This window comes from Oncorhynchus mykiss, chromosome 12 (genome assembly GCF_013265735.2).
Source record: "Oncorhynchus mykiss isolate Arlee chromosome 12, USDA_OmykA_1.1, whole genome shotgun sequence".
NCBI lineage: Eukaryota > Metazoa > Chordata > Actinopteri > Salmoniformes > Salmonidae > Oncorhynchus > Oncorhynchus mykiss.
This window is the reverse complement of record NC_048576.1, coordinates 82,370,926-82,515,104: the sequence shown is the minus strand read 5'-3', so window position 1 is coordinate 82,515,104 and position 144,179 is coordinate 82,370,926. Positions and strand designations below refer to the sequence as shown.

At 47.6% G+C, this 144,179-nt stretch overlaps 1 protein-coding gene across 2 annotated transcripts; it reads right to left on the bottom strand.

Annotated features, from left to right (window-relative positions):
• Positions 1-52,440: 52,440 nt before the first annotated feature.
• On the bottom strand, positions 52,441-138,806 carry LOC110538651 (speckle-type POZ protein). Of its 2 annotated transcripts, XM_021625605.2 has the most exons (11): positions 138,724-138,806; positions 118,312-118,469; positions 90,941-91,210; positions 90,373-90,494; positions 89,999-90,150; positions 84,243-84,370; positions 67,101-67,278; positions 62,340-62,395; positions 60,107-60,229; positions 57,617-57,759; positions 52,441-53,360 (listed from the first exon to the last, which is right to left on the bottom strand). In XM_021625605.2, exons 3-11 carry the CDS (start codon positions 91,016-91,018, stop codon positions 53,216-53,218), a joined length of 1,125 nt encoding a protein of 374 aa, XP_021481280.1. In that variant the 5' UTR covers positions 91,019-91,210; positions 118,312-118,469; positions 138,724-138,806; the 3' UTR covers positions 52,441-53,215. The 2 variants fall into 2 exon arrangements, with proteins under 2 accessions (XP_021481280.1, XP_036794692.1); XM_036938797.1 differs by lacking the exons at positions 118,312-118,469; positions 138,724-138,806 and adding an exon at positions 116,722-116,739 and having other exon boundaries at positions 53,070-53,360.
• Between the last annotated feature and the right edge of the window lie 5,373 nt (positions 138,807-144,179).

Here is a 144,179-nt window from a genome sequence, read left to right as displayed (position 1 = left end):
TGGTTGTGGTGGTAGTGTATAGCCTGGTGTGGTTGTGGTTATAGTGTATAGTCTGGTGTGGTTGTGGTGGTAGTGTATAGTCTGGTGTGGTTGTGGTAGTAGTGTATAGTCTGGTGTGGTTGTAGTAGTGTATAGTCTGGTGTGGTTGTGGTGGTAGTGTATAGCCTGGTGTGGTTGTGGTGGTAGTAGTGTATAGTCTGGTGTGGTTGTGGTGGTAGTGTATAGCCTGGTGTGTTGGTAGTAGTATATAGCCTGGTGTGGTTGTGGTAGTAGTATATAGCCTGGTGTGGTTGTGGTGGTAGTAGTGTATAGTCTGGTGTGGTTGTGGTAGTAGTGTATAGTCTGGTGTGGTTGTGGTGGTAGTAGTGTATAGTCTGGTGTGGTTGTGGTGGTAGTGTATAGCCTGGTGTGTTGGTAGTAGTATATAGCCTGGTGTGGTTGTGGTAGTAGTATATATCCTGGTGTGGTTGTGGTGGTAGTAGTGTATAGTCTGGTGTGGTTGTGTAGTAGTGTTTTGCTCACAGTCTCTTTACACTACTACCACAATCACATCAGACCACCAAGGAGACGTATAGCCTGGTGTGGTTGTGGTGGTAGTAGTAGTGTTTTGCTCACAGTCTCTTTACACTACTACCACAATCACATCAGATCAACAAGGAGACTGAGCTATTGTTAGGGAATGATCAGAATTAGTTGGGTAACATAGATAAGATGTTTTATTTCCATGATATGCTTAAGAGTTATTTCTCATAAGAATGTATTTTGTTGTACTATAGTGGTGGCCATTGGCAGTTATCTGTTCTATGTCAGGACTAAGTTGCATGGGCCGCATAGAGGGGAGAGGTCAAGGGGTCATCATGTGTAAACATATATTTTCTGTGTGCCAGTGACTCCCTAATTTTCTCATCGGGGAAAGGAGGGTGACAGTATCTGGAATCATTCTATGCTCCCTCTTTGTTGACCTATGGGGTCACTCTCCTCTCTGTGAGTTTGTCCTCTGATTGGTCGTATTTAGAATTGGTTCTATCTAAATGACAATTTGATATATATCATAGGGTGGGGGTAATGTCTTGGTGCCATTTTGTACCAAGGAGGAGATAAGAGCTTTGTTTAGGAGACCAAACTGAACGATAATTTATAGCCCACTCTGTCTGACTAGGGGATATTCTCTCTGAAGTAAGGTTTTTTCTTTGTGTAAGTTCCTAAGACCTGTGTTTTGGCATGTCGTCTTGAGAGGGGGTGGATCTTTGCTATAAAGGAACCCATTTGCCATTATGTTGGGACTCTCAACTTTTCATTTAGAGATAATGAACTGTTGAAAGTCAAAATGCTATTGCAAAAGCTTAATTATTATTAAAGGTGAAAATGAAGCATAACTCTGACTCGTGTGTGATTTGCTCTCTCATCATTTGGTAATTAAGGACATTTCCACGACACTATACACTACCACAACCATGAAAACAAGTTTGCATATCAAAAGGCTTATTGAACCGTTGAGACCCAGCGGGTATCATGTTGATGACATAATTATGTAATTTCCTGGTTGAAATCCAGATCTCTGTTCAGAGAGACAGATGATGAAATGTCATTTTCATAACAATATCAAGAAGTCTGGGACAGACATATTTTAGTTGTCATTTTGCTAAGGAATTTTCCCACAATGAATGCAAATCAAATCAAACTTTAATTGTCACATGCGCGGAATACAAGTGTAGACTTTACCATGAAATGCTAACTTACAAGTCCTTAACCAACAGTACAATTCAAGAAGAAATAAATATTTACCATGTAGACTAAAATAAAAAGTAATAATAAAAGTAACACAACAAGAATTACAACGAGGCTATATACAGGTGGCACCGGTACTGAGTCAGTGTGCGGGGGTACAGGCTAGTTGAGGTAATATGTATATGTAGGTGGGGGCGAAGTGACTATGCATATGTAACAAACAACCAGCGAGTAGCAGCAGTGTACAAAAGGGAAGGGGGGGGGGGGTAAATGTAAATTGTACGTTGGCGATTTTAAGAATTGTTCAGCAGTCTTATGGTTTGGGGGTAGAAGCTGTTGAGGAGCCTTTTGGTCCTAGACTTGGCGTTCCGGTACCGCATGCCGTGCGGGAGCAGAGAAAAGTCTACTGCCTAGAATATAGGTCCTGGATGGCAGAAAGCTTGGTCCCAGTGATGTACTGGAGCCGTTTGCACTACCCTCTGTAGCGCCTTACGGTCAGATGCCGAGCAGTTGACATACTAGGCGGTGATGCAACCGGTCAGGATGCTCTCGATGGTGCAGCTGTAGAACCTTTTGAGGATCTGGGGACCCATGCCAAATCTTTTCAGTCTCCTGAGGGGAACAGGTTTTGTCGTGCCCTCTTCACGACTGTCTTGGTATGTTTGGAACACGATAGTTTGTTGGTGATGTGGACACCAAGGAACTTGAAACTCTTGACTCGCTCCACTACAGCCCCTTCGACGTTAAAGGGGCCTGTTCGGCCCTCCTTTTCCTGTAGTCCACCATCAGCTCCTTTCTCTTACTCACAATGAGGGAGAGGTTGTTGTCCTGGCACCACACTGCCAGGTCTCTGACCTCCCTCCCTGCAGTTTGCTATAAGGACAATTCCATGATACTTTTAGTCATCAAGCAGACTAAAAGTTTCTCTCAAAATGACCCTTACAAGTGGTTGGTCAACGCCTCTTTCATTTTAACAACTTACCACACAAAAGAGAGAGATTAGACCACTGGAATCTTCTCATATCCTTCCTACATTTGGTATGCTAATATATGCAAATCCATGCACAACCAGACACTGACCTCAACTTGCCAGACGAAAGCAGTAAATATCAAATTTTCCCAGCTTTTAACCATCTTCTGCCTTGCCACCTGCCAAAAAACACTCCAACATTTTTCTCATTAATATGCAAATGCAGGCAATCAGATTTGCGTGTTGAATTAATCTCTGCCACCCCTTCTGCTTGTACTGTAATCACAAATTACAGACAGGCATCTGACGGACGGCAAATGCCCTAAATCTGGTCAGAGGGCCCTTTACCTCAGGGGGGAAATCCCAATCATCGCAAATGGTCAGACAGACATAGCAGCAGGTAATTTGGTATGCACGCTTCCAATTCCAAAGGGATATTTTCATTTTCTCACTTCCATATCTCTTTCAAATCCCTTAGTCCTCATAGCATCTTTCAATACTATCCTACAGTGCATTCAGAAAGTATTCAGACCCCTCGACTTTTCCCAAATTTTGTTACGTTACAGCCTTATTCTAAAAATAATTAAAATATTTTTTTCCCCTCAATCGACACAGAATACCCCATAATCACAAAGCAGAAACAGGTTTTTAGAAATGTTAGTAAATGTATTAAAAATAAAAAGCAGAAATATCACATTTAAATAAGTGTTCAGACTCTTTACTCAATACTTTGTTGAAGCACCTTTGGCAGCGATTACAGCCTTGAGTCGTCTTAGGTATGACGCTACAAGCTTGGTATACATTTATTTGGCGAGTTTCTCCCATTCTTCTCTGCAGATCCTCTCAAGCCCTGTCAGGTTGGATAGGGAGTGTTGCTGCACAGCTATTTCCAGGTCTCTCCAGATATGTTCAATCGGGTTCAAGTCCGGGCTCTTGCTGGACCACTCGACTTGTCCTGACTTGTCTGTCTGCTTAGGGTCGTTATCCTGTTGGAAGGTGAACCTTCACCCCAGCCTGAGGTCCTGAGTGCTCTGGAGCAGGTTTTCATCAAGGATCTCTCTGTACTTTGCTCCATTCATCTTTCCCTCCAAGCGGGCTGTCACATGCCTTTTACTGAGGAGTGGCATCAGTCTGGCCACTCTACCATAAAGGCCTGATTGGTGGAGTGCTGCAGAGATGGTTGTCCTTCTGAGAGGTTCTCCCATCTCCACAGAGGAACTCTGGAGCTCTGTCAATTTGACCATTGGGTTCTTGGTTACCTCTGACCAAGACCTTTCTCTCCCAATTGCTGTTTGGCTAGGCGGCCAACTCTAGGAACAGTCTTGGTGGTTCCAAACTTCTTCCATTTAAGAATAATGGAGGCCACTGTGTTCTTGGGGCTCTTCAATGCTGCAGACATTTTTCGGTACCCTTCCCCAGATCTGTGCCTCCACATAATCTTCTCTCTGAGCTCTATGGATAATTCCTTCGACCTCATGGCTTGATTTTTGCTCTGACATCCACTGTCAACTGAGGGACCTTATATAGACAGCTGTGTGCCTTTCCAAATCGTGTCCAATCAATTGGATTTACCACAGGCAGACTCCAATCAAGTTGTAGAAACTTATCGAAGATGATCAGTAGAAACAGGATGCACCTGACCTCAATTTCGAGTCTCAAAACAACGGGTCTGAATACTTATGTAAATAAGGTATTTGTTTTTAATACATTTACAAAAATGTCTCACTTTGTCATTATGGGGTATTGCGTGTAGATTGATGAAGATTTAAAAAAACTCAATTTTAGAATAAGGCTGTAACCAAATGTGGGAAAAGTCAAGTCAATCAGTGTAATGCAAATGTAGCAACTACAAACACAAACACCGTAACCATAGCAAGCATTTATATTTGCATTACATTTCCATTTTAGACATTTAGCAGAGCGACTTACAGTAAGTACATTCCTCTTAAGATAACTAGGTGGGACTTATGGTTATAATAAGTCTTAGCGAAGGGTGTGGTGAAATTAACCATTTTTCAGACATTTCTTTTTTATTCCTATATTCAGAACTCCCAATTCCACACAGCAGCACCAGTAGTCCCTTTCGTTGTCATGTTTATTGTAGTCATGCACCATAACACCTCTACACATGGAGAGATGACGAGAAAATAATCTAGCAGAGGCCTCGTTGCGGTGACAAATAGGGCCAGACAATGGTGTAACAGCATTACTTCAATTCCCCTCTGACAGTGTTTTAATTTAATGAGGCACGCGCTGCGTGCTCGGTTGAGTCGCCGTCTCACTTTGTCTGGAGCAAGGTTAATCTGTGAAAACAAGGGCATGCAGGGAAAACATCAACAAGACAGAGCCAGGGCGACCTGGTAGAGTCAAGTAGCCAGATTACAACCCAGCACAAACAGGGATGGCATCACTGAACTGAGCTGAAGCACACATTTCATATTGAGATCATGGTCTTGCATTATAACAAATTCAGCAAGACACACAATGGCCAGAGAAAATTGCTCAAATTGAAGTAGAGATAACAATAATGTTATAGTTTATGGTGGGCTATTTTCAAAAGAAAAACCCCTGAGCGAGTAAGAGACTGAACAAGGGAAGTGTTGTCCTTCCTGCTCCCTGTTAGAGCGTGACATTGTGAACAGACCTATCATAGTCACGGTGGTGACAGCCGAGCAGCAAAAATCTCCCTTAAACACTGTGTACAAAGCCTCTGTTCTGCCACCAGCCTTGTCCCTCAGTCTGCCATCAGGGACCCCAGAGCCCAGGCAACAGTCGCCTGGCAACATCGTTAAGGCTCTAAACATATTTCCTAGCTCTACTTGTGGTAGGATATATTCTTTCAGCATGGAAACGTTATTTTATTAGCTGGTAGCGTGGCGGTTTCTGTCTCTGTGTGTCTATGTGCTGCTGCGGCCGCCCCCCGGTGTGTTTGCTACGGCCGCCCCCGGTGTGTTTGCTCTGGGAATATGAAAGACGTTGGACTGCCGTAGAACAGGATATTATATCATAATTAGCAGGGGTTCTGGGCTGGCACGCCGCGAGAAAACAGATGGTGCACAAATTCTATTAGCAGGGAAGAAATGGTCGAGCAGCTTTTAGAGTTGGCCGAGCCTGGCGACCTTCAAGCCAGAGGAGCCCGCTGCTCACACCCCCAAACCATCAGACCCATACCTTTACTGACCTCCCACTTTTCCACTTCCACTTCTGATTTGACGAGGCCTGCAGCACAAGCTTCAATTCAGGGCTTTCTCAGGTCAAAAACCTTCACGTCACTGGACACAGTGCATTCACACCGTCTTCTCACATGGAGCTCAATGTGAAAGTCTATGAAACTGTCGTAAATCAGATTCACCCACTCGGAAATTGAGATGTAGTAGAAGAGAAACACCATCTTCAGAAGTTGAATGACATTTTAGGCCACTGGGAGGCTGGAGACTCACATTCCCTCCATCAACACATCTCATCCTAACTGTCCATGATATTGCCCCTCAGTCATTGCATTAGCATAACTGTTATGATCACAGCTTTAATACAACTATTATGGTGTTATTACATAGTTATTACCACAATCCATTTTGTTCATGTTTACACATTTGTCTTTGCCTCCCACACAAACTTACAGTACCTTGGGGATATTGATTATACAAATGAAGTTAAAGCTGCTTGGTACCCAGCAGAGCAGTTCAGCTTTAGTGCCAGACTCAAAGGGACAAAAGCAATGTAGCCACCTCAGGTTTGAAATAGCAACGCCCCAGTGACCAGCCACGCATCAACGCCCCAGTGACCAGCCACGCAGCAACGCCCCAGTGACCAGCCACGCAGCAACGCCCCAGTGACCAGCCACGCAGCAACGCCCCAGTGACCAGCCACGCAGCAACGCCCCAGTGACCAGCCACGCAGCAACGCCCCAGTGACCAGCCACGCAGCAACGCCCCAGTGACCAGCCACGCAGCAACGCCCCAGTGACCAGCCACGCAGCAACGCCCCAGTGACCAGCCACGCATCAACGCCCCAGTGACCAGCCACGCATCAACGCCCCAGTGACCAGCCACGCATCAACGCCCCAGTGACCAGCCAAGCAGCAACGCCCCAGTGACCAGCCAAGCAGCAACGCCCCAGTGACCAGCCACGCAGCAACGCCCCAGTGACCAGCCAAGCAGCAACGCCCCAGTGACCAGCCAAGCAGCAACGCCCCAGTGACCAGCCACGCAGCAACGCCCCAGTGACCAGCCAAGCAGCAACGCCCCAGTGACCAGCCACGCAGCAACGCCCCAGTGACCAGCCACACAACAAACATTCTCTCCCTCCCTCAATCTTTTGCCATCTTTTGTCCTCTGTCTGTCCTTCACTCTCTCTCATTCTGTCTGTCCATCTTTCAATCGTTTACAAAATGGTTCAGTTTTAATATCGTCCTCTTGCTTTTCATCACAACATGAGCTCTCCATAGCAGAACAAAAAGGGCTCACATAATCACGTTGTCCTTCTGTAAATATCATGGGCCCCGTCTCATCTTTATTTTATCACCATCCATATCACTAAAGAACCCAGAGTGGGCCAATATCGCTTTGGCTTCAGGGTCACTGGGCCCCAGTCATATATTACATATCACCACGTGATGCACTATCATAAAGAGAGAGGGTAGGGAGAAAGGGTAGGGAGAGAGGGTAGGAGACCAAGAAAGAACACCTATGGCACAGCATGAAGAATACAGAGACAAGTAACATAGCAGCAGGAAACACAAGCAAACAAGCAACGTACAAACGAGCAACATAACATCAGGATGTTAAATATGTAAATCATGTCTAAGTGGAAACATATGCATACAAATGTTTATGAGAAGAAACACCCTTCAACAAAATGCAACACACAGCAATGAAGCTCCCATTCTGGTTATTGACAGAAGCCTATCATAGCAGACCAATCAGAACTCATCTCTAGGCCTGGACAGGCCCACTATTATCTCAACCAATCATGGCTAATGGGAAGGTTCCTGTCTGTCTTTTTCCATGCCGTACCAACTTCTAATATATATTTTTTTATACAGGGGGTGGACTATTGTCTCGTTTTCAATTGGGCACAGTTGAGGGTAGTGTGTTTTTCCCCGGTTTACATTCACTCTGTTGCAGGTTTTACTATATTATTTCTTCCATCCTAACAAATATCCTCATCTGCTTTCATGCGACTCCCTTATGTCAAGGCGTTTTGGTACATCCCTTACGCACTACGCTTTTCTGCACGCTAACCTTTTCAATACCACAGGTCAATATAGTCTACCAGTCTGTCTATCCTGCCCTCTATCCACCATTGTTAGTGACAACAGTGGTAGGTGGATCGTTTGTCCAGATCTGCAGTAGGCTAACTAGCAATCATACCACACATAAAAGCATTCAAAGCTGCTCCAATAGGAATCCACAAGAACAAATAGGAATAGCTGAGGCCTGGTGCATGAAATTCTTCAATTCCACATTGGTTCAACGTATCATTGAAATTACATGGAAACAACGTTGATTCAACCAGTGTGTGGCCAGTGGAAATAGTGAAGACACGAGACGCACAGCTCAAAATGTTCCCCTATTTATCTTGTTAAGGGACAATACAATCATCTAGGCTAGCCTACAGCGCCATAATACAATGAATAATTGCATAATTGTTTTCACGTGAGTCCAAAATTATACTCTAGGCTGCAGTGAAAATGACATTTGAATAATGGCACAAAAGCCCTGTGATTTGAATGTTTCATTCCATTTGGATCACTTGTGGGTCTACTCTAGACAGTTGATAAAATCTCAAAAGGCACAGTAGCAGGACAGTCTGGCTTTATTTTTACTTTTGATACTGAGATGCACTGTCTGTTGCGGATCATCATTCTCCCAAGTCGTCCTATAATAATGTGGCCACATATGCTCCTGGCAGGCCCAGTTATTCAGGAAACTTAACACGTGCTCTGCCTCATCTCCAATCCATGCGCTATTCATTGCTGACCTAGAACCTAACGCTTTATAGCCTAAATATTTGTGATTTAACTTATTCAAATGTATTACCTTTTATATGTGGCATAAACACAACCAGTCCAATGTTTGAATCTGGTTATGCTACTTCAAAATTCTTCTTTAAGCATGCACACGTTCGTCCAAAATATAATTCCAGCATCCTCAAAAGGGCTTTTTATGTGAGTAAAGTACATATCGGATTAAACATTTAATGACAGGCCTGACGGAAGCAGAAAATGTATCGGTAAACTTTTCAAATGTTGACAAAACAAAATACGCTCGACAAGGTGTGATCTTTTAGTGTCTAAAATGTATAATGCGAGAAATGGTGGAAAATACTTTTACAAATATTGATTTAATAACTATCATATCTTAGTTAACTTGGAGTCACGCAGTGATATATTGTGTGGTCCTCCCACTAAGTGTGTGTCCTTTATCTATTTGCAAATTTTCTTACTTGAACTGCTCTGTTGGGAAAGGGCTCATAAGTAAGTATTTTACGGTAAAGTCTACACTTGATGTATTCTCATGTGACAAATAAAATGTAATTTGATAGTGTGCAGTTTATTAGTGTCATAACATTGGCCTGTGGGTGAGGTTTATGACCCCCCCCCCCCCCATAAATACCTTTTCCCTTTACTCTCTCTTGATTCTACAGAAGAACTCTTGAAATACCTTTGTTAAAACATAGAGTCTGGGAAGATCAAAAGGTGGGGGGAAAGGAACCATATTTTGGTAATACAACCAGCTGAAAATATGCGTTGGTACTAAATGAATATGATGCCAGATAAGTTGGCGTCCGAGACATTATGATTGATGACAGGACGACATAAACTGTATCTGGGAAAGTCTACACATTCTAGTTATCAGATTCATATGGAATTGTTGTGCAATTTAAATGTTTAAATATGAATCTATTTGTGAAAAGATTAAATGTAATTTGGACTCTTAATGAGAGAACGTTTGTCAAAGAGTAAACTATGCTTGACTCAGTGGCCCCGCCCATGTGAACAGACATTGGTTATAAACTATGAAACACGCCCTTCTCTCCCCTCCTATATAAAGCCCTTGATGAAAATGTAACTTTCTGTTCTGAGGATGTTAGGGCGACAGTCCTACGTTAAAAGGGCTCAGATAATAAGCTGTTCCAAGGACGTGTGGACTCTAGGTCCTCCACGTTGAAGGGACAAAGACCACCGACAGAGCTAAGCCAACTTCAGCAAGAATCTAACGAAATTAGCATTGAATTTCAATGTGAAGGTGACGAGCTACACGCCAGAAGGATGAATTTCAACTATACCAGCATGAGCTTAAAGCATGGCAACTTGGTATGAACTTTTAACTCTTATTCACTAAAGAAGTGATACGTCCTAGCCGTCGCATTAGCTCAGCAACTTTAGACGTGGGCGAGGAGAGGACGGACAGAGTATATGTTCTACCACACGACGACGGTACTACCAAGTATCCATTCTACCACCAGAGATCCATGCTGGACAAACCGGTCTTCCATCGATGACCAATCTACCGAAGCGCAGGTCAGAGTAAATATTTATTGCATTCTCCTTTTTCAAATGGGCAGTAATTTAGAATGCATAAGATACTGTATTTACGATAGCATAGCTTCTCCCTTTGTTCCTCAATCTTCCCGCTCTTTCACTCAACCCCAGCCCTTTTCTTTGTGTAACTAGCCACTATATCGGCTCCGTTCACCAGGTCCATCAGTGTATGATTCATTCTGTGTATATGTAATTCTATGTGATTAGTTAGGTATTTAGTAAATAAATAATTAAACCAAATGTTGTATTGCTGATTCAACTTGTTAGCCAGGGTTCATGAAGAAAACCAAGAACTTACAACTTCAGATGAGACTAAACAAGGTGACGATTAAATATTGACTGCTATTGATGTAAAAGATTACTAGGTCTTTAAGAGTTTATTCGGAAGATAACAGCTTTATAAACATTATTTTGTGGTGCCCAGACTTCGTAGTTAATTATTTACCTGATTAGCTTAATCAGGTAATATTAATCAGGAATTAAAAAAATAATATATTAATAGAGAAATTATTTTATAGAATAGCATGTCATATCACTTAATCCGGCATAGCCAAAGACACGACATGAGGTTACAGATTAAATAAGTTAAGATGAACTTCCCAGGGTGGTGAAAGTGTACAGTAATGAGCTTGATGCTATTTTCAATAAATATCGAGGGTCTTATTCTGGTGACATGATGATCTATGCTTGGCTGCCGTTTGACAAATAAAAACAATCGTGCTCTTTTGTCCATAATAATGTCACCGTGAAGACTATACCCACACTGTATCTGTGAGCTGTTGGCTAGAGCACAGGTGTGAATACCAGGGGCCACATTCGCTATACCTACTCAACAGTTGTAGTGACAAAAGCATCAGTAGGCCTAGAGTTGAAATGCAGTTAGAGAAAGGCAGGTTGAGTTGTCCAGTATCAGAGTAGTATAGAAGGTGTCATATGCTGAGGCAGTGAAGAGTAGTAGAGGAGCAGGCGTCCAGGGCGAGGGATTCTAAGAGGCTCCTTGTGAATAAGCCAAGGACAATAAGAGTTATTCGTTTAGAAATTACAGCACTTTTTGTACATAGTCCGCCCATTTTAGGGGGCCAAAATAATTGCAAAAAATGCACTTATATGTGTATTAAAGCAGTCAAAAGTGTAGTATTTGGTCCCATATTGCTAGCACATCAAGCTTTGTTGGACACAATTTGAGTTTGTTTTGGTTGTGTTTCAGATTATTTTGTTCGCAACAGAAATTTACATTTAAATTGACATGACATGAAAGTTCACATATTCAAGAAGTCATTTCTGACAACCAAAAAATGACTTTAAAATGCCTCTCCTGTAAAGTAGTAACATCAGACATCTGCCCCTGTTCAAGTGCTGTGTCATATCTTAAAAACAATACAAACACAAGTCAATACTTTCTTTTGAAGGAGTTATGTAACTTACTCCCAGACTGCTGCAATGAGGTTGTTTTCACAAAGGCAAAGTTGCAGAGAGACAAAAGTCCCATCATATGTCAACAGTTTATCTGTATTGGTCTCATTTCCCCTCTGGCCTTCCCTCCGTCATCTGGAGAACTGTTCTCCCTATCTTTCCACAGCCAATTCCCCTGCTTCAGCCGCTTGGCTATATGCCTTCACCATAATCAGTCATAATCTGATAAACATGTCAGCCTAATACTGTGCAGTAGGGGACTGTTGCACAAACCAGATGTGTTCGTTAAGACTTCCTGTGCACATACTACAGTACAAAACGTGATGGGTCACACAGCACATACAGACACATACAGACACATACAGACACATACAGACACATACAGAGAGAGACAGAGAGAAGTGCTATTACTTGTCACACCATCCAACTTTTTTCAAGGCTGGTAACAGATGTTTGTCGATCAGATATCCAAGCTAGATGGAGAGGAGTCATTGAACAAAGGACAGGAAACTTCAAGAGCATTCATATGTGCTGTCTAAGAGAAGAATGATATCAGCCCAGAGCACCAGGCACACACCTGTCTGCCTGAAAACCCGCCCAGACTCAACACAGCTCTACTGTACCCTTAACTTGAGAGAACGTGATTCTATGAGCAGTAAAAGTGATAGCCCTCACTTGCTTTACTTTGAAAAAAATACTGTTTTAGAGAGCTGGCATCAAATTAATATCTATTTTGTGTAAGTGTAATTCTTCCATGTATCAAACCTAATATACTTAGAGATCTGGGTAGAGTTACAGGAGAGGATAAGTAATGTTTAGGTTGGGTACCAGATAAACCTGATGACTAAGTTAATAAAACAGAGTGGGTAGTGTACTGTGCAGCTATCACAGTAGTACTCATTAGCCAGAGCCACAGCGTAATGAGGATTATTTTTCACCTCATTGCACTCGCACCTTTGTTAGGCGAATTCCTTCATTTATTTATTCATTTTAAATCTAGTGATGATGCAGATTGTTGAAGCACCAACACATGCCCTCTGTGTTTTGCAGGCTGCGCAGGTACACACATACCCAAACACTTACTGTGCATGCTGTACCGCACACACAGAAACACACATCCCTACCAGCACACCTTGATGGAATAGTTTCAGGGGACATTGGATTCCAGATCAATTTGGCACAGTAACCAAGCCCAACCAAACAAGAGAGGAGAATACAGTAAATCATGTTAGCACAAATGGAAAAGAGCCGAAGAGTCCTACCAGAAGAGAAGTGATCTGAGAGAGAAGAGAACAACATGATGAAGAGGAAAAATAAAGTGGGAGAAAGAGTGAAAGGGAATGCAAACCATCTGCAATGTAAAAGCATTGTTTGTACGTTCACAAGACGTTCTATCCTGCTACACTTACAATTAAGACATTATTTCTCCACTAAATCGAATGAATAACTTGTAAGTCATCAGAAAATGGTTATATTGTTTGAGTTGAATAGGTTAATTGGTGCATTTACATTTATCTAAGAAAACACAATTATCATATGTAAACCAGTGTTGATGGCAGGATTCTGTCCTTCAGGCTGGTTATTAGTGCTTTAGAGTGGGTTACTATGCAACTCCACGCTCTAATCCTCGGCATTGAACTCTAAAGTTCACAGAAATAGTCAAAGTGGGAGTAATCCCCCCAGTACAGCAAAGAGAGACCCCCTGTCTCTACCCCTCTACACAGAACCCCCCAAACACTAGGGAGTCCTCAGACAGAGAGAGAGCGAAAGCAGAGGAGAAAAGAACAAAGCCTTACAAATCAAGATAATTCTCAAGTGCTGAGGGATTCGGGAGATTTTTTTTTTTAAGTGAGGGGGGGAGAAAATCCTTTGCATTTTAATGAAAATTTTGAATGGAATGTAAATAAAGGAAAGAATACAGAAAAGCAACAACGAACTCAGCGTTGAGTTTTGATGGAATTTTTAACAAGGCTGACTGAGCGATTGTCACACTGATGGTGTGAAGCAGTCACACACTCACCTTAGCCAGAGTGATGAGAAGGCATTATGACTTGGGCTTAAGTCCAGGAGGAAGGCAATGGGTCCCTTGAAGAATAGATTATGTTCTCATAAACCAATCTAGGACTATATGATTGGTTGAACACTTAGATGTGTCTGGAGCAATTCTAATTGGCTGTTCAAGGACCCTCTGATGGTGCTATTGACCATTTTACTGAGTGATAGCTTAGGCTGGTAAACATGTCTTATTCATATTTCTAAAAAGCTGCTTAGATGAAAGCATCTATCCACACAGACAAGTAGACAGAGAAACAGAGGGAGATGGGGAGGTAGAGAGATAGAAGGTGACAGAGACAGATATCTAGTAAGGGTAATAATGGGGCAATAGCTCAAGCGGACACAACAAACACTCTCCAGTGTGACCTTTCAGGTGGAGAAGGCTGAGCTCTGGAGAAGGCTGAGCCTCTGAATGGTTGAGTGACCTCATACATCACCCTGGGAATCTGCTGGTCTCACAGTGAAATGAGGGATTTTGTGCGGAAATACACACACATACATGTGCATACACACACACGATACGCACCCACACACACATGATATGAACACACACACCTCAGCTTGAGAAGAACACGCTACCGTGGGTTACTGTCTGTTACCATGACACTGCCTATCTGGAGTCCATCCAGCCTCTCTTACACAACCACACTATCAATCAGGGAGCCTTCCCGACACACTTCCACTAGAGCCAGTAATATACACACACACACACGTATATGGGCAATATTTTACATTTCTCCCCTTTTATTCTGTACCAGACAGCATGTACTGTACTGTAAGAGCACCAGCTATCTGACAAGAATCTGGAGATGTGACAGAACATCCTTAAACTTTTAGTATCTCAAGGAAACTTGCTGATTAGCAGAATAATTATCCTATTAGCAAAGTGACTTAACAAGTGATAAAATACATGAGTCATTTAGAAGAGTTCCATCTGATACCTTATCCAAAAAGCAACGAAGCAATCATAATAATTAGACTAATCAGTGTAACAGTATAATTTTTAGACCGTCCCCTCGTCCATACCCGGGCGCGAACCAGGGACCTTCTGCACACATCAACAACTGACACCCACGAAGCATCGTTACCCATCGCTCCACAAAAGCTGCGGCCCTTGCAGAGAAAGGGGAACTACTACTTCAAGGTCTCAGAGCAAGTGACGTCACCGATTGAAACGCTACTTAGCGCGCACCGCTAACTAAGCCAGCCGTTTCACATCCGTTACATCAGCACTAATCCGAAATGACAACGGCAGAACCTGACACCTAACAAACAGTGAAGAGAGGGAAAGAAGACAATGAGAAATAGAGGATGAAAAAGGAAGCAAGGAATGAAGAAAAGTGAGAGAGGAGAGGATGACAGAAAACTGAAAAGATGAGAAGGATGGAATGATGGGTAAAATGGAGGACATTTAAAAGGAGAAGTGAATGAGCATAGGAAAGATAATACAGAATGTTCTGTGTCCTGTCCTGTTGAAAGGAAGACAGGAAGTCTCCAGTGATGGTACATAGTGTGAGCGGGATGAATAGAGCTAGTCTGCCCACCAGAGCAAACACACACGCTCAGAAAAACATGAACAACAGGTGATAATGTTGGCTCTACTGGACTGTGATTAATCAATGACAGCAATCTACTAATTACAGCCTCCAATCAATTACCTCCACACTCATTAACCAGTCAACACAACACGTCTCTATATCCTCCACAGCATTAACCAGTCAACACAACACGTCTCTATATCCTCCACAGCATTAACCAGTCAACACGTCTCTATACCCTCCACAGCATTAACCAGTCAACACTTCTCTATATCCTCCACAGCATTAACCAGTCAACACGTCTCTATATCCTCCACAGCATTAACCAGTCAACACAACACATCTCTATACCCTCCACAGCATTAACCAGTCAACACAACACGTCTCTATACCCTCCACAGCATTAACCAGTCAACACAACACGTCTCTATATCCTCCACAGCATTAACCAGTCAACACAACACATCTCTCTCTATACCCTCCACAGCATTAACCAGTCAACACGTCTCTATACCCTCCACAGCATTAACCAGTCAACACAACACATCTCTATACCCTCCACACTCATTAACCAGGCAACACAACACGTCTCTATATCCTCCACAGCATTAACCAGTCAACACAACACATCTCTATATCCTCCACAGCATTAACCAGTCAACACAACACGTCTCTATACCCTCAACAGCATTAACCAGTCAACACAACACGTCTCTATACCCTCAACAGCATTAACCAGTCAACACAACACGTCTCTATACCCTCCACAGAATTAACCAGTCAACACGTTTCTATATCCTCCACAGCATTAACCAGTCAACACAACACGTCTCTATATCCTCCACAGCATTAACCAGTCAAAACAACACGTCTCTATACCCTCCACAGAATTAACCAGTCAACACGTTTCTATATCCTCCACAGCATTAACCAGTCAACACGTCTCTATATCCTCCACAGCATTAACCAGTCAACACAACACGTCTCTATATCCTCCACAGCATTAACCAGTCAACACAACACGTCTCTATACCCTCCACAGAATTAATCAGTGAACACAACACGTCTCTATACCCTCCACAGCATTAACCTGTCAACACTTCTCTATACCATCCACAGCATTAACCAGTCAACACAACACGTCTCTATATCCTCCACACCATTAACCAGTCAACACAAAACGTCTCTATATCCTCCGCATCATTAACCAGTCAACACAACACGTCTCTATACCCTCCACAGCATTAATCAGTGAACACAACACGTCTCTATACCCTCCACAGAATTAACCAGTCAACACGTCTCTATACCCTCCACAGCATTAACCAGTGAACACAACACGTCTCTATACCCTCCACAGCATTAACCTGTCAACACGTCTCTATACCCTCCACAGCATTAACCAGTGAACACAACACGTCTCTATACCCTCCACAGCATTAACCAGTCAACACGTTTCTATATCCTCCACAGCATTAACCAGTCAACACAACACATCTCTATACCCTCCACAGAATTAACCAGTCAACACAACACGTCTCTATACCCTCCACAGCATTAACCAGTCAACACAACACGTCTCTACATCCTCCACAGCATTAACCAGTCAACACAACACGTCTCTACATCCTCCACAGCATTAACCAGTCAACACAACACATCTCTATACCCTCCACAGAATTAACCAGTCAACACAACACGTCTCTATATCCTCCACAGCATTAACCAGTCAACACAACACGTCTCTATACCCTCCACAGCATTAACCAGTCAACACAACACATCTCTATACCCTCCACAGAATTAACCAGTCAACACAACACGTCTCTATACCCTCCACAGCATTAACAAGTCAACACAACACGTCTCTATACCCTCCACAGCATTAACCAGTCAACACGTCTCTATACCCTCCACAGCATTAACCAGTCAACACAACACATCTCTATATCCTCCACAGCATTAACCAGTCAACACAACACGTCTCTATACCCTCCACCGCATTAACCAGTCAACACAACACAAATCTATACCCTCCACAGCATTATCCAGTCAACACGTCTCTATACCCTCCACAGCATTAACCAGTCAACACAACACGTCTTTATATCCTCCACAGCATTAACCAGTCAACACGTCTCTATACCCTCCACAGCATTAACCAGTCAACACAACACAGCTCTATATCCTCCACAGCATTAACCAGTCAACACAACACGTCTCTATACCCTCCACAGCATTAAGCAGTGAACACAACACGTCTCTATACCCTCCACCGCATTAACCAGTCAACACAACACAAATCTATACCCTCCACAGCATTATCCAGTCAACACGTCTCTATACCCTCCACAGCATTAACCAGTCAACACAACACGTCTCTATATCCTCCACAGCATTAACCAGTCAACACAACACGTCTCTATACCCTCCACAGCATTAACCAGTCAACACAACACGTCTCTATACCCTCCACAGCATTAACCAGTCAACACGTCTCTATACCCTCCACAGCATTAACCAGTCAACACGTCACTATATCCTCCACAGCATTAACCAGTCAACACAACACGTCTCTATACCCTCCACAGCATTAACCAGTCAACACAACACGTCTCTATATCCTCCACAGCATTAACCAGTCAACACAACACGTCTCTATATCCTCCACAGCATTAACCAGTCAACACGTCTCTATACCCTCCACAGCATTAACCAGTCAACACAACACGTCTCTATACCCTCCACAGCATTAACCAGTCAACACGTCTCTATACCCTCCACAGCATTAACCAGTCAACATGTCACTATATCCTCCACAGCATTAACCAGTCAACACGTCTCTATATCCTCCACAGCATTAACCAGTCAACACAACACGTCTCTATACCCTCCACAGCATTAACCAGTCAACACAACACGTCTCTATATCCTCCACAGCATTAACCAGTCAACACGTCTCTATACCCTCCACAGAATTAACCAGTCAACACATGTCTCTTTACCCTCCACAGCATTAACCAGTCAACACAACACGTCTCTATATCCTCCACAGCATTAATCAGTCAACACAACACATCTCTATATCCTCCACAGCATTAACCAGTCAACACGTCTCTATACCCTCCACAGAATTAACCAGTCAACACATGTCTCTTTACCCTCCACAGCATTAACCAGTCAACACAACACGTCTCTATATCCTCCACAGCATTAATCAGTCAACACAACACGTCTCTATACCCTCCACAGAATTAACCAGTCAACACGTCACTATATCCTCCACAGCATTAACCAGTCAACACAACACGTCTCTATACCCTCCACAGCATTAACCAGTCAACACGTCTCTATATCCTCCACAGAATTAACCAGTCAACACGTCACTATATCCTCCACAGAATTAACCAGTCAACACGTCACTATACCCTCCACAGAATTAACCAGTCAACACGTCACTATATCCTCCACAGCATTAACCAGTCAACACGTCTCTATACCCTCCACAGAATTAACCAGTCAACACGTCACTATATCCTCCACAGCATTAACCAGTCAACACAACACGTCTCTATACCCTCCACAGCATTAACCAGTCAACACAACACGTCTCTATACCCTCCACAGCATTAACCAGTCAACACAACACATCTCTATACCCTCCACAGCATTAACCAGTCAACACAACACGTCTCTATTTCCTCCACAGCATTAACCAGTCAACACGTTTCTATATCCTCCACAGCATTAACCAGTCAACACAACACGTCTCTATATCCTCCACAGCATTAACCAGTCAACACAACACGTCTCTATATCCTCCACAGCATTAACCAGTCAACACAACACGTCTCTATACCCTCAACAGCATTTACCTGTCAACACGTCACTATATCCTCCACAGAATTAACCAGTCAACACAACACGTCTCTATACCCTCCACAGCATTAACCAGTCAACACAACACATCTCTGTTAACTGACCTCCAGACGAGCTTCAATGCCATACAACTCTCCTTCCGCGGCCTCCAACTGCTCTTAAAGGCAGGGAAAACTAAATGCATGCTATTCAACCGATCACTGCCCGCACCTGCTCGCCCGTCCAGCATCACTACTCTGGATGGCTCTGACTTAGAATACGTGGACAACTACAAATACCTAGGTGTCTGGTTAGACTGTAAATTCTCCTTCCAGACTCACATTAAGCATCTCCAATGCAAAATTAAATCTAGAATCGGCTTCCTATATCGCAACAAAGCATCCTTCACTCATGCTGCCAAACATAACCTTGTAAAACTGACCATCCTACCGATCCTCGACTTCGGTGATGTCCTCTATAAAATAGCCTCCAACACTCTACTCAACAAATTGGATGCAGTCTATCACAGTGCCATCCGTTTTGTCACCAAAGCCCCATTCACTACCCACCATTGCGACCTGCACGCTCTCGTTGGTTGGCCCTCGCTTCATATTCGTTGCCAAACCCATTGGCTACAGGTTATCTACAAGTCTCTGCTAGGTAAAGCTCACCTTATCTCAGCTCACTGGTCACCATAGCAGCACCCACTCGTAGCACGCGCTCCAGCAGGTATATCTCACTGGTCACCCCCAAAGCCAATTCCTCCCTTGGTCGTCTTTCCTTCCAGTTCTCTGCTGCCAAGGACTGGAACGAACTGCAAAAATCTCTGAAGCTGGAGACTCATATGTCCCTCACTAGCTTTAAGCACCAGCTGTCAGAGCAGCTCACAGATCACTGCACCTGTACATAGCCCATCTGTAAACAGCCCATCTATCTACCTACCTCATCCCAATACAGTATTTATTTATCTTGCTCCTTTGCACCCCAGTATTTCTACTATACATTCATCTTCTGCACATCTACCATTCTAGTGTTTAATTGCTATATTGTAATTACTTCGCCACCATGGCCTATTTATTGCCTTAACTCCCTTATCTTACCTCATTTGCACTCACTGTATATATACTTGTTTGTGTGTGTGTGTGTGTGTGTGTGTGTGTGTGTGTGTGTGTGTGTGTGTGTGTGTGTGTGTGTGTGTGTGTGTATACAGTTGAAGTCGGAAGTTTACATACACTTAGGTTGGAGTCATTAAAACTTGTTTTTCAACCACTCCACTCATTTCTTGTTGACAAACTATAGTTTTGGCAAGTCGGTTAGGACAACTACTTTGTGCATGACAAGTAATTTGTCCAACAATTGTTTACAGACAGTTCCAGTAATACAATTCCAGTGGGTCAGAAGTTTACATACACTAAGTTGACTGTGCCTTTAAAAAGCTTGGACAATTCCTGAAAATTATGTCATGGCTTTAGAAGCTTCTGATAGGCTAATTGACATAATTTGAGTCAATTGGAGGTGGACCTGTAGATGTATTTCAAGGCCTACCTTCAAACTCAGCGCCTCTTTGCTTGAAATCATGGGAAAATCAAAAGAAATCAGAAAAAAAATTGTAGACCTCAACAAGTCTGGTTCATCCTTGGGAGAGTTTCCAAATGCCTGAAGGTACCATGTTCATCTGTACAAACAACAGTACGCAAGTATAAACACCATGGGACCACGCAGCCGTCATACCACTCAGGAAGGAGACACATTCTGCCTCCTAGAAGGCGAACGTACTCTGGTGCGAAAAGTGAAAATCAATCCCAGAACAACAGCAAAGGACCTTGTGAAGATGCTGGAGTAAACAGGTACAAAAATATCTATATCCACAGTAAAACGAGCCCTATATATCAAAATAACCTGAAAGGCTGCTCAGCAAGGAAGAAGCCACTGCTCCAAAACGCCATAAAAAAGCCAGACTACGGTTTGCGACTGTACATGGGGACAAAGATCATACTTTTTGGAGTAATGTCCTCTGGTCTGATGAAACAAAAATATAACTGTTTGGCCACAATGACCATTATATTTGGAGGAAAAAGGGAGATGCTTGCAAGCCGAAGAACACCATCCCAACCGTGAAGCACGGGGGTGGCAGCATCATGTTGTGGGTGTGCTTTGCTGCAGGAGGGACTGGTGCACTTTACAAAATAGATGGCATCATGATGGAGGAAAATTATGTGGATATATTGAAGAAACATCTCAAGACATCAGTCATGAAGTTAAAGCTTGGTTGCAAATAGGTCTTCCAAATGGACAATGACCCCAAGAATACTTACAAGCAAAGTTAAAGTTAAGGACAACAACGTCAAGGTATTGGAGCAACCATCAGAAAGCCCTGACCTCAAACCTATTCTGACCCACTGTGAAAGTGTTGAAAGAAATAACAGATGAAATAAATCACTCTACACTATTATTCTGACATTTCACATTCTTAAAATAAAGTGGTGATCCTAACTGACCTAAGACAGGGAATTTTCAGTCTTATTAAATGTCAGGAATTGTGAAACACAGAGTTTAAATGTATTTGGCTAAGGTGTATGTAAACTTCTATATGTGTGTGTGTGTGTGTGTGTGTGTGTATGTGTATATGTGTATATGTGTGTGTCTGAAGTAGAGTAAAATCCCGGCCGTGGTGTAGCAAGCAGCCTCAAGCCTTCACTTTGCATTTTGAGCGAGACTAAAGATTAAAGCTCCTCTCCCAGCAGCTCTCTAACAGGGCACAGCCCAATTATACCTCTCTGGACCTGCACCACAGACCACAGAGAGAGAGGAAGGATAGAGAGGGGGGGTGAGAGGTGAGAGCGAGAGGAAGGAAGGAAATAGACAGTGTATGCAAGAATGGGAAGAGAAGATGGAGAGATAGAAAAGAGAGGGAGGGAGCAAACAGACCAAGTTGGGGTTCAAGGGAAAGCAGGAGAGGAAACACAAGAAGGGTGTAATAGAGGGAGAAAAGGAGGGGGGTTAGAGAAGGGAGAGCGGAACGAGAAATACGGAGGAATTCAAATGAACAAAAGCTTGTCACACCACCCAACATGTGCAGCCAGGTGCATCCACAGACCAAACAGCCAAGTCTTTATAAGCCTCCTCTATAACAAGACCACAGATCAGCATGGCTGGACTGACAGTACAGTAACTACCTGTCGCTACCCAATGCCTTGCCCTTCAACAGTACGGTTGTATCCCAAATGGCACCCTACCTTTCACCAGAGCCCTATGGACACTGATCAAAAGAAGTGCACTTTTACGAGGAAAAGGTGACAATTGGGAAGCGCCCGTTGTCACCAGACCAATCCTGTCACTATGCCTTGTGCTTCAACTGAATAAGGAACTGTGCCAGATCTATAGATCTGTCTTCTGAGTCCCAGCTAGTGTTGGTTTACTAGCAGTCTAGTGGTTTACAGTTCTAACCTAATTCCTTCCTTTTAGCCTCAGCTCACGGAGAACAGCACAGCAGGCAGCCACAGATCACATGAAGAGTAAAGGTTGGGCGGAGGAGGTGGGCAGACAGAAGCAGGTTAAATCTTCTTCCTCATTTCCCTTTTCCCAGCCGTTCACAGAGATTATACAGTTGGTGTTTGTAACTATCAAAGAGACGAGAGATGAAACGAGGAGGAGATCGAATTAGTGCACTTTCTCTTTCTTTCTAGCTTATTCTCAGGTACAGGCTCATTACACTGAGTGAATGGAAGAGGAAGGAAGGGAGGGGGAGAGGGCAGGTGTGTGTTAAGACTTCATTCTGAGAACCCTGCGTCAATGGTATAAGTGTGAGCCTTAGCGCTAGCCAGGGTGAGCCTTAGCGCTAGCCAGGGTGAGCCTTAGCGCTAGCCAGGGTGAGCCTTAGCGCTAGCCAGGGTGAGCCTTAGCGCTAGCCAGGGTGAGCCTTAGCGCTAGCCAGGGTGAGCCTTAGCGCTAGCCAGGGTGAGTATGTGTGGCTGAACTGAATATTCCAAGAAGATGGATTTCAGCTATTCCAATGACTCACGAGGAGTTGCAAGTTCAAGCTTCTGTATAACCTGTAAATCACTTGTCCTCAAAATGGACAAATGAGCCAAAGAACCTCCCTCTGGCCTCGTCTCCCCCAACCCCTCTGGCTGAGGTAAAAGGCTAGATAAATAAGGCATGGCTGTGGGGTCACTGAGGCGTGACCTTTCGGCCCATTTGCTGTGGCACTGCAGCAGGGGGACAGGAGTGCAGCCTCAGCCCTGGTCTGCTGCCCACTCCTCTGGCTCATCCAGCCCTGGTCTGCTGCCCACTCCTCTGGCTCCTCCAGCCCTGGTCTGCTGCCCACTCCTCTGGCTCCTCCAGCCCTGGTCTGCTGCCCACTCCTCTGGCTCCTCCAGCCCTGCCGCTGCAGACGGTGCATTTTAATCAGCACTGCGCTAGGATGGCTGGGGCAGTGCATCAAGCTGAGAGAATCCTTTCATTTACCCACATGCTGGTAACAAATGGACCGGGCCCATCGCAAGACAACCCCGCTCCCTCGCTGTCCTTCAAAATCTCACTGTTATGACACAATGTCTGTCTCCTTCCCTCCAGCTCAAGCCATCTCTGTTTCTTCCCCTCTGTATTAGCGTGCTCTCTCCTCCCTCCACACCCTCAAGTCCTCCCTCTGTATTTTCCCTCCAGTCTCTGCCTGTCCTTGTGCAGTATCTTTCTTTCTGCCTCTCTCCGGGCGCTCATCCTCTACTGCCTCTCTCCGGGCGCTCATCCTCTACCGCCTCTCTCCGGGCGCTCATCCTCTACCGCCTCTCTCCGGGCGCTCATCCTCTACCGCCTCTCTCCGGGCGCTCATCCTCTACCGCCTCTCTCCGGGCGCTCATCCTCTACCGCCTCTCTCCGGGCGCTCATCCTCTACCGCCTCTCTCCGGGCGCTCATCCTCTACCGCCTCTCTCCGGGCGCTCATCCTCTACCGCCTCTCTCCGGGCGCTCATCCTCTACCGCCTCTCTCCGGGCGCTCATCCTCTACCGCCTCTCTCCGGGCGCTCATCCTCTACCGCCTCTGTCCGGGCGCTCATCCTCTACCGCCTCTCTCCGGGCGCTCATCCTCTACCGCCTCTCTCCGGGCGCTCATCCTCTACCGCCTCTCTCCGGCGCTCATCCTCTACCGCCTCTCTCCGTCTATCTCGTCATCTACTCCTCTAGTCTTTCAGCTCCTTCCATCTCCTCCTTGTCTTAACCAACAGTGCATCTCTATCAGTCACATACCCTCCCTCTACCTCTTTCTCTTCTCACCATTTCTCTCTCCTTCCTTCCACCAGCTCCCTTTCCTCACTCCTGCTCTCCCCCTTCCCCCCTCCCTCTCCTAGAGTTGTGTGTTGTCCTCCCAGGCAGAGTTCAGCTCCATCACTCATCTGCTCCACAGGTCTCATTAGGGACGGGCCAGGCCAGGAGGGAACATTTTAATAAATAGATGAATGTGAAACTGCCACAACAGTGGGTACACACACACACGAATGCATACACGTGCAAACACACAAATTAACACACACTCCAATGCGTCTTTGGGGATCTTGAGAAAGATTAAGCCAGGGATGAGCCCGACACTCACGGAATAAAACTCTTTCATTTGATTATTTCAAGCCGAATGATTCTCCGCGCTCAGACACACTCTTCAACCTAGCTTGAATAATAGCAACAAAGTATCCTCTGTGGCAACACAAACACATACTGATAACAGGGCACCTAGTCACAAACACCCCCCCCCCACCTACCTACCTCTGCTGCATTGTGCACAATAAGTCTTGCTTCATTAAAGCCAAATCTCATCCACTATCAGTTCACAACCACAGAAGTCGTTTGAACCGCCAGGGAAATACAATTCCATTTCAGGGTTATCTTAATATATGAGCTTGTCTCCCCCTCACTGGTCTGTTGTTATGAGCCAGGCAAACACCCACAATAGCACAATATTGCTCCTGCTCCATCGCACCACAGATTGGAGCTCACAAAGTAATTAGCAGTTTATATATGAGTGTGTGCATGTCTATGTGTTAGTGTGCTCTCAGCTCCCTGGTCTAATTCGTTCCCAGCTCTAATTTCTCCATCCGTTGTTAGCAGCCGGTTCATTTCACATATCTGGGGGAGAACGTGTCTGTCTGCCCTCAGTGTGCAGCAGACTATCCTCTCAGAACACTACGGAGGAATCAGACCAACACCTGCTTTTTACACAAAACTAAACAGACACACCGGGAAAAAGTCATGTTTGTTGTTGAAACAAAGTTTTGTGATTTATTTTGTCAAGATCCGTCAATAAACCAGACAGATCTGTACAAGAGGATCAATTCATTTTCTGTCTAGTTTTCCTTCTCTCACTGTCTTGTCCCATCTGTCACCTGATCATCTCCCTTCATCTATCTAGCTATTATCCCCATCCGTCTCCTCTTCCATCTCTCCCCCGAGGCCTCAGTCTTTTTCACTTGTCACAGGAGAGGGAGGGGTCATGGAGTAGAAGACTTATCATATGTGTTGTAGTGTGTAATGGAGTCAGATCGTACAGGATAGTCACCCACAGCTTGAAAAGGAGCCAATGGAGCCATTGAATTAGATACTTTTCAGTGGTGAGTACGTTGTCAAGCATGGCGGCGAGGTAGACGTGTTGGCGTGGCAGGGAGCACGAGATCAAGCATGTTGTGGGAGAGGAAACAACACGCTCAGCAGTACAGTGAAGCCCGTTACATACTGTACAGAAATAGACCACAGGAATATGACATGACCTTGTATACATTGATTGGTGAGTGTACAGACAGTGTTGTACAACAGTATAATGTATCAATAGAAAATATCAGCCATGTGTTAGGATATTAGTGGATATGCTGAATGTATGCATGTGAACACATTGTGTGCAGCTCCTTTATAATCCATCTCCAGGCTTTGCCATTGGAGTTGTCAGGGTTTACAATGCTGTCTGGAAGATCTAAGTCAATTCTAAGCCTTCCCTTTCACAACTGCTTCCCTCCCCCTTTCCTGCCTCCGCCCGTCTTCCCTCCCCCCTTCGCACGTCTTGCCTCCCTCTGCCCGTCTTTCCTCCTCCCCTTCATCCCGCCATCTTCCCTCCCCCCTTTCCCCCGGCGTGCCTTCCCCTTTCCTCCCTTGGCCCGTCTTCCTTCCCCCCTTTCCCCCGTCTTGCCTCCCCCTTTCCTCCCTTGGCCCATCTTCCCTCCCCCTTTCCCCCGACTTGCCTCCCCCTTTCCTCCCTTGGCCCGTCTTCCCTCCCCCTTTCCCCCGACTTGCCTCCCCCTTTCCCCCCTTGGCCCGTCTTCCATCCCCCCTTGGCCCGTCTTCCTTCCCCCCTTGGCCCGTCTTCCTTCCCCCCTTGGCCCGTCTTCCTTCCCCCCTTGGCCCGTCTTGCCTCCCTCCGCCCGTCATGCCTACTCCCCTTCCTCCCCCCTCCCTTTCCACCTTTCCCCTCTCTCCCTCCCTCTTCTTTCTGCTGCAGGGCAGAGTGGAGCAGTGGACATCAATCTTAAGGCCGGCTTCTCTTCTTTAGCTGTGGCGGGCTGACACAGCCACAGAGCTTGTTACCTAGTTTACAGCACTGACCTGCTGGCTCATCTCTCACTCCCATAAAGAGTGAGAGATGGGGTGATGTGGGAAAGAGGGAGAGGGAGGAGGGGAAGGAAGGCGAGAGCGACAGACTTACACAGCATGCATGCCAATAGCACCCGCCTCTCCTCATCTATCCCTCTATCCAGCCATCTCTTCCCGAGGCTCTAAACCGCTTACAGAGCCCACACACACACACACTCAAGGGAAGCTTGGACATGAGTATGTAAAGTAAAGAAGCCAGCTCAGAGGAGTCCCAGACTTTTCTCTCCTCAAAGACAGACTTGTTGGTATAATAAAGGACAACTGAGAACAATTCAAGGACAAGGCTTAGTAAAAGGATGTGTGACTAAACCATACGGATAGAAATACACTCAATGTGGTTCACGATGACACGCACATGTGTACACACACAAACACACACACACACACACACACCTTGATCTAAACAGCAGAGTCTATGCCATGGTTGCAGTGTCTGGAAAGCATACTCACTAGCCTAGCTCTGCCTGTGACCACTTTCCTTCCCCTCCCAGTAGCCCTGCCTGTGACCACTTTCTCTCCCCTCCCACTAGCCTAGCTCTGCCTGTGACCACTTTCCCTCCCCTCCCACTAGCCCTGCCTGTGACCACTTTCTCTCCCCTCCCACTAGCCTAGCTCTGCCTGTGACCACTTTCCCTCCCCTCCCACTAGCCCTGCCTGTGACCACTTTCTCTCCCCTCCCACTAGCCCTGCCTGTGACCACTTTCTCTCCCCTCCCACTAGCCTAGCTCTGCCTGTGACCACTTTCCCTCCCCTCCCACTAGCCCTGCCTGTGACAACTTTCTCTCCCCTCCCACTAGCCCTGCCTGTGACCACTTTCCCTCCCCTCCCACTAGCCCTGCCTGTGACAACTTTCTCTCCCCTCCCACTCGCCCTGCCTGTGACCACTTTCCCTCCCCTCCCACTAGCCCTGCCTGTGACCACTTTCTCTCCCCTCCCACTAGCCCTGCCTGTGACCACTTTCTCTCCCCTCCCACTAGCCTAGCTCTGCCTGTGACCACTTTCCCTCCCCTCCCACTAGCCCTGCCTGTGACCACTTTCCCTCCCCTCCCACTAGCCTAGCCCTGCCTGTGACCACTTTCCCTCCCCTCCCACTAGCCCTGCCTGTGACCACTTTCTCTCCCCTCCCACTAGCCTAGCTCTGCCTGTGACCACTTTCCCTCCCCTCCCACTAGCCCTGCCTGTGACCACTTTCCCTCCCCTCCCACTAGCCTAGCTCTGCCTGTGACCACTTTTCCTTCCCTCCCACTAGCCTAGCTCTGCCTGTGACCACTTTCCCTCCCCTCCCACTAGCCTAGCTCTGCCTGTGACCACTTTCCCTCCCCTCCAACTAGCCTAGCTCTGCCTGTGACCACTTTCCCTCCCCTCCAACTAGCCTAGCTCTGCCTGTGACCACTTTTCCTCCCCTCCCACTAGCCTAGCCCTGCCTGTGACCACTTTCCCTCCCCTCCAACTAGCCTAGCTCTGCCTGTGACCACTTTTCCTTCCCTCCCACTAGCCTAGCTCTGCCTGTGACCACTTTTCCTCCCCTCCCACTAGCATAGCCCTGCCTGTGACCACTTTTCCTTCCCTCCCACTAGCCTAGCTCTGCCTGTGACCACTTTTCCTCCCCTCCCACTAGCCTAGCTCTGCCTGTGACCACTTTTCCTTCCCTCCCACTAGCTCTGCCTGTGACCACTTTTCCTTCCCTCCCACTAGCCCTGCCTGTGACCACTTTCCCTTCCCTCCCACTAGCCCTGCCTGTGACCACTTTCCCTTCCCTCCCAACAGCCCTGCCTGTGACCACTTTCCCTTCCCTCCCACTAGCTCTGCCTGTGACCACTTTCCCTTCCCTCCCACTAGCCCTGCCTGTGACCACTTTCCCTTCCCTCCCACTAGCTCTGCCTGTGACCACTTTTCCTTCCCTCCCACTAGCTCTGCCTGTGATCACTTTTCCTTCCCTCCCACTAGCTCTGCCTGTGACCACTTTTCCTTCCCTCCCACTAGCTCTGCCTGTGGCCACTTTTCCTTCCCTCCCACTAGCTCTGCCTGTGATCACTTTTCCTTTCCTCCCACTAGCCCTGCCTGTGACCACTTTTCCTTCCCTTCCACCTAGCTCTGCCTGTGACCACTTTTCCTTCCCTCCCACTAGCCCTGCCTGTGACCAATTTTCCTTCCCTCCCACCTAGCTCTGCCTGTGACCACTTTTCCTTCCCTCCCACTAGCCTAGCTCTGCATGTGACCACTTTTCCTTCCCTCCCACTAGCCCTGCCTGTGACCACTTTTCCTTCCCTCCCACCTAGCTCTGCCTGTGACCACTTTTCCTTCCCTCCAACTAGCCTAGCTCTGCCTGTGACCACTTTTCCTTCCCTCCCACTAGCCCTGCCTGTGACCACTTTTCCTTCCCTCCCACTAGCCCTGCCTGTGACCACTTTTCCTTCCCTCCCACCTAGCTCTGCCTGTGACCAGTTTTCCTTCCCTCTCACTAGCCTAGCTCTGCCTGTGACCACTTTTCCTTCCCTCCCACTAGCCCTGCCTGTGACCACTTTCCCTCCCCTCCCACTAGCCCTGCCTGTGACCACTTTTCCCTCCCCTCCCACTAGCTCTGCCTGTGACCACTTTCCCTCCCCTCCCACTAGCTCTGCCTGTGACCACTTTCCCTCCCCTCCCACTAGCTCTGCCTGTGACCACTTTCCCTCCCCTCCCACTAGCCTAGCTCTGCCTGTGACCCCTTTTCCTTCCCTCCCACTAGCCCTGCCTGTGACCACTTTTCCTTCCCTCCCACTAGCCCTGCCTGTGACCACTTTTCCTTCCCTCCCACCTAGCTCTGCCTGTGACCAGTTTTCCTTCCCTCCCACTAGCCTAGCTCTGCCTGTGACCACTTCTCCTTCCCTCCGACTAGCCCTGCCTGTGACCACTTTCCCTTCCTCCCCCACGGGCCTTACCTGTGACCACTTTGCCTTCCCTCCCAATAGCCCTGCCTGTGAACCCTTTACCTTCCCTCCCACTAGCCCTGCCTGTGGCCACATTCCCCCCTCCCCTCCCACTAGCCTAGCTCTGCCTGTGACCACTTTCCCTTCCCTCCCACTAGCCCTGCCTGTGGCCACATTTCCCCATCCCCTCCCACTAGCCTAGCTCTGCCTGTGACCACTTTCTCTCCCCTCCCACTAGCCTAGCCCTGCCTGTGACCACTTTCTGTCCCCTCCCACTATCCTAGCCCTAACTGTGACCACTTTCCCTCCCCTCCCACTAGCCCTGCCTGTGACCACTTTCCCTCCCATCCCACTAGCCTAGCTCTGCCTGTGACCACTTTCCCTCCCCTCCCACTAGCCTAGCTGTTGCCTGTGACCACTTTCCCGTCCCTCCCACTAGCCTAGCACTGCCTGTGACCACTTTCCCTTCCCTCCCACTAGCCCTGCCTGTGGCAACTTTCCCTTCCCTCCCACTAGCTCTGTCTGTGACCATTTTCCCTCCCCTCCCACTAGCCTAGCTCTGCCTGTGACCACTTTCCCTCCCCTCCCACTAGCCTAGCTCTGCCTGTGACCACTTTCCCTCCCCTCCCACTAGCTCTGCCTGTGACCACTTTCCCTCCCCTCCCACTAGCCTAGCCCTGCCTGTGACCCCTTTTCCTTCCCTCCCACTAGCTCTGCCTGTGACCACTTTCCCTCCAACTAGCTCTGCCTGTGACCCCTTTTCCTTCCCTCCCACTAGCTCTGCCTGTGACCACTTTCCCTCCCCTCCCACTAGCCTAGCTCTGCATGTGACCACTTTCCCTCCCCTCCCACTAGCTCTGTCTGTGACCCCTTTTCCTTCCCTCCCACTAGCCTAGCTCTGCCTGTGACCCCTTTTCCTCCCCTCCCACTAGCCCAGCTCTGCCTGTGACCACTTACCCTCCCACTAGCCTAGCTCTGCCTGTGACCACATTCCCTCCCCTCCCACTAGCCTAGCCCTGCCTGTGGCCACTTCCCTTCCCTCCCACTAGCCATGCATGTGGACAATTTCCCTTCCCTGCCAATAGCCCTGCCTGTGGCCACTTTCACTTCCCTCTCACTAGCCCTGCCTGTGACCACTTTCCCTCCCCTCCCACTAGCCCTGCCCGTGACCACTTTCCCTCCCCTCCCACTAGCCTAGCCCTGCCTGTGACCAGTTTTCCTTCCCTCTCACTAGCCTAGCTCTGCCTGTGACCAGTTTTCCTTCCCTCTCACTAGCCTAGCTCTGCCTGTGACCACTTTTCCTTCCCTCCCACTAGCCCTGCCTGTGACCACTTTCCCTCCCCTCCCACTAGCCCTGCCTGTGACCACTTTTCCCTCCCCTCCCACTAGCTCTGCCTGTGACCACTTTCCCTCCCCTCCCACTAGCTCTGCCTGTGACCACTTTCCCTCCCCTCCCACTAGCTCTGCCTGTGACCACTTTCCCTCCCCTCCCACTAGCCTAGCTCTGCCTGTGACCCCTTTTCCTTCCCTCCCACTAGCCCTGCCTGTGACCACTTTTCCTTCCCTCCCACTAGCCCTGCCTGTGACCACTTTTCCTTCCCTCCCACCTAGCTCTGCCTGTGACCAGTTTTCCTTCCCTCCCACTAGCCTAGCTCTGCCTGTGACCACTTCTCCTTCCCTCCGACTAGCCCTGCCTGTGACCACTTTCCCTTCCTCCCCCACGGGCCTTACCTGTGACCACTTTGCCTTCCCTCCCAATAGCCCTGCCTGTGAACCCTTTACCTTCCCTCCCACTAGCCCTGCCTGTGGCCACATTCCCCCCTCCCCTCCCACTAGCCTAGCTCTGCCTGTGACCACTTTCCCTTCCCTCCCACTAGCCCTGCCTGTGGCCACATTTCCCCATCCCCTCCCACTAGCCTAGCTCTGCCTGTGACCACTTTCTCTCCCCTCCCACTAGCCTAGCCCTGCCTGTGACCACTTTCTGTCCCCTCCCACTATCCTAGCCCTAACTGTGACCACTTTCCCTCCCCTCCCACTAGCCCTGCCTGTGACCACTTTCCCTCCCATCCCACTAGCCTAGCTCTGCCTGTGACCACTTTCCCTCCCCTCCCACTAGCCTAGCTGTTGCCTGTGACCACTTTCCCGTCCCTCCCACTAGCCTAGCACTGCCTGTGACCACTTTCCCTTCCCTCCCACTAGCCCTGCCTGTGGCAACTTTCCCTTCCCTCCCACTAGCTCTGTCTGTGACCATTTTCCCTCCCCTCCCACTAGCCTAGCTCTGCCTGTGACCACTTTCCCTCCCCTCCCACTAGCCTAGCTCTGCCTGTGACCACTTTCCCTCCCCTCCCACTAGCTCTGCCTGTGACCACTTTCCCTCCCCTCCCACTAGCCTAGCCCTGCCTGTGACCCCTTTTCCTTCCCTCCCACTAGCTCTGCCTGTGACCACTTTCCCTCCAACTAGCTCTGCCTGTGACCCCTTTTCCTTCCCTCCCACTAGCTCTGCCTGTGACCACTTTCCCTCCCCTCCCACTAGCCTAGCTCTGCATGTGACCACTTTCCCTCCCCTCCCACTAGCTCTGTCTGTGACCCCTTTTCCTTCCCTCCCACTAGCCTAGCTCTGCCTGTGACCCCTTTTCCTCCCCTCCCACTAGCCCAGCTCTGCCTGTGACCACTTACCCTCCCACTAGCCTAGCTCTGCCTGTGACCACATTCCCTCCCCTCCCACTAGCCTAGCCCTGCCTGTGGCCACTTCCCTTCCCTCCCACTAGCCATGCATGTGGACAATTTCCCTTCCCTGCCAATAGCCCTGCCTGTGGCCACTTTCACTTCCCTCTCACTAGCCCTGCCTGTGACCACTTTCCCTCCCCTCCCACTAGCCCTGCCCGTGACCACTTTCCCTCCCCTCCCACTAGCCTAGCCCTGCCTGTGACAGCTTTCCCTCCCCTCCCACTAGCATAGCCCTGCCTGTGACAGCTTTCCCTCCCCTCCCACTAGCATAGCCCTGCCTGTGACAACTTTCCCTTCCCTCCCACTAGCCCTGCCTGTGGCAACTTTCCCTTCCCTCCCACTAGCCCTGCCTGTGACCACTTTCCCTCCCCTCCCACTAGCCTAGCTCTGCCTGTGACCACTTTCCCTCCCCTCCCACTAGCCTAGCTCTGCCTGTGACCACTTTCCCTCCCCTCCCACTAGCCTAGCTCTGCCTGTGAACACTTTCCCTCCCCTCCCACTAGCCTAGCTCTGCCTGTGACCACTTTCCCTTCCCTCCCACTAGCCTAGCACTGCCTGTGACCACTTTCCCTTCCCTCCCACTAGCCTAGCTCTGCCTGTGACCACTTTCCCTCCCACTAGCTCTGCCTGTGACCCATTTTCCTTCCCTCCCACTAGCTCTGCCTGTGACCACTTTCCCTCCCCTCCCACTAGCTCTGCCTGTGACCCCTTTTCCTCCCCTCCCACTAGCCTAGCTCTGCCTGTGACCACTTTCCCTCCGCTCCCACTAGCGTAGCTCTGCCTGTGACCCCTTTTCCTTCCCTCCCACTAGCCTAGCTCTGCCTGTGACCCCTTCTCCTTCCCTCCGACTAGCCCTGCCTGTGACCACTTTCCCTTCCTCCCCCACGGGCCTTACCTGTGACCACTTTCCCTTCCCACCCACTAGCCCTGCCTGTGACCCCTTTACCTTCCCTCCCACTAGCCCTGCCTGTGGCCACATTTCCCCCTCCCCTCCCACTAGCCTAGCTCTGCCTGTGACCACTTTCTCTCCCCTCCCATTAGCCTAGCCCTGCCTGTGACCACTTTTTGCCCCCTCCCACTAGTCTAGCCCTAACTGTGACCACTTTCCCTCCCCTCCCACTAGCCTAGCCTGTGACCACTTTCCCTCCCCTCCCACTAGCCTAGCCTGTGACCACTTTCCCTCCCCTCCCACTAGTCTAGCTCTGCCTGTGACCACTTTCCCTCCCCTCCCACTAGCCTAGCTCTGCCTGTGACCACTTTCCCTCCCCTCACACTAGCCTAGCTGCTGCCTGTGACCACTTTCCCGTCCCTCCCACTAGCCTAGCTCTGCCTGTGACCACTTCCCTTCCCTCCCACTAGCCTAGCTCTGCCTGAAACCACTTTCCCATCCCTCCCACTAGCCCTGCCTGTGACCACTTTTCCTTCCCTCCCACTAGCTCTGCCTGTGACCACTTTTCCTTCCCTCCCACTAGCCCTGCCTGTGACCACTTTTCCTTCCCTCCCACTAGCCCTGCCTGTGACCACATTTCCTTCCCTCCCACTAGCCCTGCCTGTGACCACTTTTCCTTCCCTCCCACTAGCCCTGCCTGTGACCCCTTTCCCTCCCACTAGCCCTGCCTGTGGCCACATTTCCCCCTCCCCTCCCACTAGCCTAGCTCTGCCTGTGACCACTTTCCCTTCCCTCCCACTAGCCCTGCCTGTGACCACTTTTCCTTCCCTCCCACTAGCCCTGCCTGTGACCCCTTTCCCTCCCACTAGCCCTGCCTGTGGCCACATTTCCCCCTCCCCTCCCACTAGCCTAGCTCTGCCTGTGACCACTTTCCCTTCCCTCCCACTAGCTTAGCTCTGCCTGTGACCACTTTCCCTCCCCTCCCACTAGCTCTGCCTGTGACCCCTTTTCCTTCCCTCCCACTAGCCTAGCTCTGCCTGTGACCCCTTTTCCTCCCCTCCCACTAGCCCAGCTCTGCCTGTGACCACTTTCCCTCCCACTAGCCTAGCTCTGCCTGTGGCCACATTTCCCCCTCCCCTCCCACTAGCCTAGCTCTGCCTGTGACCACTTTCCCTTCCCTCCCACTAGCTTAGCTCTGCCTGTGACCCCTTTTCCTTCCCTCCCACTAGCCTAGCTCTGCCTGTGACCCCTTCTCCTTCCCTCCGACTAGCCCTGCCTGTGACCACTTTCCCTTCCTCCCCCACGGGCCTTACCTGTGACCACTTTCCCTTCCCACCCACTAGCCCTGCCTGTGACCCCTTTACCTTCCCTCCCACTAGCCCTGCCTGTGGCCACATTTCCCCCTCCCCTCCCACTAGCCTAGCTCTGCCTGTGACCACTTTCTCTCCCCTCCCATTAGCCTTGCCTGTGACCACTTTTTGCCCCCTCCCACTAGTCTAGCCCTAACTGTGACCACTTTCCCTCCCCTCCCACTAGCCTAGCCTGTGACCACTTTCCCTCCCCTCCCACTAGTCTAGCTCTGCCTGTGACCACTTTCCCTCCCCTCCCACTAGCCTAGCTCTGCCTGTGACCACTTTCCCTCCCCTCACACTAGCCTAGCTGCTGCCTGTGACCACTTTCCCGTCCCTCCCACTAGCCTAGCTCTGCCTGTGACCACTTCCCTTCCCTCCCACTAGCCTAGCTCTGCCTGAAACCACTTTCCCATCCCTCCCACTAGCCCTGCCTGTGACCACTTTTCCTTCCCTCCCACTAGCTCTGCCTGTGACCACTTTCCCTTCCCTCCCACTAGCCTAGCTCTGCCTGTGACCACGTTCCCTTCCCTCCCACTAGCCTAGCACTGCCTGTGACCACTTTCCCTTCCCTCCAACTAGCCTAGCTCTGCCTGTGACCACTTTCCCTCCCACTAGCTCTGCCTGTGACCCCTTTTCCTTCCCTCCCACTAGCTCTGCCTGTGACCACTTTCCCTTCCCTCCCACTAGCCTAGCTCTGCCTGTGACCACTTTCCCTCCCCTCCCACTAGCCTAGCTCTGCCTGTGACCACTTTCCCTCCCCTCCCACTAGCCTAGCTCTGCCTGTGACCACTTTCCCTTCCCTCCCACTAGCCTAGCTCTGCCTGTGACCACTTTCCCTCCGCTCCCAATAGCTCTGCCTGTGACCACTTTCTCTCCCCTCCCACTAGCCTAGCTCTGCCTGTGACCCCTTTTCCTTCCCTCCCACTAGCTCTGCCTGTGACCACTTTCCCTCCCACTAGCTCTGCCTGTGACCCCTTTTCCTTCCCTCCCACTAGCTCTGCCTGTGACCACTTTCCCTCCCCTCCCACTAGCTCTGCCTGTGACCCCTTTTCCTTCCCTCCCACTAGCCTAGCTCTGCCTGTGACCACTTTCCCTCCCACTAGCCTAGCTCTGCCTGTGGCCACATTTCCCCCTCCCCTCCCACTAGCCTAGCTCTGCCTGTGACCACTTTCCCTCCCCTCCCACTAGCCTAGCTCTGCCTGTGGCCACTTTCCCTTCCCTCTCACTAGCCCTGCCTGTGACCACTTTCCCTCCACCCCCACTAGCCCTGCCTGTGACCACTTTCCCTCCCCTCCCACTAGCCTAGCCCTGCCTGTGACAGCTTTCCCTCCCCTCCCACTAGCCTAGCTCTGCCTGTGACCACTTTCCCTCCCCTCCCACTAGCCTAGCTCTGCCTGTGACCACTTTCCCTCCCCTCCCACTAGCCTAGCTCTGCCTGTGACCACTTTCCCTCCCCTCCCACTAGCCTAGCTCTGCCAGTGACCACTTTCCCTTCCCTCCCACTAGCCTAGCTCTGCCTGTGACCACTTTCCCTTCCCTCCCACTAGCCTAGCACTGCCTGTGACCACTTTCCCTTCCCTCCCACTAGCCTAGCTCTGCCTGTGACCACTTTCCCTCCCACCTAGCTCTGCCTGTGACCCCTTTTCCTTCCCTCCCACTAGCTCTGCCTGTGACCACTTTCCCTCCCCTCCCACTAGATCTGCCTGTGACCCCTTTTCCTTCCCTCCCACTAGCCTAGCTCTGCCTGTGACCCCTTTTCCTCCCCTCCCACTAGCCTAGCTCTGCCTGTGACCACTTTCCCTCCGCTCCCACTAGCGTAGCTCTGCCTGTGACCCCTTTTCCTTCCCTCCCACTAGCCTAGCTCTGCCTGTGACCCCTTCTCCTTCCCTCCGACTAGCCCTGCCTGTGACCACTTTCCCTCCCCTCCCACTAGCCCTGCCTGTGACCACTTTCCCTCCCCTCCCACTAGCCTAGCCCTGCCTGTGACAGCTTTCCCTCCCCTCCCACTAGCCTAGCTCTGCCTGTGACAACTTTCCCTCCCCTCCCACTAGCCTAGCTCTGCCTGTGACCACTTTCCCTCCCCTCCCACTAGCCTAGCTCTGCCTGTGACCACTTTCCCTTCCCTCCCACTAGCCTAGCTCTGCCTGTGACCACTTTCCCTTCCCTCCCACTTGCCTAGCAATGCCTGTGACCACTTTCCCTTCCCTCCCACTAGCCTAGCTCTGCCTGTGACCACTTTCCCTCCCACCTAGCTCTGCCTGTGACCCCTTTTCCTTCCCTCCCACTAGCCCTGCCTGTGGCCACATTTCCCCCTCCCACTAGCCTAGCTCTGCCTGTGACCCCTTCTCCTTCCCTCCGACTAGCCCTGCCTGTGACCACTTTCCCTTCCTCCCCCACGGGCCTTACCTGTGACCACTTTCCCTTCCCACCCACTAGCCCTGCCTGTGACCCCTTTACCTTCCCTCCCACTAGCCCTGCCTGTGGCCACATTTCCCCCTCCCCTCCCACTAGCCTAGCTCTGCCTGTGACCACTTTCTCTCCCCTCCCATTAGCCTTGCCTGTGACCACTTTTTGCCCCCTCCCACTAGTCTAGCCCTAACTGTGACCACTTTCCCTCCCCTCCCACTAGCCTAGCCTGTGACCACTTTCCCTCCCCTCCCACTAGTCTAGCTCTGCCTGTGACCACTTTCCCTCCCCTCCCACTAGCCTAGCTCTGCCTGTGACCACTTTCCCTCCCCTCACACTAGCCTAGCTGCTGCCTGTGACCACTTTCCCGTCCCTCCCACTAGCCTAGCTCTGCCTGTGACCACTTCCCTTCCCTCCCACTAGCCTACCTCTGCCTGAAACCACTTTCCCATCCCTCCCACTAGCCCTGCCTGTGACCACTTTTCCTTCCCTCCCACTAGCTCTGCCTGTGACCACTTTTCCTTCCCTCCCACTAGCCCTGCCTGTGACCACTTTTCCTTCCCTCCCACTAGCCCTGCCTGTGACCACATTTCCTTCCCTCCCACTAGCCCTGCCTGTGACCACTTTTCCTTCCCTCCCACTAGCCCTGCCTGTGACCCCTTTCCCTCCCACTAGCCCTGCCTGTGGCCACATTTCCCCCTCCCCTCCCACTAGCCTAGCTCTGCCTGTGACCCCTTTTCCTTCCCTCCCACTAGCCTAGCTCTGCCTGTGACCCCTTTTCCTCCCCTCCCACTAGCCCAGCTCTGCCTGTGACCACTTTCCCTCCCACTAGCCTAGCTCTGCCTGTGGCCACATTTCCCCCTCCCCTCCCACTAGCCTAGCTCTGCCTGTGACCACTTTCCCTTCCCTCCCACTAGCTTAGCTCTGCCTGTGACCCCTTTTCCTTCCCTCCCACTAGACTAGCTCTGCCTGTGACCCCTTCTCCTTCCCTCCGACTAGCCCTGCCTGTGACCACTTTCCCTTCCTCCCCCACGGGCCTTACCTGTGACCACTTTCCCTTCCCACCCACTAGCCCTGCCTGTGACCCCTTTACCTTCCCTCCCACTAGCCCTGCCTGTGGCCACATTTCCCCCTCCCCTCCCACTAGCCTAGCTCTGCCTGTGACCACTTTCTCTCCCCTCCCATTAGCCTTGCCTGTGACCACTTTTTGCCCCCTCCCACTAGTCTAGCCCTAACTGTGACCACTTTCCCTCCCCTCCCACTAGCCTAGCCTGTGACCACTTTCCCTCCCCTCCCACTAGTCTAGCTCTGCCTGTGACCACTTTCCCTCCCCTCCCACTAGCCTAGCTCTGCCTGTGACCACTTTCCCTCCCCTCACACTAGCCTAGCTGCTGCCTGCGACCACTTTCCCGTCCCTCCCACTAGCCTAGCTCTGCCTGTGACCACTTCCCTTCCCTCCCACTAGCCTAGCTCTGCCTGAAACCACTTCCCCATCCCTCCCACTAGCCCTGCCTGTGACCACTTTTCCTTCCCTCCCACTAGCTCTGCCTGTGACCACTTTTCCTTCCCTCCCACTAGCCCTGCCTGTGACCACTTTTCCTTCCCTCCCACTAGCCCTGCCTGTGACCACATTTCCTTCCCTCCCACTAGCCCTGCCTGTGACCACTTTTCCTTCCCTCCCACTAGCCCTGCCTGTGACCCCTTTCCCTCCCACTAGCCCTGCCTGTGGCCACATTTCCCCCTCCCCTCCCACTAGCCTAGCTCTGCCTGTGACCACTTTCCCTTCCCTCCCACTAGCTTAGCTCTGCCTGTGACCACTTTCCCTCCCCTCCCACTAGCTCTGCCTGTGACCCCTTTTCCTTCCCTCCCACTAGCCTAGCTCTGCCTGTGACCCCTTTTCCTCCCCTCCCACTAGCCCAGCTCTGCCTGTGACCACTTTCCCTCCCACTAGCCTAGCTCTGCCTGTGGCCACATTTCCCCCTCCCCTCCCACTAGCCTAGCTCTGCCTGTGACCACTTTCCCTTCCCTCCCACTAGCTTAGCTCTGCCTGTGACCCCTTTTCCTTCCCTCCCACTAGCCTAGCTCTGCCTGTGACCCCTTCTCCTTCCCTCCGACTAGCCCTGCCTGTGACCACTTTCCCTTCCTCCCCCACGGGCCTTACCTGTGACCACTTTCCCTTCCCACCCACTAGCCCTGCCTGTGACCCCTTTACCTTCCCTCCCACTAGCCCTGCCTGTGGCCACATTTCCCCCTCCCCTCCCACTAGCCTAGCTCTGCCTGTGACCACTTTCTCTCCCCTCCCATTAGCCTTGCCTGTGACCACTTTTTGCCCCCTCCCACTAGTCTAGCCCTAACTGTGACCACTTTCCCTCCCCTCCCACTAGCCTAGCCTGTGACCACTTTCCCTCCCCTCCCACTAGTCTAGCTCTGCCTGTGACCACTTTCCCTCCCCTCCCACTAGCCTAGCTCTGCCTGTGACCACTTTCCCTCCCCTCACACTAGCCTAGCTGCTGCCTGTGACCACTTTCCCGTCCCTCCCACTAGCCTAGCTCTGCCTGTGACCACTTCCCTTCCCTCCCACTAGCCTAGCTCTGCCTGAAACCACTTTCCCATCCCTCCCACTAGCCCTGCCTGTGACCACTTTTCCTTCCCTCCCACTAGCTCTGCCTGTGACCACTTTTCCTTCCCTCCCACTAGCCCTGCCTGTGACCACTTTTCCTTCCCTCCCACTAGCCCTGCCTGTGACCACATTTCCTTCCCTCCCACTAGCCCTGCCTGTGACCACTTTTCCTTCCCTCCCACTAGCCCTGCCTGTGACCCCTTTCCCTCCCACTAGCCCTGCCTGTGGCCACATTTCCCCCTCCCCTCCCACTAGCCTAGCTCTGCCTGTGACCACTTTCCCTTCCCTCCCACTAGCTTAGCTCTGCCTGTGACCACTTTCCCTCCCCTCCCACTAGCTCTGCCTGTGACCCCTTTTCCTTCCCTCCCACTAGCCTAGCTCTGCCTGTGACCCCTTTTCCTCCCCTCCCACTAGCCCAGCTCTGCCTGTGACCACTTTCCCTCCCACTAGCCTAGCTCTGCCTGTGGCCACATTTCCCCCTCCCCTCCCACTAGCCTAGCTCTGCCTGTGACCACTTTCCCTTCCCTCCCACTAGCTTAGCTCTGCCTGTGACCCCTTTTCCTTCCCTCCCACTAGCCTAGCTCTGCCTGTGATCCCTTCTCCTTCCCTCCGACTAGCCCTGCCTGTGACCACTTTCCCTTCCTCCCCCACGGGCCTTACCTGTGACCACTTTCCCTTCCCACCCACTAGCCCTGCCTGTGACCCCTTTACCTTCCCTCCCACTAGCCCTGCCTGTGGCCACATTTCCCCCTCCCCTCCCACTAGCCTAGCTCTGCCTGTGACCACTTTCTCTCCCCTCCCATTAGCCTTGCCTGTGACCACTTTTTGCCCCCTCCCACTAGTCTAGCCCTAACTGTGACCACTTTCCCTCCCCTCCCACTAGCCTAGCCTGTGACCACTTTCCCTCCCCTCCCACTAGTCTAGCTCTGCCTGTGACCACTTTCCCTCCCCTCCCACTAGCCTAGCTCTGCCTGTGACCACTTTCCCTCCCCTCACACTAGCCTAGCTGCTGCCTGTGACCACTTTCCCGTCCCTCCCACTAGCCTAGCTCTGCCTGTGACCACTTCCCTTCCCTCCCACTAGCCTAGCTCTGCCTGAAACCACTTTCCCATCCCTCCCACTAGCCCTGCCTGTGACCACTTTTCCTTCCCTCCCACTAGCTCTGCCTGTGACCACTTTTCCTTCCCTCCCACTAGCCCTGCCTGTGACCACTTTTCCTTCCCTCCCACTAGCCCTGCCTGTGACCACATTTCCTTCCCTCCCACTAGCCCTGCCTGTGACCACTTTTCCTTCCCTCCCACTAGCCCTGCCTGTGACCCCTTTCCCTCCCACTAGCCCTGCCTGTGGCCACATTTCCCCCTCCCCTCCCACTAGCCTAGCTCTGCCTGTGACCACTTTCCCTTCCCTCCCACTAGCTTAGCTCTGCCTGTGACCACTTTCCCTCCCCTCCCACTAGCTCTGCCTGTGACCCCTTTTCCTTCCCTCCCACTAGCCTAGCTCTGCCTGTGACCCCTTTTCCTCCCCTCCCACTAGCCCAGCTCTGCCTGTGACCACTTTCCCTCCCACTAGCCTAGCTCTGCCTGTGGCCACATTTCCCCCTCCCCTCCCACTAGCCTAGCTCTGCCTGTGACCACTTTCCCTTCCCTCCCACTAGCTTAGCTCTGCCTGTGACCCCTTTTCCTTCCCTCCCACTAGCCTAGCTCTGCCTGTGACCCCTTCTCCTTCCCTCCGACTAGCCCTGCCTGTGACCACTTTCCCTTCCTCCCCCACGGGCCTTACCTGTGACCACTTTCCCTTCCCACCCACTAGCCCTGCCTGTGACCCCTTTACCTTCCCTCCCACTAGCCCTGCCTGTGGCCACATTTCCCCCTCCCCTCCCACTAGCCTAGCTCTGCCTGTGACCACTTTCTCTCCCCTCCCATTAGCCTTGCCTGTGACCACTTTTTGCCCCCTCCCACTAGTCTAGCCCTAACTGTGACCACTTTCCCTCCCCTCCCACTAGCCTAGCCTGTGACCACTTTCCCTCCCCTCCCACTAGTCTAGCTCTGCCTGTGACCACTTTCCCTCCCCTCCCACTAGCCTAGCTCTGCCTGTGACCACTTTCCCTCCCCTCACACTAGCCTAGCTGCTGCCTGTGACCACTTTCCCGTCCCTCCCACTAGCCTAGCTCTGCCTGTGACCACTTCCCTTCCCTCCCACTAGCCTAGCTCTGCCTGAAACCACTTTCCCATCCCTCCCACTAGCCCTGCCTGTGACCACTTTTCCTTCCCTCCCACTAGCTCTGCCTGTGACCACTTTTCCTTCCCTCCCACTAGCCCTGCCTGTGACCACTTTTCCTTCCCTCCCACTAGCCCTGCCTGTGACCACATTTCCTTCCCTCCCACTAGCCCTGCCTGTGACCACTTTTCCTTCCCTCCCACTAGCCCTGCCTGTGACCCCTTTCCCTCCCACTAGCCCTGCCTGTGGCCACATTTCCCCCTCCCCTCCCACTAGCCTAGCTCTGCCTGTGACCACTTTCCCTTCCCTCCCACTAGCTTAGCTCTGCCTGTGACCACTTTCCCTCCCCTCCCACTAGCTCTGCCTGTGACCCCTTTTCCTTCCCTCCCACTAGCCTAGCTCTGCCTGTGACCCCTTTTCCTCCCCTCCCACTAGCCCAGCTCTGCCTGTGACCACTTTCCCTCCCACTAGCCTAGCTCTGCCTGTGACCACATTCCCTCCCCTCCCACTAGCCTAGCTCTGCCTGTGACCACTTTCCCTTCCCTCCCACTAGCCTAGCTCTGCCTGTGACCACTTTCCCTCCCCTCCCAATAGCTCTGCCTGTGACCACTTTCTCTCCCCTCCCACTAGCCTAGCTCTGCCTGTGACCCCTTTTCCTTCCCTCCCACTAGCTCTGCCTGTGACCCCTTTTCCTTCCCTCCCAATAGCCTAGCTCTGCCTGTGACCCCTTTTCCTCCCCTCCCACTAGCCCAGCTCTGCCTGTGACCACTTTCCCTCCCACTAGCCTAGCTCTGCCTGTGACCACATTCCCTCCCCTCCCACTAGCCTAGCTCTGCCTGTGACCACTTTCCCTCCCCTCCCACTAGCCTATCTCTGCCTGTGACCACTTTCCCTTCCCTCCCACTAGCCTAGCTCTGCCTGTGACCACGTTCCCTTCCCTCCCACTAGCCTAGCACTGCCTGTGACCACTTTCCCTTCCCTCCCACTAGCCTAGCTCTGCCTGTGACCACTTTCCCTCCCACTAGCTCTGCCTGTGACCCCTTTTCCTTCCCTCCCACTAGCTCTGCCTGTGACCACTTTCCCTTCCCTCCAACTAGCCTAGCCCTGCATGTGACCACTTTCTCTCCCCTCCCACTAGCCTAGCCCTGCCTGTGACAGCTTTCCCTCCCCTCCCACTAGCCTAGCACTGCCTGTGACCACTTTCCCTTCCCTCCCACTAGCCTAGCTCTGCCTGTGACCACTTTCCCTCCCACTAGCTCTGCCTGTGACCCATTTTCCTTCCCTCCCACTAGCTCTGCCTGTGACCACTTTCCCTCCCCTCCCACTAGCTCTGCCTGTGACCCCTTTTCCTCCCCTCCCACTAGCCTAGCTCTGCCTGTGACCACTTTCCCTCCGCTCCCACTAGCGTAGCTCTGCCTGTGACCCCTTTTCCTTCCCTCCCACTAGCCTAGCTCTGCCTGTGACCCCTTCTCCTTCCCTCCGACAAGCCCTGCCTGTGACCACTTTCCCTTCCTCCCCCACGGGCCTTACCTGTGACCACTTTCCCTTCCCACCCACTAGCCCTGCCTGTGACCCCTTTACCTTCCCTCCCACTAGCCCTGCCTGTGGCCACATTTCCCCCTCCCCTCCCACTAGCCTAGCTCTGCCTGTGACCACTTTCTCTCCCCTCCCATTAGCCTTGCCTGTGACCACTTTTTGCCCCCTCCCACTAGTCTAGCCCTAACTGTGACCACTTTCCCTCCCCTCCCACTAGCCTAGCCTGTGACCACTTTCCCTCCCCTCCCACTAGTCTAGCTCTGCCTGTGACCACTTTCCCTCCCCTCCCACTAGCCTAGCTCTGCCTGTGACCACTTTCCCTCCCCTCACACTAGCCTAGCTGCTGCCTGTGACCACTTTCCCGTCCCTCCCACTAGCCTAGCTCTGCCTGTGACCACTTCCCTTCCCTCCCACTAGCCTAGCTCTGCCTGAAACCACTTTCCCATCCCTCCCACTAGCCCTGCCTGTGACCACTTTTCCTTCCTTCCCACTAGCTCTGCCTGTGACCACTTTTCCTTCCCTCCCACTAGCCCTGCCTGTGACCACTTTTCCTTCCCTCCCACTAGCCCTGCCTGTGACCACATTTCCTTCCCTCCCACTAGCCCTGCCTGTGACCACTTTTCCTTCCCTCCCACTAGCCCTGCCTGTGACCCCTTTCCCTCCCACTAGCCCTGCCTGTGGCCACATTTCCCCCTCCCCTCCCACTAGCCTAGCTCTGCCTATGACCACTTTCCCTTCCCTCCCACTAGCTTAGCTCTGCCTGTGACCACTTTCCCTCCCCTCCCACTAGCTCTGCCTGTGACCCCTTTTCCTTCCCTCCCACTAGCCTAGCTCTGCCTGTGACCCCTTTTCCTCCCCTCCCACTAGCCCAGCTCTGCCTGTGACCACTTTCCCTCCCACTAGCCTAGCTCTGCCTGTGACCACATTCCCTCCCCTCCCACTAGCCTAGCTCTGTCTGTGACCACTTTCCCTTCCCTCCCACTAGCCTAGCTCTGCCTGTGACCACTTTCCCTCCCCTCCCAATAGCTCTGCCTGTGACCACTTTCTCTCCCCTCCCACTAGCCTAGCTCTGCCTGTGACCCCTTTTCCTTCCCTCCCACTAGCTCTGCCTGTGACCCCTTTTCCTTCCCTCCCAATAGCCTAGCTCTGCCTGTGACCCCTTTTCCTCCCCTCCCACTAGCCCAGCTCTGCCTGTGACCACTTTCCCTCCCACTAGCCTAGCTCTGCCTGTGACCACATTCCCTCCCCTCCCACTAGCCTAGCTCTGCCTGTGACCACTTTCCCTCCCCTCCCACTAGCCTAGCTCTGCCTGTGACCACTTTCCCTTCCCTCCCACTAGCCTAGCTCTGCCTGTGACCACGTTCCCTTCCCTCCCACTAGCCTAGCACTGCCTGTGACCACTTTCCCTTCCCTCCAACTAGCCTAGCTCTGCCTGTGACCACTTTCCCTCCCACTAGCTCTGCCTGTGACCCCTTTTCCTTCCCTCCCACTAGCTCTGCCTGTGACCACTTTCCCTTCCCTCCAACTAGCCTAGCCCTGCCTGTGACCACTTTCTCTCCCCTCCCACTAGCCTAGCCCTGCCTGTGACAGCTTTCCCTCCCCTCCCACTAGCCTAGCTCTGCCTGTGACCACTTTCCCTCCCCTCCCACTAGCCTAGCTCTGCCTGTGACCACTTTCCCTTCCCTCCCACTAGCCTAGCTCTGCCTGTGACCACTTTCCCTCCCCTCCCAATAGCTCTGCCTGTGACCACTTTCCCTTCCCTCCCACTAGCCTAGCACTGCCTGTGACCACTTTCCCTTCCCTCCCACTAGCCTAGCTCTGCCTGTGACCACTTTCCCTCCCACTAGCTCTGCCTGTGACCCATTTTCCTTCCCTCCCACTAGCTCTGCCTGTGACCACTTTCCCTCCCCTCCCACTAGCTCTGCCTGTGACCCCTTTTCCTCCCCTCCCACTAGCCTAGCTCTGCCTGTGACCACTTTCCCTCCGCTCCCACTAGCGTAGCTCTGCCTGTGACCCCTTTTCCTTCCCTCCCACTAGCCTAGCTCTGCCTGTGACCCCTTCTCCTTCCCTCCGACTAGCCCTGCCTGTGACCACTTTCCCTTCCTCCCCCACGGGCCTTACCTGTGACCACTTTCCCTTCCCACCCACTAGCCCTGCCTGTGACCCCTTTACCTTCCCTCCCACTAGCCCTGCCTGTGGCCACATTTCCCCCTCCCCTCCCACTAGCCTAGCTCTGCCTGTGACCACTTTCTCTCCCCTCCCATTAGCCTTGCCTGTGACCACTTTTTGCCCCCTCCCACTAGTCTAGCCCTAACTGTGACCACTTTCCCTCCCCTCCCACTAGCCTAGCCTGTGACCACTTTCCCTCCCCTCCCACTAGTCTAGCTCTGCCTGTGACCACTTTCCCTCCCCTCCCACTAGCCTAGCTCTGCCTGTGACCACTTTCCCTCCCCTCACACTAGCCTAGCTGCTGCCTGTGACCACTTTCCCGTCCCTCCCACTAGCCTAGCTCTGCCTGTGACCACTTCCCTTCCCTCCCACTAGCCTAGCTCTGCCTGAAACCACTTTCCCATCCCTCCCACTAGCCCTGCCTGTGACCACTTTTCCTTCCTTCCCACTAGCTCTGCCTGTGACCACTTTTCCTTCCCTCCCACTAGCCCTGCCTGTGACCACATTTCCTTCCCTCCCACTAGCCCTGCCTGTGACCACATTTCCTTCCCTCCCACTAGCCCTGCCTGTGACCACTTTTCCTTCCCTCCCACTAGCCCTGCCTGTGACCCCTTTCCCTCCCACTAGCCCTGCCTGTGGCCACATTTCCCCCTCCCCTCCCACTAGCCTAGCTATGCCTATGACCACTTTCCCTTCCCTCCCACTAGCTTAGCTCTGCCTGTGACCACTTTCCCTCCCCTCCCACTAGCTCTGCCTGTGACCCCTTTTCCTTCCCTCCCACTAGCCTAGCTCTGCCTGTGACCCCTTTTCCTCCCCTCCCACTAGCCCAGCTCTGCCTGTGACCACTTTCCCTCCCACTAGCCTAGCTCTGCCTGTGACCACATTCCCTCCCCTCCCACTAGCCTAGCTCTGTCTGTGACCACTTTCCCTTCCCTCCCACTAGCCTAGCTCTGCCTGTGACCACTTTCCCTCCCCTCCCAATAGCTCTGCCTGTGACCACTTTCTCTCCCCTCCCACTAGCCTAGCTCTGCCTGTGACCCCTTTTCCTTCCCTCCCACTAGCTCTGCCTGTGACCCCTTTTCCTTCCCTCCCAATAGCCTAGCTCTGCCTGTGACCCCTTTTCCTCCCCTCCCACTAGCCCAGCTCTGCCTGTGACCACTTTCCCTCCCACTAGCCTAGCTCTGCCTGTGACCACATTCCCTCCCCTCCCACTAGCCTAGCTCTGCCTGTGACCACTTTCCCTCCCCTCCCACTAGCCTAGCTCTGCCTGTGACCACTTTCCCTTCCCTCCCACTAGCCTAGCTCTGCCTGTGACCACGTTCCCTTCCCTCCCACTAGCCTAGCACTGCCTGTGACCACTTTCCCTTCCCTCCAACTAGCCTAGCTCTGCCTGTGACCACTTTCCCTCCCACTAGCTCTGCCTGTGACCCCTTTTCCTTCCCTCCCACTAGCTCTGCCTGTGACCACTTTCCCTTCCCTCCAACTAGCCTAGCCCTGCCTGTGACCACTTTCTCTCCCCTCCCACTAGCCTAGCCCTGCCTGTGACAACTTTCCCTCCCCTCCCACTAGCCTAGCTCTGCCTGTGACCACTTTCCCTTCCCTCCCACTAGCCTAGCTCTGCCTGTGACCACTTTCCCTCCCCTCCCAATAGCTCTGCCTGTGACCACTTTCCCTTCCCTCCCACTAGCCTAGCACTGCCTGTGACCACTTTCCCTTCCCTCCCACTAGCCTAGCTCTGCCTGTGACCACTTTCCCTCCCACTAGCTCTGCCTGTGACCCATTTTCCTTCCCTCCCACTAGCTCTGCCTGTGACCACTTTCCCTCCCCTCCCACTAGCTCTGCCTGTGACCCCTTTTCCTCCCCTCCCACTAGCCTAGCTCTGCCTGTGACCACTTTCCCTCCGCTCCCACTAGCGTAGCTCTGCCTGTGACCCCTTTTCCTTCCCTCCCACTAGCCTAGCTCTGCCTGTGACCCCTTCTCCTTCCCTCCGACTAGCCCTGCCTGTGACCACTTTCCCTTCCTCCCCCACGGGCCTTACCTGTGACCACTTTCCCTTCCCACCCACTAGCCCTGCCTGTGACCCCTTTACCTTCCCTCCCACTAGCCCTGCCTGTGGCCACATTTCCCCCTCCCCTCCCACTAGCCTAGCTCTGCCTGTGACCACTTTCTCTCCCCTCCCATTAGCCTTGCCTGTGACCACTTTTTGCCCCCTCCCACTAGTCTAGCCCTAACTGTGACCACTTTCCCTCCCCTCCCACTAGCCTAGCCTGTGACCACTTTCCCTCCCCTCCCACTAGTCTAGCTCTGCCTGTGACCACTTTCCCTCCCCTCCCACTAGCCTAGCTCTGCCTGTGACCACTTTCCCTCCCCTCACACTAGCCTAGCTGCTGCCTGTGACCACTTTCCCGTCCCTCCCACTAGCCTAGCTCTGCCTGTGACCACTTCCCTTCCCTCCCACTAGCCTAGCTCTGCCTGAAACCACTTTCCCATCCCTCACACTAGCCCTGCCTGTGACCACTTTTCCTTCCTTCCCACTAGCTCTGCCTGTGACCACTTTTCCTTCCCTCCCACTAGCCCTGCCTGTGACCACTTTTCCTTCCCTCCCACTAGCCCTGCCTGTGACCACATTTCCTTCCCTCCCACTAGCCCTGCCTGTGACCACTTTTCCTTCCCTCCCACTAGCCCTGCCTGTGACCCCTTTCCCTCCCACTAGCCCTGCCTGTGGCCACATTTCCCCCTCCCCTCCCACTAGCCTAGCACTGCCTATGACCACTTTCCCTTCCCTCCCACTAGCTTAGCTCTGCCTGTGACCACTTTCCCTCCCCTCCCACTAGCTCTGCCTGTGACCCCTTTTCCTTCCCTCCCACTAGCCTAGCTCTGCCTGTGACCCCTTTTCCTCCCCTCCCACTAGCCCAGCTCTGCCTGTGACCACTTTCCCTCCCACTAGCCTAGCTCTGCCTGTGACCACATTCCCTCCCCTCCCACTAGCCTAGCTCTGTCTGTGACCACTTTCCCTTCCCTCCCACTAGCCTAGCTCTGCCTGTGACCACTTTCCCTCCCCTCCCAATAGCTCTGCCTGTGACCACTTTCTCTCCCCTCCCACTAGCCTAGCTCTGCCTGTGACCCCTTTTCCTTCCCTCCCACTAGCTCTGCCTGTGACCCCTTTTCCTTCCCTCCCAATAGCCTAGCTCTGCCTGTGACCCCTTTTCCTCCCCTCCCACTAGCCCAGCTCTGCCTGTGACCACTTTCCCTCCCACTAGCCTAGCTCTGCCTGTGACCACATTCCCTCCCCTCCCACTAGCCTAGCTCTGCCTGTGACCACTTTCCCTCCCCTCCCACTAGCCTAGCTCTGCCTGTGACCACTTTCCCTTCCCTCCCACTAGCCTAGCTCTGCCTGTGACCACGTTCCCTTCCCTCCCACTAGCCTAGCACTGCCTGTGACCACTTTCCCTTCCCTCCAACTAGCCTAGCTCTGCCTGTGACCACTTTCCCTCCCACTAGCTCTGCCTGTGACCCCTTTTCCTTCCCTCCCACTAGCTCTGCCTGTGACCACTTTCCCTTCCCTCCAACTAGCCTAGCCCTGCCTGTGACCACTTTCTCTCCCCTCCCACTAGCCTAGCCCTGCCTGTGACAGCTTTCCCTCCCCTCCCACTAGCCTAGCTCTGCCTGTGACCACTTTCCCTCCCCTCCCACTAGCCTAGCTCTGCCTGTGACCACTTTCCCTTCCCTCCCACTAGCCTAGCTCTGCCTGTGACCACTTTCCCTCCCCTCCCAATAGCTCTGCCTGTGACCACTTTCTCTCCCCTCCCACTAGCCTAGCTCTGCCTGTGACCCCTTTTCCTTCCCTCCCACTAGCTCTGCCTGTGACCACTTTCCCTCCCACTAGCTCTGCCTGTGACCCCTTTTCCTTCCCTCCCACTAGCTCTGCCTGTGACCACTTTCCCTCCCCTCCCACTAGCTCTGCCTGTGACCCCTTTTCCTTCCCTCCCACTAGCCTAGCTCTGCCTGTGACCACTTTCCCTCCCACTAGCCTAGCTCTGCCTGTGGCCACATTTCCCCCTCCCACTAGCCTAGCTCTGCCTGTGACCACTTTCCCTCCCCTCCCACTAGCCTAGCTCTGCCTGTGGCCACTTTCCCTTCCCTCTCACTAGCCCTGCCTGTGACCACTTTCCCTCCACCCCCACTAGCCCTGCCTGTGACCACTTTCCCTCCCCTCCCACTAGCCTAGCCCTGCCTGTGACAGCTTTCCCTCCCCTCCCACTAGCCTAGCTCTGCCTGTGACCACTTTCCCTCCCCTCCCACTAGCCTAGCTCTGCCTGTGACCACTTTCCCTCCCCTCCCACTAGCCTAGCTCTGCCTGTGACCACTTTCCCTTCCCTCCCACTGGCCCTGCCTGTGACCACTTTCCCTCCCCTCCCACTAGCCCTGCCTGTGACCACTTTCCCTCCCACCCCAATAGCCTAGCTCTGCCATTGACCACTTTCCCTCCCCTCCAACTAGCCTAGCCCTGCCTGTGACCACTTTCCCGTCCCTCCCACTAGCCCTGCCTGTGACCACTTTCCCTCCCCTCCAACTAGCCTAGCCCTGCCTGTGACCACTTTCCCTCCCCTCCCACTAGCCTAGCTCTGCCTGTGACCACTTTCCCTCCCCTCCCACTAGTCTAGCTCTGCCTGTGACCACTTTCCCTCCCCTCCCACTAGCCTAGCTCTGCCTGTGACCACTTTCCCTCCCCTCCAACTAGCCTAGCCCTGCCTGTGACCACTTTCCCTCCCCTCCCACTAGCCTAGCTCTGCCCTTGACCACTTTCCCTCCCCTCCAACTAGCCTAGCCCTGCCTGTGACCACTTTCCCTTCCCTCCCACTAGCCTAGCTCTGCCCTTGACCACTTTCCCTCCCCTCCAACTAGCCTAGCTCTGCCTGTGACCACTTTCCCTCCCCTCCCAATAGCCTAGCTCTGCCTGTGACCACTTTCCCTTCCCTCCCACTAGCCCTGCCTGTGGCAACTTTCCCTTCCCTCCCACTAGCCCTGCCTGTGGCAACTTTCCCTTCCCTCCCACTAGCCTAGCTCTGTCTGTGACCACTTTCCCACCAACTAGCCTAGCTCTGCCTGTGACCACATTCCCTCCCCTCCCACTAGCCTAGCTCTGTCTGTGACCACTTTCCCTTCCCTCCCACTAGCCTAGCCCTGCCTGTGACCACTTTCCCTCCCCTCCCACTAGCCTAGCCCTGCCTGTGACCACTTTCCCACCAACTAGCCTAGCTCTGCCTGTGACCACATTCCCTCCCCTCCCACTAGCCTAGCTCTGCCTGTGACCCCTTTCCCTTCCCTCCCACTAGCCTAGCCCTGCCTGTGACCACTTTCCCTCCCCTCCCACTAGCCTAGCCCTGCCTGTGACCACTTTCCCTTCCCTCCCACTAGCCTAGCTCTGCCCTTGACCACTTTCCCTCCCCTCCAACTAGCCTAGCTCTGCCTGTGACCACTTTCCCTCCCCTCCCACTAGCTCTGCCTGTGACCACTTTCCCTTCCCTCCCACTAGCCCTGCCTGTGGCAACTTTCCCTCCCCTCCCACTAGCCTAGCTCTGTCTGTGACCACTTTCCCACCAACTAGCCTAGCTCTGCCTGTGACCACATTCCCTCCCCTCCCACTAGCCTAGCTCTGTCTGTGACCACTTTCCCTTCCCTCCCACTAGCCTAGCCCTGCCTGTGACCACTTTCCCTCCCCTCCCACTAGCCTAGCCCTGCCTGTGACCACTTTCCCACCAACTAGCCTAGCTCTGCCTGTGACCACATTCCCTCCCCTCCCACTAGCCTAGCTCTGCCTGTGACCCCTTTCCCTTCCCTCCCACTAGCCTAGCTCTGCCTGTGACCCCTTTCCCTTCCCTCCCACTAGCCTAGCCCTGCCTGTGACCACTTTCCCTCCCCTCCCACTAGCCTAGCCCTGCCTGTGACCACTTTCCCTCCCCTCCCACTAGCCTAGCCCTGCCTGTGACCACTTTCCCTTCCCTCCCACTAGCCCTGCCTGTGGCCACTTTCCCTTCCCTCTCACTATCCCTGCCTGTGGCCACTTTCCCTTCCCTCCCACTATCCCTGCCTGTGGCCACTTTCCCTTCCCTCCCACTATCCCTGCCTGTGGCCACTTTCCCTTTCCTCCCACTATCCCTGCCTGTGGCCACTTTCCCTTCCCTCCCACTATCCCTGCCTGTGGCCACTTTCCCTTCCCTCCCACTAGTCCTGCCTGTGACCACTCAGCTGTCCATCTCCTTCTCCCTACACTACTAATACCAGGGACCACACCATTCTATCCTGAAAGAGATGTAGGTTGTGTCCCAAATGACCACCCTGGTCACGAATAGTGTACTAAACATGGAATAGGGTGCCTTTTGGGCACTGTAGAGTCTGGACGGTGTGTTAGCTAGTGGACAGAGATGGCTGGGACACGTGGCAGATGACTGATAGACTGGTGTGGAAACAGCTTCTCTAGCGACTTCAGGGTGATGGGAGTGCTGATAGGAGTCCTGCTGGGCTACAACCTCGGTCAACAGAGACAAATCCTGTTCAAATACACACCATTAGCCCAGCAGACCGAGGAGATTACATCTGTAGTCACAGACAGGAAGCACACTAAGATCAAGTCAAACACAACTAGAACTGACAGTGCCAACAGAAAAGGCTATACACCAGACATACCCTGGCACTTACAGTACAGTAGGATGAGGTGTGTGTAGGGGATTTAACAGACTTTGATCATGTGTGGATGAGATGTAAATAGGGCTGAGTGCAGCCGTTTCAAATGGGTGTTTATCCAGTTAATCGTTGGCAGACATGGTCACCACACACACACACTAATGACAACTCAGTAGATACTGAAAGACAACAGGGCTTTTACAATCCAAAATAGCTGTATTTTGTGTTTAGACAAAACATTTGTTAGCGTTTTGACAGTGACGCAGGAGTGCATTCTAATTCCACCAATGAGGAAAGTAGTCCTGAAAAGGGTCAGAGTAAAAACAGTTGATATAATATGTTTTTGTATGTCGTTTTTCTAAGAGAAAAAGGTTGGACATGTTGAACATTAAAACGTGTTCATCTCCATCTTGTTTCTTGCAAAAATCACCTTTCGGTGAGAAAAATGCTTAAAATGTTATTCTGTACAAGATGGATGTCAAACATGAACTACAGGGTTTTTCTCTGCTCAGGGAAGATGACTGGGACATGGTGGCACTTCATCACCCAAAACCTTATCTTTGTCCATTTCTGGTTATTGTCTTTTTTGTTTGTTTTTCTGATTTCATACATAAAGCTTGGGCTTTTACACAATGCTACAAGGAGGACTTAAAAAAAATGTAAAGTAAAAAAAAAAAGAATTTACAACTTCTACCTCCCTCATATACCCAAACACTCTGTTCTCTACAGGTGTACAGGGTAAGACAAGGTAGTCACTGTCTATATTCAGTTATCAGGGTGGATCATCCCTTTTTTTCATCGTCTTTGTACCAAATCCATACCATCCCCCCTGTCTTTTCAGCTGAGGGAGGAGCTCTGGTATCAATCTGGGCGTCTCTAGGTTCTGGAGGAGGCCTGGAGGAGGAGGAGAGCAGAGTAGGGCCCTCTGTGGTCCCAGGGCAGAGCAAAGCTGGGCAAGGGATCCAGGGACACTAGGACTGTTTGAGGCGTTTGCGTGGGGGTCCCAGGAAGGGGCACTGGGCCGAGGCCAGGGAGCGATAGGCCTCAGCCACCAGGTGGGGGTGGGATGCCACCATGGACTTCCAGCCAGACGTCTCCATCACCTCAGCAGCATGGCTAGAGGAGACAGAGAGAGAGGTGGGGGAGAAAGAGGAAGGGACAAGGAGAGGAGGAAAGAGTGAGGCAGAGGAGAGACATTAGCACTGTTCTCACCTGGCCCCTCCATCCCATCCCTCCCTCCCTCCATCCTCCAAACAGGCCTGACAGACTGCATACCACTGGGCCCTGTGGGAATCCCCAGCCTCCTCACACCCTCAGGGTGCAGTACTGCACTATCACGCACACACATACATGGCCTTTAATGACATTTGTTCTGTGTATTAGTGTGTGTATGTTAATGAAAGTGAATGTGTGTCCAGCAGCATACCTCCCAGACATCCAAGCCCACCTCTGACCCAGTTCCCTGGTAGGGACATGTACCCCCTGCTCCCTCTAATGGCCAATGGGCTATGAGCTGTGCCTGGGGTTAGCAGACCAGCAAAGGGCACAGAGAGCAGCCACAGCTGGAGAGCAGGCCGGGCCCAGGGGGCTGGAGGAGAGGGGGGGAGAGGAGAGAGAGAGAAGGTAGGGGGAGATGAAGGAGAAGCGGAGGGAGGGAAGGAAGGAGAGAGGGAGGGAGAAAATGGAAGGAGAGCAAGTGGAAGAGGAAGAGAGGTGGGAGCTAACTGGTGTTGACTGCAGGGCGGGGGGACGGAGGTCTGGGGTTTATTGGTTACACTGTGTAGTTTATTTTCTATATTCGTCCTCTTTATTGATTTCAGTTGTTGTCGATGTTGTCCGAGGGAGGAGGGTTGATAGCGCTTTGCAAGCCAGAGTCCCCCATGGTCAATTTCCACAACAACAACAATACAGTCAAATTAAACTGTCATAATGCCCATAACCACAATTAATGACCAGTATTAGGAGTGGAATCACAGGAGAGAGAGAGAGAGAGGACAGAGGAGTAGGAGCGAGAGAAAGGACAGAGGAGTAGGAGAGAAAGAGAGAGAGGACAGAGTAGGAGAGAGGGGGGTCAGAGCGTAAGGTAACGGGGGAGAGGGTGACTGAGAAAGGAAAAAAACGACTCAAAGATGGAGAAAGAAAAGAGTGGATATGTGCAGGAGTAGGGACTGAAGAGAGTACAGAATAGAGGACCAAGGCCCTCTTCACATAATTAAAATGCCCTTATTGGTATGGCAAGTTTAATGGATGACCTTCGTCAGTGTTGACTAAGGGAAGAGTAATGTCGTGTTCACATTAATGTTGACAAATCATAAACAACCAGCACATTGAGGAGCAACCTCATGCCGTGTATGGCCTCGGTCATAGAGAATCGCTCTAGTTAAAGGGATACTTCTGGACATTGGCAATGAAGCCCTTTACCTACTTCCCCAAAGACAGATACAATTGTGGATACCATTTTAACATCTCTGTGTCCAGTATGAAGGAAGATAAGAGGTTCGTTTTGCAAGACAATGCAAACTAACGTTAGCGCAATGCCTCAAAGTCTATGGCTATCCGCTAGCATGCTACCTCTAACTTCCTTCATACTGGACACAGAGCTATAACATTGGTATCTACAAATTCATCTGACTCTGAGGAAGTAGAGAAAGGGCCTCATTCTGAAATCCCAAAGTATACCTTTATATCCCTGCCATACAAGTTCAAGTGTGTCAAAACATGTTTGCTGCTAAATTGCCCCTGTTAATATGGCATAAAATTGGTCTGAGAAGAGGTAAAATACAATTTCCAAAAAGAGTAAACGAGCTCCCAGTGAAAATTAATGACGATATTTCTGTGTTAGGCATTTAGCGAAAATGTTCTGAGTGATGGATGCAGTAACGGTATATGTTAGGTATTTAGCAAGAGTGTTTTGAGTGAGGGGTTCAGTAACAGTGAGAGTGTTTTGAGTGAGGGGTACAGTCGTGTGTGTTAGGTATATAGCGAGTGTTCTGAGTGAGGGGTACAGTAACGGTATGTGTTAGGTATATAGAGTGTTCTGAGTGAGGGTTACAGTAACGGTATGTGTTAGGTATATAGAGAGTGTTCTGAGTGAGGGTTACAGTAACGGTATGTGTTAGGTATAGAGAGAGTGTTCTGAGTGAGGGTTACAGTAACGGTATGTGCTAGATATATAGAGAGTGTTCTGAGTGAGGGTTACAGTAACAGTATGTGTTAGGTATATAGAGAGTGTTCTGAGTGAGGGTTACAGTAACAGTATGTGTTAGGTATATAGAGAGTGTTCTGAGTGAGGGTTACAGTAACGGTATGTGTTAGGTATATAGAGAGTGTTCTGAGTGAGGGTTACAGTAACGGTATGTGCTAGGTATATAGCGAGTGTTCTGAGTGAGGGTTACAGTAACGGTATGTGCTAGGTATATAGCTAGTGTTCTGAGTGAGGGTTACAGTAACGGTATGTGCTAGGTATTTAGCGAGAGTGTTCCGAGTGAGGATTACAGTAACGGTATGTGCTAGGTATTTAGCGAGAGTGTTCCGAGTGAGGATTACAGTAACGGTATGTGCTAGGTATTTAGCGAGAGTGTTCTGAGTGAGGATTACAGTAACGGTATGTGCTAGGTATATAGCTAGTGTTCTGAGTGAGGGTTACAGTAACGGTATGTGCTAGGTATATAGCTAGTGTTCTGAGTGAGGGTTACAGTAACGGTATGTGCTAGGTATTTAGCGAGAGTGTTCTGAGTGAGGATTACAGTAACGGTATGTGTTAGGTATTTAGCGAGAGTGTTCTGAGTGAGGATTACAGTAACGGTATGTGTTAGGTATATAGAGAGTGTTCTGAGTGAGGGTTACAGTAACAGTATGTGTTAGGTATTTAGAGAGTGTTCTGAGTGAGGGTTACAGTAACGGTATGTGTTAGGTATATAGAGAGTGTTCTGAGTGAGGGTTACAGTAACGGTATGTGTTAGGTATATAGCGAGTGTTCCGAGTGAGGGTTACAGGAACGGTATGTGCTAGGTATTTAGCGAGAGTGTTCTGAGTGAGGGTTACAGTAACGGTATGTGCTAGGTATTTAGCGAGAGTGTTCTGAGTGAGGATTACAGTAACGGTATGTGCTAGGTATTTAGCGAGAGTGTTCTGAGTGAGGGTTACATTAACGGTATGTGCTAGGTATATAGCTAGTGTTCTGAGTGAGGGTTACAGTAACGGTATGTGCTAGGTATTTAGCGAGAGTGTTCTGAGTGAGGATTACAGTAACGGTATGTGCTAGGTATATAGCTAGTGTTCTGAGTGAGGGTTACAGTAACAGTATGTGCTAGGTATTTAGCGAGAGGGTTTTGAGTGAGAGCTACAGTGCTGGTGTGTGTGTTTGAGTGAGGGGTATATAATGAGAGCGGGGTGCAGTGTGTGTGAGTGAGGAGTATAGAATGAGAGTGGGGTGCAGTGTGTGTGTTTGAGTGAGGAGTATATAATGAGAGCGGGGTGCAGTGTGTGTGTGTGTGAGTGAGGAGTATAGAATGAGAGCAGGGTGCAGTGTGTGTGTTTGAGTGAGGAGTATAGAATGAGAGCAGGGTGCAGTGTGTGTGTGTGAGTGAGGAGTATATAATGAGAGCGGGGTGCAGTGTGTGTGTGAGTGAGGAGTATATAATGAGAGCAGGGTGCAGTGTGTGTGTGTGAGTGAGGAGTATAGAATGAGAGCAGGGTGCAGTGTGTGTGTTTGAGTGAGGAGTATAGAATGAGAGCAGGGTGCAGTGTGTGTGTGAGTGAGGAGTATATAATGAGAGCGGGGTGCAGTGTGTGTGTTTGAGTGAGGAGTATAGAATGAGAGCAGGGTGCAGTGTGTGTGTGAGTGAGGAGTATATAATGAGAGCGGGGTGCAGTGTGTGTTTGAGTGAGGAGTATAGAATGAGAGCGGGGTGCAGTGTGTGTGTGTGAGTGAGGAGTATAGAATGAGAGCAGGGTGCAGTGTGTGTGTGTGAGTGAGGAGTATATAATGAGAGCGGGGTGCAGTGTGTGTGTGTGTGAGTGAGGAGTATAGAATGAGAGCAGGGTGCAGTGTGTGTGTTTGAGTGAGGAGTATAGAATGAGAGCGGGGTGCAGTGTGTGTGTGAGTGAGGAGTATAGAATGAGAGCGGGGTGCAGTGTGTGTGTGAGTGAGGAGTATAGAATGAGAGTGGGGTGCAGTGTGTGTGTTTGAGTGAGGAGTATAGAATGAGAGCGGGGTGCAGTGTGTGTGTGAGTGAGGAGTATAGAATGAGAGTGGGGTGCAGTGTGTGTGTTTGAGTGAGGAGTATAGAATGAGAGTGGGGTGCAGTGTGTGTGTGTGTGAGTGAGGAGTATAGAATGAGAGCGGGGTGCAGTGTGTGTGTGCCACTCACTAGTTGATGAAGTCCACAGCCTGTGTTTTGAGTTGGTCTGCACTGTGCAGGTCTGCCAGGATGAGGATCTCTGCAGTGTTCTCCACAGACAGACTGGTGCACAGAGCATCCTCACACATCACCTTCAGCCTCTCCAGAGCATACTGACAGAGAGACGGGAGGGGGGAGAAAACTAATACATTTGTACTTGCTATCTATCACCATTTACAATAGGAAATGCTGGACAGTTTAATGATTTCATAACATCAAATTGCTCCTGTCACGTCAATGAAGCTAGTTTGACTTTGAGAGAGAGGGAGAGGGTTTGAAAAGGAGTGTTGACAGTGAGTGGTGGAGGTGGAGCGCGGGAACCAGGGAGAGAGAGCAGAGATCATGGTAGTGTGTAAACACTGAAAGGTGATTTATCTGACGTCCTGTTAAACCTTGGGTGTCCAACTCAACACACCACGGTACAGTGCACCCACAGTGTAGACAAACACACACAACTCTGAGGCAGAAAGTCACTCATAGTGTGTGGACAGTGGCCTGGCCACTGTCCACACACTGACAGATAGGCGAGTGTGTCCTTGTGTGCAAATGGGCACATCACATATACACTACATGACCAAAAGTATGGACACCTGCACGTCAAACATCTCATTCCAAAACCATGGGCATTAATATTTAGATGGTCCCCCCTTTGCTGCAATAACAGCCACCACTCTTCTGGGAAGGCTTTCCACTAGATGTTGGATTATTGCTGCAGGGACTTGCTTCCATTCAGCCACAAGAGCATTAGTGAGATCAGGCATTGATGTTGGACGATTAGGCTTGGCTCGCAGTCGGCGTTCCAATTCATCCCAAAGGTGTTCGATGGAGCTGAGGTCAGGGCTCTGTGCAGGCCTGTCAAGTTCTTCCACACTGATTGACAAAATATTTCTGTATTAACCTTGCTTTGTGCACAGGGACACTGTCATGCTCAAACAGGAAAGGGCCTTCCAAAAACGGTTGGCACAAAATTGGATGCACAGAATCATTTGGAATGTCATTGTCTGCTGTAGCGTTAAGATTTCCCTTTACTGGAACTAAGTGGCCTAGCCCGAACCATGAAAAACAGCACCAGACCATTATTCCACCAAACTTTACAGTTGGCACTATGCATTGGGGCAAAAATTGTTCTCCTGGCATCCGCCAAACCCAGATTCGTCTGTCGGACTGCAAGATGGTGAAGCGTGAGTTATCACTCCAGAGAACGCTTTCAACTGGTCCAGAGTCCAATTGCAGCAAGCTTTACACCACTCCAGACGACGCTAGGCTGCTCGGCCATGGAAACCCATTTCATGAAGCTCCTGACAAACAGTTCTTATGCTGACGTTGCTTCCAAAGGCAATTTGGAACCTCGGGAGTGAGTGTTGCAACCGAGAGCAGATGATTTTTAAGCACTATGCGCTTCAGCACTCCATCCCATTCTATGAGCTTGTGTGGCCTACCACTTCACAGCTGAGCCGTTGTTGCTCCTAGATGTTTCCACTTCATAATAACAGCAGTTACGGTTGACCAGGGGAGCTCTAGCAGGGCAGAAATTTGACAAGCTGATTTGTTGGAAAGGTGGCATCCTATGACAGTGCATTGTTGAAAGCCACTAAGATCTTCAGTAAGGCCATTCTACTGCCAATGTTTGTATATGGAGATTGCATGGCTGTGTACTTGATTTTATACACCCGTCAGAAACGGCTGTGGCTGAAATAGCCGAAGCCACTAACTTGAAGGGGTGTCCACATACTTTTGTATATATAGTGTACAAAGCCCCACAACATTGCTAATCTTCCGACTGCAGCCAGGAGGACTGAGGCTGGCGATTCAGAGGTGTGTGTGTGTGTGTGTGTCTGTGTGTTACATAAGAGCTGTACTATTGTGTAGCCAGAGAGGCTGCTGGGATAGCATTAGAGGGGTAAAGGAGGACCTTAGTGAGACCTGGCCTTGGCCTCCAGTTATTCCAGCAGCTCCCTACAGAGTTAACCACATGCACCGTTATTAAATAAATCACACACACTGCATGAGAAAAGAGAGAGAAGGAAATGAATGTGAGGAGAGAGGATGAATGCAGAGTTAAGATGAGGGAGTGTCACAAGAGGAATCCTTGAGGAGCGAAGGGCAGCACTTAACACAAACAATGTAGGGTGTGTGCGTGTGTGTTTGTTCGCGCATCAACAGATCTGGGGTCCTAGCAATTACTCAAATATGTTGACAGAAAACCAAGGAAGTTATGGAGGTTGAATTCTGCCACATTCAGTTCATTTATTTAGATTCACATACACCTCACAAAGACCTAGCATCATTCTGCACACAGGACCACTACATATGGTACATAGCATCTCATACACCTCACACACAAACATAACATAATACTGTAGGCCAGTGAACATAACATATGATATACTCACTCATCCATACAATATGATATCAGATACGATATACACACCTCCTCATTCCTCCTCCACCCACACTAACCTTGTCAGCCGCAGCCAGCAGGTCGTCAGCCATCTTGTCCAGGTTGGGGGCTTTGCCCGTGTAGATGAAGCACATCATCTCCTTGAACACCTCGGGCTCCACATCGTTGATCTCCACACGGTTCTGGAGGAGGAGAGAAGAGACCCAGGGCAGTGCTCAGAGCCTATATTACCACAACTTCCCAACATCAGACCCATTATGAGCACTCCATTGACTGTGATCCTGTTCCAGCAGTCTTTCCATGATGCAGTCTGCTTAACTCATTTCAGATAGGTGAAGTTAACTATCTACACTGAACAAAAATATAAACGCAACATGCAAAGTGCTGGTCCCATGTTTCATGAGCTGAAATATAAGATCCCAGAAATGTTCCATACACACAAAAAGTTAATTTGTGCACAAAATTAGTTTACATTTCTGTTCGTGAACATTTTTCCTTGGCCAAGATAATCCATCCACCTGACAGGTGCGGCATATCAAGAAGCAGATTGAATAGCATGAACATTACACAGGTGCACCTTGTGCTGGGGAAAATAAAGGCCACTCTAAAAATGTGAGTTTTGTCACAAAACAATGTTACAGATGTCTCAAGGTTTGAGGGAGCGTGCAATTAGCATGGCGACTGCAAGAATGTGCACCAGAGCTGTTGCCAGAGATTTGAATGTTCATTTCTCTACCATAAGCCACCTTAAACGCCATTTTAGAGAATTTGGCAATATATCCAAAAGGCCTTACAACAGCAGACCATGTGTAACCACGCCGTCCCAGGAACTCCACATCTGGATTCTACACCCGTGGGACAGTCAGGGGGGAAGAGGAAGGGGGTGCTGAGGAGTGTTTGTCTGTCTGTAATTCTGTAATAAAGCCCTTTTGTGGGGAGAAACAAATTCTGATTTGCTGGGCCTGGGACTGGCTCCGCAGTGGGTGGGCCTATGCCCTCCCAGGCCCACCCAAGGCTACGCCCCTGCCCAATCATGTGAAATCCACAGATTTGGGCCTAATTAATTGATTTCAATTGAGAGATTTCCTTATGAACTGTAACTCTGTAAAATCGCTGGGTTTATATTTTTGCTTAGGTAAAGCTAATTTTACTATCTACTTTATCATTCATGTCACCCACCATGTCTAAACCCATAAAACACACACCAAATAGTTGTGAGCAGACCAGAGCACCAGAACACCTCTGAAACAGTCTGAACACGTTCAACCCCAAAATTGAAAACGACATTTGAGATGTATTCCCCCCCACAGTCGATTCCTGGAATTAATCCGGAGAATTCGTTCCCAACGAACGGTGCCTGCAGCCAACGGCAACGCTCTTTATCGCTCGTCGGCACGGTAACCTGAACCCTTTTCTCCGCTCCGAGAGGCAGAACAAGGCAGTAAACCAATTATGTTGCTGCTTTATCATCGTCACGGCGACCTGAGGTATTTCAGCAGGGTCAGGCCGGGTATACAGACAGCTCAGAGCACATTAATGTTCCACTCTGGACACTAACAAAACAGCACACTACAAATCAACCCATTACACATTAGCACAGACATACATGTGTTTGTTTATCACCAACAAACACAAACATTCATCCTGTACAGAGAGTACACATGTGATCTTTCATGGTCTACCAACACACACACACACACACACACACACACGAGTCTACCAACACAAACACACACAAACAGAGTCTACCAATACATACAAACAGGCACAAGGCTGGGCTATTATTGTGTTTATTTACAAACACATTCATTCTCCCTCTATAGACTGGTGAATCTGTTTTCTCTATCATATGGGGACACATTCCTCCCCCTCTCCCTGATGAAGACGCCCACTTATATAGCAATTAAGATGCATTTCCTCGCTGTGTGCTTTATCATTTCCAAATTTGAGCAGGGCCCGCATCAATATTCTGCCAACACGACCTCTAAATCACCACCATTCAATCTCACCACCTCCCTATCAGATGAGCAGGACCCACCATGGCAGGGGGCTCACACACACACCTAACAAGGATCTATTTTGGTCAAACTCCCACAAATCCTACAGTTACAGATCTTACAGTGAGCCTGCCAACTCCATGCAGACAGAGGCAACATTCTGGAAGGGTACAGTAACCGTGTAGACACATCCCTGTCTGAACTAGTGATGATGCAACAGAGAGAAAGATATGTGAAGAACCTCCCCACTGAGACACAGGACTGTTCAGGTCACAACACTGTCTACAACACTCACCTTTTTACTCTCCTCCATCTCATGTTCAAACATGGCACTGAACACTGGCGATCGGGCTGGAGGGGGGGGGGGGGGGGGGGGGGTAGAGAGAGCACATCAAAATGTATGTCACATGCGCCGAATACAAATGCTTACTTACAAGCCCTTAACCAACAATGCAGTTCAAGAAATGGAGTTAAGAAAATATCAAATCAAATAAAAAGTTACATAACGAGGCTATATACAGGGGGTACCGGTACCAAGTCAATGTGCAGGGGTACAGGTTAGTTGAGGTAATTTGAACATGGATAGATTGATAGAGCAAGTGAGCGAGAGAAGGAGAGAGAATAGTTTAGTTGGCTAATGTGTCTCCAATCTGTCTGTCTTTCTGCCTGCCACAGGGTCTGTGGAAAGAACGAACAGCCTCCGGTACACACCGTCCTGCTACTGCTACTCCCAAGGCCTAATGCACCAGCTCTCAGGATGTGCCCCAAATGGCACCCTATTTCCTATATAGTGCACTATTTTTGACCAGGGTAGCACACTAGGGAATAGGCTGTAATTTGTGACGTACTGAACCATATAGCGTTGTTTAATTCAGAGATTTGTCAGAGAGAGAGAGATAGAGAAACCCAACCCCACAGCAGCACACAATTAAAATGGCTCAAAATGACTCAATAATTGACAGCCATTCTTAATGGCTAATAATTGTTTCATAGTCTACATGTGTTTTTCTAATAAAGAAATGGGATTCCTCTATATGACAGTATGAGACTAGTGTGCTTGGGAGTAGGACACCTGAAGTGTTGTTCCATAGCTGAGAGTTGTTTCGTTGTGAGTGTTGTTCCATAGCTGAGAGTTGTTTCGTTGTGAGTGTTGTTCCATAGCTGAGAGTTGTTTTGTGTGAGTCCTGTTCCATAGCTGAGAGTTGTTTTGTGTGAGTGTTGTACCATAGCTGAGAGTTGTTGTGTGAGTGTTGTACCATAGCTGAGAGTTGTTTTGCTGTGAGTGTTGTTCCATAGCTGAGGGTTGTTTTGTTCCATAGCTGATAGTTGTTTTGTTGTGAGTCCTGTTCCATAGCTGAGAGTTGTTTTGTTGTGAGTCCTGTTCCATAGCTGAGAGTTGTTTTGTTGTGAGTGTTGTTCCATAGCTGAGAGTTGTTTTGTTCCATAGCTGAGAGTTGTTTTGTTGTGAGTGTTGTTCCATAGCTGAGAGTTGTTTTGTTCCATAGCTGAGAGTTGTTTTGCTGTGAGTGTTGTTCCATAGCTGAGAGTTGTTTTGTGTGAGTGTTGTACCATAGCTGTGTGAGGGTATTAGAGATGCAGTGCCAAGCTCGTTCTGCAGTAGACAGAGAGAGAAGCACCACACACTGTTTTAGATCACATGACCAATAAGAAGCCAATTTAAAGCGTTCCGCTCAGCCAGCACACACCCTTCCACAGCCCTTTTGATCCTGCTCTGTCCGTTTCCACAGTGATTAACGGACCGGAGAGTTGTCACAGGAACGGTGGTGGAGAGGGAGAACAATGAGGGGAGTGGGTGTCACCTAACCCAGGTAGCGGAAGAAGCGAGGGAAAAGGAGAAAAAGTGAGAGGGAGGTGCAGAGAGCCAGATGAGGGGGTGGAGAGAGAGAGTGAAGACCCCAATGCCACAGTAGCACACAATTAAAATGTCTCAAAATGACTGGATAATTGACAGCCATTCCCATTCTCCACAGGGAGAGTTCCTGAAAGTTTCAGTCAGATACTCAGCCATGGGGCTCTATTTGCAGCTGCCATTAACAGCCTGCTCTTTGGCAATTTCAACTTCAAAAAGCCAGCACTCCACTATTTTCCAACCCTGACGCAAGGGTTGGTAATTTACCTGTCTTATATTATATATATCATTATCAAAAAATAATGTATTTTCAGCTGTTTAAAGCTGTTGTACAAAACCAAAAGAAAGACAAAAACAAACTTAAGGGCGGGTAGCATAGAAATAGTGTACATTGAACAGATCTACCGCTTCCTCGACTTGCTTTCAATGAGAATGACAGATCTATAACTGCTGATAAAAACATTTAAAAATTTCACCTTGTGTATTCTACTATTCTAACTCGCAAAAGTTGAGACCACAACTACTATCTGTAGATGTGCAAATATTTTTATTTGTATTTTTTATTTAACCTTTATTTAAACAGGTAGGCAAGTTGAGAACCAGTTCTCATTTACAATTGCGACCTGGCCAAGATAAAGCAAAGCAGTTCGACAGATACAACAACACAGAGTTACACATGGAGTAAAACAAACATACAGTCAATAATAAAGTCTAAACAAGTCTATATACAATGTGAGCAAATGAGGTGAGAAGGGAGGTAAAGGCAAAAAAAGGCCTTGGTGGCAAGGTAAATACAATATAGCAAGTAAAACACTGGAATGGTAGTTTTGCAATGGAAGAATGTGCAAAGTAGAAATAAAAATAATGGGGTGCAAAGGAGCAAGATAAATAAATAAATAAAATACAGTAGGGAAAGAGGTAGTTGTTTGGGCTAAATTATAGGTGGGCTATGTACAGGTGTAGTAATGTGAGCTGCTCTGACAGTTGCTGCTTAAAGCTAGTGAGGGAGATATGAGTCTCCAGTTTCAGAGATTTTTGTAGTTCGTTCCAGTCATTGGCAGCAGAGAACTGGAAGGAGAGGCAGCCAAAGAAAGAATTGGTTTTGGGGGTGGCCAGAGATATATACCTGCTGGAGCGCGTGCTACAGGTGGGTGATGCTATGGTGACCAGCGAGCTGAGATAAGGGGGGACTTTACCTAGCAGGGTCTTGTAGATTACATGAAGCCAGTGGGTTTGGCGACGAGTATGAAGCGAGGGCCAGCCAACGAGAGCGTACAGGTCCCAATGGTGGGTAGTATATGGGGCTTTGGTGACAAAACGGATTGCACTGTGATAGACTGCATCCAATTTGTTGAGTAGGGTATTGGAGGCTATTTTGTAAATGACATCGTCGAAGTCGAGGATTGGTTTGATGGGCAGTTTTACAAGGGTATGTTTGGCAGCATGAGTGAAGGATGCTGTGTTGCGAAATAGGGAGCCAATTCTAGATTTAACTTTGGATTGGAGATGTTGGATGTGGGTCTGGAAGGAGAGTTTACAGTCTAACCAGACACCTAGGTATTTGTAGTTGTCCACGTATTCTAAGTCAGAGCCGTCCAGAGTAGTGATGTTGGACAGGCGGGCAGGTGCAGGCAGCGATCGGTTGAAGAGCATGCATTTAGTTTTACTTGTATTTAAGAGCAATTGGAGGCGTAGAGGTGGATCAGAGACTCACCAGCAGCAAGAGCGACATCATTGATGTATACAGAGAAGAGAGTTGGTCCAAGAATTGAACCCTGTGGCACCCCCATAGAGACTGCCAGAGGTCCGGACAGCAGACCCTCCGATTTGACACACTGAACTCTATCAGAGAAGTAGTTGGTGAACCAGGCGAGGCAATCATTTGAGAAACCAAGGCTGTCGAGTCTGCTGATGAGGAGATTGACAGAGTCGAAAGCCTTGGCCAGATCAATAAATACGGCTGCACAGTAATGTTTCTTATCGATGGCGGTTAAGATATTGTTTAGGACCTTGAGCGTGGCTGAGGTGCACCCATGACCGGCACTGAAACCAGATTGCATAGCAGAGAAGGTATGGTGAGATTCGAAATGGTCAGTAATCTGTTTGTTGACTTGGCTTTCGAAGACCTTAGAAAGGCAGGGTAGGATAGATATAGGTCTGTAGCAGTTTGGGTCAAGAGTGTCCCCCCCTTTGAAGAGGGGGATGACAGTAGCTGCTTTCCAATCTTTGGGAATCTCAGACGACACGAAAGAGAGGTTGAACAGGCTAGTAATAGGGGTGACAACAATTTCGGCAGCTCATTTTAGAAAGAAAGGGTCCAGATTGTCTAGCCCGGCTGATTTGTAGGGGTCCAGATTTTGCAGCTCTTTCAGAACATCAGCTGACTGGATTTGGGAGAAAGAGAAATGGGGAAGGCTTGGACGAGTTGCTGTGGGGGGTGCAGTGCTGTTGACCGGGGTATCAAACACCAGGCTGTAATGACGCCACAACACTTCGATGCAGTGCCTTAGACCGCTGCGCCACTCAGGAGGCCCTGCTGTTTAGTTATTAGAATTATACACTTTCTTTTTCGGCCTTATCGATAGCCAAGTGAATTTAGTCTTGCTTATTGACTATGTTTGGCATGACCACACTGCAATTTACAGTAGGCCTAGCCCCTATATCGGTGTGAATGCTATAGCCTATGTTTAATCGTGTAATTACATATTAAAGCAATGCAATTAAAACAATGTGGAATGCAAACATGTTGAAAATATTTAGCAAATATGGGGAAGGATATTTAACGAATTAGGCTATAACGGACTAATATTCGAATTGGAGTTGATGACAACGCTATACATAACAGACAGTAAATAAACAACTTTAAGCAACTACACATTTAGCCATAGAGCACGTTCCGATTGGTCAGTGTGGGGCCAAGCCTCGACACACCTACAATGTGTTTTATAAGTCCAGAACTTTCGCTCCACCGCCAGCTACTGTGGCCATTATTCTGGTTGTGAAAATTGCTAAAATATTTCTACTACTACCGACAGCGCTAAGACTTAACATTGCGTTAGGTTTGATACAATAGAGCCCATAGTCTGTGTTTCTGTCATTGATGTGTCAATATCTGTAAGAAGTGGGTCCGGTGTTCTGTGTGGTCAGTATGCACGTGCGTGGCGTGCGAGACAAAAGTAGTCTTACCTGCCAGGATGGCTTTGTGTGCCTGGAACTCCTGTCCCGCCACACACAGGGAGCAGTCAGTGAAGCGGGAGTGTTCCCAAAGCCCTCCCAGCTCATCGGCCAGCCTGCAGTCTGGCACCTTCACCATGTTCATAGTGTTCTGACCTGAGATGTTCACAGAGTCCTGCACCACACTCACCTACAGGGAGGGAGAGTTAGACGGAGAGACAGGAGAGGAGAGAGAAAAAGGAAAAAATAAGAAAAAAAACAGAAAGAAAGAAAAAGACAGAGGGAAGATCAGTCAGTCAGTCTACTCACACTGTATACATTACAGTAACCAGACAGACAGACAGACATCAGCGGTATTAGACCGTCTATCACCTTACACATTCTAATGGACAAATCAGACAACACACACATCAAATCATATACAGGAAGACCAGCCATTAACAGATGATCTCTGCCACACCAATCAATACATCAACCGTTAAATAAAGCTGCCATGCAAACACACACCTCCAACAATTAACGTGTGCTCTGCTCATTTACCACATCCACTCACAAACTAGACAGGGACTTGACTCAGTCTATTAATCATTAGGGTGTGTGTGTGTGTGTATATATTCTCCATGCTGGCTTAGCCACCTGTTCAAGACAACATCGAACATACTAATTTATCTCACTACAGGACAGTGTGCGCCCCACACACAGTCTTGTACAACTAACCTTGTTGGGACACAAAATGTAGTACCATTCAAGATCCTATTTTCCCTCCTAACCTTAACACTAATTCTAACCTAAACCCTAAACCCCCTAGAAATAGCATTTGACACTGTGGGGACTAACAAAATGTCCCCAGTTTGTGTTCGTTTACTGTTCTTGTGGGGACTTCTGGTCCCCACAAGTATAGTTAAACACGTCCACACAGACACTAGGTTATCAGCAACCTTTAATACCATAGAAGTAAAGAACCAAACATCGCCCAACAATTTCCAAGAAGAATCCAAACATTTTAAAGCAGAATTCCTAAGACACTGAAACGGTTCCCCAAAAAATATGAAAAAGCTGTGTCATGGCTCCCAGTAAGGTGACCTTGCTACTGGGCTGTTCAGACAGGGAGGGACGGAGGCTGCCCCCCATGAAAAACACCCTCCCTGTCCCCCTCTCTGTCTGTTCCTCTCTCCGTTCCTCAGTCCGCCCGTCCCTCTGTCTGCCCATCTGACTCAGGCAGAGACGAAAGGGGAGAAAAACACACAATGAAAAAGTGTGTGGCAAGCAGGAAATTGAATGTCAAGGACCCTTGTTTGCTCCTGATGGAGGTGTAAGTGTTAGCCTGGAGGGGAGAGAAAGACAGGGCGGGTGGGTTAGACATGGAGAATAAAAGACTGGGAGAAAAAGGCAGGACAGGGTGACAGACAGAGAGAAATAATAGGAGGGTATAGGATCCCAAGGAGGAAATAGACTCTCATAAACACAAGCTCATTTCCTGTGATGACATTACAGGGACACAGTACAAAGGAAATGGTGATGTTGAGAGGAGAGCATTGTGACCATGAGTATTGTGTATCACTGTGTGTGTGGCACAGTCTGGTACCCACAGCTGGCTCCATAAATCACACTCCAGGGGGACTTTAGTATGAATGATGTACATCCATCTCCACACACACACACTCACTCAAGAGTACACCCACAAGGCACTCATAAGACACTGATTAGCAACTACAAGGACTGGGAGAGACAGACGTGTGGAGGAGAGATGAAGATGGAGATGAGAAGGAGAAAGAAGACAGTATAGGAGGCATATTAAAAGAGGTCAACTGGAGACTGAGTAAGAGGGAGGGAACAGGTAAGTCAACACAGACAGCACTGGGTCTGTTGAGATGCACTCTGTATGGCCGTGTCTCAAATAGCACCCTATTCCCTATATAGTGCTCAACTTTTGACTGTAGGGAATAGAGTGCCAATTGGGCCGAACTCATTATATATAGTGGTAAATACAGATGGGAGTGGTTCTGTTTTATGTGTGTCTGTTGGTATAAATAAGCATGGCGGTGCACTCAGCCGCTGTATAGCACGGCAAGCCGCGCTAGGCTAGCCACGCTAGGCTAATCACACTGGCTAACCTGGCCCATTATTCCATCAACTAACCAGGTGGAAACAACACTTTGCTGTAGCTCTGCAGCTAGCTCCTATTTACACACACTGACTAAACTACTCTCTGTCTTCACCACTCAGTCACGTTCTCCTGTCATCATCTTCATCACCAGCATGTTCAACAATCATCACCATCATCCTCGTCAGCAAGGCCGTATATTACTATCATTATGGTGGCGATGTTCATTAATGGCCTTAACCCCTGACCTGCTGGTTTCTCTATCAACTCACAGCAGCCCTCTTGATCTCTGCAGACCAGACAGTTGCGATGGAATCTCAGAGCCCAGAAGATTCATTCATTTCTGCGTCAGTCTCTTTTACTCCTCTACGTGTCTGTTAATAGATTTACAGTACGCCATGAGTGAAATGGTCCCCAAAAAATTTGCAAATCAAGTTCATTAAGTTATGGAACACTCTCTTTTCCCTCCACTGTGTCTTATGTTCAATATGAGACTCTTCTCTGATCAATCCAGAGCAGACTGGGTCACACGCACACACACCTTTCCTCAGCTCTGCCTTAATAGGTGTGTGATCTTTTAAACTTGTCGTCTGAACCCCCGAGCGCAGAACTCATCAGCAGCTTTTTATAATGCATGACTGGCCCTTCATCCGTTCTCTCTCCAGCTGCTCTCCAGTCAACCAGAGTAAACAGCACTGCTCAAGACACACAAACTATATTGAATGCAAACACGCTGTCTTTATAAACATACTTTCCTCAGAGGTATCAGCAAACCCCAAAATAAGGCCACACACATCTAAAAGCCCACGCTCACACATGCAGACATTAAACCAAATGACGTAAATCTAGGTGCTTAACTGGGGCAAAACATACCAGTCAACCCTGCTGGCAACCCATTAAAGCCTCATAGCGGATGAGACAAATTATTCCCATACTTTAGACGGTGAGTGACAGTTAACACTACTGATGAGCATTCCATTGAGTCCGTGGAGACACCATTCACACCAGGGTACTGGGTATTTCAGCAGACCAGCCTGCACCTGCACCCTTCCGCCACAGACGTTTTGGATCGAGTGGATCGACACACAGATGGGGGCAGAGGCATATTTCATGCATGATTTGAAGTCAAGCTGGTGAACGACGCGCACGAGAGAGAGAGAGAGAGAGAGAGAGAGAGAGAGAGAGAGAGGACCGGAGCCACAGCAGCCAGTTTCCCATTGTTTCGGAGCCATGTGTTACTGTTGTCTCGCCAGCCTTGTTCTTCCACAGAGACAAACAACTGCCTGGGTGGCAGAGAGAAATGCAGACAGACCGACGCAGACACACGGATGCAGGAAAACAGGCAGGCCAGCCATTCAGGTCCCTTGAAACTAGTTGTGTTTTCTCTGCTGGAAGATCACAGAGACACTAAACTGATAGCTTTGAGACGGAGGCCCGATTTAACAGCGCTTGAAGGAAACGATCTGGAGGAGCACGGGAGAAAGACAGTTACTTGGTGCTTCATTTTTTATAAGAACTAAAGTTTTTGGGGATTGGGTTTAAAGATCTGTTGGTGTTGTTGCGTCAAGGTGTAGCTTGTTCTCAACCTGAATGAGGAGGCCTCGAAACTAGGGTTTCTAAATACCCTCGTACGATACCGTTTTAAGCAAATTTGAATATTTGTACATTTCATATAAATACATGCAGTCAACTTGAGCACTAGGTAACAGACAAAGCAGATTACATTCATTATTTTGACTGTTACATTATTTTTCATTATGAAGCTTACCAGTATTTGTTTTCCAAAACAGCTGTCACGTGTGTTTGTTTATAAAGAAGCACAATGAGACCAGTCACTCCTTGCAGTGCAACTGAAGAGAGGTGATCAAGTTACACTTGTATGATATTCACTACTAATGTTTGCCAGCTATATATCTTATAACTATTAAGTTAATTATCTAAGATGGGACAAATTCTCTCCAGCTAGGTTTTGCTAAACGGCTAACATTAGCTTGAAAGATCAAGCTTCTTGTAACTTTTTACATTTAACTGGGCAAGTCAGTTAAGAACAAATTCTTACTTTCAATGATGGCCTAGGAACAGTGGGTTAACTGCCTTGTTCAGGGGCAGAAGGACAGATTTTTACCTTGTCAGCTCGGGGATTCAATCTTGCAACCTTTCGGTTACTGGTCCAACGCTCTAACCACTAGGCTACCTGCCGCCCCATGAGGATCAACATGAAACAAAGGCACTTTTCTCCTCTCTCACCTTCTCTCCATCTATCACTATTCATCTGTCCGTCTCAGTTACTGGGTCTCTAACCCTCTTTCTTTCTCTCAAGTGTCATCTTGCTTTATTTCCCTCACTTATTCTCTCTGTCGCCTACGCCATTCTACCCTCGCTCTCTCCCTTCTCCAAACAAGGCTCGGGCGGTATATCGTATAGCGGTGTATTTGGAAAAAGCCACGGAATGGTTCTGCCAATATTCAAAAATATTTATTCAAACTCTTTCAATAAATGTTCATATTTGTAGCCACTTTTTAAGTTGTTACCCGCAGTCCACATGTGCAATACATTAGGAGATAAAGCTTTCTTCATTTCACCTGTCACATTTTAAATGATGAAGCTTATCGTAGTTCCCCAGAACAGTTGAGCCAGTCACGTGTTTGTTTATAAACAGCACAGCGGGAGAAAGCCATGTGGTGAATCCATAGCATTCTATATCTATCAGTGAGTCTCTGTTGTGCAGCGCAATGAGGTGATGTACTTACACTTATGTGCAATTCACTACTCAATGTTTTCCATCAGTTATCTTAGTATGGCTTTCTGCCAGAAGTCAAAGATCTCTGGATGAGTTATTTTTTCCCCTGTGCTTCCTACTAGTGTTCCCTCTTCTCCATGTACACATGGTTCTCTTCCTTCAGAAAAGCAAGCATCACAACTTTGTTAATTTGCACAATTTATCTTGTTCACTTTCGCTTGTCAATGTCCATACAGATCGAAAATGATAGCCGGTAGCTAGTCGCTATGCTTGTATAACTTTACGAGCTGGGTTTGCCAGTCTTTGCAAATAGTTTATCCGTTTTTGCCCGTTAGCATTTAGCTATGTGATTTCACTATTATAGTAGTTTGTGCTAATTTTGTTAGCATTCTGGTAATACAGGCCCGATGGGCTTTTCTTGTGTTTTTAGCACCCACTTGTGTGCTATGCCGGTTATACCGTAAATCCTGGTATATGAGAAGGGCGATATGACAATATGAAAATCTGGATACCACCCAAGCCTACTCCAAACCCTGTTACATCTCCTCTCAAACTATTTCCACCCTCTTACACCCATCTTCCATCCTTCCCATTCTTTCTCTGTCTATCCTCCCTAACCAAGTCTCTCACTTTGTGTCTCAGTCTCACTGAGCCTCTACACATCTACCTGTCTCAGTTTTGGGGAGGTGTGTGAGGTGAGAAAGGGAGGTGTGTAGGGAGGTAGATAGGGGTGAAGAGAGCAGCTGGAGCATCTGCAGCAGTCTCCTCTGACAGCAGCGTGGCATATGGCAGGGCCCTGTGAAGGATGGGCGCTGTCACCCAGCAAAGTGCTTACCCACAGACAGCCAGGAGAACGAGAGAGAGCGAGAGAGAAAGAGCAGGAGTAAGAGAAGGAAACAGCTGAACATCAGCACCCACCTCATTTATTTACACACTCCCTGGGAGGAGACGATGGAGATAAAAAGAGGAGAGAGAGGATACGGAGGAGAGAGAGAAAGATAGAAAGAAAGCTCTGTGGATACAAAGAGGCTGTAGGGTGGTTAGGATGAGACTAGAAGCACTATTGTATCATCACTGTTATGAAGTAAGAGTTATGCTGGGGTAGAATGAGAAAACCCTTCAGTGGTTCATTCACTCCCTGAGGTGACAGAGTGGGTTAAACAACCCCATCATGCCCACCAGCCGAGGCTCTCTGACACTGACACAACTGTCTGCCTAAAGGTGGACCACTGACTTACCAATTTAGGATGACTGAGTATCCGAAAGACACTTCTGTTCAACTTTCTGAATAGAGCTAGCCACACTTAACAGTAAGCAAAACCCCTTAGGCAGAGATACAGTACATTTTATGAGGAAGTTCTCCAACAAACGTATGTAAGGGGTGGAAAACTACGGTCCTTGAGAACTACTGGTGTGCAGGTTTTGCTTCATCCCAGCTGGTTTTGGAACAAAATCCTGCATACAATTAGTTCTCCAGGACCGGCGCTAGAGTTCCATATATTACACTGCTTTTAAACTAGATCCATACAGTGTATTTAAACTGTGACCTTGGTGAGTGAGGTTAGTATGAGCCCTGTCAGAGATGCGAGAGACAGAGAGACCAGCCATTTACCAGGGTGTCTCATTAGAAAAGTGAAGAAAGTAAAAACACTTCTCCTAAACTTCTATCCATCCAAATCTGCCCGTCAGCCCCTCTCCCTCCCTCCCTCCCTCCGTCTCCCTCTCGTTCATTCGTTCGTTCGCCCTCTCGTTCATTCGTTCGTTCGCCCTCTCGTTCATTCGTTCGTTCGCCCTCTCGTTCGCGAGAGAGAGAGAGAGAGAGAGAGAGAGAGAGAGAGCGAACACGAGAGAGTGAGAGAACGAGAGAGAGAGCAAACACGAGAGAGTGAGAGAACGAGAGAGAGAGCGAGCAGGAGAGAGAGAGAGAGAGAGAAACTATCCTTTCATTAAATACCTGCGAGCAGAGATGATGAGGAGAGGGAGAGATATAAAAAAGAGGGGAGGCGTAGAGCAAAGGAAGGGAGAGGAGGGAGCAGTGAGGAGGAAACAAGAGAAGGGAGAGGAGCAAAACCAGGAGACAGGGAAGGGATGAGGGGTGATATTGGGGGGGGGGGGGGGGGGGCTAAATGCCCCAGAGCAATGGGCTCTGGGGCGTTCCCTCTCTCTCAGAAGCAGGACAGGACCATGTGGCCAAGACAAGGAGAGAGAGGGAAGGAAGGAAGGAGAGATGAGGTTTCAAGTTTTAATGTCAAATGCACTAGAACAGTGAAATTCCTTTCTTGCACACTCCAAACCCAAATATGCAGTAAGTAATAAATATCAATGAAGCACTAAAAATGACATAAGGTAGAACAAAAACACACAAGAAAAAAAAGAACATAAGTAAGCTATGCACAGGGTCAGTTTGAGTGCAGGGATGCTAGAGTGAGGTACGTACTATGCATTTACAAAGTATTCAGACCCCATAGACTATTTGCACATTGTTACCCATTATGACAAAGCAAAAATAAGTTCATAAATAAATATCACATTTACTTAAGTATTCAGATCCTTTACTCAGTACTTGGTTGTAGCACCTTTGACAGCGATTACAGCCTCGAGTCTTATTGGGTATGATGCTACAAGCTCGGCACACCTGTATTTGGAGCGTTCCTCCCTTTCTTCCCTGCAGATCATCTCAAGCTCTGCCAGGTTGGATGGGGTGCGCCGTTGCACAGCTATTTTCAGGTCTCTCCAGAGATGTTAGTTCAGGTTCAAGTCCGGGCTCTTGCTGGAACACTCAAGGACGTTCAGAGACTTGTCCCTAAGCCACTCCTGTGCAGTCTTTGCTGTGTGCTTAGGGTCGTTGTCCTGTTGGAAGGTGAACCTTCACCCCAGTCTGAGGTCCTGAGCGCTCTGGAGCAGGTTTTTTTAACAAGGATCTCTCTGTACTTTGCTCCGTTCAGCTTTCCCTCGATCCTGACTAGTCTCTCAAGCCCTGCTGCTGAAAACATCCCCACAGAATGATGCTGCCACCAGGGATGGTACCAGGTTTCCTCCAGACATAACTCTGGGCATTCAGGCCAAAGAGTTCAATCTTGGTTTCATCAGACAAGATAATCTTGTTTCTCATGGTCAGAGTCTTTACGTGACTTTTGGCAAACTCCAAGCAGCCTGTCATGTGCATTTTACTGAGGAGTGCACTCTGTCAAGCCCCTCTACCATAAAGGCCTGAGTGGTGGAGAGCTGCAGAGATGCTTGTCCTTCTGGAAGGTTCATCCATCTCCACAGAGGATGTCTGGAGCTCTGTCAGAGTGACCATTGGGTTCTTGGTCACCTCCCTAATCAAGGCCCTTCTCCTGATTGCTCAGTTTAGCCGGGCGGCCAGTTCCAGGAAGAGTCTTGGTGGTTCTAAACTTCTTCCATTTAAGAAAGATGGATGCCTCTGTTCTTGGGGACATTCAATGCTGCAGAAATGTTTCCCTTTCCCAGATCTGTGCCTCAATACAATCCTGTCTCTGAGTTTTACAGACAATTCCTTCGACCGCATGACTTGGTTTTTGCTCTGACATGCACTGTCTACTGTGGGACCTTAAATATGCAGTTGTGTGCCTTTCCAGATAGTGTCCAATCATTTGAATTTACCACAGTTGGACTCCAATCATGTTGTAGAACAGCAGCAAAGGACCTTGTGAAGATGCTTGAGGAAACCGGTACAGAAGTATCTATATCTACAGTAAAACGAGTCCTATATCGACTTAACCTGAAAGTCCGCTCAGCAAGGAAGTAGCCCCTGCTCCAAAACCGCCATAAAAAACCCAGACTACGGTTTGTAACTGCACATGGGGACAAAGATCGTACTTTTTGGAGAAATATCTTTCTGGTCTGATGAAACAAAAATAGAACCGTTTGGCCATAATGACCATCGTTATATTTCGAAGAAAAGGGGGGAGGCGTGCAAGCCGAAGAACACTATCCCAACCGTGAAGCACGGGGGAGGCAGCATCATGTTGTGGGGGTGCTTTGCTGCAGGAGGGACTGGTGCACTTCACAAAATTGATGGCATCATGAGGGAGGAAAATTTGGTGGATATATTGAAGCAACATCCCAATACATCAGTCAGGAAGTTAAAGCTTGGACAATGACCCCAAGCATACTTCCAAAGTTGTGGCAAAATGGCTTAAGGACAACGAAGTCAAGGTATTGGAGTGGCAAGGAGGACTACACATCTGACTCAGTTACACCAGCTCTGTCAGGAGGAATGGGCCAGAATTCACCCAACTTATTGTGGGAAGCTTGTGGAAGGCTACCCGACACATTTGACCCAACAATTTAAAGGCAATGCTACCAAATACTAATTGAGTGTGTATAAACTTCTGACCCACTGGGAATGTGATGAAAGAAATAAAAGCTGAAATAAATCACTCTACCATTATTCTGTCATTTCACATTCTTAAAATAAAGTGGTGATCCTAAATGACCTAAGACAGGGAATTTTTACCAAGATTAAATGTAAGGAATTGTGAAAAACAGTTTAAATGTATTTGGCTAAGGTGTATGTAAACTTCCGACTTCAACTGTAAGGTGACTTGGCATCAGGATATACACAGAGTATAACCAACATTAGAAACCTCTTCCTAATTATTGAGTTGCAACCCGCCCCTTTCGCCCTCAGAACAGCCTAAATTCGTTGGGGCATGGACTCTACAAGGTGCTGAAAGCGTTCCACAGGGATTCTGGCCAATGTAGACCCAAATATTTGCCACAGTTGTGTCAAGTCGGCTGGATGTTCTTTGGGTGGTGGGCCATTCTTGATACACACAGGACACTGTTGAGCGTGAAAAACCCAGCCGCATTGCAGTTCTTGACACAAACCGGTGCGCCTGGCACCTACTACCATAACCTGTTCGTAGGCACTTAAACATGTTATATTGCCCATTCCCCCTCTGCATGGCACACACACACCCCATGTCTTAATTGTCTTAAGGTTTAAAAATCCTTCTTTAACCGGTCTCCTCCTCTTCATCTACACTGATTGAAGTGGATTTAACAAGTGACATCAACAAGGGATCATAGCTTTCACCTGGATTCACCTCGTCAGTCTCATGGAAAGAACAGGCGTCCTTAATGTTCTGTATACTCAGTGTATGATAATTTACACTGCTGCTACTCTGTTTATAATTGTATGTGAGTGTGTGTGCATGTATGTAGATTCAGTATAAATGTGTGTGTGTTGGAGTGTCAGTGTGCGTGAGTGTGTAGAGTCCTGTGAGCGTGCCATAGAGAAATAAATACAAGGGCCAACTCAGATATTCCCTAGAACCTATTTAGAAGTGTTATGGCTTGGGGATAGATGCTGTTCAGGACCCTGTTGTTGTCAGACTTGATGCACTGGTACCACTTGCTGTGTGGAGCTGAGAGAACAATCTATGGCTTGGGGGGCTGGAGTCTTTGATGATTGTCCGGGTCTTCCTTTCACACCGCCTGATATAGAGGTCCTGGATGGCAGGGAACTCGGCCCCAGTCGAGGGGGCTGTCCGCACCATCCTCTAGCACCATGCGACCGAGGGCGGTGTTGTTGCCGTACCAAGCAGTGATGCAGATAGTCAAGGTGCTCCCAATAGCGCAGCTGTAGACCTTTTTGAGAATTTGAGGGCCCATTGCCAAACCTTTTCAACTTCCTGAGGGGGAAGAGGCGCCGTCACGCCTTCTTCATGACTGTGCACGTGGACCATTTTAAGTCCTTAGAGATTAGAACACCCCTGTGGAGGCCCCATGTTGAGGGTCAGTTTGGTGGACGTGATGTTGCCTACCCTTCACCACCTGGGGTCGGCCCGTCAGGAAGTCCAGGATCCAGCTTCAGAGTGAGATGTTCAGTACCAGGGTCCTAAGCTTGGTGACGAGCTTGGAGGGGACGATGGTGTTGAACGCTGAGCAGTAGTCAATGAACAGCATTCTCACAAATGGAGAGAGAAAGAGTGGAGAGAGAGAGAGGAGAGAGAAAGAGAAAAATGAAAGAGAAAGAAAAAAAAAAGAAAGAGAATGAGAGAACGAGGAGACAGGTCTCCAATGGTAGTAAAGACTGCATCCCAGGGGGAACAAGGACCAGGAATATTGAAGTACTTTACAGTCTTACCTGCCCACGGGAAGACCTTGTGGTAGCTAGAGGTCAACCGATTATGATTTTTCAACGCCGATACCGATTATTGGAGGACCAAAAAAGCCGAAACCGATTAAATCGTCCGGTTTTTAAAAAATGTATTTGTAATAATGACAATTACAACAATACTGAATGAACACTTATTTTACCTTAACATAATACATCAATAAAATTAAATTTAGCCTCAAATAAATAATGAAACATGTTCAATTTGGTTTAAATAATGCAAAAACAAAGTGTTGGAGAAGAAAGTTCAATATGTGCCATGTAAAAAAGCTAACATTTGAGTTCCTTGCTCAGAACATGAGAACATATGGAAGTTGGTGGTTCCTTTTAACATGAGACGTCAATATTCCAAGGTAAGAGGTTTTAGGTTGTAGTTAATATAGTATTTATAGGACTATTTCTCTCTATACCATTTGTATTTAATTAACCTTTGACTATTGGATGTTCTTATAGGCACTTTAGTATTGCCAGTGTAACAGTATAGCTTCCGTCCCTCTCCTCGCCCCTACCTGGGCTCGAACCAGGAACACATCGACAACAGCTACACTCGAAGCAGCATTACCCATCGCTCCACAAAAGCCGCGGCCCTTGCAAAGCAAGGAGAACAACTACTCCAAGTCTCAGAGCGAGTGATGTTTGAAACACTATTAGCCCGCACCCCGCTAACTAGCTAGCCATTTCACATCGGTTACACCAGTCATTAGGCTTGAAGTCATAAACAGCGCTGTGCTTGCGAAGAGCTGCTGGCAAAATGCACGAAAGTGCTGTTTGAATGAATGCTTACGAGCCTGCTGCTGCCTACCATCGCTCAGTCAGACTGCTCTATCAAATCATAGACTTAATTATAACATAATAACACAGAAATATGAGCATTTGGTCATTGATATGGTCGAATCCGGAAACTATCATACCGTTTGGTATTTTATCTAACGGGTGGCATCCCTAAGTCTAAATATTCTTCTTACATTGCACAACCGTCAATGTTATGTCATAATTACGTAAAATTCTGGCAAATTAGTTCGCAATGAGCCAGGCTGCACAAACTGTTGCATATACCTCGACTCTGCGTGCAATTAACGCAAGAGAAATGACACAATTTCACCTGGTTAATATTGCTTGCTAACCTGGATTTCTTTCAGCTAAATACGCAGGTTTAAAAATATATACTTCTGTGTATTGATTTTAAGAAAGGCATTGGTGTTTATGGTTAGGCACAGTCGTCCAACGATTGTGCTTTTTTCGCAAATGCGCTTTTGTTAAATCATCCCCCTGCGTTGCATCGATTATATGCAACGCAGGACACGCTAGATAAACAAGTAATATCATCAACCATGTGTAGTTATAACTGAACCAATTATCTCTTGGCTCCACAATGTCTGTGTGCCAGTCACTGTGTCTCCGTGAGCTTGTCCAGAATGGGAGTGTCTAAAATGACAATTGATGTATATGTACTATGTTATACCAAGAACGAGAAGTAGAACCTCGTTTTAGGAGAGCAAACTGAACAATAATTTATAGCTAATGCTGTCTGGCTATGGAATACTCCTCTCTCAAGTAAAGTCTTCCTTTGTAATGTTCCTAAGATCTGTTATTCGTCATGTGAGTTGAGATAGGTGTGTCTTGGCTATAAATGATACTAAGAACTGTTTTGTAAGGACTCTCAGGGTTGTGATGGAGCTCATATAATTAAAGATGGACTTTATGATAACTCTGACTTGTGTGTGGTTTGCTCTCATGATTTGGTAAATACAGGAAATTTCCACTACAAGCGGTGGACTAGTTAACTGTAAGATTGCAAGATTGGGTCCCCCGAGCAGACAAGGTGAAAATCTGTCGTTCTGCCCCTGAACAAGGCCCATCGTTCCTAGGCCTTAATTGAAAATAAGAATGTGTTCTTAACTGACTTTCCTAGTTAAATAAAGGTTTAAAAAATAAATACATTTAAAAAGGCAAAATAGGCATTCAAAAATACTGATTGTTATGAAAACTTGAAATAGGCACTAATTAATCGGTCAACCTCTACTCACTACAGTAACTCACACTAGGGCTGGGTGATATGGCAAAAAAACATGGGCATTAAATATGGAGTTGGTCTTCCCCTTTGCTACTATAACTGCCTCCACTCTTCTGGGAAGGCTTTCCACTAGATGTTGGAACATCGCTACGGGGATTTTCTTCCGTTCAGCCACAAGAGCATTAGTGAGATTGGGCACCAATGTTGGGCGATTAGGCCTGGCTCGCAGTCGGCATTCCAATTCATCCCAATGGTGTTCGTTGAGGTTGAGGTCTGGTTGTAAGAAACTCAAACTCAGTGTATTTATAGAACGCTTGTGGATTTATATTAACCTCTTGGATATAGGGGGCACTATTTTAATTTTTGGATGAAAACGTTCCCGTTTTAAACAAGATATTTTGTCATGAAAAGATGCTCGACTATGCATATAATTGACAACTTTGGAAAGAAAACACTCTGACGTTTCCAAAACTGCAAAGATATTGTCTGTGAGTGCCACAGAACTGATGTTACAGGCGAAACCCAGATAAAAATCCAATCAGGAAGTGCCACATTTTTTTAAACCGCCTCATGCCAATGACTCCTCATATGGCTGTGAATGAGCTACGAATGAGCTTACATTTTCCACGCATTCCCCAAGGTGTCTACAGCATTGTGACGTCTTTTTAGGCATTTCCATTGGAGAATGGCTGTAAGGGACCATATATAGCGAGTGGTCACATGGTGTCTCCCGGAGAAAATCTTGCGTAAAATACTGAGGTAGCCATTTTTCCAATCGTTTCTTATGAGAAACCAATTGCCTCGACGGATATATTATCGAATACATATGTTAAAAACACCTTTAGGATGGATCCTAAACAACGTTTGCCATGTTTCTGTCGATATTATAGAGCAAATTTTGAAAAAAGTTCGGCGTTATAGTTTAAGTATTTTTCGGTCGATTTCTCAGCCAAGCATGATGAACAAACGGGAACTTTTTCGCCTACAAGAATATTATTTTTTCTAACTGGGAGTCTCCTGAGTGAAAGCATCTGAAGTTCTTCAAAGGTAAATGATTTCATTTGGTTGCTTTTCTTATTTTCGTGAAAATGTTGCCTGCTGCCAGCCGAGCCTAGCATAGCATTATGCCATGATAAACTTACACAAATGCTTGTCTAGTGTTGGCTGTAACGCATACTTTGAAAATCTGAGATGACAGTGTTGTTAACAAAAGGCTAAGCTTGTGTTTGAATTTTTTTATTTCATTTGCGATTTTCATGAATAGGAAACGTTGCGTTATGGTAATGCGCTTGAGGCTATGATTACGCTCCCGGATACGGGTTTGCTCGTCGCAAGAAGTTTTAAGAAGCTAAGTGAAAACTTCATTGTCATCAACATTGTTGCATGTGCTGCATTGATCATGCAGACTGAACACAAGTGTCTTGTGGTTAAGCAACAACAAATTAGCTCCTTGAGTGAGACGGGGCACGGCTAGGTCTGCGAGGAAATGTACATTACACATGGCATATTACAAACCAAACATCCAAATACCGTTATACAAGTTAAAGAAAAAAACCTAAACCGGTCAGTGCATAAATGCTGGTATATAGTAAAATAAGGACTATAACCAACCAGCAGCCTAACACCACTGGGGAGGGCTATGTTGGAAGTACTCTCTATGCCAACCCTCTCTCACATACACAGGGACATGTGCATACACACACAGTACACGCAGTCACACACACAGTACACGCAGTCACACACACAGTACACGCAGTCACACACACAGTACACGCAGTCACACACACACACAGTACACGCAGTCACACACACACCTCCCCCACAGCTCTGTAGTAGCTGCTATGCCCCTCTTACTCGTCTGTCAATAGGCCCAGTTTGGAAGCACTTTAAACAGACTTGCACATCGCTCCTCTCTCTCTCTCTCTCGTAACAAACAGGGGGAAACTTCAAGACATGGATTTCAGCACCATACCCACAGGGTTAATTAGGTTTGCTTTAAACAGCCACCACCATGCTTTTTAAACATTTATGGGTGAATGCATGACAACGAGAACATTACCATATCCAGAAAGTTAACCTCTACTCTGTTCCCCGATCCAACAGGGGGGGCTGGGCGACACAGAGAGAGAGATGGTTGACCTCTGCTGCCCCCTCTGTTACAGCCTAGTAATAACAGGGGATATAATCTAGCCCAACACTACACAGCATCTGACCTGAGCCCTACTGACAAACTGACGGAATAAGAATCCACACAGACCTTTTTGGTCTTAATTTAAAAAGTTAGGCATAAGGTTATCAGTGTGGTTGGGGTTGGCAAAGAGTAATTGCAGGAATAGACAGGGTTTATGACTTTGTGGCAACTAGTGATAACCCATGAGGTTTTCCTGGTCAGGTCACATGGTTAAGACAGACCCCTGGCCCTAGTCCCAGTGTAGCTGTGTGTGTGTCCTATAAACGGGTCAGCTGTGTGTGTCCTATAAACGGGTCAGCTGTGTGTGTCCTATAAACGGGTCAGCGATGTGTGTCCTATAAACGGGTCAGCGGTGTGTGTCCTATAAACGGGTCAGCTGTGTGTGTCCTATAAACGGGTCAGCGGTGTGTGTCCTATAAACGGGTCAGCGGTGTGTGTCCTATAAACGGGTCAGCGGTGTGTGTCCTATAAACGGGTCAGCGGTGTGTGTCCTATAAACGGGTCAGCTGTGTGTGTCCTATAAACGGGTCAGCGGTGTGTGTCCTATAAACGGGTCAGCTGTGTGTGTCCTATAAACGGGTCAGCGGTGTGTGTCCTATAAACGGGTCAGCGGTGTGTGTCCTATAAACGGGTCAGCTGTGTGTGTCCTATAAACGGGTCAGCGGTGTGTGTCCTATAAACGGGTCAGCGGTGTGTGTCCTATAAACGGGTCAGCGGTGTGTGTCCTATAAACGGGTCAGCGGTGTGTGTCCTATAAACGGGTCAGCTGTGTGTGTCCTATAAACGGGTCAGCGGTGTGTGTCCTATAAACGGGTCAGCTGTGTGTGTCCTATAAACGGGTCAGCGGTGTGTGTCCTATAAACGGGTCAGCGGTGTGTGTCCTATAAACGGGTTAGCGGTGTGTGTCCTATAAACGGCTTAGCTGTGTGTGTCCTATAAACGGGTCAGCTGTGTGTGTCCTATAAACGGGTCAGCTGTGTGTGTCCTATAAACGGGTCAGCTGTGTGTGTCCTATAAACGGGTTAGCTGTGTGTGTCCTATAAACGGGTTAGCTGTGTGTGTCCTATAAACGGGTTAGCTGTGTGTGTCCTATAAACGGGTCAGCTGTGTGTGTCCTATAAACTGGGTTAGCTGTGTGTCCTATAAACGGGGTAGCTGTGTGCACACTTCAAAGCAGCATAAGGCTGTGTGTTATGGTTTTGGATGGCCAGATTGCTAGCAACAACGACAAGAAACTATGTGGTGAATCGTAAGTGTCTCGTTTCAGCTCATTTGATCTTGTTTTTGATTCCATGCCTTGTTTTGAAGTGTTTTGACTGATTTCACATCTATGCTAACATGGCAAAAAATGTGCTATCTAGCAAGTTAACCAACAACCACAACAAACTATTTGAGAGACAAGTTCTCATTCTGCAACTTTAATTAGGTTTTCAATAAACATTGGGGACAAAATATTGTTTACATGTTATCAAAAATATAAGCCAACCTCGTCTGTTTTGCCCCACAGTTGAGCACAAGTCGATGTAGTTGCTAACCAACCAACCCGTCTACAGAGATACATCTAACTGCCAACATTATAGGGCGTTGGGCCCCACGAACCAGAACAGAACAGGATCCGAACATTCTTCCATGAGAAATTCCATCATTTGGTGTTCTGTTGACGGTGGTGGAAAACACCGTCTCACGCGCCACTCCAGAATCTAATATAAAGTGTTCATTTGGGTTGAGATCTGGTGACTGACACACCCTTTAACCCCACATGCTCCTTTGAGACGCTCTTTAAAAGTCACTGACATCTATTATTCTAGCCAGGGTAGACAAAATAATCTACAACTGGGCTTTTTTTATACATGACCCTAAGCATGATGGGATGTTAATTTCTTAATTAACACCTGCACCTGCTTTCAATTTTATTTTGGCAGTTACCTGTGTCTCTATGTTGTGTGAACTTGTGCCCTACCTCACAGAAGAGAGTGAGCTTGTCGTCAGGCAGCAGCCCATTGGCCTCGTCCAGCAGGAAGTCTCTCCTGATGAATTTCTTAAAGCCCCAGTCCTTCCCCTGGACAAACCGGTATGCCCTCTGGCTCTCTGTAAAAGGGAACAACACAGACAGTTAGTGCACGTGTGTCTGTCATGACCATGAGAAAGGAGAAAGTGAGAGTGAGCACAGCCAGACAGGAGGTTGAATGAAGGAAGTGTCACCTGCAGGGGACTTTTAACACCTCATAAGAAAACGATGCCACACTCCACAGACATTTTTCATACACTCCCTCATCTCTGGCACACAGGCACGATAAGCAGGTGGGATAAGCAGGGATCAAAGCATCCCATTATAAAGTGCTTATGGACTGCCAACTATGTCTGCCTGAGAAGAGGCAGGGAGGGTTCTGTGCACTACAAACACACAAGAGAAATGCCTTCGTGGGGTCCTTCATATTCCAGGAATACGTACATACACTGGTTGCGTCCAGAAGGGCACCCTTTTCCCTATATAGTGTACAACAAAAGTAGTGCACTACACAGGGAATGGGGTGTTATTTGGGACACAACCACTGAGGACATACTCAACGTACATAACACAATAACTAGAGTCAGAGACACTGCTGTACCATAGTGGTTCTGATGGCCCAGTTGGTAAGACTGATGCTAACAACGCCAAGGTCATGGGTTCAAGTCCCTCAGGGATCACATACTACAAATATAAATGCACTCACTTTACTGTAAATGGCTTTGGATCAAGTCGTCTGACAAGTCAGATCACAATGAATTCCCTGCCCAGACATTTTCCTACTCCAAGACCCTCTCAAAGATCTCCAATGAAACTTCACATACAGATCCCTGGTCATGTATAGAATGACATGATCCCATCTAAGAAGCTCCTGTAGGGCAGGCCCCTCCTGTAGGGCAGGCCCCTCCTGTAGGGCAGGCCCCTCCTGTAGGGCAGGCCCCTCCTGCTATATAGGACGAGGATCCCTGGGGACTAAAGAACCACACACACCAGGCCGACAGCCCATCTGCCGTTCGTCTGCCGCTCTTTCGGCGTGGTGTGTTTTAGGAACCACCCACTGATGGACGTCTGGCTGCAGACGTTTTCACCCGATTCTACATGAAGAATCGGTTAGCAAATTACAGCCGGTTAGCAAATTACAGCAGGGGTGCTGAGTACCATCGGCCAGCTAACGCTACTGGTGTCCAAGCCTTAAGAGTTAAGAGATCTCCTGCCATATCCAAGTGGGAGTCATTCAGATGGGGTAACAGCTCTGCTGAAAGCTCTATGTGAAATTCACCAGCAGCGGTATGATGCAGTGGTGGGTACAGTAGTCAACCAGGCAGGCAGGGGCTGCGCTCCAAATGGCACCCTATTCCCTTTATAGTGCACTACATTGACCAGAGCCCTATGGGCTATATGGAATAGGGAATATGCTGTCATTTGGGATGCGTACAGACAGTGGTGGAGTTGAACGCATATCCAGTTCTCCACCCCAGTGCTCAATCAGGGGGTCCTCTCCCTCTAATCCCTCCCCTGGAGATGGGCTACAAACAGGCCCTGACAGCCACCCTCTCAGACTGACAGAAATCCAAACACTCCAAAGGCTCTTTTCTCTACTCTTTTTTTCCTACTTTATTCATCATCACTCTCCTCTTTTCCTCTCTGCATAGTAGGAACTGATGTCAGAAGACTTTCATTTAAAGGCTTTGCGTCAGTCTCTCACTCTCATCTTAAACCTGTGTTGTTGAAAGCCACGTCAAACTTTTATGGACTTGACATGCCAAGTAGTGTATGGTTGGATACACAAACACACAGAGCAAAAGCACTGCATCTTAGTCTTATCCTTGTCTGCCTGTTTGTCTGAAATCTTTCAGTCTGCGTTTTCTCTATTTCCTTTCCGATATGTGAGAGACTCAGGCATGGTCCCCTGGCCAGCAGCTCCTCTCCCTGTGTGGTGGAGAGATTGTCCTGTGTGTTATCAGGGTATATGGAAGAAGACCAGCAGCCTGTGACAACTTCCTACGGGGCTAGGTCTCAGCCTAACTGAGGTGTGAGGATGGTGGGAGAAGAGAGAGAGGGGGCTAGCTGGGAGGAGGGCGGGACGGAACGGGAGCACAGAGAATGGAGGAGAAAGGGTGAGAGGAGTCCTACTGCTCAGTCCCTGCTCACTCTCCACACTAAGGTGTATGTCTGTGTGTACGTGCGCCTGTGCGTTTGTGTATGCGTGTGTGTATTAAGAGGAGCTTTCCCAAGCTGACCCTGCTACCTCCACTGGGTCTCCTGAGCAGAACCTGATCAACCTCAAGTCAGACCGCATGTGGTCACGGTAGGGTCACAGCAGGCTGGATCACCGAGTCGGGAGGGGAGGAACACACCAGGAATAACAAATATGAGAGGGAGAAGACCAGTGATAGAAGCCTGTCACTAACAGTGCAGGCAGAGAGGTGGCATGTGAGGTGAGATATGTAGATAGATTGAGTGAGACAGAGATAAAGGAAGAAAATAGGAAGGCGAGAGGGACAGAGTTTTAGAGAGGAGAAGGGAAAGATAGAGTCAGAGAGAGCGAGAGAGAGGAGAGCCAGGCTGTTTTAGAGAGCATAGCATACATATTCAGGCTGTGGCTCAGGGGCCTGGTTGGCACACACAGTGAGAAGGTCACCCAGAAGACTGGCTGGCAAACATCGCACTCCGGGCCAACAGAGTGTGGATCACACTAAGCGTGTGTGTGTGTGCGGGCATGACAGAGAAAGTGTAATGTACAGTATGTACATCAGTTCAAAACACAACTCTAATCCCTCCGTGATCATCTGTTCTCTGGAAGGAGGTTTAGAGAATCCCAAAAGGAGCCTGGAGCTTTTCCACACACCTACATAGGCTGACATATAACCAGGAAGGCAGGCACACAAGCTCGCTCGCTCGCTCACACGCACCACAAATACACAAAACGAACGCACACGCCATTTCCGAAGAAAATCAAATCTCTATTGAATAATGAGCTCTATAAGCAAGTGTCAGCACAAACATGTGTAATGACGTTCCTTCTAGCCGTGTCGATATGTGATTATGTAAAGACTGTCCAATGACTCTTCCCACAACACAACCACATTGAATGCCTGACCGCCCCCATCAGTTACCGCAGGCAACCAGCTCTGACAACCACATACAAGCATTCAGACAGAGGTTTCAATCAGCCAGGAGACCATATGGAACTAAAGACACTAACCACAACACCACAAACACTGTACTGGCAAATGAGATCGTTCTTTTAAAATGTACAGTGTATGAAGAAGACCTGTGTACACATAGCAAATTAACCTGAACTTGAACCTGTGACCAAACAGACTGGAGACATAACCTCTCCTTAGCACTTAGCCATTTAAATAAACCCTAGCCACCACCGCCAAATAGCAGGAGACTTCCTCTCTCTCTCTCTCTATGTTCTCAGAGCAGTCAGTGCAGCAGTGTGTCTGCCAGCAGGCTGCTTTATCTGGCACGGGAGAAGAGGGGGGGGGGGGGGGGGCAAGAGACACGTTACAAACCGTTCATCCACAATCCCACAGGAGAGCCAGCTAGCTAGCGACTAAGCCAGGGAGAGATATGATGTGGCGGAGAAGAGAGGAGAGGATGTTCGAGGGAGAGGTGGGGGGGGCTGCCAGTGGAGCCCAAATCTATCTCCATTAGCAGGCAGTAACACCATCGGAGACCAACATACATTACTGATTGAGGCTCTCTATTCAGGTGGGGGTGGCTGAACAGTATGAGGTTGAAGGTTAGATCCACTTGAAACAGTTAATGTTTAAGGCAGCAAATGATATATGCAGCATCTTTACATTACTCACAATCATCTTTAACCACATATATATATATATATATATGTTTATTTAGCTATGTATCACACCAATATGTACTTGAACTTACTATCCATTTCAGTGGAGTGTGTGGCCCTGTGAGACTGTGTGGAGAGCCCCAGCAGTGACATGCCACATAAACAGTCCTCACACTCTGAGCCACAGCCTTCTTAATTAAGGCACTTTGTTTTTATTTGGCCTGGGTTCTCTTCAGGAGGCATGGATTTAATTGGATTCTAAATGATCCAGAACAGATAGAGCTATCTTTACTGCCATATTCTCAGACGGAGTGCTCGCTGAAGTCCCTTGTCACGAATACGGTGGCTGCGGGTAATTTTCTCCAGCGACAAGGCGAGCAGAGAGCTGAGGGGAAGATGGGGTGCATCTGGGGGGGGGGGGGTCCTAACAGCCAAAGAACACAATTTACAGCAAACCCCCCAGAGACACGAAGAGAACAACAGAAGACATTTTCTCCACTGCTCTCAACATTCTCCATCTTTAATCTCTTTCAGTGGTCATGTGGAGAAGCAGATTCAGGTGAGCTGACCGAGTGAAGGAATGAAACGGCTCTAGGTGGTGTTTACCACCCACTCTGCAGGCTACTGCTGTCCCTCTTAGAGTGGTGCAGCGAAATGGGCACAGCCAACTATGCATTAACTGTACCTTAAGAGCCTCTCAAGTGAGCTTGATGCACAATTACAGTATGCGGCCCAAGGCCTGTTTCATAACAGTAGTGTTTGTGAATGTGTTGTTGTTGTTGCGGAGAGAAAAAGCACTGCCACAGTGAAGATGTAGAGTGTAGAACGGAGAGAGGGAAAGTGTGTGAGGGAGGGAGGGGTTGAGTTCACGCGGTAGATGTTTCTCAGCAGGAAAACCATTTCCCTTTCTACATGACCTGCACTGCGGGGGGTTGTACAGTCTTTCTGCATACACCTCTGATACAAACATTCCTCCTCTGCCCCTCTCCTCACCTCCTCCCATACTTCCTGTGCTCGACGGTGTGCCGGAGGAGAGACAACCAACCAGGTAGAGAGCCTGGTAACCAGGAAGCGGTCACATCTGGCCAACTCTAATTCAATTCCACACAAGTTTGCTTTTCCTCCCCATAACATAACCTAATTAAAAAGAGCAGGCATCGGAAGAAACACATCCTTTCCAATTCATCAGCCAGAAAACAGGCAGAAGACAAAAATTGCTCCAAGCTACTTTGAATTAAATATGGGGGGGAACAAATCCCACCCAAAGTGATTATACACACCCATATGGCTATCAACACCTCGGCCCGCACACTGAATTAGACACTTTGGCTCCCTCACCCCCTCCTATGGACACACTCACTTAGTAAACCTCAGAGACACAGGTAATACATCCCTCAAACCTCCTAACCTTGTTCCTATTAGTCAACATGTCTTCCATGTTCTACTGCCAAGCTACAGGTTTGAGCTGAGAGGTTCAAGAGTGGATTGTTATAAGTAGTTCTGTTATCACATTACCTCTCACACACCTACATAATATCAAGCCAGGTACACTATGGGATTACAATAGCAGAGCACCCCTGACCCTATAGAGATGGTGGGTTGTTGGGGATAGATATTTCCCAAGCAAAAAAATTATTCATATTCAAGAAAACATTAAAAAGTACATCTACTAAGATTGACCATATGACTGGACAGATACTGACACCTGAATTGACTGTTACCTTTCAGGTATTTTAAATGTCTGTAATGTCTACTTGTTAATGTTATTTAAATGCATGAATTTGAAAGTATTTTTGTTTGAAATGCCATTTTCGTCATGTGTCGGACCCCAGGAAGACTAGCTGTCGTCATGGCATTAGCTAATGGGGATCCAAATCAACTCAAATCAAGTGTGACTTACCCATAGCCTTCGTCTCCTCTCCCTTGGCATTGAGGATGGAGAACTTGAACTTGGCACGCACCTCGCTCTTGGGACAGCTGACCAGGAGCAGGTAGAGGGACAGGTAGTCTTTACTCTCCTCGTCCAGGCCTTTAGGGTTTACACGCAAACACCTGGACACACAGAGGGAGGAATCAGCATCAGTGATCATCAGACTCAGTCAAACAGAGACGAGGTCAGTCAACTATGCTCAGTAACTGTCCAACAGAATAGAGACCAAACCCTGTCCAACAGACTTAGGAGTCTAAATCAGATCAATCATGGACAAGTTATCGGTCCTGTAGTCCCTTATGGTTTATCCATAGCACCCACTTCTTGGCCCCGCCTCCACTCACCATTTAAGCTTGTCATTGGCTCCCGAAGAGAAGGTGGAGCTCTTGATGACCTCGCCCATCTCCTCACGACAGAAGCTGAAGTTGTTGATGGTCCACATGTAAGAGAACTTCACCACTTTGATCTAACAGAGGTAGACACACACACACACACACACACACACACACACACACACACACACACACACACACACACACACACACGGCAGGAATCAGACATGATGACTAATTTATTTATCTATTCTATACAGGTAGCTAAGTGGCTGGTTGGTCAGGCTGGACTTCAAAACCACACATCAAACCTGCCTTTCATCTCAATAAACATTGACAACAAACAGGGGGAGAAGAAAGGATATTAAAAAGCTGCAACAAAAAATGATTTTGCAAGGACAGCGAGATGAAAAACACATCAATAGAAAAACATCCCTCTTCTTTAAACAGGCTGTTATCAAAAACACCAGCACTGGCAGCAGTCCTGACTGACTGACTGACAGACAGACTGACAGGTGTAAGTACTGTACATAGAAAAACAGATACATGTACACACACACACACCAATCCCCACGCTTACCTGAGTGTAACACCAGCTCTCAGCCACAGGGCCGCTGGACATGTCCGCGGGGGGAGGGGGACTCGGGACTCTTGACATCGCCAGCGTTGAGGCAGGGGGGGCCTGAGCTGAGCCTGAGCACCAGCCAGGAGGGGGACAGAGTGGAGGGGTGGCTGAGCCCAACAGAACACCACTGAATGGGCTAAGTATTCAACCAGACCACCACACACAGCACCAGGGTCCAGGCAAGGATAACGTCTGGGGAATGTCCAGGTAACCCACAGCAACACCCTACAATCAGAAAGAGTCGCATTATCATAGGTGTTATAGTCAGTGCGTGTGCTAAAAGGCTAATTGTAATTGAGCTATATCAGTAAGTAGGACAAAACAGCTCTGAATTCATTTGTTTTCAAAGGGCCTCTGCATTCAAAGCAGAGAGGCTGTGAACGCTGCTCGCTCGGCTTCAGTGAGAAAAGCCCTCGTTTATCTGCCATGGTTCTGCCTTTCTTTTGCTTTCGGCGGAGCGGAGCGCCAGCCGATCTGTGACAGAGTGAAGAGCAAGGCTTAAGACCCTCATCCCACGCCTGCCTGCCAATCTCCACTCACTCAAGTAGCCTACACAAGGTCACATTCAACTTTCAAAGAGCACATCGACTTGGAAATGTCATAGCCTTTTCCAAAATGTGCAAACTTCTATCAATCTGTGTGCACAAGTTATTCACTCTGGTTTTTCAAGGTACATGTGTGAATACAGCCACAATAGAAAAACAGCATTGACTTCAGTTGAACCATAGATCTATGAGAGAGAACTGTGACTTTAACCAATGACTTCTCTTCAATATCACCTTTACAGAACCACAGATGACCCCTGGGAATAGAACAAGAATGTGTTAATTGACTTGCTGGTTAAATAAAAATCAACAAAGTATCATATTTTGTTCTCCTTTCCTCCCTCTCCCCTGGCTCCTTTCCTCCCTCTCCCCTGGCTCCTTTCCTCCCTCTCCCCTGGCTCCTTTCCTCCCTCTCCCCTGGCTCCTTTCCTCCCTCTCCCCTGGCTCCTTTCCTCCCTCTCCCCTGGCTCCTTTCCTCCCTCCCCCTGGCTCCTTTCCTCCCTCCCCCCTGGCTCCTTTCCTCCCTCACCCTGGCTCCTTTCCTCCCTCACCCTGGCTAATTTCCTCCCTCTCCTTTCTCTATTTTCTCACTCATCCTGCACATGTCAAATTGAAGCTATCACGGGGTCTCGGGGCAAAGTCTCCTCTTCTCTCGTTCTCTCTCTTTTCTCAGTCAACCTGCAAGTCCCCCTGTCTCGTAGCCAGACAATCCCTTTGCTTTGCTTCTTAATTAGTGGCTGACTGAAAGGGAAGTTCAGGACCTAGAGAACTTCCCAGAATCGGTGAGTGAAAGCGTGAGAGAGAGGGAAGGGCAATGGGGGGGTCCACCTCCTCTGTATGAGAGTGGAGACGGGTGAGACGACACACAGAACTCCACGGACGCAGACAGGACTTCATGAATGTTTAGAGAACTTTCTGTTGGATCTGATCTTTCTGTTTCTTATTTTGTTCTATTTGCATCTGATGAAAAACACTGGTGGCATTTTCACTCAGTAAAACAATACAATATTAATCAAAAGATGAAGAACAAGGCAGCACGGATTTGCAATTTAAATTACCTGAGACTTCCTAACAATTAATTATAGTCTGTGTGAACTTGTGGGTGTTCATGGGTGTAACAAATATGCAGCTTAAGTGCACAAATGCATGCACACATGCAAACTGCTGTGTGGCGGAGTGTGTGCATTGCATGGGTGCAATAAATGTGCGCCTGTATGTTTCTTTAAGCTGTGTGTTCTCATGTCTCTGTATAGGCTACTGTCTCCCAACGTGTGTGTTGCCAACAGCGATCACAAGGGAACCACTAAGAAAACATGCCAATACTGGCATCATAGCGAACAACTTCACAGCTTTTCTAAATACACCCAGATGACACTTAACCAGAATAAAGCTGGGGATTGATTTGTCTTTTCATGACAATCATCAGGAGCAGAGAAGCAGAAAAATGACAGTAACAACTCAGAGACAGTGGGGGGTGGGGTGTGTGGTAATCCTTGTACTCCCTCACTTCAAAATCTTGAGATGGTTCATTCATCATGGTGATTCAGCTGGTGACAGTCAGCACCAATGGACAGGAGGACTAACAGGTGAGAATACACACGGCAGGGGAAATAAATATCACCACAGCAGTACGTCAGAGAGCGTTAAGAGGGTTGTGTGGATTGTGTGCTCCCCCTGAAAACAATCACTAGACAAAGTATGAGGTAAGGATGGCAGCGGTGTTGTGTTGTGAGTGTTTCTCGGGTTGTGTATATGCGTGATTGCCTACCGCCCACATCTCATTTCCCTATCCCATCCTAGTCTGCTGCTGTGGGGACCGACAGGATGAGGACCTGGAGCACATTTATATTAATCACATAGACAGGCCTCTCTCACTGTGCGAGTCCAGATCTCCCTCCCTCCCAACACCGCCTTCACCTCCCTCCCAACACCGCCTTCACCTCCCTCCCAACACCGCCTTCACCTCCCTCCCAACACCGCCTTCACCTCCCTCCCAACACAGCCTTCACCTCCCTCCCAACACAGCCTTCACCTCCCTCCCAACACAGCCTTCACCTCCCTCCCAACACAGCCTTCACCTCCCTCCCAACACAGCCTTCACCTCCCCACTAAGAGGTGAGTGCATTACTCAAACATTGACATATGGACAAACAGTTCCCAGGAAACCAACGGTCTAAATGGATGTCATGTCCTCTCCATCCCTCCCATTAGAAACAGAAGATAGGGGTGCAGAGGAGGATGTTATAATATATATATATATATATATATATATATATATATATATATATATATATATATATATATATATATATATATATATATATATATATATATATATATATATATATATAAAACATGCGCCCCTTTATTTTTTTATATACATACACACACACACACACACACACACATATATACACACACAAGGGCAAAAAAGTATTTAGTCAGCCACCAATTGTGCAAATGCTCCCACTTAAAAAAAATGAGAGGCCTGTAGTTTTCATCATAGGTACACTTCAACTATGACAGACAAAATGAGGAAAGAACATTTCCAAATAATTCATTAAAAATTATGTTGGAAAATAAGTATTTGGTCACCTACAAACAAGCAACATTTCTGGCTCTCACAGACCTGTAACTTCTTCTTTAAGAGGCTTCTCTGTCCTCCACTCGTTACCTGTATTAATGGCACCTGTTTGAACTTGTTATCAGTATAAAAGACACCTGTCCACAACCTCAAACAGTCACACTCCATTATGGCCAAGACCAAAGAGCTGTCAAAGGACACCAGAAACAAAATTGTAGACCTGCACCAGGCTGGGAAGACTGAATCTGCAAAAGGTAAGCACCTTGGTTTGAAGAATTCAACTGTGGGAGCAATTATTAGGAAATGGAAGACATACAAGACCACTGATAATCTCCCTCGATCTGGGGCTCCAAGCAAGGTCTCACCCCATGGGGTCAAAATGATCACAAAAATCCCAGAACCACACGGGGGGACCTAGTGAATGACCTGCAGAGAGCTGGGACCAAAGTAACAAAGCCTACCGTCAGTAACACACTAAGCCGCCAGGGACTCAAATCCTGCAGTGCCAGACGTGTCCCCCTGCTTAAGCCAGTACATGTCCAGGCCCGTCTGAAGTTTGCTAGAGAGCATTTGGATGATCCAGAAGAAGATTGGGAGAATGTCATATGGTCAGATGAAACCAAAATAGAACTTTTTGGTAAAAACTCAACTCGTCGTGTTTGGAGGACAAAGAATGCTGAGTTGCATCCAAAGAACACCATACCTACTGTGAAGCATGGGGGTGGAAACATCATGCTTTGGGGCTGTTTTTCTGCAAAGGGACCAGGACGACTGATCCGTGTAAAGGAAAGAATGAATGGGGCCATGTATCGTGAGATTTTGAGTGAAAACCTCCTTCCATCAGCAAGGGCATTGAATATGAAACGTGGCTGGGTCTTTCAGCATAACAATGATCCCAAACACACCGCCCGGGCAACGAAGGAGTGGCTTCGTAAGAAGCATTTCAAGGTCCTGGAGTGGCCTAGCCAGTCTCCAGATCTCAACCCCATATAAAATCTTTGGAGAGAGTTGAAAGTCCGTGTTGCCCAGCAACAGCCCCAAAACATCACTGCTCTAGAGGAGATCTGCATGGGGGAATGGGCCAAAATACCAGCAACAGTGTGTGAAAACCTTGTGAAGACTTACAGAAAACGTTTGACCTCTGTCATTGCCAACAAAGGGTATATAACAAAGTATTGAGATAAACTTCTGTTATTGACCAAACACTTATTTTCCACCATAATTTGCAAATAAATTCTACAATGTGATTTTCTGGATTTTTTTTCCTCATTTTGTCTGTCATAGTTGAAGTGTACCTATGATGAAAATTACAGGCCTCTCATCTTTTTAAGTGGGAGAACTTGCACAATTGGTGGCTGACTAAATACCTTTTTGCCCCACTGTATATATTATTATTTAACCAGGCAGGCTAGTTGAGAAAAAGTTCACATTTACAACTGTGACCTGGCCAAGATAAAGAAAAGCAATGCGACACAAACAGAGTTAGACATGGAATAAACAAACAGTTAATAATACAATAGAAAAATGTATATACAGTGTGTGCAAATGAGGTAGGATAAGGGAGGTAAGGCAATAAATAGACCATAGTAGCGAAATAATGACAATATAGCAATTCAACACTGGAGTGATAGATGTGCAGATGAGTGTGCAAGTAGAGATACTGGGGTGCAAAGGAGCAAAATAAATAACAGTATGGGCATGAGGAAGTTGGATGGGCTATTTACAGGTGCAGTGATTTTAGAGCTGCTCTGACAGCTGGTGCTTAAAGTTAGTGAGGGAGATATGAGCCTCCAGCTTCAGAGATTTTTGCAGTTCGTTCCAGACATTGGCAGCAGAGAACTGGAAGGAAAGGCAACCAAAGCAGGAATTGGCTTTGGGGGTGACCAGTGAAATATACCTGCTGGAGCGCGTGCTACGGGTGGGTGCTGCTATGGTGACCAGTGAGCTGAGATAAGGTGGGGCTTTACCTAGCAAAGACTTGTAGATGACCTGGAGCCAGTGGGTCTGGCGACGAATATGAAGCGAGGGCCAGCCAACGAGAGCATACAGGTCGCAGTGGTGGGTGGTACATGGGGCTTTGGTGACGAAACGGATGGCACTACTACATGCAATTTGCTGAGTAGAGTGTTGGAGGCTATTTTGTGAATGACATCGCCAAAGTCAAGGATCGGTAGGATAGTCAGTTTTACGAGGGTAAGTTTAGCAGCATGAGTGAAGGATGTTTTGTTGCGAAATAGGAAGCCGATTCTAGATTTTATTTTGGATTGGAGATGCTTAATGGGAGTCTGGAAGGAGAGTTTACGGTCTAACCAGACACCTGGGTATTTGTTGTTGTCCACATATTCTAAGTCAGAACCGTCCAGAGTAGTGATGCTGGACGGGTGGGCAGGTGTGGTAATTAGTTTTACTTGCATTTAAGAGCAGTTTGAGGCCATGGAAGGAGAGTTGTATGGCATTGAAGCTTGTCTGAAGGTTAGTTAACACAGTGTCCAGGGGGGCCACAAGTATACAGAATGGTGTTGTCTGTGTTGAGGTGGATCAGAGAATCACCAGCAGCAAGAGCAACATCATTGATGTATACAGAGAAAAGAGTCCCTGTGGTACCCCCAAAGAGACTGCCAGAGGTCCGGACAACAGGCCCTCCAATTTGACACACTGAACTCCATCTGAGAAGTAGTTGGTGAACCAGGTGAAGCAGTCATTTGAGAAACCAAGGCTGTGGAGTCTGCCGATAAGTCTGTGAGTCTGCCGATTCTATGCATGAAACCAAGGCTTTTATGGTTACAGAAGTCAACAAATGAGAGCGCCTGGGAAATGGGAGTGGAGGAAGGCACTGCAGGGCCTGGATTAACCTCTATATCACCAGAGGAGTAGTAGGATAAGGGTATGGCTAAAGGCTATAAGAACTGGTCGTCTAGTACGTTCGGAACAGAGAGTAAAAGGAGCAGGTTTCTGGGCGCGGTAGAATAGATTTAGGCATAATGTACAGACAAAAGGTATGGTAGGATGTGAATACAGTGAGGTAAACCTATGCATTGAGTGACGATGAGAGATATTTTCTCTAGAAACATAATTTAAACCAGGCAATGTCACTGCATGCATGGGAGGTGGAACTAAATTATTAGCTAAAGCGTGTTGAGCAGGGCTAGAGGGTCTACAGTGAAATAAGGCAATACTCACTAACCAAAACAGCAATGGACAAGGCATATTGACATTAGGGAGAGGCATGCGTAGCCGAGTGATCATAGAGGTCCAGTGAGTAGCTAGGCGGGCTGGAGACACGGCGATTCAGACAGCTGTGGGCCGGGGCTAGCAGACGGGGGATGTCGTGAAGGAAGAAATCTGTTGTAGCCCCCTCGTGCTGTTACGTCGGTAGTCCAGTCGTGATGGATCAGCAGGGCTCCGTGTGGTAAAAGGGTCCAGGCCAATTGGCAAAATAGGCATAGTGGCCCAAGAACTTGGTCGATGGACCTATTCAGGTAACAGTCCAATATGCTCTAGACAGCTTGCTAGCGGCTAGCAGATGGGCATTCGGGGGACGTCGCGACAGAGGAGCCAGTTGAAAAACCCCCTCGGGCAGATTACGTTCGTAGTCCAGTCGTGATGGATCGGCGGGGCTCCGTGTCAGGAGTAAAAGGGGTCCAGGCCAATTGGCAAAATAGGTATTATAGCCCAAGGAGTAGCTGATGGACCTCTTCAGCTAGCCGGGAAATGGGCCTAGCAAAGGCTAGCTCCTGGCTAATTGGTTCTGTGTTGAGGTTAAGAAAAATATTTTGTAAATATAAATGCAAAGAAAAAAGATACAAAAGAAAAATACACGGGACACGACAAGACGAGGACAACGAAGTCTGACTGCTATGCCATCTTGGAACTGGGGAGAGCCTGGGGCAATATGAATGTTTGTCAGTCATCCCAGGTGAGTTCAGGTTGCCTAACTGACAGTCGAGGCATCCAATCTACCTCGTGGTTCTCCTTCTCACTAGAACATTCCAGTGGGGGTTTAGTGTACTCATATGTGGCAGACCAGCCATGATTCCAATCTATCAGCATTCAGAACAACCCTCCATTCTCTCTCTCCTAGAGTTAATATACAGCTGGAAAGTAGCTTGGCGGGAGCTTGCAGATTCAACAGTCCACTTCTTAATAAACACACATTATTACATCCTCTAGTTTAAGAAACATAAATAAAAAGGAACCACATGAACAAAGCCCTGGGTATATATTGAACATTTGTAGATAGACATAATCCTACACTAGTGCAAGTGTTGTCAATTTGTGTAGTGACTACCAGGAGTGGGCAACATACAGCCCACAGGCCATATATGGCCTCCAAGCCCATTCAATCAGTCCCCGGGGTGGTTTGAGTAAAAAAATAAATGGGTGTCAAGGTTAAAAAACAATCCAGGCCACTCTTGAAATTCTAAAACTAGACAATGTATGGAGAAGTGATGATGGACCTACATTTTCAAATAACTGTCCTTTCTCTGGTCCACAAACTGCTTAAGACAAACAAATTAGTCCGGAAAAAAACGCAGAATTTTCAAATTGGCCCTCAAGCCGAAGTTATTGCCCACCCCTGGACTAGTGAGTGTCTAAATACATCCATATAGAATAGTTAAAATATGGCAGGGACTTAAAGACGTTGGGCCTGCTGTGAAATAGGAGGTCCTGCTGGATGACAAGAGAAGATGGAACCCCTTCTGGAATTCATTACAGCTGGCTACTGCTCTACTCAGAAGAAAAAAACTTTCATTCTGGAAAAAAAAGCAGACGCATAACGGCTCTCCATTTAAATTCCCTTTCACTTGCAACATGAAAGAGAAACATCAAATACACGGCACCACCCAGCAGCCTCTCCCTCCGGGCCGCTTCCTGCTGAGAGGAGAAGACACACGCTAGCTAGCACCGAGCAGCCAGACACCGCCACCACCTGGCCAGGTGGAGGCTGTGCAGCCAGAGGAAGTGGGAGGGGGGGTGAAGTTTATCCACATATCAAAATACGGAGATTCTCGTTACCTTCTTTTAACATCACCCCCCCTCCTCCCCCACACCTTCCTTTCCTCCAGCTCTGGCGAGACAGCTGACAGAGGGTTAATGAAGTCTGCTAATTAGAAGGTCAGGTTGAATTAAAAGCGGCTAGGGTGGTAGAGCGATGAAAGGGAGCGTATTAAAAAAGTGTGTCCAGACCAGACTAGATTGATCAGCTGAAGGCTCTGACCCTCATTTGAAAAACACACATGGTACTGACTGAAGGTTCCCCACCAATTAGACAGACAGACAGACCAGTCATAACTGATCACTGAAACACTCTGCTATTAGAGTAAGTATAATTATCCCTGCAGGCTAGCCGGCTGCTGTGTGGAGAGCAGTTGACATGTGATCTTAGCTCTGATTTGATCTAGGGGTCTCACTGAGTCAGGGATAAAAACTGCTCCAAGATCAGTGGGGGTCAAAGGAACAGGTGACATACAGGGAGGAGTAAAGGGATAACTTGATTTCCAGATACAGGAATCAAAAAGGTAAGAGTAACAGGCTAAGATACAGGAATCAAAAGGTAAGAGTAACAGGCTAAGATACAGGAATCAAAGGGTAAGAGTAACAGGCTAAGATACAGGAATCAAAGGGTAAGAGTAACAGGCTAAGATACAGGAATCAAAGGGTAAGAGTAACAGGCTAAGATACAGGAATCAAAAGGTAAGAGTAACAGGCTAAGATACAGGAATCAAAGGGTAAGAGTAACAGGCTAAGATACAGGAATCAAAGGGTAAGAGTAACAGGCTAAGATACAGGAATCAAAAGGTAAGAGTAACAGGCTAAGATACAGGAATCAAAGGGTAAGAGTAACAGGCTAAGATACAGGAATCAAAGGGTAAGAGTAACAGGCTAAGATACAGGAATCAAAGGGTAAGAGTAACAGGCTAAGATACAGGAATCAAAGGGTAAGAGTAACAGGCTAAGATACAGGAATCAAAGGGTAAGAGTAACAGGCTAAGATACAGGAATCAAAGGGTAAGAGTAACAGGCTAAGATACAGGAATCAAAGGGTAAGAGTAACAGGCTAAGATACAGGAATCAAAGGGTAAGAGTAACAGGCTAAGATACAGGAATCAAAAGGTAAGAGTAACAGGCTAAGATACAGGAATCAAAGGGTAAGAGTAACAGGCTAAGATACAGGAATCAAAGGGTAAGAGTAACAGGCTAAGATACAGGAATCAAAAGGTAAGAGTAACAGGCTAAGATACAGGAATCAAAGGGTAAGAGTAACAGGCTAAGATACAGAGATTGGAGAGTAGATCATGTAGTATGATGGCTCCAGTAAATAAAGACAGGAAGAGATACTGGCCTTAAGGGCAAGAGAAGACAACATATATGGAGTGCAGTTACGGGTAGGATTGACAGTTGGAAGAGTAACATACAGCACCTGTATGACAGACATGTACAGCTCTGACAAAAACACGTGGTGGTTGTGGTGCATGTAAGGTGAGCTGTGTCTGTCCAGCCAGCTCAGCACAGAGCAGCCCTGATGCCCCAGACACACAAAGACCAGAGGCAAGGAGTGTGTCAGAGCAGAGCCGGGGCTGCAGAGCCGCATGCAGGAGCGATGGATTAAGAGCCACTCAGACAAAAGCCCTATGAGAACCATGGAGACAGCCCTACTGATACTATATCATTATCTGGCTCCATATCACAGACTCCCTACCCAGAGATCTCCACCTTTCTCTCCCCTCAGAATACCTCCAACTCAACCCCCTTTCTCTGGCTTTCTATAGCCCCCAGAAGGTTGACATGGCATTAAACCTCGATCTCACTCTCTCCCCTTCTATGGCTCTATCATATCTTATATCCCAACCCTCTCCCCTCCCTGCTTCCTCTCAAAGCTGGCCAGCTGCCATGTGACCTAGTCCCCTCTCATTAAGTCACAGGTCTGAAGCCTTGCTCACAGTTCTAGTAGGATCAACTAGAGCTACACTCACAACAGAACACCTAACTGTGTGCAATTGTAAGTGCAGACAAATAAACACAGTTGTAAGCTCACATAGGCACAGTCAAACACCACATGTAAGTGTAACTTCTTCCAAAATGACAGGCTTTCCTGACAAAGACAAATAGTGTTGAGCTTTAGGAGCCCTTAACACGCCAACCTTCTCCTGATTAAAGATGACAGCGGCCATAGAAGGACTCTGAACAGACATAACAGTAGACCGTAGCTATATATCCATCTCCTGCACATCAAGTTGCCAGAAGGGATTGTGTATAAACCAACACACTTCAGAGCTAATAGTAATGCTGCTTTAACCTTTGCCTTGCCGCAGTTTTCCCACTCCTATTTATTTATCTACCCGAAAGAAATACTTGGAGTTAGAGTTCTTCGAACCTATGAAGTGAAGCTGGTAGGAAGAGGGAGGGAGAGAGAGAGAGACTGGTGTGATACCTTACTCGTTGTAATTATGCGATTTATAATTAAAATGCAAATTAAGTGAGAGGGAGTCTCTCTTCGCCTCGTTTAAATGTTTTCATTTTTTCTCCATTGTTCCATTAGTCTCCAACAGAGGAGCATGAAAGGCTGCTGATTGCCATTACACGGCAGTAACCACATTTTAGATGGATGGTGCTACTTGCTATTGGTGGTTATGGAAACAACTCTGGTGACCCATTTCCTTTCCCTCACAGTGACCTTCTTGGTATCTGGTACTCCATTGTTAGAGACCGGCCAAGAGAGAAACATGGTGCAAAATGTGAACAAAGAGAAACTGCCAAAAACACAACAAATATCCAGATAAAGAGAAAACCTCACACACGTATTCCCTCACGCAGCAAACACACAAAAAAATGTCAGATTACATAAATGGGATGAGCCCAATTAAAAAGTAAGACCATAAGGCTCATACCATCAGGAAAAATCACCACAGCCGATTGACTGTATTCTCTCATTGACCTGTGCACTTCCCTCAACAAAGTCTCTACAACCCCCACTCCTATCGTCTGGAGGCCCGTGTTCATATCTGTGAAAGCAATCATTACACCTAGCAGAGGACATGAGCTGTAAACATAGATGTAACTATCTGTAAATGTGAAGAGACGCTTGACTTTCATAATAAGCTCCAAGGAATCAGTCAGGTAAGAAGAGTGCTTTCAGACAGACAGTGGGGATCCCCAACACGCCCCCTTCGACCCTTACTTTTTTTCGTTATCTGAAGCAAAAAAATAATCTCAATGTGGACCCAAATCTCCTTTTAACTTAAAACTGCAACAACCCAGAGAGATACTCTAAAATGCTCTATAATTTGGGTGTTATAATTCAAAGGAGAGCATGAGAGAAAAAGCAAACAAAAAGAGAATTAGATCATGTTTTTGAAGTAGACGTCCTTCAGTTTGACTTTACCAGGTAACACGCTTTCGCCTCCATTTCCCACATCAAGTGGATTTCAAAACACATTTGAGGACCAGAGAGCTTGGTAATTAGCAGTCCTTGCTCATAAAGGGACCAAAAACTAAGCCTGTCTTAAGCTCCATTTCTCCATACCCTCCAGTTGTCTCTTCTGATTCCTCTCCTCTCATAAATTATGTTGCCTGGAAACAATCAATGTGCCTAAATGTTTTATTTTTAACATATTCCTGGCAGCTTTGGTCAGCATTCGGCCTATTTTCTGTTCTCGAAATACAACATTGTTGTGACAGTTCTTGCTGCCCCTGACAACTTGACAGATATGAGAGCTAAGACAGACTTATTAGATTTAGATCTATATTAGATTTATGGTCTCGTATAGAAGGCTATATTACATTAAATGTCTACTATAAATGCTGTTTACTGACAGAGGCCTAACACAAGGTCTAGTCTCGCTCCACAATCGTCAGTTCTGTCATGACTACACATGAGGATCACAATGGGTCAGATCAGCTTGGCAATGGCTGAGGGGGGAGACTTTTGACACATCACACCCGGTCGTAAATCAAGCAGGAGAGAACTCTCTCTGGGTCTCTAGTATTGGGATCGGAATGTCTGTGTTCAAAAGTCTTTTGCCAGCCAAAAACCGCTAACATCAAAACAGTGAACAGTGGAACAAATGTGAGAAATGGTCAAAGTGTAGATGTGGAAAACTAATGTATATTTTATGTAATTAAAAATGTTATAATGAAAATATTGCAACTTTGTCAACTATGTCAAGTTTACTGACATAGTGATGTGAACATAATGAATAATGATTCAACTATTTTTGTTAAGATAGGAATGTGATTAGCCACACCCCGAGGGAGCTCATAGATTGTGTCAGGATAATGGAACGCCCCTTTTTACCAGAGTATATAAAGGACGAGTTAAGAATTAACATAGACCAAAAAAGCATGGAGCGTTAGCTACATGTGGGAAACGGTTGAAATATTGAACCGACACGAGGTGAAGAAATAAAGTCACCTTGCGTGGTCCACATGTTGAAATGGTTAGAAACTCAACACGAGGTGAGGAAAATGAACTTACAAGACACCGCCAATCTGAAGCTGCGCATGTAAAGTGAGTTAGGAACTTTGACTATCCACCCGAGGAAGAAACTAGAAAATCCTCTCAGATAATCACTAGTACAGCTAAGTAGCTGCTCTTAAGAAACAGCCCATTGGAGACCGGACAACTAAGAAGAACATTGTGACCTCTGGTGGACAATCAGAGCATTCAGACATGGGCGGTGGTTTGTGTGCAAAGTGAAAGGTTACTGTGAGCGTAGTTTCCAAGTGTACGATAACTGTCTTTCCCTCTCCCCTCTAATGTTATGTTGTAACAAGCCGTCATATTGTCAGCCAACTAGGAACCTGTAGACTTGTTTACATGCTGCTGCGCGGTTTGTTGCTAAACTTACTTTGCTACCTGCCAACTTCACAGTTTTTACTTTTTTATTACTGTTTTATATTTGAATTTTTTTCCCCTCGCTCAACTTTTTCATTCAACTTTTCTCCCCGGACGCCTTATCTGGACGTGGTTCGTCAAGACCTCCACCAGCCGAAGCGAAGTGGATGTCGGAAAATGTTCTACTTTTAAACTCGGACAAAACAGAGATGCTAGTTCTCGGTCTCAAGAAACAAAGATATATTCTGTTGAATCTGACAATTAATCTTGATGGTTGTATAGTCTCAAATAAAACTGAAGGACCTCGGCATCACTCTGGGCCCTGATCTCTCTTTTGACAAACATATCAAGACTGTTTCAAGGACAGCATTTTTTCCATCTACGTAACATTGCAAAAATCAGAAACTTTGTCCAAAAATGCAGAAAAATGTATCCATTTTGTATCCATCCATGCTTTTGTCACTTCTAGGTTAGACTACTGCAATGCTCTACTTTCCAGCTACCCGGATAAAGCACTAAATAAAACTTCAGTTAGTGCTAAACACAGCTGCTAGAATCTTGACTAGAACCAAAACATGTGATCATATTACAAGACACCCCCAATAAAGGACTGGTTCTGCAGGTGGTGACCACAGACCACTTCTCAGTTCCTATGCTTCCTGGCTGATGTTTTGGTCACATTTGAATGCTGGTGGTGCTTTCACTCTAGTGGTAGCATGAGACGGAGTCTACAACCCACAAGTGGCTCAGGTAATGCAGCTCATCCAGGATGGCACATCAATGCGAGCTGTGGCAAGAAGGTTTGCTGTGTCTGTCAGCGTAGTGTCCAGAGCATGGATGCGCTACCAGGAGACGTGGAGGAGGCCGTAGGAGGGCAACAACCCAGCAGCAGGACCGCTACCTCCTCCTGCTCCTCCTTGCAAAGGCGGAGCACTGCCAGAGCCCTGCAAAATGACCTCCAGCAGGCCACAAATGTGCATGTGTCTGCTCAAACGGTCAGAAACAGACTCCATGAGGGTGGTATGAGGGCCCGACGTCCACAGGTCGGTGGGTCAGTCATGGTGTGGGGTGGCATTTCTTTGGGGGGCCTCCATGTGCTCGCCAGAGGTAGCCTGACTGCCATTAGGTACCGAGATGAGATCCTCAGACCCCTTGTGAGATCATATGCTGGTGCGGTTGGCCCTGGGTTCCTCCTAATGCAAGACAATGCTAGACCTCATGTGGCTGGAGTGTGTCAGCAGTTCCTGCAAGAGGAACGCATTGATGCTATGGACTGGCCCGCCCGTTCCCCAGACCAGAATCCAATTGAGCACATCTGGGACATCATGTCTCGCTCCATCCACCAACGCCACGTTGCACCACAGACTGTCCAGGAGTTTGCGGATGCTTTAGTCCAGGTCTGGGAGGAGATCCCTCAGGAGACCATCCGTCACCTCATCAGGAGCATGCCCAGGCGTTGTAGCGAGGTCATACAGGCACGTGGAGGCCACACACTACTGAGCCTCATTTTGACTTGTTTTAAGGACATCAAAGTTGGATCAGCCTGTAGTGTGGTTTTCCACTTTAATTTTGAGTGTCACTCCAAATCCATACATCCATGGGTTGATAAATTTGATTTCCATTGATAATTGTGTGATTTTGTTTTCAGCACATTCAAATATGTAAAGAAATAAGTATTTAATAAACATATTTAATTCAGATCTAGGATGTGTTATTTTAGTGTTCCCTTTATTTTTTGGAGCGGTGTATATCAACCGGGACAGTTGGCTTTTCACTAGGACCGGGAGGAACAATGGCCGCCTCTCTCTTTTGCGCAAAAATCACTCTGAGAGGCCCCACCTGACCACTTACGTAATGTGGTCGTTAACGCTCATTCTTCAAAATAAAGGCCTGAAACTATATCTAAAGGCTGTAGACACCTTAGGGAAGCCATAGAAAAAGGAATATGGTTGATATCCCTTTCAATGGTCAATAGGGATGCATAGGAACACAGAGGTTTCAAAATAAGAGTCACTTCCTGATTGGATTCTTCTCAGGCTTTTGCCTGCAATATCAGTTCTGTTATACTCTCACACAATATTTTTATCTTAATCTGGCAATTACATGCATATTCTAACATCTGGTCCTGAGAAATAGGCCGGTTACTTTGGGAAAGTTATTTTTCCAAACATAAAAATAGTGCCCCCTAGCTTCAAGAGGTTAAACCAATTTGTGTAGTACTGAATAATCAGCAGGCCCGGGGTTCTTGCAGATCCAAGGTTGCAACTGTTCAGAAAGAAGAAGTTACAGGTCTGTGAGAGCCAGAAATCTTGCTTGTTTGTAGGTGACCAAATACTTATTTTCCACCAGAATTTGCAAATAAATTCATTAAAAATCCTACAATATGATTTTCTGGATTTTTTTTCTCATTTTGTCTGTCATAGTTGAAGTGTACCTATGATGAAAATTACAGGCCTATCTCATCTTTTTAAGTGGGAGAACTTGCACAATTGGTGGCTGACTAAATACTTTTTTGCCCCACTGTACTTCACTAATCTCAGCAGCCTCTCAGTCCAGTTAATACAAAATATATTTGCTTTTCATAGTCATGATATGCATGATATTCATGATGAGGCCAAAACCACCCCAAACTCCAGCTGCCATGCATCCTTCAATCCTCCATGCATTGTTTTCCATTTTAATGGGGTTTAAATCAATTTCAGTACGCTCTAGCACAGGAATGTCGCACCAATGTGGTTTTCGGACATACTCCAGACATATTGTTGATCATGAAATATTACTTTCTAAATTTCATTATTACAGTTTTTATAATTATACATATCATTGGCTATATAGTTATGTTGATGCAAATGGATGTGCATCTACCAGAAATGTTGTATAAAAAATAGAGCAAGAAACTCAATTAGTGGGAAAGTCACATCCACTAAATTCCTCAGAGTTTCAATTGATGAAAAGTCATCCTAGAAAGATCTTATTACATTTGTTTGCAGGAAAGTGATGAAATCTGTTGGGATCATCAGAAAGATTAATGGTTTGGTTCATCAGGCCTGCTTCCTGACTCTATACTATAGGTTATTTTAATCATATGCCTCCTACCTACACAAATTACTTACCAGACAAAGGACATTTGCAAGACTAGCCACCTCCTCTAATTACCTGGCTCCATCTGCACCTTTGTTATAGAAACTCAATATCTTGACTATTAATGTACGCCAATCTACAAATACTTCACAGACAGTTTACTGAAACCCTTCAATGGATTCATCCAGGTCAAATCTGAAATCCATCTATATATACAGTGCATTCGGAAAGCACTCAGACCCATGGACTTTTTCCACATTTTGTTTTGTTACGTCATTCTAAAATTGATTAAATAGTTTTTTTACCCTCAATCTACACAAAATACCCCATAATGACAAAGCAAAAACAAGTTTTTAGAAATGTTAGGTGCCTTTTGTCAAACTCCAGGCAGGCTGTCATGTGCCTTTTACTGACGATTAGCTTCCTTCCATATGGCCAGTCTCCACACTGGTGGAGTGCTGCAGAGATGGTTGACCTTCTGGAAGGATCTCCCATCTCCACAGAGGAACTCGGGTTCTTGGTCACCTCCCTAAGACCAGTCTCCCCTGATTGCTCAGTTTGGCCGGGCGGCCAGTTCTAGATAGAGTCTTGGTGGAACCAAACTTCTTCCATTTTAGAATGATGGAGGCCACTGTGTTCCTGGGGATCTTCAATGCTGCAGACATTTTTTTGGTATCCTTCCCCAGAGCTGTGCCTCAACACAATCCTGTCTTGGAGGTCTACGGACAATTCCTTCGACCTCATGGCTTGGTTTTTGCTCTGACATGCACTGTCAACTGCCGGACCTTATATAGACAGCTGTGTGCCTTTCCAAATCATGTCCAATCAATTGAATTTATCACAGGTGGACTCCAAGTTGTAGAAACATCTCAAGGATGATCAATGGAAACAGGATGCACCTGAGCTCAATTTCGAGTCTCATAGCAAAGGGTCTGAATACATATGTAAATAAGGTATTTACAACCACCGGCGTGCATCCCTCCCACTGTCCTTTCTGCACTTCTAACAATTATAATGATGAACAGTCCCGGCAGTGGTGCTGAATTTGTAGTTTGCTGTCTGCAAATGAGGGAAAGAGACCAGAGAGAGACGCCCGAGAGAGAGAGAGGACGCGTGCGGAGAGAGAGAGGGCGCGGCGCGAGAGAGAGGGCGCGGCGCGAGAGAGAGAGGGCGCGAGAGAGAGAGGGCGCGAGAGAGAGAGGGCGCGGCGTGAGAGAGAGAGGGCGCGGCGCGAGAGAGAGAGAGAGGGCGCGGCGCGAGAGAGAGAGGGCGCGGCGCGAGAGAGAGAGAGAGGGCGCGGCGCGAGAGAGAGAGAGAGAGAGAGGGCGCGGCGAGAGAGAGAGGGCGCGGCGCGAGAGAGAGGGCGCGGCGCGAGAGAGAGAGGGCGCGGCGCGAGAGAGAGAGGGCGCGGCGCGAGAGAGAGAGGGCGCGGCGCGAGAGAGAGAGAGGGCGCGGCGCGAGAGAGAGAGAGAGGGCGCGGCGCGAGAGAGAGAGAGGGCGCGGCGCGAGAGAGAGAGGGGGCGCGGCGCGAGAGAGGATGCGTGCGGCGCGAGAGAGGGCGCGGCACGAGAGAGAGAGAGAGGGCGCGGCGAGAGAGAGAGAGAGGGAGAGGCGAGGGAGAGAGAGAGGACGCGTGCGGCGCGAGAGAGAGAGGGCGCGGCGCGAGAGAGAGAGGGCACGGCGCGAGAGAGAGAGGGCGCGGCGCGAGAGAGAGAGAGGGCGTGGCGCGAGAGAGAGAGAGGGCGCGGCGAGAGAGAGAGGGCGCGGCGAGAGAGAGAGTGCACGGCGAGAGAGAGAGAGAGAGGGCGCGGCGAGAGAGAGAGAGAGAGAGAGCGAGAGAGAGGGCGCGAGAGAGAGAGGGCGCGGCGCGAGAGAGAGGGCGCGGCGCGAGAGAGAGAGAGGGCGCGGCGCGAGAGAGAGAGAGAGGGCGCGGCGCGAGAGAGAGAGAGGGCGCGGGCGCGAGAGAGAGAGGGCGCGGCGCGAGAGAGAGAGGGCGCGGCGCGAGAGAGAGAGGGCGCGGCGCGAGAGAGAGAGGGCGCGGCGCGAGAGAGAGAGGGTGCGGCGCGAGAGAGAGAGAGGGCGCGGCGCGAGAGAGAGAGAGGGCGCGGCGCGAGAGAGAGAGAGGGCGCGGCGCGAGAGAGAGGGCGCGGCGCGAGAGAGAGAGAGGGCGCGGCGCGAGAGAGAGGGCACGGCGCGAGAGAGAGGGCACGGCGCGAGAGAGAGGGCGCGGCGCGAGAGAGAGGGCGCGGCGCGAGAGAGAGAGGGCGCGGCGCGAGAGAGAGAGAGAGGGCGCGGCGAGAGAGAGAGGGCGCGGCGAGAGAGAGAGGGCGCGGCGAGAGAGAGAGAGAGGCGAGAGAGAGAGAGAGAGGGCGCGGCGCGCGAGAGAGAGAGGGCGCGGCGCGAGAGAGAGAGGGCGCGGCGCGAGAGAGAGAGAGGGCGCGGCGCGAGAGAGAGAGAGGGCGCGGCGCGAGAGAGAGAGAGGGCGCGGCGCGAGAGAGAGAGAGGGCGCGGCGCGAGAGAGAGAGAGGGCGCGGCGCGAGAGAGAGAGAGGGCGCGGCGCGAGAGAGAGAGGGCGCGGCGCGAGAGAGAGCGAGAGAGGGCGCGGCGAGAGAGAGAGAGGGCGCGGCGAGAGAGAGAGAGAGAGAGGGCGCGGCGTGAGAGAGAGAGAGGGCGCGCGAGAGAGAGAGGGCGCGGCGAGAGAGAGAGAGAGAGAGAGGGCGCAGCGAGAGAGAGAGAGAGGGCGCGGCGAGAGAGAGAGAGGGCGCGGCGAGAGAGAGAGAGGGCGCGGCGAGAGAGAGAGAGGGAGAGGCGAGAGAGAGGGCGCGGCGCGCGAGAGAGGAGGGCGCGGCGAGAGAGAGAGAGGGCGCGGCGAGAGAGAGAGGGCGCGGCGAGAGAGAGAGAGGGCGCGGCGAGAGAGAGAGAGGGCGCGGCGAGAGAGAGGGCGCGGCGAGAGAGAGAGGGCGCGGCGAGAGAGAGAGAGGGCGCGGCGAGAGAGAGAGAGGGCGCGGCGAGAGAGAGAGAGGGCGCGGCGAGAGAGAGAGAGAGGGCGCGGCGAGAGAGAGAGAGGGCGCGGCGAGAGAGAGAGAGAGGGCGCGGCGAGAGAGAGAGAGAGAGGGCGCGGCGAGAGAGAGGGAGAGGCAAGAGCGAGGGCGCGGCGAGAGAGAGGGCGCAGAGAGAGAGAGGGGGCGCGGCGAGAGAGAAAGAGGGGGCGAGAGAGACAGGGCGAGGCGGCGAGAGAGGGCGAGGCGAGAGGGCGAGGAGAGAGAGGGCGAGGCGAGAGAGAGACAGAGACAGAGACAGAGAGAAAAAGAGAAAAAGAGAAAAAGAGCCACGAGAAAGACACCAGAGTGTGTGGGTCTACTCAGGTCCACCGATGCATAGAGAAACAGAAAGACAAGGGGGCGAACATTTGGAGCTGAGGACAGGCTTTTTTCTTCTAATTAAAAATGGAAACCTGTCATTTCTAAATGTACTCCCTAACACACACAGACACGGCTGACAGTGAGGGTCAGACACCAAGGCCCAGACCACCCACTGCCCACCTGCCTCTCCACAAAGAAAGACTAAACTACTTTAGGAGCAATATACAGTCATGGAAGAATGTGAACACCTATAGCTGCAATCGCCACCAACACATCAGCTTCAAAAACATACTTCAGCAGAGCCAATTAAGATCAACCCCTCTCTTAAGTTGTCATGCTGGTGTGCTGAGACACTGCAATCAAGGGCAAACGCCTGCCATAGGGAGATAACGGAGTACAACCCTCGCCCTCACCCCACCTCTGAAGATTCTCCCTCATTTCTAACAGAGAGAACACAGCCTCCCTTCCTGCCCCTTCCAGGAGAACCTGTGGGCCCTCCCACAATGAGACTAAGCAGGACCATTCAACAGCACAAACCCCTTGTGGAATAGGCATGTCAGCCCACTGTGGTACACCATCGCCAGAGCTGTGTCTAGTAATGGAGATAGAAGGGCGAGTCAGATGATGGAGGGTCCGAGTGAATGGTAATGCATGGACAAAGACAATACAACAAGTAACATGGACAACAGCCTTTTTTGGACGAACACTCAACACAGTAGACAAGCAGAAAGGAAGGAGTGAGAGAAAAGAGAGGGAGGGGTTGGAGATGGAGGTAAAGAAGGAAAAGCTGTGCTCTGCCTCTTTCTGTCTTCTCGTGTTGCTCTTTTCAGCTTGGGGAAAGGAGGGGAAGGCAGCAGCACTAATAAGTTCAGCTCTATCCGTCTGCTGCTCGCCATGCGACAGGGGCTACTCTTCTGGTGCCCCGACGTCACTCTGCTTCCCAATTACCACATTTACACACTGCACCTCATACCGCACGCACGCACACACTGCTTCCCTCATTTACATTTCTGCAGCGCTATTTTAAATGCTTTACGTACTTCCATCTCACCTTTCTACATGTATATTATCCATACATGAATTAAACAGTGAGTTAGTTATACAGTGGATGCTGAGAATGAGCATCTCTTCTCTGTGGAAGGTGTAGAAGCAGTGCATGAAGACTAACAGATGCCACCACCTGTAGCTGTGGCCAAACTGTTTATTTTATTTATTTTTTAGTCTGTTTATTAAGTTTTACACACACACACACACACACACACACACACACACAGACAAGACAACACAAAGCAATATAAATAATATACTCAACTAGAAGAAAAAAAAATACAAATTTAAATTTAAAAAATAGCTTTAAAGACACCATACTTTAGACAAGTTAAACACACCAGGCAGAAGGCTACAGAGGTTAAGGGGCAAAACTGTCTATTTTTAAAGCCCTACGGTTGTGATGAAATGTTGAGATTACGCTGAGTATTGAGTACATCTCGACTCTAGACACCTTGGTGTGCGTGTGTGGTGGCTGGCCTCTAAATGCCAATGCGTCTAGTCAGTACTCAGACCCAACACTGTCTTGACTCAGGACTGGGACTGAGAGAAATATACAAAATTGTAAATCTTTGCAACCTGATTCCAGACCATTTGGCCATCTCAGTGAGGAATGTTGTCGACTTAACATCCAGTCTGATCTGATCCAGGATCAGTGTATTACCTGGCCACCGAGCGCTGTGCAAAGCTGCCTGGCAGGCAACAGGCATCACATCCACCCAGCCAGAGTCTATTAAGATAAGATCCAAACAATAACAGTGCTGTAAGTGGCTGTCCCCACCTCGTACCTCACCCTCCCCGTCTGACCTTTCCTAATTCAAGTTCAGGTTAAGTGTACCTGTGCTCGCTGCCTCTCAATATGTTCTCTCAGGGAGGCCTTTTGGTGAGTCATCAGATAGCGCCGGCTGCAGCAGTATTCTCTGAGGTTGGAAATGCCAGGCAGATAAGGCTGCTCTGGTGTTAGGCGTGAACAGATGCGCACGCACGCACAGTGCCGGGTGACATTTTAAAAGTCCTCACTGCTTCTCAGAGCACACCAGTTTAGTTTAACATTACCCATTCTCCTCACTGCTTCTCAGAGCACACCAGTTTAGTTTAACATTACCCATTCTCCTCACTGCCTCTCAGAGCACACCAGTTTAGTTTAACATTACCCATTCTCCTCACTGTAGCTTATCCTCAACATAATCCTCCAGCCATCACTCTCAGCAGCCAGACCCTTTAATCTTCCAGTCCATCCTGTCAGTCTGTGCCGGAGTTAACTTTCCCCAAGGCACACCTCTCACAGATTAACACACTCTAATGGTCATTAGAGTCTGGCACATTCCAATCTCCAACCGGCCAGTCAAACTCACCACCGAGACTGATTCAGTTCCCGCAGACTCATGGTGACAACACCAGACAATGACGCGGAGAGAGTGATGGAGTGAGAAAGTTCCCACACAAAGGAAACAATTCACAAACCGGTAAACGTAAACAGCACATCACAGAGCAAGTACCTGTAGATGCTTAAGGGAAGGTGTGGCTGGGAAAATAGGCAGAAGTGAGGAAAGGAAAGAAGGAAAGAGGGATAGACAGGGTGGTAGAGGAGCTGATCACAGTTGGATTGTGGCCCTTCAGGAGGAGAAATAGAAATAAAACCTAATCATTAAGCAACTCCACACAAGCAGCCCGCTTGAGACTGGGGGAGCCACCGGCAGAACAGCTGCAGGGTTGCCGCAGCAACAGGAATTAGAACCAGGAGGCCGAATGTGAGACAGAAACCAGGTGAAAGAGAAGAGTGAAAGAAAAGGAGAGGAATCAAACACCTTTCCAGGTTGCCAAGCGACAGGCGATGCCAGTCAGTGAATGTAGAGCACAGTTGATCAAAGTTGGCCGCTGGGCGGTAATACGTCCAAAAATAATTACTATAAAAAGACCTTTAAGATGTAAACCTGCACTGTCACATATGGCCGTTGAGCTGCCACATACGTCTGTTAGCATATGTGTTAGTGAGTAATTGCAATATGGTTGGAGTAATGACTGGGTTAGATATGTATATCAGACAAGTCCTAAGGATTCCTTTCCCAGCACTGATAGGTTGTTGCGTGGTCTCAAAGGATCAAATCATGTAAGGGATAATTAATGAGGGACTACGCGTTCTATCGATAATCATAAAAAAGGCCTCCCGAGTGGCGCATTGGTCTAAGGCACTGCATCGCAGCGCTAACTGTGCCACTAGAGATTCTGGGATCGAGTCCAGGCTCTGTCGCAGCCGAGCGGGAAACCCATGGGGAGGCGCACAATTGGCCCAGCGTCGTCCGGGTTAGGGGAGGGTTTGGCCGGCAGGGATGTCCTTGTCCCATCGCTCATTAGCGACTCCTGTGGCGGGCCGGGTGTTTCCTCTGACACATTGGTGCGGCCGACTTCAGGATTAAGTGGGCATTGTGTCAAGAAGCAGTACGGCTTGGTTGGGTCGTGTTTCAGAGGACTCACGGCTCTCGACCTTCATCTCTCCCGAGTCCGTACGGGAGTTACAGCGATGAGACAAGACTTTAACTACCAATTGAATACCAAGAAATTGGGGAGAAATAGGGCTAAACATTTTTAATAAATACAGACATGGAAATTGTGTTCCACGACACACTAGTGTGGAACTGACCTTCCACAGAGTTGCATTATTTTCCAGAGAACGCATAGAGTCCCTAGTTGATTATCCCTTTAATACCATGGCTATAATTTAACCTGACGCTAGAAATGCATTCAACATCCACTGAAGTAGCTAGAAAGTTTACTAGATAGCTACAGTAGTTGCCTTGGTAACCAAAACAAACATACTTGCTTGTTTAGCGAACCAAACCATCAGTCCTAGCATGCTATTATGAAAAATCCAATAGAACAATGCTAATAATGTTTTCAATTTGACCTTTGCTTTCAAAAGCAGCTCAAACATAGAACATGTAAAAATTACCTATATTGAATTCTACCGTGCAAACATACCATGCGTTTTAGAGAAATAATGAACTCTAGAAAGCCCTTCAAGCCAATCAGAAACAAGTATTTAACAATGCCATGGTATAATTAAGCAATAAGGCCCGTATATGGCCAATATAGCACGGCTAAGGGCTGTGATTAAAAACGACGCAACTTGGAGTGCCTGGACACAGCCCTTAGCCGTGGTATATTGGCCATATACCAAACCCCAGAGAAGCCTTTTTGCTATTATAAACACTTCACCAACATTATTAGAGCAGTAAAACTAAATGTTTTGTCATACCCGTCATACCCGTGGTATACAGTCTGGCATAACATGGCTTTCAACCAATCAAACCACCCAGTTCATAAAAACATTTGTTTTTACTGCTCTAATTACGTTGGTAACCAGTTTATAATATCAATAAGACACCTCTGGGGTTTGTGGTATATGGCCAATATACCACGGCTAAGGGCAGTGTCCAGGCACTCCGCTTTGCGTCGTGGTTAAGCATATTGGTCATATACCACACCCCCTCTGGCCTTATTGCTTAAATAAAGTATACCAATCAATAACAGCTTGGATAAAGTCTATATGAAGCGATTTGAGGTTTCATCCACCATAGATTTTTAGTCTTACATGAGTTGTTTCTCTCACGTACAGTGCCTTGCGAAAGTATTCGGCCCCCTTGAACTTTGCGACCTTTTGCCACATTTCAGGCTTCAAACATAAAGATATACAACTGTATTTTTTTGTGAAGAATCAACAACAAGTGGGACACAATCATGAAGTGGAACGACATTTATTGGATATTTCAAACTTTTTTAACAAATCAAAAACTGAAAAATTGGGCGTGCAAAATTATTCAGCCCCCTTAAGTGAATACTTTGTAGCGCCACCTTTTGCTGTGATTACAGCTGTAAGTCGCTTGGGGTGTCTCTATCAGTTTTGCACATCGAGAGACTGACATTTTTTCCCATTCCTCCTTGCAAAACAGCTCGAGCTCAGTGAGGTTGGATGGAGAGCATTTGTGAACAGCAGTTTTCAGTTCTTTCACACAGATTCTCGATTGGATTCAGGTCTGGACTTTGACTTGGCCATTCTAACACCTGGATATGTTTATTTTTGAACCATTCCATTGTAGATTTTGCTTTATGTTTTGGATCATTGTCTTGTTGGAAGACAAATCTCCGTCCCAGTCTCAGGTCTTTTGCAGACTCCATCAGGTTTTCTTCCAGAATGGTCCTGTATTTGGCTCCATCCATCTTCCCATCAATTTTAACCATCTTCCCTGTCCCTGCTGAAGAAAAGCAGGCCCAAACCATGATGCTGCCACCACCATGTTTGACAGTGGGGATGGTGTGTTCAGCTGTGTTGCTTTTACGAAACATAACGTTTTGCATTGTTGCCAAAAAGTTCAATTTTGGTTTCATCTGACCAGAGCACCTTCTTCCACATGTTTGGTGTGTCTCCCAGGTGGCTTGTGGCAAACTTTAAACAACACTTTTTATGGATATCTTTAAGAAATGGCTTTCTTCTTGCCACTCTTCCATAAAGGCCAGATTTGTGCAATATACGACTGATTGTTGTCCTATGGACAGAGTCTCCCACCTCAGCTGTAGATCTCTGCAGTTCATCCAGAGTGATCATGGGCCTCTTGGCTGCATCTCTGATCAGTCTTCTCCTTGTATGAGCTGAAAGTTTAGAGGGACGGCCAGATCTTGGTAGATTTGCAGTGGTCTGATACTCCTTCCATTTCAATATTATCGCTTGCACAGTGCTCCTTGGGATGTTTAAAGCTTGGGAAATCTTTTTGTATCCAAATCCGGCTTTAAACTTCTTCACAACAGTATCTCGGACCTGCCTGGTGTGTTCCTTGTTCTTCATGATGCTCTCTGCGCTTTTAACGGACCTCTGAGACTATCACAGTGCAGGTGCATTTATACGGAGACTTGATTACACACAGGTGGATTGTATTTATCATCATTAGTCATTTAGGTCAACATTGGATCATTCAGAGATCCTCACTGAACTTCTGGAGAGAGTTTGCTGCACTGAAAGTAAAGGGGCTGAATAATTTTGCACGCCCAATTTTTCAGTTTTTGATTTGTTAAAAAAGTTTGAAATATCCAATAAATGTCGTTCCACTTCATGATTGTGTCCCACTTGTTGTTGATTCTTCACAAAAAAATACAGTTTTATATCTTTATGTTTGAAGCCTGAAATGTGGCAAAAGGTCGCAAAGTTCAAGGGGGCCGAATACTTTCGCAAGGCACTGTAGATCACAATAGTTGTTCTCATTAAAGTGTCTGTAATGCAGTGTCTTAACTAATTGTGAGTGGACCGATCCACTGCCAGGCCAGGTCCTCCAGGTCCACTCCTGCTGTGCTGAACGGGAGAGACAGAGCGTTAAGAGCTCGTTGAGCCTGGCAGCCGGCTGGCAGGCCAGCCAAGGGTGAGTGACAGGTCAGGTGAGCGACGCTGGGCCAGTCAGGCGTGGTGAAACCAGCAAGCATAGAGCAGAGCATAGCAAATCCACTGAATATAAAAAATACAAAAGAAAATACAAAAATGTAAAAACACACTCAATGATCTTAAGTGGCGTCAATTACCTGGAGCAGCCGTGAGGAGGGGGACAGGGGATGGAGCCACTGACCGAGGAGTGGATGAGGTGAGGTGGAAGGGGGCTGGGGTATGAGAGAAACCCAGTGACAGGTCCTCTAAAGCCCTGAAATAATTACTCTGTCTCCATAAAGAGACACTGGTCTCTGATCACTGCTAAGGGCTCTCACTGCAGGGTCAGCCTCGCACATCACTCATACACACAACAGCATGCACGAGGGCCTTCACACACAAAAAGTATTTTAACTATTTTAACATACATATTTGTAATTTCATCTGAGAAATACCGTGTGGGCGATGGTCAATTTCTACATAACGGATTCTGTTCACCTTTTGTTCCATCTAGACGGTTGTTTCAGATCATATTTAACGATTTGTTAGGTTTACTAGAACGTCTACAAACACTTTATTTCATAAAAATCCTCCGTTCTCTCCAGTTTACAGTTCTGTCACCGGTCATGTACAGTTACAATATCCTCCCCTCCCTCATCTCTCACACCAACACTGATAATTATTCCCCTTTTCACACCTGTAAGTCCTTTATTAGAAATGAAGTGTTACTTTAGCTTTTTGAAGACAGACACATCTGAATCATATATTGAATGATTCAATGCTGCCACCTACATCGAATCCTGCTGTCTTTGCATCCACCCTCTTTCCTCTCGTTTGTCTCTTTGTCCTCTTTCCTCTCATTTGTCTACCTTTGTCCTCTTTCCTCTCATTTGTCTACCTTTGTCCTCTTTCCTCTCATTTGTCTACCTTTGTTCTCTTTCCTCTCATTTGTCTACCTTTGTTCTCTTTCCTCTCATTTGTCTACCTTTGTCCTCTTTCCTCTCATTTGTCTACCTTTGTCCTCTTTCCTCTCATTTGTCTACCTTTGTCCTCTTTCCTCTCATTTGTCTACCTTTGTCCTCTTTCCTCTCATTTGTCTACCTTTGTCCTCTTTCCTCTCATTTGTCTATCTTTGTCCTCTTTCCTCTCGTTTGTCTCTTTGTCCTCTTTCCTCTCATTTGTCTATCTTTGTCCTCTTTCCTCTCGTTTGTCTATCTTTGTCCTCTTTCATTTCTTTGCGTCATTCATTTATTCAAACCCTAAATCTCACACCTTCCCCCATCTAAAAGTAACCTTCTTCCTCTCTGTCAACAAAATTCTCCCACAACTAGTTATTTTTTTCTCTCTCAACATTGCCCTCAGTCTCTTCAAACCAGCCATCAGTCACTGCCCCACCCAAAATCACCCATCTTCCCTGTGTTGGTACACCCTCCCCCCCTTTATCTCCAACCCAGTTGGTACTCACCCAGATCAAAGTCCCTCAAACATCTGTGCTGCTGGCTGATGCCATGGCTGGGCCAGCTGGGCCCTCTGTCTGTCAGTCTGGGAGCAGTCCTCTATCTGTACGTCTGTCTGTCTGCGTCTCTGGCTGTGTTCCTCTGTTTGCCTGGGCCTCCTGTCCGGCTGCAGAGAAGGAGAACACAAACAAGAGATTGAGAGGAGTGTGAGTGTGTGAGTTCATTGTGAAAAACAACCATTACAAAAAACCTTGACGCAAGACACATAGTCAGCGGTTTGTTTGTATCTGAACGGACTCAGGTACCTCAGTGTACGCACACAATAATACTTTGGGAATGTGTAGGTTTAGTAAGGAAAGTCCAGCCAGAGAGTACAAGGTAGGGCCCCAGTAGTTCAATCAGAAGGCCACCTCAGTGAGACTCCAATAACATGTGGGAGTCTCCAATAACAGTTCCAGTCTATGGTGGAGGAGAAGCCTGTCCGTCTCCTTCCCTCTCCCTGTCGACATGGCTGAGGTGGCTCTGTCTCCCCCATGGACCGATGCCAAACAGAATTATTAAAACACTTCATTATGTCTAGTAGGGATGCACAATAAATCGGTGAGCATTTCGGAAAAGGCCTATATTAGTAAAAAAATGCCAACATCGGCACGATGTCTTGCGCCAATATGCAAAACCGATGTTAAAGCTTACGTGCATACCTATATAACGTAGGTAGATGACGTAATGACGCCATGAAAAATACAGCGCTACACAGAACAAAAGCATTAAAATACTAAGTGCACACTTCCAACAACCAAACAAGTTCAAGTCCAGCAGTCATTTGAAAAAGTAAGAACATTTCAGCGAGACAATTCAAAGGCAAAATCCAATAACGCCAAGATAAAGGAATTAATTGCCCTTGACAATCAACCCTTCTCTGTTGTGGATGATGTTGGCTTTCACCGACTGGTTGAGCCCCGGTACACACTACCAAGTAGGCACTATTTTTCAGAAGTTGCCCTACCGGAGTTACACAGTATTGTTGAAACGTACATCTGCTATTAGCTTCCCGACTGACATTTGGACCAGCGATGTCAGCCCCATTAGCATGCGGAGTCTGACAGCATAGTGGGTCGACAAGGATTCCGTACTGAGGAAAGTCGTATTGCATGCTGAATGTGCTGGTTCTCATACCGCTGCAGCCATTTCAATAGCATTAGAGGACATGTTTGAAACATGAACACACTCCTAGCACCATTCGAACAACTGACTGGAGAAATAAGCTAATCAACAGTGTCTGCAGCAGACGTGATACCCTCTGTCATGGCATTGAAACGCCTGCTCAACAAAACTGCCGACAGACCGGGGGGTTAAAACTTACAAAAGTACTCGAGGCTGTGAACAAGCAATTCGGTGGCATTCTCTGAGCCTCTACTGTGTTGCCATCAAACTCGATGATAGGTACAAGGACCGCTACTTCGATGCAGACAAGGAACAGGGTTTACGTGAAATGTTACATACACAGATGGACAAGATGGAAACAGACACAGTGACTGTGTGCACCGAGGAGGCGAGGCATCGGACAGACAGATCAGAAACTTAACTGCTTGACATGTATGATGAAATCCTGGTTGATCCCCAATGAGAAATCACATCTTCCAAAAACCTTTTCAACATGACTCACCGGTCTCTACATTGCAGATGAGCTGAAGGCAGTCATCAATGACCTTGGACCACAGAAGGTATTTGCGCTGGTGACAGACAATGCTGCAAACATGAAGGCAGCTTGGTTTAAATTGGAAGAGTCCTAGCCTCACATCACACCCATTGGCTCTGCTGCTCATGCATTGAATCTGCTCCTCGAGGACATCATGGCACTGAAAACAATGGATACACTCTACAAGAGAGCCAAGGAAATGGTTAGGTATGTGAAGGGTCATCAAGTTATAGCAGCAATCTACCTCACCAAGCAAAGTGAGAAGAATAAGAGCACCACATTGAAGCCGCCCAGCAACACCCATTGGGGTGGTGTTGTCATCATGTTTGACAGTCTCCTGGAGGGGAAGGAGTCTCTCCAAGAAATGGCCATATCACAGCCTTCTGATATGGACAGCCCCATCAAGAGGATCCTCCTGGATGATGTATTTTGGGAGAGAGTGGTAAGCAGCCTGAAACTCCTGAAATCTATAGCAGTAGCCATTGCACGGATTGAGGGAGACAGTACCATTCCGTTTTATGTTCAGACTCTGCTTGCAGATGTAAGAGAAGATATCCATACTGCCCTGCCCACTTCACTGTTGCTCCAAGCAGAGGAAACTGTAGTTCTGAAATACATCAAAAAGCGTGAAGACTGCCTGAAGCCCATACACGCCGCAGCGTACATGTTGGACCCCAAGTATGCTGGCAAGAGCATCCTGTCTGGTGCAGAGATCAACAAGGCCATGGTGTCATCACTATTGTGTCTCGCCACCTTGGCCTGGGTGGGGGCAAGGTTCTAGACAGTCTGGCGAAGTACACTTCCAAGCAAGGGCTTTGAGATGGAGACGCAATATGGCAGTCGTGCCAACATATCTCATCAGCCACCTTGTGGAAGGGACTTAGTGGATCTGAGGCTCTTACCCCTGTTGCCTCCATCGTCCTCCAAATCCCACCAACATCAACTGCCTCAGAGGGCAACTGGTCCTTGTTTGGGAGCACACACACCACAGGCTGACCAATACAAGGGGTGAAAAATTGGTGGCCATCTGGGCAAATTTGAGGCTTTTTGAGCCTGACAATAAGCCATCCTCAACGAGGTTGGAAAGTGACAGTGAAGATGAGGCCTCAGATTCTGATGTTCAAGAGGTGGACATTGAGAAGGTCCAGGGAGAAGACATGGACGCCTAAGAGGAAGACAATCAAAGCTTTAGTTTCTAGACTATCATTTTACAGATGTATGTTGAAAATGTTTTTGGGAGAAGTGATGGATCATTGGGGATCATTCAATATTCACTTTTGTTGTTCAGTGAAATTATCCCATGTGAAGAGTCAACTCATTTAATTAAAGTTCAATTTATAACTAAATTGTTTTTTTTATTTCTATTGGAAGGATTTATTCATTTGCAATTATGTCTACTTATGATAAGATAAAAGGTTTATGTTTATGGTAAACATATCCAATGCAAAAAAACATCTACATTTAAATGGCATTAATATCAACTCCCATGGAAAGTTGCCACCTCTGAATATTCCCCAAAATGTGTTATCAGTATAGATTTTTTTTTGACAATGAAAATATTGGATATCAGTATCGGCCAACAATGTCATATCGGTGCATCCCTAATGTTTAGTAATAAACACTAGCACTTCAGGGGGACAGAGACTCCCACATAACTGAACAAGAGATAAACTTCATCAGGTTGTATGGTCCCTTTAAAATACATAGTCATATTAGGCTTCATTTTATAATTTACAGACATGTACAAAGACAATAGCTGAGATGTGAGACACTTCAAGCTCTTCTGGTTTGTAAGACAAAGTACTGTTTCAGAGCAGTAATCTAAAACAAATAGACCCAACTTGAGACCATGAAGAAAGCCAATCCAACCTGAATCACAACGCGAAGCCAAGTGCAATACCATTCTGACTAACAATGTCTCTCTGTGACATGTTTTGAATAAAGAACACTCTTCCCCCTCTCTTTAATACAGACCCTGCCATAGCCCCTGGGTCAGAAAGTCAGAGAGAAGAGAGGTGGACTGAAGGAATGAATGGAATCATCTTAACACCCTCAGGTTTACACAAGCCAGTCAAAAATGTCAATCAGATGCAAAATATAGAGGCAAAATGCAAGCACGGAATGTGAGAGGCAGTGCTACTCTCAGAGGTGTGCGTCTCAGGGGGACAGAGGCTTGATCAATAGCTCACCTGCAATGAATATGTGAGTGTTCTTATTGACTGGACAAGCAGATGTGTATTCAAAACCTGACAACAGAAGCATGAGTCCAGTCGATATTTTTGGGCTCCAAAATCACTAATGCCTCCTGGTTCAAACACCGTTTTAACAGGCAAAATGGGGATTAAGAGAAATTTAGGTCTGACAATATGCTGTGATTGTGTCAGACTAAGTACAAAATAATGAGTCAACTGTGTGAGGTGAAGAGGTTGTGTCTCCGTGGTCCTGTGGTGGGCAGAGCCTTCCTGGTTGGTCTGTATAGTGTAAGTCATCTGGCTAAACCAGCCTTCAGACCTACATAACAGCGGAACAGCTACTTAGATCTACTACCTCTACTGTCTGAATCGGAGACTAAAATCCCCTTGACTCACTGCAACAGTCTGTCCTGTCTATGACCTATGATCATTTACTCTGCTTTCTCTCATCTCAATCGCTTCTGGCCATCCCTCCTTCACCCCCTCTTCTCCTTTCTCTGACCTGTACTCATTCTCTATGCATCAGTCTCCACCTTCCTCCTTCTCTTCCCTTCCCTCCCTCCCTGACTGATAGGCGTTGGTCAGCGGTGTGGTAATGAGTTGGAACTCCAGGAAATGAGGGTTGACCTGCAGTGTGTGATCCTGTAATCAGGTTGGGTAAACGCTGGGGCCTCGCCCTGCCACCCTCCTTGCCTCTGCACTCCCTGCCCCGGCCTGTCTGTCTGTCCACCAGTGAGCCTGATCGTTTAGTCAGGTTGGAGAGGGGAGGGGAGATGAGATGACAACACAGACACCCGCTGCCATCCATCCTGTCAAGACTCCATGGCAGAGCAAACATACATCACCGCAGCTTGAGAGAGCAGGGATTGGATGGTGAGGAGGGGAATGAGGGAGAGGGAGGGAGGGGAAGAGGACAGGAGAGTAGCGGGGGGAAACAAAAGTGTAAGAAGAAAACAAATGGAAATCAGAAAAAGCAAAGTGAGGAAGAATGGGAGATGAGACAGGATGAAAGATGGGTTAATGTACTACAGGCTGATGAAAAAGAGAGAAGGGGGGCAGCAGACTAGACAATGAGAGGATAAAAACAAAACTAGAAAGGATTGAAGACAAATTAAGCAGAGGGCGGAAAGGGACGGGGAGAGATGGGGATAGACATTAAAAGACGTCAGCCATGATACGGGGAAAAAGAGAGAAAAAAGGACTGTTCCTCATAGGTTCACCGCTGCTGAAACCCCCTAAGACTTGAAAAAAAAGGAACATTTTGAGAGCAGCAGCTGGCCAGGGGGGTCACATCAAGCGCTTGACTATGTTTAAAAAGAGCCACTAAGAGTGAATAACTGTCATAATTATGAGCACAACTGGGCCATTCAACCCTGTGCTGCTGCTGCGCACACACAGTGGAGGATCTGGGTTATTCACACACACACAGGGCCATAAAGGAGTAACATGCCTAGGGTAATTCAAAGGTCGCCTACGATAGACTATCATCCTGTCCTGGGGGTGTACACCATCAGCCAATCAGGTGGCTACTTAATACTAGGGCTGGGAATTGCCAGGAATCTCACAATACGATATTATCACAATACTTAGGTGCCAATACAATACGTGTTACGATTCTGTATGTATTACAACTCGATGTTCCAAGCATATTGCTCACCATATGGTCTGCTGCAGAGGCACAACAGAGAGCCATGAGAAAATGCATTTTAATCAAGCTATTTAAAAAGAAGTTGGAGAACAATAATATATGAAGGAAAAATACTCGAGTTTTGGTGCAGGTACAGCCAATTAGCGCAAAATTAACACTGCGATATTGTCAAAACAATACAATATGGCCTCCTGAGTGACGCATTGGTCTAAGATGCCACTACAGCCTCCAGTTCTATCCCAGGTTGTGTCACAGCCGGCCGTGACCGGGAGTCCCATGCGGTGGGCGCATAATTGGCCCAGCGTCGTCCGGGTTAGGGGGGGGGGTTTGGCCGGGGGATTTCCTTGGTTCGTCATGCTCTAGCGACTCCTTGTGGCCGACCGGGCACCTGCAAGCTGACCTCAGTTGTCAGTTGGACGGTCTTTCCTCCAACACATAAGCACACATTGGTGCAGCTAGCTTCTGGGTTAAGTGAGCAGTGTGTTAAGAAGCAGCGAAGCAGAGCAGTGTGGCAGGTCATGTTTCGGGGGACACAACTCCCACAGAACTACTTGACCTCTTACTCCCCTCTCTCTCTAGATGAAAGCCTGCGACTAATGAAGGCTGGCTACCCAACAACCTGTCCACTTGACCCCATCACCTCCTCCAGACCATCTCTACAGACCTTCTCCCATTCCTAACTTGCCTCAAATTCATCCCTGACCACTGGCTGCGTCCCCTCTGACTTCAAGTTTGCCTCTCCTTAAGAAACCAACACTTCCTTCCTCTGACGTCAACAACTACAGACCAGTATCCCTTCTTTTCTATCCAAAACACTTGAGCGTGCTGTAACTCTCTCGTTATCACTCTCAGAACAATCTTGTTGATCCTAACCAGTTAGGCTTCGAGTCGTGTCACTCATCCGAGACTGCTCTCCACTCTGCCAAAGCTGACTCTGTGTCTGCACCACGTACTCTCACTACTGGTGTCCCCCAGAGCTCAGTTCTAGGCCTGCTCCTCTTTACACTAAGTTATTCTGCTCCGTCACATCTTTTCATGGTCTTCCTATCATTGCTATGCAAATGACACTCCACTTTTTCTCCTCCCCCCCTTCTGACAGTCAGGTGGAGACACGCATCTCTGCGTGCCTGGCATATCTCAGCTTGGATGTCGGCCCACCACCTCAAGCTCAACAAAAACACAGCTGCTCTTCCTCCCAGGGAAGGCCTGCCCGCTCCAAGACTGCTCCATCACAGTTGACAACTAAAAGGTGCCCCCCTCCCAGAGTGCAAAGAACCTTGACGTGACCCTGGACAACACTGTCATTCTCTGCAAACATCAAAGCAGTGACTCGCTCCTGCAGGTTCACTCTCTTCAGAGTACAACCTTTCTGCACACAGGAAGCGGCGCAGGTCCTAATCCAGGCACGTCTAGACTACTGCAACTCTTTTGGGTTGGCTACCAGCTTCTGCCATCAAACTCCTGCAACTTGGTGGAACAAGCTTCCCCCTAAAGTCAGGGCAGCGGAGTCCCTGCCTATCTTTCAAAAACGTCTGGAAGAAATGTGTTGAGGGAAATGTACTCGATACAATTATGATGTATTCTCACACCTAACCATCTTAAGATGAATGCACTAATTGTAAGTCGCTCTGGATAAGAGCTTCTGCTAAATGACTAGAATGGAAAACGTAGAATGAACAGTATGTGCTCACAGACCTAGACACACATTATGGTTACATATGGTTCTTATGCATAGCTCATTTGTGTATGCAAATACGCATCTTGACAGGAACTGTAATACAAATCTGTTTATTCGTGAAAACTTGAACTAAGAGGGTAAATCAATTTTAACCCCTTTTTGAAAGCACCCCTTTTGATTTGAAGCAAACTTTACATACATCTTTGCCCATTGTAGAAGTGCTCAAAAAGTTCATTTTTGGGCCCGAATGCCAAAAGATTCATGAAGTTAAAAAGGTACCAGAAATCCTTGTCTTCATCACTGCAAAAGAGAAACGGTTGAGATTGATATCAAAAGATATCAAAAACTCCTCAATTTGTAATTTTTATTTCATTTTTTACCTTAAACGTTATTTTTCTAAAAACACGTTTAATTAGATTTACATATGTTGTAGCTTAGAGCCTTGTGTTGTGCTCACCATCGGTGTCATGTTTTGGTAACTAAATGTACTGAAATGGGAATAAAATTGACATTTCCACTTTCAAATTGTACCACAAAGATGGTGTGAGGGAGAATGTTGCCTTGAATGGGAACATCTGTTTGTTTTAATTATACTGTTTATACTCCATAGGAAACCTATTGAAATCATAGAAATATAGACAATATAAATATGACCATTTAAGTTGACATCTGATGGTGGGTGGACCGGCAGCCATCTCTGTGGTAGTAATTAGAAGTTACAATTTTAATTGAATTTACATTTCAATGGTGTAGCAGCTAAACTACAGTGGTCTTACAGTGGCCGTCTGAAGGAGGTATAGGTCCATTCTATGAATAATTGTTCTACGCTTGAAATGACATCCACCATTCAAGAGCATGTTGTGTCTCAACAGATAGCAGGCACAACACAAAACACGCAGAAGATGTGAAGTTGGGTCGAAGCTACAATATACACCCATCAACAAAAACAATCTGAGTTTCCTCATTTATGCTAATTAGTAAAAACGTTTTTTTTATTATAACATTTTTTGGGAAGAAATGATCAAATAGTTTGACAACCCTGCTTGTGAGCTTTTGATATCATTTCAACTCAACAGTTTATATTTTCCCAGTGATGAAGACATGGATGTCTCATGGTATGGTATACAGTGGATGAACTTTGAGCACCTTTATCTCCTGAATGTTTTGGCAATTAGGGCCAGAAAGTGACTTTTTGGACCTTTCTTCCATTCTTCCAATGGAAAGTTTTGCTTAAATCAAAAGGGATGCTGTCAAAAATGTATTGAATTCAAATGGATTAAACCAAGAGACAATTGTGTGTGTGCGCGAGTACTGCGTGTGTGGGAGTCAGATAATGGGTGAGGACTGATGAGTCCAAGCCTAATCTCTGGTCATGTTTACACAAAAAACACATTCAGATAAACACAGCCCCCCTGACACCTTCACATAATTTCATCAACTCCAACTCGTCCCCCATTCATCTCCTAACCTCTCAAGCACCATCTCTTTTTATCTACTTTTCCCACTATCACTCTCCTTCAAATTTCCCATTCTTAATCCATTTCCTCCCTCCCCTCTTTTTCTCTGCCCATCCACAATAGCAGCCTTTCCAGGAGGGCCATCAATCTTCTTCAAGGAGAGCAGGGCCAGAGAGCGCTAAGGCTACGGCAGATTACCAGCTCTCCTTACTGATCACTGCTGCTGCTCACTGGACAACACAGGGAGGGAGGCACAGGGAGGGAGATCGTGGTTGGAGCCCCAAACCAGGAGAGAGCTACGCCCACCAAATCTGCAAAAGGTATTTGCATCCTAATTCAGAGGTGTATACATTTAAATCCAAACTGAGAACTTTCTACCTGTCCAACCCACACCAGTCTGTCTGTCCCCTGAGAGGACTCAGAGCCTAAGGAGAGAGCATTTAGCTAGGTTTTCTATAGATAGATAAGACCCACTTCTAGTCTTTAGTCTATATGTAATGACAGGGTAGAGGTAATAGCCCAGTGATTGTGGGGATCCATAACCAGCCTACAAGGGTCGGCTTCCACTTACAGCCTGTGAGATACGGTAGAGTTAGAGGGAGAGTGTAGGACAAGTCAGGGGCAGATAAGATAGAGGTGGAAGAGAGGGGGGGAGCATTATGCGTTAGGTAGAGGCTGGGAGGCAGGTGGGCAATGAAGCAGTTGATGTTTATTCACTTGTCAAAACGCTACAGGCAAAGACATGCGAGGTGTGCCTTCCGGAGACTTCTGGGCAGAACAGAGAGGGGTGTGTGTAGCTAAGGGGAGGTATTATGGTGTTAGTGTGGGGGGTGTTAGATATTTATTTACAGGCCAGGATTAGGGGGATGAGGCAGAGAAGAGACGTGACCTTGCAGCCATGAGTTGTTGTTTTTTTACGAGACACCTCACAATAATCCACACACCCACGCCTGTGCCACCACCAAAGCCAGTCCTCTACTCTAGAGAGAGGCTGGTGGAGAGGGGGGAGAGGAGGGGGTGAGGACTGAACGACAAGGGCTCAGATCTTATATATCTCCATGCTATCTTCGGTAACCCCCTGCAAGTTCAAAATCTAACTGGAATAATAAGAATCACTAATATCATTCTGCAATGTAAGGCCCTGTCCTTGTTTCTCCTTCTAAAAACAGGCTCATCTCAGCTTGGATAAGAACCTAAGCACCAGGATAGATTTATACATTTATCCTATAATGTAATGCAATGCCTCTTCCTCCTCACTGAGGTTAAGGCTTTATACATTTATCCTATAATGTAATGCAATGCCTCTTCCTCCTCACTGAGGTTAAGGCTGTATACATTTATCCTATAATGTAATGCAACGCCTCTTCCTCCTCACTGAGGTTAAGGCTTTGGGGGTGTTGCCAACTTTCAGTACACTGTCACCTTGTTGTCTGGGGATCAGAGTTGAGGACAAGGGTTATACTTAGAGCTGTCTACATACTGTACGTCCCTCCACAGCACTGACTTGGGATCAGTAGCTCTGTTCGGGGCCTCTGTGCCACATGGCGGGGAGGAGAGGTACGGCTCAGCGCTAAAGACTGACACCAACTTAATCACTGATAATTGAGTCGGCTGCTGGGGAAGGTGCAACATTAAAAGGGGCAATCTGCAGTTAAGGGATGGGGCAGGAGAAATGTAACCACTATGAAATTCATAGGCAGAGCTATGAATGCAAGGACTGACAAAATGTACGTTTGAACTATGTTTTGAGGCTATATAGTATTTGTTTACACTTAGTTTACAAACAGTGGAGTAAAACAAGGTTATATTTTGGGTTTTGATGGGGTATGACAGTAGAACTAAGCTCATGAGGCATTTCTAAGTTATATTCTTCAAGAATCAAATGGGTACTTATCATTCATAGATTTAAAAAATGGATGCCGCAACTGCAGATTGCCCATTTAAAGGATAAAAACAGTAGGCAGGGCTGGCTCAGCCTGTCATTGGGTGTCTAATCACTGAGAAGACGCACACACACATCAGATCACTACCGGCTATTAGCTCAGAACCACTCAGGAACCTCAAAGGGGCTTTGATCAGTCGAGGGGCGAGGAGAGCAAACGGACAAGGGGGGCGAGGACACAGCACACACCGTCAGAGGAGTGAGGGACAGAGAGACAGACAAGATGAGTGTCCTTCCCTGTCATCAGGACCCTGAGGTGTCCAAGGTGGGGCATATTCAAAGGGGTTTCTACCTCCATAGCTGCCCCCAAGAAGCTTGGATCAATTACACTGTAATTACACTGTAACTGCTTAAGTTAGGCTGCTACCCCAAAAGTCAGGGTGCTACCCCCAAAGTTAGGGGGGAATGTAACCCCATTCCATGGCCTTCAATATCATCAACTTGAGCAACAACACATGTTCTTGCTAGTGATCCCAGCAGCAGTTTTAGTGAGTGATGAGACAGGTAAAGTGACAGTGGGTTGTATAAAGCCTATAGCAGTGGGTTGTGCATAGCCTATAGATAGCTGGTGAGTGGATTTATGAAGATGGAGGGGTCCTGTAATAGAGTGTTGATGAATTGACCAGCCTCCACCCTTTCTTGACCATAGGGAGCATGTCTGAGAGAATGAGACTGGAGATCTGTCAAACTGTCTGGAGCTGCAGGGTTAAATATCAACTGATTAAACTACTGCTCTATCGAACGACAGAGAAGAAAGGAAAGGACACACTAGGAAAAAGCCCAACAGGAACAAGCAGAGAGAAGGACAAGCAGAGAGAGGACAAGCTCTTCCCTCTTATTAAGAGTTTCTCCCACAAATGCTGACAACCTCACACTGCCAAATTAAAGGTTTTTGAGTACACACACACACACACACACACACGTTTCATTATTGTGCCGCAACATCCACACACTTTTCTGTCGTGGCTCAGTGCATGGATGCCGTGAGATCAAAGATTTTACAGATCGCATGAGATGCTTTAACGGTGGACTGCAGGGGTCTGACATCCCCTGCCATGGAGACAAAGGTATGGAGCAATGGAGGCGAGGGAGCAATGGAGGAGTGAGAGAAATGAAGAGGGAAAAAGAATGAGAGAGCAGGAATCCAAATGAAAGGCTGCCAAGCAAAAAGAGGTAGAGTATCTGTACACTGAAAAGCAATAGTAAGCAGACATAATGAAAGAAGGTGAGAAATACATTGGCAATGTGTGAGAGAAGTAAGCACAGCATACATCATATACATTGAGCTTTTATTTCTGAAATGGGCAGAAGAATGTAGATTTGAGTTGAAGAAAAAATGACGCACACAAAATGAACAATATCATAACAATTTCTCTGATCAGAATTGGATCAGAGGCCAACAGAGTAATGTTTTATTTAGGGATGTGCCAAATGGACATTTTTTCTTAACGTTTAAACTGTCATGTTTGGGGGGGGGGGGGGGGGGGGGGGGTCCGTTTAAACCGATAAGAAAGAAAAACTATCCACATTTATTCATAATGCAAATTAAAATGGTCCTATTACAGACGTATTACCGTTAGGGCCGGGCAATGAAATTATCTACCGCGACCCTTTACACACACAGAACGCAGTACAGTAACATGTCCATAATTTATCATTTTGACAATTTAAATTCTGCTCCAGCATAGAACTTTCAATTGTTTCCCTGACAACAAACATTGCTGATTGATGTGCTGCTGTGTCATTTATGAAGTTTTTTTATGGTAGGGTAGCTAGAAGTGCTTTCTTTCTACTAAATGTCTTCGTAAGTCGCAATAATTAACATACTTTAAAGTACTGTTTTTTAGTCAGAGCACAAGCAGCAGGCATGCTAGGATTGAAAGTTCTGGTCGCCTAGTGATGGAAGGTAGTCCCTCTTCGGCATTCATTTACAGACAAGTAAAATGGCGTTCATGTCTCCAGAGAAGGTTTCTTGTCGGCATTTAGCCTACCCTAACAGTCAAACAAGCATGTCGTAACCGAGGCGCTTTCAAGGGGACACATCATTATATCACCCCCCTATCCACATCGATGGAACAGTAGTGGAGAGGGTAGCAAGTTTTAAGTTCCTCGGCATACACATCACAGACAAACTGAATTGGTCCACTCACACAGACAGCATTGTGAAGAAGGCGCAGCAGCGCCTCTTCAACCTCAGGAGGCTGAAGAAATTCGGCTTGTCACCAAAAGCACTCACAAACTTCTACAGATGCACAATCGAGAGCATCCTGGCGGGCTGTATCACCGCCTGGTACGGCAACTGCTCCGCCCTCAACCGTAAGGCTCTCCAGAGGGTGGTGAGGTCTGCACAACGCATCACCGGGGGCAAACTACCTGCCCTCCAGGACACCTACACCACCCGATGTCACAGGAAGGCCATAAAGATCATCAAGGACATCAACCACCCGAGCCACTGCCTGTTCACCCCGCTATCATCCAGAAGGCGAGGTCAGTACAGGTGCATCAAAGCTGGGACCGAGAGACTGAAAAACAGCTTCTATCTCAAGGCCATCAGACTGTTAAACAGCCACCACTAACACTGAGTGGCTGCTGCCAACACACTGACACTGACTCAACTCCAGCCACTTTAATAATGGGAATTGATGGGAAATGATGTAAATATATCACTAGCCACTTTAAACAATGCTACCTTATATAATGTTACTTACCCTACATTATTCATCTCATATGCATACGTATATACTGTACTCTATATCATCGACTGTATCCTTATGTAATACATGTATCACTAGCCACTTTAACTATGCCACTTTGTTTACATACTCATCTCATATGTATATACTGTACTCGATACCATCTACTGTATCTTGCCTATGCTGCTCTGTACCATCACTCATTCATATATCCTTATGTACATATTCTTTATCCCCTTACACTGTGTACAAGACAGTAGTTTTGGAATTGTTAGTTAGATTACTTGTTATTACTGCATTGTCGGAACTAGAAGCACAAGCATTTCGCTACACTCGCATTAACATCTGCTAACCATGTATATGTGACAAATAAAATTTGATTTGATTTGATCATTATATCTGAAAATGGTCATCAATACAGGCTACACCAGTAGCCTACTGTAATTTCATATGAAACACCCCTACCCACTAAGCAACTAAGAGAAGCCTACCCAGTGCAAGACTGGCCCGAAGATACTGTATACCGCCAACACCAGTGCCATGAATAGCCTAAGCGAGGATATTCTACATGCAACTGACCAGACTGAACACACACTTGGGTCATTAGCAAAGAGAAAGAGCAGGCAGGCCAGCATGAGGGAGAGAGAGGAGGGGCAGGCAGAACCGTACTCGTCTTGGTAATCTACATCTCGCAATGTCTTAATTGTCTTCCATGCCTCGCAAATTCACCAAAGTAGCCTAAAGTTCACTTCTTCCTCTCTGAGTTGATTTAAAATTACACTACCTTCTGTAGGCCTTTATAGCCATAGTCTAGTTGGGCTATAACAAAGGGATTTAAAAAAGAATGATAACTGCACTGTGACTTTAATATGTGGGGTGGGGGTTCGGTTAGGGATTTTTCTTAACTTTAAGGATCCCAACTTCATTGAAATGTTCACACCCTTAGTTTAATTAATGTACAGACATAAAAAAATCCTACATGTCAAAATGTAGGTGATATGTATATTGGTACATAGTGGGGCGGAAGGTAGCCTAGTGGTTTGAGCGTTGGACTAGTAACCGAGAGGTTGCAAGTTCAAATCCCGAGCTGGTAAAAAAATAAAATCTGTCGTTCTGCCCCTAGACCGTCATTGAAAATAAGAATTTCTTCTTAAATAAATAAAGGTTAAAAAAGTTGGCTACAGCTTCATGTCCAAACCGATGCTGACATATTTAACCATAAACATAATTGTTTAAAACCTGGAAATGTAATGTAATTTTATGAACCTTGTTTCAAAGTAGCCTAGCATAGCCAAAATACAACCATAGAAATGTTGAGGGAATTATTTTAACACTTAATACACCATTGAAAACAGCAATGTTCTACTGGTTTTCAGCATAATCCTAGTCATATTAGTAAACCATGCTAGTTAATGCATCTTTAGATCTCCCCTTAATTTTTACATGAAACCACTGGTGCATGCAGTGCGCTTCTGAGATGTTTTCCTGCTAATTGTATTTTGGAACATTCGCGCATAGCCTACAGCCATGATCGCATTGTTGAGCTGAAAATATAAAGAAATAAAACTATCAACATTTTAAGCTAAAACGGTCTGATCTGTTGCATCATTGGTTTAAAAAAGATCTATACATATGTGCAGTGGTTGGATGAACTTTAAAACAGTCTGTTTATCAGACATTAAAACAGTCCGTTTAACAGACATTTATCATCATCACAGGGACAACGGGACTCCCTTAATATCGAGCCCTGTAGGGAAAAGTATTTTGTTGTAATTGTAACATTGTATTTTGAGATAGGCTTGACTATGCAAAGAGTGTAGCAAACATTGTGGTCTGATTCTCTATGTTAAAAAAAAGATGGTAATGCATGGGTCCTTGATCATACAATGACGTGCAAATGGTGTTCGTGGCATGACAAGCAAAAAGTTTATGTCTAGCCCTGCCACTCCATATTCCCTTGACAAGATCTCCACAGCGATGTCAGCTCTGGCTCATGAATATTCATCCACTTCATTAACACACAAGTGGGGAAACAACATATTGCATGAGCCTGACATTATTTGGAGAGAAGGAATAAAATACAGATGGGACAGACGCTAGAGAAAGAGGAGAGTCCACTAGTAGAGACAGACAACACAATAACTCTACTGAACCTCAAGAGTACCAGAAAGTTGTCCTACATTATTCCACGATCCAGCAGCCCCCTTCCAAACCCAGATAAGGCTCTCTAAAAGCAGAAGCAAAGGCAAGGACATCAGGCTGGGAATTACATGCCATTTTACCTTGGAAATCCTCCAGGAACAAAGGCGACAAACAGCTGCAATTTCTCTGCTCATGTCTGGCTCCACACACAATGAACAGCTAAGTGCAGCGTGGAGGAAGCCACAGAGCAATCTGCTGTCATTCTACTGCCATTCAGCCAGAGAAGAGAGTCTGCTACTTGGTGTTGTTTTTCCAACCTGCCCCCACAAATACACACACTCAATCACACAAGTGTACAAAGAATGTATGTTTCCTGCACATAGGTTATGCAAACCCACTCCCACAACAGAGACATACTCAAATCCACTTAGCCACAGACACACACTGACAAACCTACACACAAACAAGATTATTTTCTCTTTATGCTGTAATGCCAGTGAATCTCTTAAGAGGGACGGCCAGGGGGGAAATCTCCATTCTCTAGTGATGTCCTCAGAGACCCAGTGAGACAGCACACGATATTTCTCAGCTAACCTCTTTGATGACTGAAAAAGTGGGCCGCTTTGGGGAAGCGATAAGACAAAGTCAGTCATCACCCAAAAACTTTGTCCGGCCTTGTCCCCAGCTCTTTAAGGGCTGCGTAGCGAGGGTCTCGGACAAAAACACCCAACTATAATTGGAACACGGCCCAGGAATCGATACTGCTGCTCAAGTAACGGTCCTCAGCCAGAGCCATTTCATATTATACCCTCCATACCTGTTTCTCTGACAACAAAAAAAAAGAAAAGAAAAAAAACTCAATTTCAGAATGGTATGAACTATCGATTTCACTACCGCAATCCTCTTCCACCCCCAACATCACCTCTCTCCCCCCCATCTCATTCGCTCTCTCTATACCTCCACCTCACCTACTATATAACTCCTTTTCTCGTTCCATCTTATCTAGATTTGTTCATCTTTTTAGCTCCATCTTTGCACATAACACTCCTCACTCCACCTGCATTAAACCCGTTGCTCTCACTCCCAATTACCTAGACGATAGTTTAGTATCTCCCTCTGTAAAGTCTCACTTATCTTTCTCCCTCCATCCCTGTCTGGGCATCTCTTTGTATCATTTCACCTTTGACCTTGAATTTGCACAGTGCTTAAACCCTGTCTCACCCAACCCTCAGAGATACTACCCCTAGATGGGTGATTCATTCCCAAAATACCAAACAGCCATAGGGAAATTACCTTTGAATTCAATTGGACTCGCATCACAACAGCAATATGGTCTACTGCTGCTTTCCAAGCTCAAATGGCAGTAAATACCAGCACGATTAGATCTGACTTTGGGGCCATGGCCGCTTCTAAATCACTGCATTGTCATTGATATTCAGATAACTTCTCGGGGTCAGCGGCAAGGCTACTCGGCCAGGGAGAAGTAGGCCTCAAGCCCCCAGACCAGGCAGGCCTCCAGCCCACACTCTCCACACCCAGCCAGCCAGACGCTCACTAAGCTAAACCGCCACCAGCACAGCAAGGCAGCACATTTAAATACATCTAAATGGCAGATGGAATGAGCCGTGTCCGGTTTCCCGATACCGATGGAATTTACACTTACGAGTGTTTCAACAATGCATCTTTCCAATAAAGGCCAAAGATGTAATACGCGTTTCCCAAAACACCACGCAGAGAGAATGGTCGCTAAGTGCATTGTAGGAGCATGTGTCGATACTGATAGGCCGGAAAGAAAAGGCAGTGCTGCTCTCGGATTAGCTTTCTCCATAAAAAATCTTGCCTTAACATTAGAATGATTTCACAATACTGACGACGGATCAGAACTTAGAATGAAGTTACCACCTAAGGCTGCAAATATTGAGGCGTCTTATTCTAATGCTTACCCAATAAAAATGCACTAAGTCACCAATTGGCACATCATTGCGCATATTAGGCTACACATGAAATATATTGAGGCAAATTAGAGAAATTTGCCAAATAGAACATGAAATATATTTCTATATGATTGAAATAGGCCTATAGCTTATTGTTAATATTTGAATGCAGTTCTCAGTTTTCATTTGAATAATATTTTTAAACATAGCTTGGAATTAATTGCAAAGACATTGACAACTCTGTATTTGTAGTTATCGGCAGTCAGAGAGACCGATAAACCATTTGATTCTGTTTAGCGGAGATCTTCTGTGTTTAAAATGACGTGGGGGGGGCATCTAACGGCGGACTTAGCTGTTCTACGAGCAGTCTGAGGCCAGCATTAAATTCCAAGCATTTTCAAGTGCAACGTTGGATTTAACAATGCTCCTACGAAGGCTCTAACGATGAACTGAGCCTTATGATGCTTTTGGGAAACCGGCCCTAGGTTTGTGTTTCACTTTAAAATGGATGCCGTAATGGAAGAGCAGCAGGCTTGGTTTTAGTCTGGCTGAAAAATGGCCTGGCGTCTCTTTAAGGTAACAAAAAACATCCACTTCGTCTGCGTCAGTCCTGCTCCCACCCTGTTATTGGAGTGCAGGAATGAGCAGTGGAAAACAATTAGATACCGCCACTGTCTGCATCAGTCACAAGCACAAAAAATACATTTCATCCCACACATCCGAAACAGCCAATAGCACAGGCAGGCATTTGCGACCCCAATCCATATTTCAATTTCCAACCTCTCAGCAAAGTAATTCAATACTTGTTGCATTCCCTCACAAGTAATCAGCATTGTGAGAAATGGGCTTCTTCTAAAGCTGTACCTGTAGTGTCACACTGACTCACACACATTTACTGGAGCTGCACACACACCTATTACCACCATTATCCACACACACACATACACATATATATTTAACACAGGTGGAAAGACACAGTCACTCAACTAAACTGCCTGGATGCACACTCTGGTGCTCTTCTCCTCACGGCTCTGTGGCCATGTGGAAGCGGAGGCTGGCGAGTATTAGCGACAAATTTAGGAGCTTAAACAGCGACAGCTTTACGATGCCTGAGCGGCCTCTACCACTCCATTGCTGTCAGATTACATTAGCTTGCCCTTCGCCATGCACTTCGATTGGCTGTTATTCCTAGCAGTTACAGAAGCACCTCGCGTAAATAAAACAAAGTGTTCTGTCCTATGGATGGTGTGTAGAGTGCATCTCCGCTAAATCGAGTGCTGTCCAATTTAACATATCATAACATAGAATGGATGGAGTTGGCTGTGAAGTGGTGGCTGGCTAGGGGTTTGTGTGCAGTGAAACGACTAGGTAGGCATTGCAGTACAGGTAACTTTTGAAGTGTTCCATCGCCAGTCATGGTCATGAAGGTGTTGTGCAACGGAAATTTATTTTACCATTTTGGCCTAATCACTGACTACAGCCTGACTTTAACTACGGAACAATGGAAACCTGTGCCTGCTCTGAGGATCCTTTCCTGTCAACGCAGTCTGGAAGCACGTACAAAATTTGTCTTCATACAGAGAAGCACATTCCTGTTGACAACCACAGGGTTTTCCTTACCGTTATGAGATGGCTGTCTCTCAGAACAGCCACACTGACTGGTGAGGCCAGCATGTCAAATCAAGGTAAGTACTCCAGTCAGACAAGTACTCCACTCACACCAAAATGACTTTCCCAGTTAAAACAGCTGCCAAGATGAAGTCTCTGCACTCAAGCCACAACTAAACACATGTCTGTCTTCAGACTTTCACAGGCCCCATTTTCCTCATCAATAGAGCCAAAACTCTCACTTACACTGAAATAGTGTAGGCCTATCAGTTTTGAGGTGTCTGTTGGAGCAGGTGTGTACCAGGTGAATGACTACTTCTAGTGCAGCTCCTTGAGGGCAGCTTTTAGGACTGGGATTGTAGTGGGTGTCCCAGTAGTTGTTATCTATGCTGTCTCAGAGCATACCTCAATAAACCACTCAGATGCTCAACTTAACTCCAACAAAGCTCCCTCAGTTTCAACCTGCGTGTGTTTACAATCTGGAAAAATGCAGAAGGACCACACAAGAATGATTGAGAATTCCCACAGCACTTCATGTACTAAAACTAATCTTGCGTCAACATTTTATTTGGTTTAATACCAGCTGTGCTCCAAAACGCCCACTTAAAAAACATCTGCCACCGTAATTCGCTCTGTCTGTGCGTGGTTAACCATACTGACAATTTCACAGTTTCTCATCTTTAGGCAGGACCTTATTCTGCAATGCAGCAACCCCTCAGCCTGGCTCTTCACATTCTCTATGGAGCTCCGTTTCTGGCAAAGGACACTGTGCTGCACAACTCATGCAAACAAATACGGGAGACAAGTGATGGTCACTATCTGGCAGGATACAGGCAGTTGTGGGATGGTGGCTTCAGAGGAAATTGTGGGTTCATAATGTGGCAAAAAAAATGCTTTTACTTACGCACAGGGCCCCTGTGAGAATTACTCATGTATTCATTTCTAGAAATAACCCACCTCTTTACCGCACACCAACTGCATAAAATGAATCTTTCATTCACAAATGGTCAAGCTAAAACCAGCTGTCAGACAAGCGCGAGGCAGCTTAGATTGGCTAGCTAACTAGCTCAGCTGGCTAACCAACTAGCTAGCAAGCTGGCTAAGTAGGAAACTACAACAAGTGTTTTGTTACATTTTAGCACGATTAGCTAATGTTTGGTAGACAATTTGTCAGGGCTAGCTTCCGACGAGCTAGCTACCAATCTGCTGGTCAGTTAACTAGCTAGCGAGCGAACGTTCGCTAGCTACGTGTAGCTTGCTATCTCGAACATCAACAGTCGAGATTGTTGAGAAGGTAAAATAGATAGATACAAGTTGGCTAAGTGCCTTCCGTATTCCTGTTAGATACCAAACTCACATGTTCACTGGTGTTTGGTCTCAGAATGAAAGCGAGTACAAACAAAGTTTCCTTTTGTTTTAAAACTCACCTTTTTTCAGTCTGTTCCACGACAGGATAGGATTTTTTTTGTCAGCACTGGCACTCTACATCCGGGTTATGCCTGTGACGAAAGCATGCACTCCCATACCAAAACAAAGCCATGCTTTGTTATTTTAGCTAAATACTTTACTCATGAATGTACATGTCTTATTAATAGATTTATTCATGTAAATATAAAAGTCAAAAACCTCTGTTTATTATTTTTGAGAATTAAATTGAACATTAAATAAACACAATTCATTCTTCTCATAGCAAAAAAAAACAATCAAGACAAGTTATTTTTATAATGTATTGTCTGTATTCCCCTCACTGTCGTTTGTAATGCTTGTATACTCTGTTGTAAACTCATTGTATTTCTATATATTTTGATTTGGTCTACAATAAAGTATAAATTAAAAATATAATTGCCATGCTGTGATAGGACAGTCAGTATGTGAAAAAGCCTGATACAGTTTTCTTCCTCTTCTCCTTTTTCAATAAAATTACATAACAATAACGAGGCTATATACAGGGGGTACCGTCCCAAGTCAATATGCTGGGATACAGGTTAATCGAGGTCATTTGCACATGTAGGTAGGGGTAAAGTGACTATGCATAGATAATAAACAGTGAAGTAGCAACAGTGTAAATAGTTCGGAGAGCCATTTTATTAATTGTTCAGCAGTCTTATGGCTTGAGGTAGAAGCTGTTAAGGAGCCTTTTGGACCTAGACTTGGCGCTTCAGTACCGCTTGTTATGCGATAGCAGAGAGAACAGTCTATGACTTGGGTGACTGGAGTCTGACAATTTTTTGGTCCTTCCTCTGACACCGCCAAGTATATAGGTCCTGGATGGCAGGAATCTTGGACCCAGTGATGCATTGGGCCATATGCACAGCCCTCTGTAGCACCTTACGGTCAGATTCCGAGCAGTTGCCATATCAAGAGGTGATACAACCGGTCCGGATGCTCTCGATGGTGCAGCTGTAGAACTTTTTGAGGATCTGGGGACAAATGCCAAATCTTTTCAGTCCCCGAGGGGAGAAAAGGTGTTGTCGTGCCCTCTTCACGAATGTCTGGGTGTGTTTGGACCATGAGAGTTTGTTGGTGATGTGGACACCAAGGAACTTGAAATTCTCGACCCGCTCCACTACAGCGCCATCAATGTTAATGGGGGGCCTGTTCAGCCGTCCTTTTCCTGTAGTCCACGATCATCTCCTTTGTCTTGCTCACATTGAGGGAGAGGTTGTTGTCCTGGCACCACACTGCCAGGTATCTGACCTCCTCCCTATAGGCTGTCTCATCGTTGTCGGTGATCAGGCCCACCACTGTTGTGTCATGTCACGAACCGGCTCAAAGCCCGTAACAAAGGGAGACAACGTGGAGATAAGGAGTAACAAAATATATATTTATTTAACTAAAGCAACTAAGGAAAATATACAATGATGTGTGTAATCAGTAATCAGTAGTGTAAGTGAGTTTTGCGTGCATGAATGTGATAATGCAGGGTGTTGAAAGGTGCCAAAGCAAACAAACAAAAGGCCACCAAGAACCACAACACAATCTACAAAGGTGTCTGCATGGAGAGAGTCTCCTCCATGAATGTGGAAGAGGTCTATTTATCCTGGGAGACACCTGGCCCAGGTGTTTCCCATGAAGCTGACGACCCTCCCAACTCCGCCCACCGGCATCCTAATAAGGAAACAAGAACAAAGACAGAATACAGCAGACAGAGTGGGACGGTCGTCACAGTCATCAGCAAACTTAATGATGGTGTTGGAGTCGTGCTTAGCCACGCAGTCATGGGTGAACATGGAGTACAGGAGTGGACTAAGCACGCACCCCTGAGGGGCCCCCGTATGGAGGATCAGTGGGGCAGATGTGTTGTTGCCTACCATTTACCACCTGGAAGCGGCCAGTCAGGAAGTCCAGGATCCAGTTGCAAAGGGAGGTATTTAGTCCCAGGGTCCTTAGCTTAGTGATGAGCTTTTGGGCATTATGACCTTGAACGATGAGCTGTAGTCAATGAACACCATTCTCACATAGGTGTTCCTTTTGTCCAGGTGGGAAAGGGCAGTGTTGAGTTCGATTGAGATTGCGTCTTCTGTGGATCTGTTGGGGCTGTATGCGAATTGGAGTGGGTCTAGGGTTTCCGGGATGATGGTGTTGATGTGAGCCATGACCAGCTTTTCAAAGCACTTCATGGCTACCGATGTGAGTGCTATGGGGCGGTAGTCATTTTGTCTGGTTACCTTCGCATTCTTGGGCACAGGGACTATGGTGGTCTGCTTGAAACATGTAGGTATTACAGAGTCGGTCAGGGAGAGATTGAAAATGTCAGTGAAGACACTTGCCAGTTGGTCCACGCAGGCTCTGAGTACAATCCGCGTCATCTGACAACTTCCGCATTGAGCGAGTCACTGGTACTTCCTGCTTTAGTTTTTGTCCTAGCTCTGTCCTGCCGATGCACGGAAAACCCAGCCAGCTCTATTTTATCCGTGTCGTCATTTAGCCACGGCTAGGTGAAACATAAGATATTACAGTTTTTAATGTTCCGTTGGTAGGATAGTCTTGACTGTAGATAATCCTGTTTGTTTTCTAGTGATTGCACATTGGCCAACAGAACCGATGGTGGTGGCGATTAACTCACTAACCTACGAATCCTCACAAGGCACCCCGACCTTCGCCCCCTGTATTTTTTCTTCACGCGAATGATAGGGATTTGGGCCTGGTCTCGGGAAGCAGTATATCCTTTGCGTCTGACTGATTAAATAAAACCATTTGTCTAGTTCTAGGTGAGTAATCACTGTGTTGATGTCCAGAAGCTATTTTCGGTCATTAGAGACAATAGCAGCAACTTTATTTTTTTTTTTTTATTTCACCTTTATTTAACCAGGTAGGCCAGTTGAGAACACCTTTATTTAACCAGGTAGGCCAGTTGAGAACAAGTTCTCATTTACAACTGCGACCTGGTCAAGATAAAGCAAAGCAGTGCAACAAAAACAACAGCACAGAGTTACACATAAACAAACGTACAGTCAATAACACAAAATAAAAGAAAAATAGAAAAATCTATGTACAGTGTGTGCAAATGTAGAAGAGTAGGGAGGTAGGCAATAAATAGGCCCTAGAGGCAAAAATAATTACAATTTAGCATTAATACTGGAGTGATAGATGTGCAATTTATGAATGTGCAAGTAGAGATACTGGGGTGCGAGTAGAGATACCAGGATGCAACAAAGCTAGAGAGTAAGTAATAATATGGGGATGAGGTAGTAACTTTATATACAAAATAAGTTACAAACAATGCAAAAAAATGAACAAAATAGTACAGATGGTTAGGAGCCCGTAAAACGGCAGCCAGTTACAGTTCATATAAGGAAATCAATCAATTGAAATGATTTCATTAGGCCCTAATCTATGGGTTTCACATGAATGGGAATACAGATATGCATCTGTTGGTCACACCATTGGCCTCATGCAGCGCAGCACATCTCATTCGCATAGAGTTTATCATCCTGTTGATTGTGGCCTGTGAAATGTTGTCCCAATCCTCTTCAGTGGCTGTGTGAAGTTGCTGGATATTTGCGAGAACTGTAACAAGCTGTCATACATGTTGATCCAGAGCATCCTAAACATGCTCAATGGGTGACATGTCTGGTGAATATGCAGGCCGTGGAAGAACTGAGACATTTTCAGCTTCCAGGAATTGTTTTCAGATAATTGCGACATGGGGCCGTGTATTATCATGCTGAAACAAGATGTTATGGCGTCAGATAAATGGCACGACAATGGGCCTCAGGATCTCCTCACGGTATCTCTGTGCATTGAAATTGCCATTGATAAAATGTGATTGTGTTCATTGTCCGTAGCGTATGCCTGCCCATACCATAATCCCACCGCCACCGTTGGGCACTCTGTTCACAACATTGACATCAGCAAACCGCTCGCCCACACGTGCCATACGTCTGCCATCTGCCCGGTACAGTTAAAACTGGGATTCATCCATGAAGAGCACACTTCTCCAGTGTGCCAGTGGCCATCGAAGGTGAGCATTTGCCCTGTTGAGGATGATGAGCACGCAGATGAGCTTCCGTGAGACGGTTTCTGACAGTTTGTGCAGAAATTCTTCAGTTGTGCAAACCCACAGTTTCATCAGCTGTACGGGTGGCTCGTCTCCGATGATCCAGCAGGTGAAAAAGCCGGATGTGGAGGTCCTGGGCTGATGTGGTTACACGTGGTCTACGGTTGTGAGGCCGGTTGGACATCCTGTCAAATTGACTTTGGAGGCAGCTTATGGTGCAGAAATGAACATTCAATTCTCTGGCAGCAGCTCTGGTGGACATTCCCACAATTAGCATACCAATTCCACACTCCCTCAAAATTTGAGACATCTGTGGCATTGTGTCTTGTGACAAAACTGCACATTTTAGAGTGGTCTTTAATTGTCCCAAGCACAAGGTACACCTGTGTAATGACCATGCTGTTTAATCAGCTTCTTGATATGCCACACCAATCAATGGATTATCTTGGCAAAGAAGAAATGCTCAATAACAGGGATGTCAACAAACATGTGCACCACATTTGAGAGAAATAAGCTTTTTATGCATATGGAAGATTTCTGGGATCTTTTATTTTAGCTCATGAAACATGGGACCAACGCTTTACATGTTGCGTTTATATTTTTGTTAGGTATAAAATAAAATTATCAAATAAATCCCTACTAACTTCTAGAACATGCTCCCCCAAAATCCCTCCCTCCTTTATGCTTTCCATACTAGACACTCCACTGCTTTCAGTATCATGATCTCTCTTCTTCCTATGTCTTTCCACTACAGACCATTCAGATCCTTGACCCTCATCTTTCCACTCCATATCATCAGAACTGTCACCCATAAAGATCGCATTCCAGCACAGCTGTTGCTTCCCCAACCTTTTCTCCATTTCCTCCACTTTGTCCGCACTACTCGCCGCCATTTGATCTCATTCCAGGGCCATGTTCATTACGAACATGTTGTAGATAGAAATACCACAAATAGAGCTGATGTGATTCCTTATTCTAGATGTCATCGAGGCTTGTTTATTCTATCTGAACGTTCCAAAACGTTGTTTCCTCCTGTACGTGGCCCTGGTGAAAACTGTTGAAGCAGAAAGTGACAATGTCACAGCGTTGAAATGAAAGATGTGATTTTCACAGACAGATTGCATATTATTTTGTGGACTTTAATCTTTCATAGATTATTCATCTTGAACTGAAGTTCTTAGATTCTATATCTGTGATCTTCTTCCAAGCAGTTGTCTACCGGGACATATGGTTTTGAAGGCAGAAGAAGTTTATAGAAATATAGTAAAGAAATGTAAAATATTTGTCAAGAAGAAAAAAGATAACTTTAAGCGTTTATTGAACTCTTACTAAAATAAAAAAAATGCATTGGCACCGGCATCTGGATGTTGGCTTGAACATTCG

What these genes read in the sequence shown, in the direction of transcription:
- LOC110538651 (XM_021625605.2), bottom strand. Translation starts at nt 91,018, where the DNA reads ATGTCAAGAGTCCCGAGTCCCCCTCCCCCCGCGGACATGTCCAGCGGC. An exon ending in AGAGCTGGTGTTACACTCAG is followed by an intron (nt 90,495 to 90,940) that starts GTAAGCGTGGGG and finishes TACCTCTGTTAG; the next exon opens with ATCAAAGTGGTGAAGTTCTC. An exon ending in AGCTCACTCTCTTCTGTGAG is followed by an intron (nt 67,279 to 84,242) that starts GTAGGGCACAAG and finishes CCCTCCCTGTAG; the next exon opens with GTGAGTGTGGTGCAGGACTC.